Source organism: Daphnia carinata, chromosome 7 (genome assembly GCF_022539665.2).
Source record: "Daphnia carinata strain CSIRO-1 chromosome 7, CSIRO_AGI_Dcar_HiC_V3, whole genome shotgun sequence".
Lineage (NCBI taxonomy): Eukaryota > Metazoa > Arthropoda > Branchiopoda > Diplostraca > Daphniidae > Daphnia > Daphnia carinata.
This window is the reverse complement of record NC_081337.1, coordinates 9,669,645-9,813,823: the sequence shown is the minus strand read 5'-3', so window position 1 is coordinate 9,813,823 and position 144,179 is coordinate 9,669,645. Positions and strand designations below refer to the sequence as shown.

The 144,179-nt window shown below is 40.6% G+C and overlaps 1 protein-coding gene and 1 long non-coding RNA gene across 2 annotated transcripts; both read right to left on the bottom strand.

Annotated features, from left to right (window-relative positions):
- Positions 1–29,772: 29,772 nt before the first annotated feature.
- On the bottom strand, positions 29,773–81,792 carry LOC130686686 (uncharacterized). The gene is made up of 4 exons (XR_009421399.1): positions 81,723–81,792; positions 65,040–65,210; positions 42,654–42,718; positions 29,773–30,115 (listed from the first exon to the last, which is right to left on the bottom strand). It is a non-coding gene; the product is annotated as an uncharacterized LOC130686686 (long non-coding RNA).
- A 9,387-nt stretch (positions 81,793–91,179) lies between these two features.
- On the bottom strand, positions 91,180–99,348 carry LOC130694998 (transcription factor SOX-4-like). The gene is made up of 2 exons (XM_057518145.2): positions 98,544–99,348; positions 91,180–95,616 (listed from the first exon to the last, which is right to left on the bottom strand). The coding sequence occupies exons 1-2, from the start codon at positions 98,727–98,729 to the stop codon at positions 94,174–94,176; spliced, it is 1,629 nt and encodes a 542-aa protein (XP_057374128.1). The 5' UTR covers positions 98,730–99,348; the 3' UTR covers positions 91,180–94,173.
- Positions 99,349–144,179: the final 44,831 nt, after the last annotated feature.

The following is a 144,179-nucleotide window of genomic DNA, read 5'->3' as shown; positions in this document are numbered from 1 at the left end:
TTGTTTTTCTTCTTTTAAAAAGTAGAGAGGATATCATTATATTAGTAGGATTGCTCCCTCTCGCGGCCTGTTGTCGATCCAATCTACAAATGCGTATACATGGCCGTGCCATGAGTCAAGGAGCTACAAGTAGAAGCTACAATAATGTACGGTAGATAGATTGAGATCCGACATCCCCAATGGGTTAGTATATTCCCTTTTTCTTTTCCCATCATCATTTCCCTCTTGTCCTTCTCTCCTTCCCCGTTTTCTTTAGAAGTTTCGTCATACCTTTGTAAAATGTTAAGTCTCTTGTAACATGCAAAGACGATGATGATTTAACAGCTGTCTTTCCTTCATATTTCTATTCGTCTGTTGTTGTTGTTTTGTTTGTGCGTTTGTGTACCTCGAAACCTTGAAAGCACTCCGTCTCACATAGATTCCGAGAACTTGATGCTATCTGCCAGCTGAGCCAAGTCTTTATGTAACATACAAAGTCCAACCCCAGCCCAGGGGAACAAACAAAAAAGAAGAGGCAATTGCACATTCCCTTGATTAAATAATAGGAGTTGGATACCGAACTCGAGATATCGTGGATGCATATCATTAAAGGCAATAGAAATATGCCAGGGATGTATCCCCGTTCCATCGTTCGACGTATTTTCAAGGAAAGCCACATAGATATACAGCGCCCTTCTTTAAAAAATTGAGTATTATTCTTATTGCTGTACGCTAGGCCTCGCCCTGTCAACAGCAGGCGTGGTGTATCTCGCTCGTCAACGAAAACATCTCTCGCTTTTGCTTTGCCCTACATCCGCATGTGCGTGGTTTTCTCCGTCATCTTTCTCATTAAATGGAGTGGCTTCTCTTCACTAGCCGATTGCACAGAGAAGTAAAAAAAAAAACAAAAAAAAAACGTACATGTATAGAAAGAATAATAACAAGACACTAGATTAGATACCAAGGCAAAATGCGTTTGTACAAGCCTCTTCTTTTTTCTCCACGCCCCTTATCGCAATTACCCATCGTTTCGACGCTCCGTCTCTACCACCCAAAAACCCGACTTGTTCCGAATGATTTATTCATTCGCATTCGCCAATTCGTATGCGCAGCGAGCAAGTCTTGCGTCTCTCCCGAAAGAGACATACCCTCGGCGCTATCGTCCTCTGCCAGAGACATCGACTACGAGTTGCGCGTAAAGGGATAATATCCTTAGTCGTGTAACTAGTTCAGCTTCTCACTAGCACAAACTCTTGTTCGTAGACGTTCTTCGTCCCTTTAGGCGGAACGCGGCCGAACGGAGCGATGGGTTCCAACGTATGAACTGCTACGGTTCTATTCCAACTTGACTCTCGTTTGTTTTTTTGTTTTTTTCGGAAGAAATGGAGACCCGGGTTTAGAACAAGCGAAGCTACGTGTATCTTGCTCGAAAAAGTACAGTGGGCTTCATTTAATCCTTCGTAATTGCATCATAGCATAGTGATTTCCGAGCACGTCGTCCCGTCATAACTACGGCAAAGCTTCTAGATAGTCACGGGAACAAAAACATTGATCGAAACTCGCAAATTGTGAACAGCACAAATCTCATACGAAGGGAAAGAGGAGAAATGAAAGAAAACATTTATAAATGAATAAATAAAAAAAAAAATAGTAGATGAAACGAACGTACACCCAACCAAAAGTGGGCAGCTTTCGTTACTGACGAAGCGCGCAGGGTTTTTTTTATGTTCTATTCAGAAAAAGAAAAGAAATAATAATGGGGCACCTAAACAAAAAGAATTAATCATTTATTATCGAGATAGTATTCTCGGCTGTGCGTAGAAAATTTTCAAAAAATGTTAGGAACTTTTGGGATGTGTCTTCAGACTCCTACCCTGTCGTGAATAGTGAGTCTTCATCTGCAGCTCATTCCTCATAAAAACTTTATTTTTTACTCTTCCAAAAAAAAAAAAAAAAAAAAAAAAAAAGCTTGGTGGGGGATTTCCTGATCCCTTCAGTCTTTCGTTCAAAAGACTTTGCTCTTTCGTGTCTACAAACAACCAAAGCCCCCTCTTCTCCATCTTGTGTCTTTATTTTTTTTTTTTACACCCTGTCATCCCTTCACAACTCGGGTATTAATGATCCGGAATCTGATCCGCATGCGGGCAGTACACGAAGACTAAAGAGTAAAAAAAAAAAAAAAAAAAAAAAACGAGAGGAGCAAAGTCTTTGGGTGTGATGGTGTCGGGTTCAAAACGCGGGAAACCCAATGACCTACCATGGTCCTTTTTCTTGGCCGTCTGTCTGTCTCCTTTAAAATCTCTTTTCTGTTTTGAATTGTTAAGTTTCTCTTTTGAAAAGGAGAAAGCCAGGATATAATAGTCAACGATTTTTATATGCTCACGTAAAAAAAAAAAAAAAAAAAAAAGAAAGGTGAAATAATAAAATCAGCATTATACGGAAGGGTCAAAGACACTTACGTCTATTCACGAAAAGCTATGAAAGAAAGAAAAGGCATTGTAGGGAGGGCCTTGTGGTAAACCCACTGCCAAAAAACGATAAAGACACGTAACATCTTTCCAAACTTCTTTGACGTTTAACAAGTAGAAATAAATAAATCCAGTCGGTTCGTTTAATAAATCACCGTTGTCATAGCCTTTGAACAGGTTTCTTTAGTACTTTCTCATCGAAAACTTATTACTATACCTCTGCTCGTTCCAAAAAAAAAAGGCCCTTTAAACGCTTGCAATAGCCAATTTTGCGAAGAACCAAAACGATAACAAGAAATGATAAATAAATTGTAGCGACCCTGTTAACGTGCCACACGAGTGCGAATGTAATATAGGTTCATTTTTGTGCCGGAGAAACTGGCTTACCCCAGTGACTGTGCAACAGACACAGCCGCCTCCGTTACGAACGCGCAAAACAAAAAGAAACATGGAAAAATAACAAGGCCAGATGCAACAGAAAAAGGGCGGCATCAGCGGGAGAGATGAGACGAGGGATCCCGTTAGCTGCACGAAAGAAGAAGAAGAAAAAAAAAGGAGAGCGTGCGCATAGCAAAGCTGCAATGATGAAGATGAAGTAGAACGGTCGGAATTGGGCAATATGGGCTTGGCATCAGCATCAACGTCAGATCGTCTTACGTTACGCATTTTCATCTTATACAATTTCCTTCTTCTTGAAAATATTTGGATAGAACGAGCGAATGTGCGCCGATATATTGTTACTCGTATGTTTAACGGCATATCCCGTTGTGCGTGCGTCTATAGTAGATTTTAAACGAAAAAAAAGACAGACCTAGAGATTCAAGGGAAGAAAATAAGTAAAATAAATAGAAAATTTTGGGAAAACACGCCAGCGTCAATGCGGCCGTCACCGTTGGCGCTGCGTGACTAGTAAACCGGTGGAAAATAAAACAGGAAAACTGGGGAAAAAAAAAAAAAAAAACGAAGAAGAAAAATAAAATGCATATCTTCGGACAGAAATCGATCGCTACAGGGATCTTTCATACAGTACCACCAACCGGCTTTCGTCTTAGCACTTGCCACATTTTCTTAAACTTCTCAAAAGACATTCCTCCTCCTCTTCTAAGAACTGACAAGAGAATAACAACTTCAAGAATCCAACCACTAACGCAATACTAACTACGCAGAACGTTTTCCAAATCAAACATGATCATCAAACTGATTAGTTTCCTAATGCCAAATAAACGAAAAATAGAATCGAGGCTGCAGTAGCTTCTAGCCATGCCATCGAAAGCTGACAGAGATCATGGCGTATAAAATAGAGTGGCGAGATACAAAAAAAAAGAAAAGAAAAAGAAAGGGAAAAAAAAAGAGATGGTGCAACGCCGATTTTGTTCACGGTGATGTATATAGTCGACCGTAATAAAGGGGAGAAAATAGAGAGATAGAGTGAACAAGTTAGAGAGATTGCTGGATGAGTTTCGTGATTGTCCCTGAGCGACTCTAGGGGAGTACTCTCTAGCGCTTCATACAGCACTATGGTGAATTGCTGCACGCTCTTTTGGTGTGTTTTTTTTTTTTTTTACACGATTGTTTATTGTTGATGCTGAAGAACATATAAGATATTACCATCCGGTTTGGAAGGGGGACTCAAAGCGAATAAAAAAGAAAAGAACTTGAATATCGTATAACATATTTGCAATTTTTCCTGTTGTCGGGCTTATCCCGAATAAAAAAAAAAGAAATCAAATAACAATAAAAAAAAAAGAAAAAAGTTCGTTTGCGTCATTTGATTATCGACAAGCTTGACGACGCCTCGTCATAGATGAAAGAAATTGCGAACGCTGCATGAGAAATGCGTTAGACAACTTCCTATTCGTTTCTGAGCGGATCGATCACGTCGATTCGAGCGACAAGAGATTTGATTTGATTCTTCTTTTTCTCTCAAAAAATTGTGACTTTTTCTTATTTAAGAAGAGGCAGAAAGAAGGCGAAAGAAAAAGCTCTATTTGAATTTCCTTTTTTTTGTTGTTGGTTCAACCATATCTAGGCATTCGCATCAGTAGAAGATCCCGACGTTCTATCAGTCACTTAATTACCATCAAAGGGCAGTGATTTGAACTTCGCCAAAAAAAAAATAATAATCAACAAGCCTTGTGAAATTTAATGTACAATGTTTCAATGCCAAAAAAAAAAAAAAGGAAGAACCGTCTTTGAAGGTGAAAGTGGGACTAGGACAAGTTGGTTCTCGTTCGATGTGGGTGGCTTCGGTTGGCGAGCGAAAGGGTCATTGAATTATCGAACGCGAAAGACTGGGTGCGCCAAAAAGCAATGAAGACCTATCGGCAATAAATAACGGACAAAGAACATGGAGAAAAAAAAAAAAAAAAAAAAAAAAAAAGACTATCGTATTGACCGGTGTTTAGTTATAGGTTTTCGGAAGACGATAAAAAGTAAGTTTGTTTTTTTTTTTCTGGAAAGAAATCATTAATAGAGATGAGGAGTGAATTGGTGTAGAAACAATGTAAGCGATGCCAATCCGGCCATAGCAACTGCTCAAACGACAATGCAACGAGTCATCAAAAAGCAGGCGGAGTTGTGTGAGAGAGAGAGAGAGGACATTGTCGATAAGGGCAAAAGAGGGGAGGATCGGTCGTGAGAAAGTCTCTCGACATTCCTATAGCGGATGAAAAAAAAAAAAAGAAAAACTGATGGAAAGAGGTCGCCCGATCTTTTCCGTCCCGCCGAATGCGTTGACTCCATTGATACACGGCACTTCTTTTTGTCTCTTCCGCCCATTATATCCCGCACGACGGCCACTATTTCATCTTTTCCCGCCATTGGCTCCGTTCCTTCCCCTCTCTTTCTTTTGTTATGTCCGTCGAACGATATGGGGGATGTTGCGCTCTAAACCGGCCAAAATGAACAAATCCCCTTTTTCAATAGAAAAAAAAAAAAGTTTTTCACTTGGCTGCAGATAATCATTGGGAACTCAACCAAAAGGACGAACAACAGACAGACTTTCGGTTTGATTTGAAAGAAAAGAAAACCAGAGGGTTACAAGCAAGATGAATAAGGAAACGATAGAAATCGGAAATGAGATGAAGAAAAAAACAAAAAACACGTGCTGCCTAACCGGACAACAAAGTAAGGCGACGACTGTACAGAAATGTTTCAAATGTTAACCCAGATGTTCATCTCCTTTTTATTTCTGCCCGGTTATTTCGCTTCTATCTTGTTCTGTTTGTAGCTCGTCGTTAATTGCTGGACGTCGCGCTTGTCTAACGAGGAAATGTTGCTTGCGCAACGTACAACTCGTTTGTCATCTGACGTCTTCTGATGTCGATCGATGTAGCGGTACATTTTCGTTCTTACCCCCAAAAAATTCTTTCTTTTGTGCATCACAGTTTTCCCTGTGAATATTTCTTTTTTTTTTTTTCTTTTTTGGAGGGCCTCGTGTATTAGATATGCTTCGATGTTCTAAACTCTTTATCGATACCCTGCTAGAAAGAAAAAAGGAAAATCGCCTTTGTTTTGTTTTCATTTCAACGTGTTCTAGAGGAATAACTTGACAGGGCGCTATCAGTTCTTGACACTTTGAGCCACTTATCTCAATTCGATTCTTGTTGGTTGTAAATAATCTACGCGATGATGTGCTGAAAGGGCGAAAGAAGCGTGATGGGAGGGTTTCTTTTTGGGTCCATCGATAATTCGATAGATTGCCAAAGCAATCTTATAGCTGTCATCTTATTCTCATTTTCTCTCTACCTTTTTTTTTTTTTTTTTTTCTACTCTCCTCATTTTCGTTCTGTTTGCCATGACGAAAACGTACTCAGCGACACACCAGCTCCCGTGACTCGCTAAAGTAAATGTCTGAACTCCCGAACACATTCCGAAAAGTCATTCGCCATGTTCGTGAAGGGAGGAGAATGCGTATCAACAGAAAAGAAAAGAAAAAAAAAAAAAAAAAGAAGTTGAGCCAACAGAACATATTAGGTACGTAGGGGTTGAAACGATGCGAGTCAAAAAGGCTATGAAAAGGGGAAGACTAATTATTCTGCACTTGCCCAGTGATCCTGATTCACAAAGTAAAATAGAAAAAGGAGGCCTCTTGCCATCTGTATCGTGGACGAACACGCGCTGCTATGAAAATTTAATTCTTTTCCTTCGTTTGGCTGTTGCCAAGCTCAAACATTTCTCTCGGTAGCCTCGTTTCCCTTCATCCTACTCCAACATGATTTCTTTTCATTCCTTACCGACGTAGCACCAAATGTGTCGAAATCCATGTGCCGCTTGGCGTGTGATCCTCGCGTACCTCTTGGCTACATCAAAGATGCACTTACTTCACTTCTTGCGCCTTCATCCATCCATCGTCTATACCACTATTACTAGTGGTACTACATCGTTGCCTCTTTGATGCCAGGCCGTTGCTCTGTTGTTAAAGAAAAAAAAAGAAAAAAGAAACCGTCGCTCCTACATTCTCTGCTGTTGGCATCCGAATTCAATTGTAAACCCCCCGTTGCCCATTTTTCACCTGCCAACTTCATGTGTCTATATATCAAAGCCTTTTTGAATGCCCCATAGCAGTACGTGTGTATATAGAGTGTACACATACACACACGCACGTTCTTGTTGACACACACACAACAGAGCTCGCTTGGGCACGTACACATATCATATCGATCTGATCTCATTGGAACACGGTCTGTTTTGTTTTGCTTTGTTTTTTTTTTTCCTTCGGTCGTGTGCCATTCAACTGTTTATTGGGTTGGCTATCATTAGCCATTGGAATGAAGCAAGAGCCGCCAGAGACTCGTAATAACACATTGGAGCCGATCGATGGCACACGCAACATCGTGTTTCCCATGACGCAAAAACAGCTGAACGGAGAAGATAAAAAAAAAAGCAACAAATAATAGCGCATTACCTAATAAACGTGATGAGCATTATGTCTTTTGAATCATGACAAGGGTGGGGCTGCGCTGTGAGGCAATAGGGCGTGGGATCGCTTGCCAACGAGTGCGCGCTACCTTACTATTAGTACCGATTATGGAATTGTTCTTTATTATTCGATTGGCCTGCGAGCAATTTCACGGCTGGCCGTGCGCACGGAATATGTCACCGTTAGGGCGAAACAAGATCAAGACGGAAACGACAATAATCGGAAAGTGATAAAACAAAAACACGCAAAAGGCAAAGTAAAGAAAAGATTGCGCATCTAAAAGAATTGGAGAACACGACCCATTTCTTTATTTCAACGATTGCACGTCACATCGGGATTGTTTCACGCGTTTCTTTTTTTTTTCCCTACCGTCTTCCAGTTGCCATTACCAACACCCCCGCACGCACACACCCACATGTATACATGTATATAAAATAACGATGTCTATTTTTATTTCTTCCCTGCCCGCGTTTTGCTAGTTTTTTCTTCTTTTGCCCTCTGTTGTCTTCCAAACTTGAGCCTAACTGGCGTGATGCCCGAAAGCCCCTACTTTTCTTTATCTGGAAAGACGCGAGAGAGAGGAAGATATTGTTTGCTTTCTTTCTACATCATCGTTCCCTTCATCTAGTATTTATGAAGCGCTATTACATCGCGCAACATGATGACGACGGATAGCTCAAACACGACATCCGAATTCATCCGCTTCTGCTGAACAGTTTTTTTTATGAAAAAAAAAACGGCTCGTGTCCCAAGGCAAACGCAAGATAGTCCACAGTCACGCGGGAAAAATAATAAAAAAATAGGAAGGAGTTGCCTGAAATATTCGCGAGGAGAAAATGCTTATGGTGTTTGCATTGCAAACAAATAACTGCGCTGGAAATGACAGCAATGTCGGCGGATGAGTCTATCATTTCCTTTCCCTACTCGCCGCATCCTATTGAAAAATGTCTCTTTGTTGTTGTTGTTGTTGTTAGTCGATTCATTAGTTTCGTGGAATATTTTTTAACTGTTTTGTAGGATAAAAAAAAGTCTTTTTTGGGGGGGGGAGGGGGGGTCGTTGGGAGTTCGTTTTCAATTACGCAAGCGAATGCAATTCACGATTCGACATTGCCGTCGAAGGAAAAAAATGTCGATGGACGGGATAAAAGAAAACTACGTGTGCGGATCGGCTTGCGGCAATCCGTTAGTCAAATAACTCGTGAATGGAACATGAATTGCGGAAAATATTAGCGACTGAGACATGCGGCAGATCTGGTGAGAGCTTTTTCATTTTCTTGAGTAAACTATAAATGAAATTAGCAAAAAAAAAATTGTGGGAATCTGAGCGAGTTCGTTGTAAAGCTACATCAATATTGCGCGAACGTCAAGTAGATTTTGTGCGGATCTCGTCGGGAGTACCACGCCCCAAAATATCGACAAAGATTCATTAAAGGTGTTCAACAAGCGCCTCAACCCTTCCAAAAGGAGTTAGAGTAAGAAGGAAAAAAAAAATGGGAGCCATCGGAATCTGTTCTGGGGGAGGAGAACGCAATTTTTGAAACCTTAATTTTTCACGGAAGGTGGCGATTACGTCAACTCAATACAAAAAAATTCAAGGGCGAACGATTTTCGGGATAATACCAGAAAATAAAGAATGGGACTAGAAAAATTGAAAGCAAAAACGATAAATGACCTTCAAAAAAGCAATGATAAAAATAAAGAAAAACAAAATAAGCGAAGCGTTCCATCCCCAATCCAAGTGTGCAGCTTGAGTTTCTATATATCGCGGGAAAGTACGTTCATTTCTCACGCGTAGCGACACGCGTTTGATGATTCAATCAAGATATTTTTTTATTTATTTATTTATTTTTTGAATTTCCCGTAACTTTTCTATCGCTTCTTTATCTCGTGCATTGCATCTTTCTTTCTTCTTCTTGATCTCCGCCAACCGTGCTCTCTAAACGAAATGTGATTGACACAACGGTAATCCTGTTTTAGTTCTGCCTTGTCTGTCGTGTCATCTTCTCCGCTTTAAGCATTCGCAGGCTGCTGCTGCTGCAACTGTACTCGTAACTACCCCCAAACTCCACTCTATTCGTATCCCGAAGCGACTGTTCTTATAGACTTCCCCTTCTTCTGTCTCTCTGACTACCCGTACAAAAGGCGCTCGTCTGAATAGACGTCGAAGAGAGAGCCTAGTCTTTCATGACACAAGTTTTTTTTTTTTTGTTCTCTTTGCCTTCTGTTGCTACGTTACTGAAGGGGGGACAAGGATGACGACCGGGATTTGATTTCTTTCTTTCTTTTTTTTTCCTTTCCTAAAAGCCCTTCCTTTCTTATATTTGACTTATATTTTACATAATGTCACTGCTGTCGTGCCTAGTTGCTGACTACCGTTAACAGTGTGTACTACTTCGAGCGAGGAAAAAAAATAAAGTAAACGAGACAACTGCTGTAGGGAAGGGTATGGTAAAAGAAAAAGAAAAAAAAAAAGATAGAAACGATGGGAATTTCGGTACGTGGCGGGGGAGAAGAAAACAGGGTAAAAGGACGTCAAGCAGTTGACACGTTCAGTCCTGCGTCCCGGAATTCCGAACATACTGCCGGTGTGGCTTTCACTATCGGCATGACTTCGTTTCAACTCGAACGTTTACGACAACAACTGGACGCGAGGGGTAACACCGCATTGCGCACAAGTAATGGCTATTGCCAATAAACGAAAGGGAAAAAAAAAGGCGAATTCTTTTCAATTCGTTAAAAGAAAAAGATGAGAAATACTTTGAAAAAAATCAGAAAATAAAAAGAAAACTCAATCACAAGTCTGAAGCCCTCAGAAATGAGAAACAGGTCCTATTGGCAATAAACGCATTTTCCACTGTGTGACGAAAACGAATGTTTCTTATTCCTCTCTCTATGGGCTCAAGCAAAGAAATAAGAAAGAACCAACAGACGATTTTTTATGGCCGTAACATGACATAAAAAGCTGGGCTAATTGACACGCGTGCAGTAAAAAAAAAAAAAAAAAAATGGGAAAAAACACATAGCACCGTTTTACAACTAAAGTTGAAATAGCAACGACCTCTCAACAAGTTCACACACACACACACAAAAAAATGAGCTAGACGTAGTAGAGAAAATCTACTGGGAGCAATGACCACAAAGAGTCCTTCATCTGTTTCTAGTGTTCGAAGGCCTTACCAAGACATGCAGCACCGACATATACTTGCGTCTTTTCTTTTTCTTCTTCATGCCTCAGAAATGTTTAAACGTCCCTTCTTGTCTGTATATCCCCCCTATCCCGTCGTCCCCCATTTGTTTGTAAAAGACTCACTTTCATACACGAGAACGAAGAGTCCACACCACAACGTCTTCGTTAAACATATCGCCCCTCTCAAAGTTCACATGGTGAATGTTGCGCAGTGACAAGAAGAGGCAGCCAATGAGACTCTTTTGTCACGCCATTAGCTCTATACACCGAACTAAGTGACCCCCAGCGTGTTGTGCAAAGCTCGTCGCCGTACCTCTTGTTGTTGCAAAGTTTTACAGTACGAAACGAGAATATTAAGCATGTAAGCTTTTGTGTGCGTGTCTCTCGCGTCGACCTCAGACACTCCCAAGAAGCGGATCGAAATTAAAAGAAAAAAAAAAAAGAAAAGCTCATTGAAGAATGACTTGTTGAATGCAGGTCGAGATTAACCTTTTGACAGACGCCAACTCGCACAAGCGTGTCAAAACTCTTTGACTTTTTACCACCTTGCGTGTGCGCCGTTTGGTGTCCTCTTTTTTTTTTTCTTTTTTTGATTGCCCCCCCCCCTTTTTTTGGGGGTGGGTGGTTAGATATACAAGCGTGCCAATGTTTGTATCAGCTGGACGAACTCAGGATTTGGCTGAGGGAAATGGATGAAAGCTGACATGATGGAAGGGATGGCTCGTGAGCGGCGTCACTTCCGCGTAAAAAAAAAAATTGGGGAAAAAAGTAGACATGGATGGATAACCGATCCCTTTTCCCCGTTCGTTTTCCATCTACCTTCTCCATTCAACGACTAAAAGCTAAAGGGAATTCGAGCGCATTTTGTTGATTCTTTTTTATTGGTACAGTATAGACCTAAAAAAAAAAATTATTTTTTTTCCATTCTCCCCTCTTTTCTGCGTGTCCTGGATTGGCATCTGTTGAACTCACAAAAACCCTTCGGTAATAAGGAGCTCCCTCTCTCCTTTTCCCCCCTTTTTGAAGTGAATAGTTTACAATAGGCGGCATAGAAAAAAAAAAAAAAGACTGGAATGCGACATGATCATCCGCTGGTTCTGCGCTTGATTTTTCTATTTGCACAAGGAGAGCTTGGGCGCAAGAGGGAACGTAGATACTATTTTGTGATTTATGGATGATGTAGGCAACACGTGCCAAACCCAATTGGCCTCGCAAAGTTTCTCCCCCCTTCAAGCTTCCCTATAACGTATATAACAATATAAAATATATTTCCACTGCATTCTTTTGTTACAACAGAGTATTATCTCCTTCGAAGCACAAGGATTTCAGCCTGGCAGCCTCAGACAACAAAAGAGTCTGCTGCCGCTTGCAATATTCTCCTGTGTCGCGTGTATCTTAAAAAAAAAACAAAAAAAAAACAGGCCGGGCAATCCTAGTTCCGTATTCTGAAAAGGTTTCACTTCTCCATCGCTTTTGCCGACGCTTTATTCTATTTCTTTCTATCAAGCAAAACCGGGTTTTCAAAGTCTGATCTGACGGCTTTTCTTTCTTGTTTTAATTACTGCGCGGGGTTCCCTTGGCTAGTTTCACTACTACTCCGGCTTTGATCTTTTCAGAGCCTAAAGGTCGTCGTTGTCGTCTCGTTTGGTCTTCCCATTCGGTAGGACAAATTTTGGGCGGCCAGACAAAGCGACGATAAGAACAATAGAGGGGAAAATAATGAAAGTCATTATGTGGAAGATGATTGAAAACGAAACTTGTGAATCGAACCGAATCATGTGCTAAGATGCTGAGACTAACAGATTGACGATTTTAGAATGAGATTGCGTGTGTACAAATAAATATTCATGCACGAATGCATTGGGATCTCGCAAAGGAGCCGCTGCCAGATTTAACCGTAAGGATCATTGAAATTCAAATGAACTGAACATGTTTGAAGACTATGCAAGTGTGCGTGCTTGGTCAAAAGTGAACGTTGGCGTGTTCACTTTCACCAGGAGAAACAAATAAAAACAACAGGAAAACAGAATCCAAGTCCGTCAAAGACAACAAATGTTTTAAAACGTATTAGGATCAAACCGTTGACAAACACCTGTCTGATTGGCAATCGAAGATGAATTAGAAAAATTAACACACAGTTGTTTTGCGGGTTAATTTTCTAATTAGTAAACAAATCTATCAAGTGCCTCTTGCCAAGATTCCGTAATTATTCATCGATTATTTCCATGGGTTTCCTTCAGCAAATTGCCAAATCATCAACGGACGACTGAAATAACAGCAAAACACGAACGTAATGTAAACGACCTTGTGTTTCAAAACGCATCATCAAACCATCAACATCGAAAAGGGCTCCCTTACAAAAAAGAAAAAAAAAGGGGAATGTTGGGTGGAATGGCAATCGGTCAAGTTGTGAAACACAAAGAATGCACGCGGTGTTGAAAGAAATGGCCCAGTGACACGTTGAAGGAGCGACACGGATAACTGAAAGGATTGCGCATAATCAAGGCAAGGAAACTTTTCAAGTCTAACACGCTCGGTATATTCTCGGTTTCAACTTGGCTCCGTTTTTCGTCTCCCCATTTGTGTTCCCTCTTCTTTATTTTCTTCTTGCCTGGCCTTATCTCACTTTGTAAAAACAAAAAATTCTGGAGAAAAAAAAAAGAAACTTAGCTGATTGCCAATTCAACTGTGCCAAAACGATTGGCATAGCTTCATATGTTAACAGAAACATTCTGTGCTCCTTTTTCTATGGCTTTTCCTTTCGTCCAAAATTTTTAGCCTATCCTTTGCTTCCCCCATTTCCTATATTCGTCACGGCTTTTCCGTTAGTAACAAGAGAAAATGTATACAGCATGCAAAAACGAAAAAAAAAAAATATATAAATAAAAAAAAAAAAGGAAAAAAAAGCCGGGGCTGAACTAAGAACGGCCTGACGGCGCGGTAATGTTGTTTACGACGTCAGGTTTAGCCGGGCAAGGTTTCCTTGCTAGCGATAGAGAGGGGGGGGGGGGGCCGTAACCCGGCTGCTGAATACGCAGTGATGTGTTGGCGCATATAAATAATCAAAGAGTGTGAGAAGAAGATAGAATACATAGAGAAGGGACCCAGGAGGGGGGAGCGTTCTGACTAAGCAAACTGAATTCGGGGCTCGAGTACACAAAAGGGAAAGAAGGATCCCAGTTATCAGTATTTTAAAATATATATATATATATATATACAAAAAATAAGGGAAAAAAAAAGGTGCTAGGGTGTCCGAATATTGAGGGGGAGGATATGGGGGCGTCAGAGACGTGATGGATTTGTCGAAAACATGGACCAATCCACTTGAAAGAGAAACGAAGTTTTATTTTTCAAGTTTGAAAATGTCCGGTTCTTTATAGTCGATCGATTGAACTCTCCTCCGACCCAGATTGTCTTCCGTAAATGCGATCAACTAATCACAAACTTTAGCCACTAGTTGGTTCGATAAATAAACAAAAAGCGTATGGCAAGCGACTTCCATCAAGTGCGAGATGTTGTAGCAAAAGTTCTCCGGTATTCTATGCGTGTTCGATATTGTCTCTTTTCTCTTTTTCACAGACGCTTCCTTTATTTTCTCGTTCAATGTTTACGCCAGTCCTGTTCTTCGCTAACTGCTCATTGCCCCCCTCCACTTTTACGCTTCAGTTCTTTTTTTTTTTTTATCCTCTAGTCTTATGTACAATGTAATAAAAGAAAAAACGCTAGCAGTTGCTGGCACAACCATGGGGGGTGTTGTGTTGACATAGTGAACTTTCGGGGAGGCCATTTCAAGTGCACGGGGATCTTTTTCGACAAATAAAGATATTTGAAGCCAGACCTAGGCAACACAGACGGCCCAATGTTCAGAGCATTAGGACAGAAGTTTATTTCTTTATTTCTGGCCCCCCCCCCCCCTCACTCGACTCTTCACTAGTTTTTGAAAAAGGAAAAAAAAAAATGTACTAATGAGAGAGTATCCTGTCCCGACCGTACAACTTGTGAGCCATCCGCGATCCTTTTCTGATGGGTTCAAGTTTCTATCTAAACACGTAGGCAGTTGGAGAAGCGCACGGTGCGTACGCACAGTGGCATACATTTATAGGATGCAGTACACAAACAGGCAGGAAGTTAGTCCTATCTTAGATGTATATACAGACAGTAAACGTAATCTTTGGAGGGGAAATGTTGAGACTTTTAAACCTTAATTAGAAACGTGATTTGTCCCATTCTTTCTCTCTTATTTTTTTTGTTTTTACTGTTTGTTTCCGAGAAAATGCGGATGAGATACGTAGCAAAGAGGCAAGAATTTTAGTTCACAGAGGACGGAAACAATTGAAAGGCCTTCCCTCTAATTCGTAGATACTGAATGACGTATTGCATCGCTCTGTCTGTATTATTCGCAAACGAATACAACCCCAAATGTTTAAATTTCGCATGTAGTTTCGAGTAGTTAAACACGAGACAAAACCACTGGGTCACGTAGCAAAACCATGCTTTTTTTTCTGTTCGTAATATTCAACTCAACTTCTTGCCGGCCAAATGTTTTTTTACAACCTCTCGTCGAAAAAAAACAAAAATCTATTGCCAAAGAGTTTCGTGTATGTAAGCTTGCAGCAATGACGTGGTCGATATAGCCCATCGTCAAATTGATAATCAATCGCTAAGCTCCCTGAAGCCATTTGCTGCCGGACGAGAAATCAGAAAAATAATGGGGAAAGAAGGAGCAAAAAAAAAAAAAAAAAAAAAAAAAAAAAGAGGCAAAAGCTAAGAAGGAAGACGATTCGTTGGCAAATCGATCGTCGGGAATGCGTCAGCGGGAGTTTGGCCAGTCTTCTGCATGCTCTTGGCCATTTATTATAAATCCAGTCATCCTCGCAACGGCCGACGCATTAGACGTTCAGTATAAATCTATTTTTGCTTTCGGCCTTTTTTCTTTTTCTTTTTTTTTTTTTTTGCCCAGATCGTGTTCATAAATAATGAAAGCTCAACGGAGCGACAATCACACGTTTGGGAAAGAAAATGATCAGTTAAAGTGGATCCGCTAGAAAATTGATCGACGACGAATTAAAAAAAAAAATGGTTACGTCCTTTTTTTTTTTCAATCTATTTATGGCTTCTGATCCCACTTTTCATTTCGTCGTGATTCCAATCGTCTACGCGTCATCCTTCGCATCAAATCAGATAAACGGTATCAATAGGATCGTGCAAAAAAAAAATTGAAGGAAACACGCGGCTGCTAAAAAAATTTCCATAATTGCGGCTAACAGAAGCCACACGATCACGCATTAGGAAAAGGCGACTTTTTATTTTATTTTTTTTAAAAGAAAATCTAACTAATTAAGCAATGTACTGTGTTAATGACACCTAAGCTAAGAGGGCGAGACACGACGAACGATGCGCACGCAATTTAAAAGAATAACGGTCAAAAAATTTCGTGAAATTTTTCATTCCCCGCTCTCGGATGGCATGAGGTGAGAGATTGATGGAAGAAAACAGATGATAGAGGAGAAGGGACGCGTTCTAAGGAAATAGTTAGGAATGCATGCGAGTCGAATTCGGTAGCCACATGAAAAGTCAGCAGCCATCACGCATTTGTCGCGGCCATTAATCAACAAGTTGGCCACAGACCAATAGAGAAGAGAAAAAACACACACACACACACACACAATGGACACAAAAGAGCGAGCGGCCAACTTTGCGTTTTTTTTTCTTTATTTTATTTCTTTTATATTTTTTTTTTTTTTTTTTACCCACTCCTGTATGACAGCGTTATTTTGCTGGCTTGACACTTAATCTCCATCTCCCTTTTGGCATTGGATCATTGGGAAGCCCTCCCCCCCGCCTCACTGAAAAGCCATAGTTACATAAGCACATATAAAGCCACTATTACCGGCTGCCAGCGCTTCAAATACACACACACACACACACACACACAAAAAAAGAAGCAAAACGTCCATCGCTTTGTCGTAATAAAACGATTGGGGCGTTTTCAATTGATTAGCCGAGAGATGTCAACGTCAATAATACAAAATAGAAAAATAGAAAAATAAATAGCGCGGATTTGCTGGCCTTTGAGAGCGATGTGGGCGACACAGATGGACGAGAGTGTGTATTTTTTAATACAATGGAGGGCGAGGGGCTATTGACTTTGTCCTTTCTTTTTCCTTGCCTACACACATAGCACCACAGCTTGTCAATAATGTGGACAATTGGACAGGGCTTCCGACGCTTCTTTTTTTGTGTGTGTGTGTGCCTCCTCTTCCCTCGTCGCCGTGTGCGACGTCATCAGAAAGTCCTGTGTGTCACGAAACACACGTATATAAAGAAATGGGGAGGATAAAGACGGGATAAAAGTTCTAATGCAAAGAATGAAACTTTCCCTACATCCGTCGATCAGAAAGAAGAAGGGCCGGTCGAACAATACTCTCCATGGCGGATCGACCGCGACACGGCAGCAGATGCTGTCAATGGCTGTGTTAGTGAATCATCTGACGTTGCTGACGATCGAGTTGAATGCAATGAAATATGGCAGAGCAAGAACGAAGGGAAAGCTTTTATACATTTTTTTTTTGTTTGTTGCTTGATATTGCGCTGCCCCCTCACACTTTCGTTACTCCAGAACGAAAAGTTAAATCACGCCGACGGAACGCGCCCACGAGCGTGCCAAGTTGTTCTTTAGTTTTTTTTTTTTTTTATCAACGAAAATTGGCAGTTTCCAAGATGGAAAAGCAGCCAAAAAGAGTCCCCAACCTTAATCTTGATTCTAACTGAAAAGCGAGCCGCGTGTGGACATCCACTCAAATGGAAACAGTTGGCCTGTAATTATACAATCGTGAACGTCGAGTTGAAGTAGGAAATTAGAATTGGGAAAGATCTGGATGGGAGTACATAATAAAAAGAAAAAACAAGGGATTTTTTAAGTTTGACAAACAGGATAAGATGGACGACTATGTATCAATAATTGATCTCCGTGATGAGGTTTCACTTGCACGCTCCATTTTTGTACAAATCCTATTACACACACCCCTTTTCCTTCCTAGGACATCCCCCTTCAATTCGCATGTTGGGTTTTCCCAGTAGGGTCATCTTCCATGTCAAAAATCGGGTTTTGTCAATGGTTATGTATTTCAGCCGGAGACATCGCTCTCCTGAACGCCACGTTACACTTACAAAATAATCTTTGCCAAAACCAGAAAATCCCGCAGAGAGCTCATGACGCAACTCCCTTTCGGTAGCCGTAATCCTTTTCGCTCGGTGTACTGCCCTGCGATACCGAGGGAGCACTAACCAAATGAATGATAATAAGCGCGAGACCCTTCAACATTCTCTTGCGCTATAACCTTCTGCAATGGAATCAGCCAAGGTTTAAAAAGAATATGGTCTTGCGGGTTTATAAAAACGTAAGGTTTCAAATCTATCGTCTTATGAACGCTCAACAAAAAGGTATCTCGACGATTCAAAGAACAAATCGATTCTTCTTTTCGTGGAGGAATGATTCTGCCCTGATTCGTTAGGTAGCAACTTCCAAGTCAGTGCTGTAACAGACGCCTATAAAGTATTGAAAAAATGCTTCCAGTGAAAGGCCACAATGTAGTCAGAAAGTTAGTAGAACATACGATGACATCACGTGATGCCTCGCTTTGCTGTGCCAAGAGAGGTGGAATTAAGTATTGACATGTAAAGACTCGCGATAAATAAATAAAAAGAAGATAACTGAACGCTAATCTTTGTCGATAAGTGTGAACAGATTCAAAGCAAACGCGTGCTTTAAAATAGCGTTAGTGGAGAATTCAATTTTGCAATGGGTATTAAAAAAACAAAATTCAATTTTTTCTTGGGGGAGAGGGGGGCTGCATCGATCGTTTGGAGTCTCAGGTAAAAGAAAAAGAAAACGTGGTAGAAATAATCCATGATTTACTATTCATGCCGCCTCTCGTTTTTGATCGACCTACGATGGAATAGGTTAGTAATAGAGGGACAGACGCAAGAAGTTGGGTTAGTTGTGTAAGTTGGTCTTCCAGACAGATTGACATCAAAGAAAACATATATGACACGCGATTGCAAGAGCCCTTGCCATTCATGGAGGCTACGAAAAAAAAAAAAAAAAAAGGTAGGATGACGTCAAAATGTGTCGTGACAGAGGAGGCATGTCTGGCCGTTGATGAGTTTCGGATTAAATAGGAATGAACAGACGCACGAAAATAACGACGAGGACAACAGACATCTAGAAAGAACTCTGATTAGCTTTTAATGATCAATAATTTCCTTCTCTTTAAAAAAAAAAAAAAAAACTATCAGTGTAGGTGTCTGTCTCCAGAAGACTAGCTGACAGGACTTCTTTTTTTTCTCTCTCTAAACAACAAACACATACGCCTCCTTTAAAAAGACCCTCTCTCCAAAAAAACTGAAAAAAGAGTGACGTAGGGCGTCACCACACAGTCTCAAAGAGCAATAGCTGAAAAATGTGCACGTGAAACAAACACACGAGCTACGTGAGTAGCAGTTAGGACTTTTGTTAATGAGAATTTGACACCCGCTATTTTTGGGGCCATAGTCAGAACAAGAGAACGCATAAGGAGAGACGTCTAAATCACAAAGCTGCGTTATGTTTTCTGTTTCTGTTATGTCATTTTCCATCCTTTTCTTTCCAAATTGGTTCCCTTGGATTTTTACCTGTCCGTCTCACCGTTCAAGTTTTCATTCTCGGTGACACGCAGCCAAGGCCATAACTTATACGAAAAGAAAACTATACAGGCAAATTCCTGTAGACAGAGCATGAAAGATGTCGACAAGGAAAAACGGCAAAAAGTCTTGGAGCAGGTTGTGGAGCAACAAAAACCGCCAACCGTGTCCACCTCTAAAAAAAAAAAAGGAGACGTACAAATAAAATTGTAAATAATGGGGAATAAAAAAAAAACGTTTCCGTGTTTTGTTTCTCCATATATCTATTTCAAACAGAGCCCCCTTTTCCCAAGCAATTTTCTTTTGGTGTCTGTTTGTTCCCAGCACTATAAAAAAAAAAAAAAAAAAAAAAAAAAGGGGAAAAAAAATGAAAAGAGAGTCAACCACCTCGCCATTAGTCTACGTGTGTAAATGCTAGTCATCGGTAAATAACTACGCCATTTAAAAATCACAAATCACGAGAGTCGAAAACCACGTTCTTTTAAAAGCATCGCATCACGACCAAACAAATCATCACAAGTCGCTTTCTTTTTTTTTTTTTTTTCTTGGTTAGTTCGTGATTGACCCACACGTGATGTTCCCAAAATCATTCCTTTGCCAATCGCTGCCTCCCATCCTATCTCCATTGGTTTATTGATTGAAACGGCGAACGCCCCTTTGTTTTGCATTACATTTGATGAATTTCTACGGAGAACAATAGCGATGACTTGGACAATTAAAAGTTTCAAAAAAAAAAAAAAAAAAAACCCAAAAGAGTTTGCGCGTCCGTGCGGGTCACGTTGTTACATAATGAACAAGAGGGCGTGTAAGACGAACGTAGGCGGCTCTTCCCATAGAAATTCGACTCGTCAAGTACTATCGGATGTGATAAAATAAATATGCTTTTACAACAATCGTGGACGATGAGGAGATCTTCGCCCTTACGATCAAATGGATAACAAGAGTAGATATCCGCCGGGGACGTCGACACTTTTGCGCATTCAGCAGATGGAACAAGTCAATGAAAATAGGCAAGAAATAGGGGGGTGGAAGAAGGACAACTAAGAAAAAAAAAAAAAAAAAAAAAAACCGCAAGTCAGAACTTGAGGAAGAGAGACGGATGGCGTGTGTGCTTTATCACGAAATAGAACGTCCCCTCTTTAGGGTCGAAAAACCCGACTGGCGTCATCACTAAAGGCAGCGCAAAAGCCGGGCGCTGTGTGTGATCTGAAATACTTTGGATCGACACCATTCATGCCTTTCATCCGTTTGATTCTACCTCCAGTGACATTCGTCATTGTATTTACTACGCATTCACGAATAGATAGTTATTAGCTACATTAAGAGCCCCTCGGCATTGTCATGCATCGCATTTACACGACCGAAGTTGGCCAACTATTGAACGTGATGTCTTTAGGAGCCGAATTGAACGCTGGGGACTTTAATTGACTAAACAGAAGGGGTGTGATGTACCTCTAGCGCCAGTAATGACAAACGTGTTCTCATCTCGAACAGGAGCTCCGTACAGGTCAATTAGAAACAATTCACGAGTTGCAACGTTCCTCTTAGATAAAGTGACGACATCAAATAGAAGACTTCCCCCACCCCTCCGCCACGTCCTCCCTTTTGATACCAAAACGGAGAACACAAAAGTATATGGCAATTACCAAGTTGGGAGATTGTTCTTGAATTACGGGCAGGCAATACAATCCCGCTGTCTGCCATTCCCTTTACTGTCGCCCACGTAAAACACACATCACCCAAGAAAAGACACCAGCCGTTGGGTTCGCTGCAAAGGCACAAGCAAAACCGAAGGGCGTTTGGGAAAAAAAAAAAAATAAATAAAGCGAAAGAAAAACGCACAACCCAAGTCGGATAGACGAAACAGAAAAAAAGAGGGACAGCCACACACACACACACACACAAAACTATATACTTCCACATTCAATCATAGCCGAAATTTCCGGTCATAAAAACAACGCTCTTCACTTAGCTAAAAATGTGTGGGGAGGCAAAGAAAAAAAAAAAAAAAAAAGAAAAGAGGGCCCTCGACAGGATGAAGAGAAAAATCAAGAGTATCTCAGAGCAATACGTTACAATAGCTTCCGACATTTGGCGTGACCTGAAAGCCTCTTTTTTTTTTGTCAGTTATCACAATGTTTATATCGCGGATACTGGCACTCAAAAGGTCGCTGACATTCGTAACATTCGCCCAACATTTACAGAGCGCATCTTTTCACGACAAAAAAAAAAAATGGAAGTAAATGCCCAGCTCCGAGCGCAAAGTGAATCACTGGTCAATTTCCTGGTTTCCTTTTTTTTTTTGTTGTTGTCGTTGTCGGGGTCCAACGACACAGTTACCGCAATGAATGACTTCGTCTAAAAATAAGCGCAACACTTTTCCCCCACTGGCCATTGTTTGCGCGTCGCGCAAAAGAATGTCAACGTGAACGTTGAAATACCAACACTTGCATCGCGCCATTCAGCCCCACTCACGCGGATATTCAACACGAGCAGCTTAGAATGGATGGCTAACTGTTTTACAACGTAACGGAATGCGTCCCTATCCTACGGTTCGAGTCAAAATAAAGACATGCAAAACAAGACGCCACATTGAAAATCAAATGCTTTCAATTCATAGCTCCGAAATACATCAAACACATCCATTCTCCTCGAAACAAACGAATGTGTAGTTTCATTTCGGTTATTCTTATGCAAAGCAGCACATCGTCAACGACACAGGGTTAAAGGAAGATCAGTTCTCCGGTATGCGCAGCACGGGTATAAATAGAGATGGAACGGAACGTGAAAGGACGAACAGAAATGCGGATCTCGCTAGAATACAGCAGCGAAAGATAGCCGATAATTGCGTGACGTCGTCGATTGGTGGGGCCAAGACAAACAAGCCATAATATAAATTTTCCGCGCTACAAACATATGTGTGTCCCTGCCGAATGGAGTAATAAACGGACGAGCCAACGAAAAAGCACGCCAACGAAAACAAGTAGGAACAGAAAAAGAAAAGATGAAAGAGAGCGAAAATAAAAAAAAAAGAGGATCACTCTGCTTTAGAAAAAGAAAAAAAGAAATAAATAAATAAGGACGACGCGACTGTCCCGTAGAATTAGCAATTACGCCCCAAAGGCTGCTGGGCGACAGGAGATTACGAGCCAAGGTAACATTAGATGCGATAGCGACGATTTGTCGTCATCTGATGAATGCCAGAGGGCGTTGCCGAAAACGTCCCTTGCAATACATTTGCTTCTTTTAAATATGAACAACAACAACAACAACCTCCCAAAAATAAATAAAAAGTAAACAAAAACGAGAGAAGGGGGGAGAAAGAAAAACTGTAAAAATAAACAAGTAGACAAGGCCAGAATAAAAAGAAAAAACGAAGCGGGGAAAATCACTAGCTAACGATGGCCAAGCAAAAGAAGACGAGAGCTTGTTAATGCCAGTTCTTCTCTGCTTCTATTTTTTGGGTGGGGGGGGGGGGGAATACTTTTTTTTTATATCCACGTACGCCACATAGAATGAACGGGTGAGAGATAAAAGAATAACAAGTGAACGGAAAGGGTATAGCTTCCGCATATGTAAACGGGTAGAAAAAACAAGGAAAATAACACATCTAGTCATCAAACCAGCCGTTCGATTATATGGTCAAGTTGACCACAAAACAAAGGCCTCAACGAAAAAATGCCCATCATTAGTAATAATGGGTCTTTAATCCAGCCATTTTTGTCCCCGTCTTGAATTCCCTCCCGCAAACGCTGCACTTTCCCGCCAGCGTGCCATACACGTCTACCGTTCAAAGTGTACCACCATAATGAATCTCGCCCTCTTTTTAACATATTAGCACCTATGATTACAGGGTCCCGTCTCCTTGTTCCGCTTTCACTCCGGAACGCGTTCATCACACGCAGAAACGCCAGCTGAAAAGTGCGCTATGCTCGTTACCCCTCAAACTGCGTCTTCCCGTTAGCTTCGTGTTTCAAAGATGACACACGTACAGACATAAAAAAAAAAACAAAAAAAAAAGATGGTGTGTGTATAATGGAAAGAAGAGACAGCGCTCGTCAAATCTTTTTCGACATAAAATCGGCTTACTGTTCAATTGGACAAAAGAAACGCAAAATAATCCATAATAATGGAATCCCGGTCGGTCTCTTTATTTAGGGAAATTCAATCATTATCCCTAGTTGAAAATAAAATAAGAGACTATTTATAAATCAAGATAAAGGGAGAAAGAAAACCCACCCGAAAAGAGGGGTGGGGGGGGGGAGAATAAAAAAAAAATCACTTGGGAAAATCAAAAAGAGGATAAAGAGAAGAACGGTAGAGACAGCGGCGAATGATTAACCGGTCGATCTGAGCGCGCGGCGGCTGACGAAACGCGCGCACGATGATTGATTACAACGAGCTGGAGGCGATGCTCCGCTAAAGCAGTGAAGGTCGGGTGCGTTGGCGGCGCCGCAGGGCGAAGAGAAAAGAGAGTCAGACAAGAATGATGGTGTTACACACAGCAGGTTGATTGGTATTCAGAACATTGGGAATCGTGCGGATCGATTCAATCAACAAACTTCGCCCCCTCGTTCTTTTGTCGGCTCTTTCTGCGCTCCGTTGTCTGCATCTTTCCCCTATGCACGAGATTTAGTTTTGAAAAAGAAGAGTCTTTCCATTTCAATTGTTTAATGTGGACATAATGGAAAAAGAAGAAGAAAAACCATCGGATGCGGTCGAATTATCGACGAGGATGGATCGATGAGGCGTTTCCCACCTTATCACGGCGAGGCCATCGATTGTAATTACATCGACAAACTTGCGAAATGGGAAAAGTGGGACGACTCGTGCATAAATAACGAGCTCAAAAATTAAAGAAAAAAGAAATACTGTTCCTCAATCACGCAAGAAGCAATGACATTAAAAAAAAAAAAAGGACAATTCAATAGTCAAAAACAATTGGCTAAACACGGCGAGTCCCATTAGTTCCTCAATGACGTGATTAGCGACAGACTTCCGTTGAGAAAGACAAGAGTCAATCCTTATCGTTTCGTTAGAATTCAAGTTTTCCAAAAAAAAAATTAAAGCTCTGAGTGGTGTAGGAACCCGATGCGTGCCAATTCTCTAGCTACTATGCAAATAACTTGCATAGCAAGTGTCGCCATTGTACTCCGCGCAATGTAAATAAACCTTTGAAGCGTCGTGAGTTGGCGTGATTTCACGAGTGCCATTTCTACACAGCAGGCACAAGCTATTGACTGAAACAAGAGAAAAATCACGAAAAATAAAAGCAAAGATGTTGCCAGCCTTTTTGACGTTATCGCAAATAGAAAAAAATTGTACCATCAACACGTTGCAGCTGCCCGTTTTCACACTGGCCGTTCTGCTTATCGACTTGAAATCTGTACATCAAAAATCGGCCCCGAGTCAAAGAAAAATGACACAACAAGACAAGATGCGAATGGGATGAAAAACAAAAACAAAAACATTGTCCACTAAAATATTCATTGCGATGTTCTACGTCATAGATTTAAAGGCCAAATGCTTTTGTTTGCGTGGTTGACGTTATTTAAATTTTTTTTGCTTTGAAAAAAAAAAAAAAAAAAAGAAGTAACATCGTTCTATTGTAAAAACATGCTTCTTCCTTCTACAGTAGAACATTAGACGTTCTTTTAAAATCCTCTCTAAATGGGACTCACTATCATGTCGTTATAGCTCGCTCCCCTTGAGAAAGAGCAAAAAAAAAATCCCTCATCATTCCACATCCTTGTCGTTGGGTAATTGAAAGAAACTAAAGCAGCTTTCAGTATTTCGAAAAGATTCAAATTGATTAGAGAAACACGAATGATAGATAAATAGCTTGTGAAATTCTTTCGTCATGAAATTGTAAGCAAAAAAAAAATAGATCTTCAAATTCAATTCAATTCTTCAGGTTCAAATTCCTCTTTAATAATAGAAAGTTTAAGTTTAAAAACACCCCCCCCCCCCAAAAAAAAAAAAAAAATGGGCGGATTGTTACATAATTCCGTCCCCCTTCTCTCTGCGACCTTCTTATGCCGGAGCACGTAAAAGTCTCCTTCTCATTTTCCCAATGCCGTAAACATGCCTGCCAACGTGAGAGCCCACAGAGGGGGGAACGAGACGTATGCCACGTGTTTTTTTTTCAGTTTTTTTTTCTTTAAAAAGAGTTTAACGGCTTGTTCCACTGTGTTTGAGAGATAAAATATAGGAGCCACAAGCGCCATGGAAATGAAAGGACTCAGCAAAAAAAAAAAAAAAATGTATATATATATATATATGCCACGACTCTCTAGACAGCCACAGGGTTTTCTAGTGGCCCTGTGATGTCATTTATAATGCAAAAAAAAAATAATAATAAAAAAAAAGTTTAAAAGGACAAAGAAAAAAATATACAACCAGACGGACACGAGAAAAAAAAAGGGACATGAGAAGACAAGGTAGAGATAGGTATCGGCCGTCTAGTGTGTTTTCAACAAGGGGGGAGTAGTCGACTAAAAGACATTCGGTTTAGAACTTCTTTCTGATTTTTTCTTCGTCTCTTCTCACAAATAGAACAGGGTCTTCTCTTCCTTCACGAAAAAAAAAAAAAAAAATCTTATAAAAAGTTGAGCAACACCCCTTTTTATTGTTTTCCCTCTCTTCATTTTCTGACTTCTTAGATGCAGCATCTCCTGATGACCCTCTTGTTGGAAGGGGCTGTTGGATCGTGACCGACCAACTTGCTATAGTTATATGACGGCGCTCATTTAGGGGACCCCCGTATCTGATATAGGCTATTAGGCTAAGTCTGATTTTTCTTTTTCTTGATTTTTTATGATACTCCAACTGGCTAGAAAACGTTGACCGCCTCATTTCATTCTTCCCGTTCCTTTTTTTGTTTTCTTTATATGGGCAGCACGAGGCTAAACGCAATATAACCATTTCTTTCTTTTTTTAGATAAATAAATCGAGATAACAGTGGGGAGAAGAGTAGCTGTTTCTCAATGCCAAAAAATCAACAGATCCAATAAACAGAGTTGTAAATTTCCCTCATTAAATGGTCAAAATGCCATAGATTTCAAAAAGAAATAATTGATTTTTAATGAAAATCAATCAAGCCAATAACGTGAATAGTGGACAAAAGATACGAGAGATAGAACGTGAACAATGACAGATACCAATAGCTCGCATAGACGTAAGATCCACGAGAGCCAGCAAAACGATCGATCAATTGAACAAATAAAAATATCTCGACATCGAATCAATCACGACGTTCAGGTTGTACGGTACATTTCAAAAACAAAACAAGAATTTCAACATTTCGTTACATTCTAAGCTATTCGATGCCAAATGAATAGTTTAATACGTCCTGCTCTACTGATATTAATATAAAATAGCGAGACTTACTAATTGCAGGTAATGCAGAGCAGCTAAGGGCAGGTAAATGACGATCAATTTGGCCTGGACCCATCGACACGGATACAACGTAATAATCACTCACACACACGCGCACACACACAGACACACACAAGGGAAAAAGAGACAAATGTTTCATGTCTGAACGAGATGCAAATGACAACTGTCTTTGTCAAGACCTTAGCAACAACGAGAATTACGCAAGAAGTGGGAAACTGCAAAAAAACAAAGCAATGGAACAAAAAATGTGTTTTCCCTTTTCGTACCCTTCCTTTTCAAAATTCAGGAGTGGTGGAATGAAATCTACCTTTCATATTGTACCTTTCCCAGTGAAAAAAAAAATAGGTTTGTGAAAAGGTAGAAAAACGGGAGTAAGGGTAACCAAAATTTCGTTTTCTCTAATGTCGTTCATTAAAGACACGTGTCGGTAAGCGAGTTGGGGTGTGGTGACCAACGAAGCGATTCTTGCAAACCTTTTTTGAGGACAACAACAAAAAAAAAACAAAAAAAAACAAAACAAAAAAAAACAAAGTGCTGTAAGTTTCATCATATCCTATCGCACCTTCATTAAAACACATTATCCATCAGCGGAGCAGCGAGCGTGCGGGCGGAATAAATTTTATAAAGTCAATACAGACATTGGTGTTGTGAGTGTAGACGTCAGGTGGGTGGGGGACACACACACACACACGAAAAAGCTTTTTGAAAAGAAAAGAAAAAAAAAAAAAAAAAACAGAATCAGGAAAAGATTTCAAGCACGCATGTTAAATGTGTGTTGGCAGGAAAGTGGATAGGAAGAGGGCGGAGGGAGAATTGTTCCGAGCCAACCGACGTCCGTGTTTGGCCTGTATACTTACTTGTCTGTTACCTGTAACAATATTTCACAGTCCCCGCGCGCGCAATGCTCACCTGGCATAAGCGAAAATTACTTCCGTTCAAAGTCCGTTCCAGGCACGGTCGCCCTTTTCATTTTTTTTTTTTGTTTGTTTTTTTTTTCTATTTAGTTTGCGTTTCTTCCTTGTTGTGTGCTGCAAAAGAAAAGACTACTTTGTTTTCTTTTTTTTTTTTGTGTGTGTGTGTGTGTGTGTGTGTGTGTGTGTTGGGTTATTGTCGTTTGTCTTCTTCTTTTTATTTGTCTCGCGTTCGTTTTACTTCGAGGCTTTCGAGACGGTTCGTGAGTTTTTTTCAAGTTTCAAATACATGTATGGTGTACGCAGTGTGTGTTGTTGTATTCTATAACTGATATGTGTGGCTGCCTTTTTCTATTCTTTTCCTTTCTTTTTCAGTCGACTATTTTTATCGATGCACTGGCGGCCACTTGTTATACGCGGACAGCAAAAAAGCCGCATGTTTTATTGTTTTCTTTCTTCTTTTGGACGCTACAATCCCCGCGTGTTTTCACCATTTTTGAGGTTTTCTTTTTCTCTGCGTGTAGACTTTTATTTCTTCTCCTTTTTATTTTTTGTTACTCATACCTTCCTGTCGGAGTGATTGGTGACGTTGTTGTTCAGTCGTTGATTTCGTTGCGTCTATCCCGCGGTCATCTGCTCTTCTAGTTGCTTACGTGAATTCATCTTTGCGGGAATTTAAAAAAAAAAAAAAACATTTTTTTCAAAAACAAAAATGATTGTATTCTTTCGTGTGCAGAATTCATCCTCATCCTCACCTCAGCTGTAAGAAAAAAATGTTAAACGTAAAGAACCTAATATAAGCAAGAAGAAAAACGAATTCAGTGAGAAGCAACTGAAAACGTTGTAATATTGCCGAGAACGACGCCGATTAAAAGAAAAGAAGAAAGAAACCCTTGGCACGATGGATGACCGTGTATTATATATGTTCAAACCATTTGCTCCGGTCAATTAAACGTTTGGAGCGAAGCTGAAATCGCGCGTGTTTCGTTCGTTCCTTTTTTATATATATACATATATATTTTTTTTTCTCTCTCGAACGTCCTCGTTGGCTACCCACTTATTATTTCCTCTTCGCCTGACTATAAACACTTTATTTCTTCTTTTTCTTTCCGTTTTCGTTCTTTTATTTATTCGTCCACGTCTCGTCCCACTTCTCTCTCTTTTTTTTTTTTTTTTTTTTATCATCGTCTTCGTTATTATTGTTATTAGCTGTAGCCTATATATACTATTTCTTTATATTTTCTAGTTCTTCTGCTCGATGTATGTTGTTTTCTTCAGCCATCACACGAGCCGCTTCCCACTATTTACACAATCAATACAAGGATTTCTTTTTTTTTTTTTCCTGTTTTCCAATCGTTTGCTTTACTCAAAACGGACGCCCTTGCGTCCGTTGCGTTTACCGTTTTTTTTTTGTTTTTTTTTGTTTTTTTGTGGATAAAGCATTACTCACCGCTGGCATAAGCAGCACAGCGACGCCTTCATGCAGAAATCAACACGGGCAGGAGCTTTGACTGCCGCTCCTGAATGCACAGCTGAGAAACGCGATACTTTCTAGGGCGCCACCGGTCTCCTGCAGCCACATGATTCCTTCTGGTTTGTTTGCTTCTATTCCCGTTTTTACCCCTCCGCCAATGTTCAGGAAATGGATGAAAATGGAGACGGACAAGAGGGGGGGAAAAAAATCCATAATGGGAGTAAGCACATCTAAAAAAGGAAAAAAAAAAAAAAAGATAACAAACAAATCAAAGATGGCGTACACATGCATTTTGCTTTCAAACAAGGATTTTTGGTTGGGATCGACTCGTTCACATGAAGACAAACGCATCTTTTGAAATCGTTCGTGTAGAATAAAAAAAAAAAAAACGTCTGAGAGTACAAGGAGCAATTATCAAACGATCGTCGAAAATTGAATGTTTATTAATAAAGAGAGGGCAGCTCATTAAGGAAGAGTTCATTAACTGCCATTGAAGAACAACCAGCTTTGAAAATGCCCCTACTGTTAACAGTTATACGAGAGACTAGAGGGGAAAGAGAGGTTACGAAGGCAAAAATGTCGATGAAGACGATAGTCTGTACGTCCAATTTGAACCAGGAATCACCGGAGAGATTTAAAAAAAAAAAAAAAAAAAAAAAAAAAAAGAAAAGATGAGAAGAAGATGATGGAAGGAGGAAAAAAAAAAAAGAAAGAAAGACGAAAGAGCAATCTTCTATCATCCCCCCTTTTTTTTTTGTCTATTATGTTTTGTGTTGTTCGTCTTTCAACTCTCAGGTTCTGTCTGTTATCCACGTCGTTGAAGGGAGAAAAAAAAGGAACGAAGACAAGAGGGGACACACCCGATGACTCCACACAAAAAAAAAAAAAAAACGAAAGAGAAAAAATCTTGTCGACAATAACTACTAACCAGCTGCTGTTGCAGCCTCAACGGTTGCAGCCACCTCGTGCAATCGTGATGATGATGAGGCGCTCCGACATGACGGTCATTCTACCACCTCCTCGTGTCTATTATCCAAAGTAGCGAGAAACTTAAGCGGCCGTGCGGATGGGCTTGCTTCGATGCCATTCCTGCGACTGACATTTCAGAAGAAAATGACTATACGAACGATGCGAAGAGGCAATACCTTATCGGACACAATAAAAAAAGAAGAAGAAGAAGATAAGAAAGAACAGTCAAGAAGAGGAACAGAGGGGCCAAAGAGAAAAAAAAAAAAAAAAAAAGAAAAGTGGGGTAGCGCAGGTGAGAGATTTGAATAGGCGATGACATCGAACTTCGGCAACAGTCGCCAGCAGCAACAAGAAATATTTTCTTTATCAACATCGTCAAGTTTCTTTTCTTTCTCTCCCATTTATACAGGTGAATTTTAAATGGTTTTTCTTGGAGAGCAGCCAACCTTGTACAGTCAATTTTTCGATTGTTGTTTACATCCCCTACTTCACCTACTTCTTCTTTTTTTTTTTTTTTTTTTTTTCAAAACGCTGGTCTCATGTATAAAACGAAAACAATAAAGAAAACAGTTTAGTTGGGATTCTCGTCCGGTTGAACGCGCACGATTCATGAAAGACAGCATCAGGAAGAGACTACGTGTCGCACAATGATCGGTTAGTTGGCTGAGTTACGAAAGACTATGGGCTGGCTACTGCTGGTTAAAGCCAATAATATTGTATAAACCATGGGCAAAGCATGAGCAGTGACTCGCTGGACTTTGGAGCGGTCCCGACGCTCTTAAGTGCATGGATTAAGACTGGAGGAATTGGGGCATGCGCATACACGCGCAGTCTTCAATCGTAAAAAGAGATTCTTTTCTTCCCTCTATTTTACTTTCCATTTATGATGAGTTATATAAGAGCTTTTAAAGCCTGGGTTAAGTTATTCTTTCTCCATTTTCTTTCCTTGGTAAAGGTAAGAAAACGATCAGCTGCATTGGCTTCTTCCATCACTGGGCAATGCCCGCACGTTGAAAAATAGTTCGTCAGCTCTTAAGCTGGTCTGCCTCTCTTTGCATTCTTATACGACAGCGTGATATATCGTCAAAGCGCACATTAAGTCTTCAAAAAAAAAAAAAAAAAAAAAAAAAACGCGCTAGTGGCACACGGTATCGTAATAGTTCATCGCCATCAACTGTCCTCTATTTTTTTTTTTTTTTTTTTCGCTTCGTGTGTTGTCTCTTTCGTTGGAGCTACGGCAGCTGCGTACTTGTAACAATCTAAAACGGCAGACCAAGGCGAAAAAGACTACGATGAGTTGTTGTTGTTGTTGCTCGTCTTTTTTTAGTATATGTATATATATATATATATATATATGTATGTATATACCGTTCGGTGCGATTAGAAAGTTGCTCGTTGACTCGACTAACAGCTGTTGCTTTCCGCTACGTTGACTACTACTTTTTTCTTGCTCTTTCAGGGGTCCTTTATCTTGTTAGCACGTATCGTGTAAGAATATATAAAAAAAAAAAAAAAGAAGGTGATTCCTTTCTCTCTTTACCAATGAGAAAAAAAAGAATAAAAGAACTAGACACTACGTGGCTAATCAGGTGTGAAAACTGTTGCGCAAAAAAAAAAAAAAAAAAAGAAGCGTCTGTTCGGTAGAGAAAGAAAAAAAAAATGAAAGGAGAAAAATTATTTTTGTTTTTATAAATAGAAATGGTCTTTTTTTTTTCCTCCTCAAATATTGTCATTGATTTTCATTGGTGTGTGAACTTTTTTTATTTTTGGAAGGAACTGGGCAAAAAAAAAAAAAAAAAAAAAAAAAAAAAAAAAAAAGAAAAGAAAAGAAAAGGTTGTTGACAAACAGAAAAGAAACCTTAACTTTAAAAGTAAACTTCTTTTTTCTCCGTCTTTGAATCCCTCACGTCAACCGAATCTAATCCGCCTTCGCATCGTATTCAAAACGGTACCTCTCTTTTTTCCCGTCCGTCGCGCGTCCGTCAGACGGAAAGAAAAACACGTCTCTGATGACGTGTAGTGATGAAGCTCAGCCGGTTGGGCGGCACGCAACAACAAACTACCAAATCTAACCTTGGCCCGTCCGTCAACCTTTTCTTTTTCCTTCTATCACTCCCCCCCCCCCCCCCCAAACATCTACTCACGATGCTGAGCACCATCTTTGATAAACGCATACGACACGGGACTTTTTTTTTTTTTTTTTCTCCGTTCGATTTCTACACATCTTTCGACGATATGAATGTATTCCAAAAGGGCAATGAATTGTTCATCGCAATCGAAGCGCCAATCCTCTTGGCCAAATTCATTGGACCTCTCTCGTTGTGCATACATCACGTCAGCTCCTTTTGAGGTAGGAAATGAGTTGGAAAAGGGGTCGTGAATCGGTTCTATCTGATGCACACGATGGGCGAAGGCGTGTACACAACATGTGCCGTACTTCGCATTTAACACTGGGACAGTTACACAATCAAGAAAGAAAAAAAAAAAAAAAACGATAAAAATATCAAGACGCTATATATATAGAATGTAAAGGACCGAATGCGATATGGATCAGCTGTTGAACTGGTTGGCTAGTCCAGTCAGCGCGACAATACATTTCTAGATTTTTCTTCGTGACACCAGCCCGAATGATGACTATCGCCCCCAAGTGCGCACAGGTATAGGAATAAATTCACGCTCACGATCAGAAAAAACTGCGTCGTGAGCGGGACGTGCGCGCGGTTGTCCTCCACGACAAATCTCGTCCAACAATCAATAGATTTTATTTTGTTTTGCTTTTTTTTTTTTTTTTTTTTTTCTTATTTGTCCCTCTTTTCTTTATCCGCCCCTCTTGTACTTGTCTCACTTGATTTAGATGCCGTCGGTGCACGCGTTCATAGTCGTCCGTACACTATAGCATCGTTGACATAGTTCTACGTTTCCAAACTTACAATGGGGAGAAGAAGAGCCGAGGTGGGGGAGGCTGAAAGGAGTTATTTCTTGATTTACCCTGATGACTTTGTCAAACGAGTCTTTGTCACAGTCCCTTGTCATTAAAGTTGGGCAATTACGAACGATACGCAACTGTTGGATGTGTCCGTAATAAAACTGTAGAACAAAACAGCGGGGGGAATGAAACTCTCATCTAAGACTTAAAAAATTCGAGAACGCATCGTTTCTTCTAAACAAAAAAGCGTCGATAAAGTTTTTTTTTTTTTTTTTTTTTTTCCTTCTTATGCTGGTCGTTCATCTGAAAAGTGTTCAGAACTGGTGTGAGAGGGGAGGATAGCAAAGACGAGAGCCAGATGTAGGCCGACACACATACGCGTGCATACACACGCAGACGAACGTTCCACCGTGCCGATGTACATTGAGCTATCGTTCTACATAGGGCAAACAGTAGAGAACCACAACAACAACAACTAAAAAAAAAAAAAAAAAAAGGCCCCCTTTTTTCTAGCCTCTTTGGTGGTGTCGATCATGAAACTGAGGAAACGTTGGCCAGCACGAAATGTCTCAACAGCTCACGCTATCCGTCGTTGTGTATATATATACGTGAATCGGAATGATGCAGCAAACGAAACGGCTACTGGCTAGCTAAGTAAATACTTACGGCAGCTTTAAGAAGGGAAAAAAGAAAAACGGCCTCTGTTTTTACTAGCTTTGCACGGTCGTCTTGGCACACATCAGGCCCGCAGGACACACAAAGAGGACAAAAAGGAAAAAAAAAGCTGAATAAGCAATTTGATAGGGTGCGCTGTTTCTCTTCTCTTCACGAAAAAACAAAACTATAGTACCAATAAAAGGAACTCTTGCATAGTGTGGTAACAAGTACAACCTCCCGCCTTTCGTTTGTTCGTGCAACTGTTAGAAAAGAGATTCATAAAAATAGAAGAAGAAAAAAAAAAACAAAAACAAAAACAAAAACAAAAAAACCGGTGTACGCGTATGTAACGATTGGGTAATGAAAGTGCTCGTGTTTGCAGCGGGTGCGCGTTTTTCGCTTCACGGACCGGAGATGGTTACAAATCGTCACGAAAGAGTTAAATAAAAATAAAGAAAAAAAAAAAAAAAAAAAAAGATATAAAAAAAAAAAAAAATTATAATAACGGGGTGAAGGGGATGAACGTGAGTAGTACAGTGAGGGACAACATCGGAGGGTAATGTGTATAGAGGAAGTGCGGCCAAGGCGTACGGATGGAAAAAAAAGAAGGGACATTTTTCATGTGTTTTTGATAGCCCGAACTTTACCTCCCCGCCTCAAGAGACCAGCCCACATGCACAGGCACACACACATACATACACACACAAAAAAAAAAAATAAAATAAAGAGAAAACTTCGAATGCACTGCACGCTCGTCGTCCTCGTCCTCGTCGTCGCCCCCGTTAACTCGGGAGGCTATTTCAGAAAATTTCTCAACCAGTCAACTGGCTTTTTATGATGTCATAATTCCTCGTCTTCTTCCTCCTCTCTCTCTCTCTCTCTCTCTCTCTCTCTCTCTCTCTCACCCCTCTGTTCTCGCCTTCTCCAACTGCAGTTTTCTTTTCTTCTTTTATTATTATTTATTTTTTTTTTTCTTTGCCCGAAATTTATTATTGAGTGGGTGCTGCTGCTGTGTCAAGTTGCTTCAACATTTGCCACATACTCGTAGAAATTGCTGCGGACTTTAGCTATCAGTAAATATATCAACCATATATTATACATGTTTTTTTTTTTTTTTGCTGAAATAAAAAATGAACGAAAAACTTTTGAGACCGACAGACCACCACCACTGTGTTCCTTTTTAAATACTTTTCTCCGACGTAAATTTTGTTTTCTGTTTGGTTGGTTTTGCCTGTTTTTCATATTTTTCTTTTTTATTACGCGTTTCATGTATGCACACATGCACGCGAATATAGACACACACACAACGACCTACCACACAAATATATATAGAGCCGTAAAAATGCGAACTAAGGATACGATAAGGCGTGTAGGACATCATTTAAACTTGATTTGTTTTTTTCTTTCCTTTCCCCAGTCAAAGGGAAAAGAATTGATTCCTTTCTTTCAATAAAATACGTAGATGCAACACATTTAGCTTAGGCAGTGCATGATTCCGAGACCTCATATTTATGCAGCTTTCCATATAGATATGTTCGATAAATATATTATGTACACTATCTCTATGATTAGTGTAATAATAAAAATATTAAATAAATAACATATAAAAACGTAAAGAGATGAACAGCATATGAAAAAAAGAAAACCCAGAAATTTAACGATGCTCAAACGAGGGGTAAGGTCGATGAGTTGAGAAAGAGATGGGTTTAAAAAAAAATATGTATATATATATATACTGGCTGTATAATACATAACGAGTGTTACGCAGGAGACCTTAAGGAACAAGGCCGTTTTGCTTGAAGAAAGAAATTATTATATATATATATATATATATATATATATATACATATTTTCTTTTGTATTTTCTTTCCTTCTCCTCGTCATCCTCATCTATACTTCGCTCGAATTTTTACGACTCATCATTCGTGTTATTAAAGGATATTTGGATGATAGTTATCATCCCGTGTCGGAGAACCAAGACGGAAAAAAAAAATAAATAAAAAAATTCGAGAAAAATCGCTTTCAAAGAAAGACAAAAAACATCAGCATAAAAAAAAAACTGATGGAACGATGGGTTTCTTCGTCACCGAAGACGATGCGAAAAATGTTGATTTTCTTTTCAAATGCAGTTTCTTTTTTTTTTTAAATACGACGAGACTGTACGAAAGATTATCATGATATTGGTACACGATATTATGAACCTGACTTGAACGACTGGTTCTTTCAAATCAGCTGTTCATTCAATTGATTAAACAAAAAGATTGAAGCTGCACGAATAACTGTGACGGTACGTTGACGTAGTTTGGAATCGATGCAAAAAAGAAAAAAAAACACCGAGAGCCCATCGAAAGAAAGACAGACTGGCACTACATTTGTGAGGAAATGGGCGGAAAGAAGCGCTGCCTGCCTTTTCGTTAGCAAATCGAATGGATCGCTATTTATTCCCTGTTCCAGGCAGAAAATAAACGACCGGAACACGAAGCTTCTTTTCCTTTGGCCCTCGTCTTCCTCTGCATCCTTTTTAGCTTTTTTCTTATTGATTTCAAGACCAAATCGGGTGAAACAGTGTACGAGTTTGGAACTCTGGCAAGTTTCAGCATCTTCGTCGGCCACAAAATGTCCCAAAAAAAGAGAGAAAAAAAAAAAAAAACAAATTTCATTCAACTGGGCGAGATGAGCTTTCCATATTGGCACAGTTCGAATTGCGGGACTGTGGCGGCTTGCCTGCCACTGTCACCGCCATCGACGTTATCGTCGACGGCCGTTTCGAAGGCCATCAAACGAGTCCTATAGAAGAGAAAAGAATCCATTCACGACCACCACAGACTCCTCTTTTTTTTTTTCCCTGAGAGAGAGAGAGAGAAAAGAAAAAAAAAAGAAAAGGGCAGTTCACGTCTTTTGTGTCCGCTCCATCTCACCAACACTCGAGGACAAAACGAAACGACCGAGTTTTAGGTCCTTTTACGATCGGATTAGGGGTGACGTTGGATGGGACGGGTTCAGGAAAAAAAAAAAAAAAAAGATAACAACCATACAAGAAGAAGACGAAAAAAAAGGCGAGTTTTGAATAAACGCATATTCAAAACATTGACGAAGTAGTAGTACATAAAAAAAAATAAAATAAAATAAACCAGGAGTGCCAAACAAAAAAAAAAAAAAAATTTTGTCGATTCATTCCATCGTGTGTGCGGATACACGCAGCCGGTATGGCGTGAACGCGTGTGAGTCCGTCCGCCCGAAATGGGTATGCACGCAAACATTTTTTATTTTTATTTTTTTTTCAGGGAATGTCGATTCTCTTCGATTGCAAAATGACGAAAAAAAAAAAAAAAAACGGACATGATCCGTGACGAGCATCGTTTACGCAAGGAGATTCACTTTGTTATTGTACAAGTCCAGACTGACACACACAACGAATCAATGCGGCCATCTAAAGAGGCGAGCTGCCGATCCAAAATTTCCTGGAATGTTTTGATAAATATTTTTACTGCGGCTGGGAGTCTTTCGTTTCCCCCTTTGCTAAATACTTAAACTAAAGTGCAGATAGGATTTAGTTATGAAAAGAAAAAAAAAAAAAAAAAAGTTAGAGTAGTGCTAGGAAATTACATAGAGCTCAAATAAGATTGCGAGAATGGGGGAGACGTGAGGGTCCGTCCGGGCCGCACGGGCAGCGGGCGGTAGAGGCCGTTTTTTTTTATTTGGTCGACACATGCCAAAATGTACTAGTCCCTTCCTCTTTTTTTTTTTTTTTTTTTTTCTTTATTTATTTTTTTCACCAAGTCGGTGCCAAAAAGGACCTTCTCTATCAAACAGAAAATAAATGGCCCAACGAAGAAAAGCTCGGTCGTGAATACCCAATAGAACGCGCTTGGTCGGCCATCGTAAAAACGACTGCATCACCAAAATAAAAAGGAATAAAAAAAAAAAAAAGGGAATAATAAAACAAAAAAAAATAAATAAATACAGGGACGCATTGAATCATTCATTCGTGCTTTCTTTCACCATTTTCTAAGCTCTTGAGCACAAGTGAAAACGTTTTGGACGTTGAGGCTTGATAGGTTACTATCGTAAGCGTCGTGGATTCCCAGTGAACTGATAGTAACTCCATAAAGGAATTACAGGCAGGCTAATCATTCATGGAAGAGTCTTCTAATTTGATTGAAACTTTTAATGCGTACAGAGTGGATCAATTAATAAAACAGTAGGCATGGCTGTCTGCTCGTCAATCGAAGCCAACGAAAATGATTTCGTTGACGTGTCTCTATTTATCTACCCGAAAAAGGACCAATAGTCGGGAAAAGGAGGGGAAAAAAATCGAACGTGACTTGAAAAAATAATGCGCCCCCATCGTACAAAGTGACATTGCGAGTATCGGTAACAGGCACGTGCAACACTGACACCGGCCCATATTATGCAGTATAGGGCCAAAGTGGGACCAGTGAGCAAACGCGGCAAACAGAGATGTGGTATGGATGAGAAAAAGAAAGATGGCACGAAAAAGCAAGGGCATTGAATCGATTGCGCGTCTTATAAATAAATATGTCAGCCATCAAAAAATGAAGGAGAAAAAGAAAAAGTTTAACAACTTGACAGGACCCATGTCAGCAGCAATTGAGGCAGACTACCGACTTGGCAGCTGATTAGGACTTTTCTTTTTTTTGGGGGGGTGGAGGACCCACGAGCGCAGTATAATAACGTACACACCACGATAACATATTTTTTTTTTTTTTCTGTCTTAAAATAAAAAAAATAAATGCGTTGTCTATTCGTATGGAGAATTTCTCAGGCCCCTCATCAGCAAAACTTGTTTACCATCAAAGACCTTTCGCATTGATATCTTTCCATCGTTTTCCTGGAACTTCCTTTTACGTTATGCTCGTCTCCCCATTTTTATTGGCCCAATTAAACGAGAACGAAAGGCGAATCTGTTGTCTAGTAATAAAAACAGGGCTGCTGTAAAGCCAATCCAAAGCATAGACACATTGTCATAATAATTGATATAAATTACGATACGCATACTGTATGTGCACCGAATGTGAAAGGGAGGTCATCTGCTCGAATTCTATCGAGAAGTTGCTGTTGGAAACGGGCAAATCATCAAAGACTTTCGCAAACTTGTCATCGCTCGAATTCATCCTCCATCTTACAGATGGAGTGTGGCCCACGCAATTAACTACTTTGGCATGTGCGCATCACGACTGTATACATAATGCAACCCTTTTCGATCGTACCTTCTTCTCCCATTCTTGAGCCACCATTGGAAACACCCCCCGCCTGAACGGCCGTTTGTTATGACCGGACGAATAGGGAAGATATAGAAGCAAAGAGAGAGAGAGAGAGAGAGAGATTAAGAGAGAGAGGGAGACAAGTAATGATGGGCTATCGATTATCTGACGGGCGGATGGCATTAAAACATCATGCAGGCCGATCGATGTCAGCCAGCTGGAATTAATGATGCCATATATATTATAGCTTCTTGCTCGATGCATAGACGTGTAGGACTAGCAGTACGTTTGCTGCTTCAGCAGCGCCAATATAAACTATGCTATATATTTTTTTTTTTTTAAATAAAAAGAAATAAGGAACAAAAAAAAAAAAAAAAAAAAAAATTCAATGTTCGATCGTTCCGGGCAAAATCGATCCAGGGCGAAAACGCCGGACGGAGAAGCAGCGATCACTGTACGGGACGATATAGAAAAGTAAAAGAGATGGATCGCGATAGTGAAATGAAGTTTCTTTTTTTTTTTTTTTTTTTTTCTGTGTTAGAGTTCAACTTCTTTCTTGAAAAAAAAAAAAAGTTTCGTAATTTACCATTTCATGTCATATAAGCTATGGATTTATGTCCTTGTTCCCTTCTCTTGATTTCAAGTCAAAGTCCCTGCGCCCTTTCCAGCACGATCCAGCTCACTTCTTTCCCTTCTTTTTGGCAACGTTCCCTTGAACGCGCGCTTGCCTCTTCCATCGATGCTGTGTGGAAGTCTCTCTCTCTCTCTTATAAGCTTCCAGTTTTGCCGGTACATAATCCAATTCTTTATTCCCCCCCCCCCCCTCTTCGTCTTATTTCCTTTTTTCCATCGATCGAACCGAGCCTTACCTCCTCACAACAATTTTGCTTTTGTTTTTGGTTTCGCGTTGCCCTCAGAAATGTTTCATCGCATTTTCCGCAACCGCGAGATTTCGTAAAGCAGCTTACCGATCGAGTTTTTTTTTTTTTTTTCACGACGCCTCCGACTGTTAATACTGCAATGCATATTCTGCCTGACTTGACGATTGAATAGTTTCCCACAAGATAGAATATCACTAACGACGCAGCAAACAAAAGGAGGATCCCGCACGATCTTTGAACGCTGCACATCGTATCAAAAGAAATCAATGAAGCAATAACAATACTCAGAATTTCAGCACAACTTCAGGTGAGAGGACGACACCCAAAGATAATTTTTGTTTAATTCCGTTTCCCTTCCCTGCGTACGACCGTTGCTACATATTAAAGGTAAATGACTACGTTTCTTTTTCTAGAGAAAGACGCAACGCACGTCCTGTATAGATAAATTCTATACAACTGCATACCGTTAGGCTATTTTTGGTCGTCGCATCAAGAGATTGGATAGTAATACTGATGCGACTCAATTTTTTTTTTTTATATTTCAAAAAGAGAGAGAGAGAGAGAGAGAGAGAGAGGGGGGGATTGCCAGCGTGATGAATAGACTGATGAATGGGCTCCTAATCAGCTTTGGAGACGAGCCGGCCCCCCGTCGTTACGATGCTGCTTGATTGGAGTCCCCCCCCCATCTTCTTTCTCTATTCTATATGTTAGTTTTTTTCTTTTCTTTTTTTTCCCTTTTCATCACCCTCCCAACGATGCAATTCCCCCCCCCCCTCCCCCCCCAAAAAAAGGAAACATGGCTAGAAAACTCGTTTTCAAAACGATGATACGACCACAATTCACATTATTACTATGGCAGCTCTCATCAATTTCAGCCCGTCGGAGGTAGGTAGATGGATGGAGCCATTCAGGCAAAAGGTAAAAATAAAAACCCAAAGGAAAGGGGAAAATCTACAATGTACAATAAATAACCGAATTCTATAAGATCGCAAGTAGATGCTTTACAAGCTGCACACACACAAACACATAAAAAGAAGGGGGAGGATGAGCTTATGCAAACGACTTGCTTAATCTCCAATTCATTTCAATACAAACGTCTCGTTTCACCTTGTCTGCCTAGTTTCAAGGTTGCGCACAAGCCGTTCACTCCGTGTGTGCGTGTAATTGACTGTTTGTGTGTGTGTGTGTGTGTGCTCCGTGACTGCCCCTTTCTCTTTCTCGAGTCTCCTCGTTCATCTAAGGGTTTTTGTTTTTTTTGTTTTTTTTTTAACTATTCATTCTAGAGAGTTATACGGTACACGCTGCGAGGTCACGCTCATCGCGAAAATGGAAGGATCTTGAGGTGTCGGTACGACTCTATGATCGATGGGTCGTTGGGTGTGGACAAGTGGACCGATTTTAAACAATCGTCAAGAAAACGTGAACGGTACTCTAAAAATAAAAGCTTTTTCTTTTCTTGTTTTTCTTGGGGACCCTTCACATTTTTTGATGACAACAGTGAGTTTGTACACAAGTCACGCCGACAGGCTGAGAGTGTACCCTCGTAGTCAGAAATAAATTGGGACGAGTAACAATGGCATCGGTGGTTAGTGGTAGCCATCAGTCACGATGTCAGATCTATTGTTCTATTCTTCAAAGACAACGCACCAAAAAAAAAAATAAAACAGACATTCCTTGATGGAGAACCCGATACTTGGGGGATCGTTGGACAAACGTAATCGTTAGCAAGGAACCTCTAGCATCCTCCTCGTCTACATCCTAGCTACGGAGTGAGACGTGCATGATTATACTCTATAGCCGACTCTTGCGGCGGATGCTTTAGTCCCTGTCTCACGGGGTGCTTTCGCCATCGACAGCAGGAGGAAAGAAACAGCCAAGATGGAATAGTAAGGAAACGAAGAAAGGACGAGATTGAGGGGAGAAAAAAGAACTCTTAAGATCAAGTCAAACAACAGAATTCCATTTGTACGCTTCAGTTATAGAAACCCCCCCCCCCCCCCCAAAAAAAAAAAAAAAAAAAAAAAAAAAATGGAACAATCGTAGAGTCTAACGTTGAGATTCGGGAGGTGACGTGTACAAGTTCTTCGATCGTATTTTCTAGCCGATAAACGGGAGGCTACGAAGTTTAACCGTTCAGAAGAAAGCAAATAAAAATCACAATCAAGAGAATTAGCTTTGCAATGATCACGTGACGGAAGGCGAAAGTAATGGCAATTCTAAAAAGAACGTGAACGATTACAAACAAAATAGTAACTGATGAGCCCCGTTTCGTAGTTGCCATTCTGTTATGCCATCCACATCGTGTTTACGTATCGACACTCAGAAAGTCCGTTCACGTTCTTTTTTCTCAATTTATTTTATTACTATATAGCGTTGCGAGTGGTGTAATTGCGTGCCGGGCACACGAGAGATGAGTTCACGTAAAACATTCGCTCGTCATCTTCGCCCTGCAGCTTCCAAAATATGTGACGGCCCATCAAACAAACCAATCGCTGGTAGGTGAATGAAAACGACAAGTCAGCCAGACCCTACCATGAAAAGCTATTGCGCAGTCTACTCAAATCCGAGCCCATCGCTGTGGGCTGGTAAAAGATCAAACGTAAAAACGGATACGAATTAAAAAAAAAATAATAATAATAAATCCCGAAATTGTGAATGTTAGGGATTCGATGACACATTAAGAAAACGAATTGGTTCACGCCACCTTACTTGCCTATTGGATTCCAACCGGGGCCGCGGTTCGTGATTAAAAAAAACAAAAAAAAACAAGAAGAAGATTTTAAATAAGAAAAAGAATTTTTGGGTGGAGTTCAAAAATCACGACGTACACAATCCAACGTCTAACTTAACTTTACACATATTATTTCGTCTGGTGTTGGACAAACTTACACGACTTGGTCAACAAACGTGTGATAATGCGCGAAAGTCAAAAAAAAAAAAAAAAAAAAAGAAAGAAAGAAAGTGAAAGTGCTTACCTTCTAACTTTTCAATCACCGTGAGTAAACTGTAGGGAGCACTCTGGTCGGTACGGAGCGGCAGTCTGCACACGTCAAACGATAGAAAGAAAAAAGAATTAGTTTGTCTCTCTCTCTCTCTCTTTTTGCTACAGCGCTGGCAGATCAACTTATTTGAAACTGTCCCCACAGGAAATGAACAACAATACGAAACAGCAAACATGAAAAAAAAAAAAATAATATAATAATAATAATAATAATAATAAAATTTTTCTTTTAGAGACGACAGGAGGGGTGAGAGACGGGAAAAAAAATATCAACTTTTCATCGTTGACGACAAAGAGGGCAAGAAAATAAACATCATCGGACAAGCGGGGTTTATCAAAAGGAAATCAGACTGCACCTAAAAGAAAAAAAAAATAACACCCTGCCTCCCTTCGAAACATAAAAAAAAAAAAGCTCGTGCGTATAATAATAACACACAAAAAAAATGGACTAGCCAGAGGCTGACGTGTTCCGACACCATCAGCCAAAAAGATTTCATTTCCTATAGCGATTGGAGAACGATTTCAGCATGAATTTTATTTTTATTTTTATTTTTTTTTTTTTTTGCCCCCCCTCTCTCTACAGTTGAGATGAATGACGTCGGCCCTATTTCTTTCTTGCGCCCAAGCAAAACCCATCACCTTTCGATCTATCGGCCATTGATCTACCTTTTTTTTTTTTTTTTTTTTCTCTCCCTACCCCTCCTACACCCAAAAAATAAACTTATTTTTTTTAACACGCCCCTTTGCAGACTGCGCTTCTCTTTGATTTTTTTTTTTTTTGGTACTTCCTGTATCTTGCGTGTGTGTGTGTGTAGATATATCGTCATGTTCCTTCAATCTATAAAGGGAAAAAGAGCTTTAACTTGGAGGCCTCAAGAGCTGAGAGGATTTCTTTATTTTATTTTTTTTTTTTTTTTAGAATTCGGGAAGTCGGCCAATCTTATTCCCGGCACCGACATAAATCGTAAATTGTTCGCGTCTCCCCCTTTTCCTCTATCCGCCATCACCCCGCTCAAAAAAATTGGAACTCTTCCTCCCTCAGTTTGTCCCTACGCCCGACTGCGGAATGAAGGCCCTTCAATGATACCTTCAACTCGACGTTCTTTTCCAGCGATTCGATGCAAGAACTTGAAATGATTTAACCTTTTTTTTTTTTTTTTTCTTCTTTACTTCGAAAAGGACAGTGAGACTACAAAGGCAACACCACGCAAAAAAGGAGTGGCGAGCGTTTCCCAGCGTTCCAAGACGGCCACAGATTCAACGTTTTACAGACAGGTTTGATAACCATCGCAACGTTGAAACGTACGATCTCGTCAGAGGTGAAACTGTCAGCAGCGCAAATTTCAAGAGCACCACAACAGCTGTGATTGCAGGCGAAAAAAAAAAAAAAAAGGCCTTTTAGGCGCATTTAAATAGGAACGAGCTGCTAACCAAGGCAACGATGTACAATCTCCTTTAGTCCGACATGTAAGAAAAATAACAAGTAATCTTTCAAACGTTAGGGTAGAAATGAAAAGAAGAGAGAGGTAAAATACTGAAAGGTCGGAGTTGATGGATTTGACCGTTTCGAATTTACTAGCAATGCACCGTAGGAGCCCATTTAAAAAAATAACAAGAAGAACAGCGCGCACACACACACACACACACACACACAGCTCGCATTTTTACGCGGAAAAGCCGTGGCCAATTGTTTCGTAACAAGAAAACAAATGTTTTCGTGGCTTAGTGTGTGGTGCTGAATGTGACGGATCTCTGTACGCAAGAAGATCACACGAGCTTCTTCCTTTTTTACATGCACATTATTATCTTTAGTTGGCAAAATGATTTGACTACGGCCAGTCAAGAGGGACGCAGAACGAGCCGCCGATGAAGGGCCCTTCTGTTTCTTTTAGACGGTGCCATAAGAGGCCCTAGTAAGGATAATACATAAGCGAAAATCCGCCATAAATCGTTTCTCACTTTTGATGGATATCGAAGTTGTCTGGTTTCTCGCATCCGCATTTATTCGCACGAGAATTTAGTTTTCTTTCTTTCAAGAGGGCCAGTTTAGTCACGGTTATTTTCATTTGGTGCGTGTTACGAAAAAGAATGGAGCTCAAAGAAGAAGGAACAATAAAATAAAAAAAAAAATAAATAAAATACAAAACGCAGTCATTGGGTTTTTTTTTGTTTTGTTTTTTTTTCTTTTGCTGGCCGACCGGAATAGCATCATTTCTTTATTCGCTGAACTACGGGGGCGTCCTTTTTTTTTTTTTTTATTTTTCTATATATTTCACGCATTTTTCTTTTACTTTATATATATATATATATAGCTATATTCTTTTTTTGACTTGTTTCCTTCTTCGTCTCGTGTCCTATTATTCCGTCTTATCCTTGCCGATCGTCCATTGTCATTCCGGAGCATGAAGTCAGGACCTCGTGACTGTAAATCCCACACCAATCATGGACCATCTGAATCTATTCCGTTGGACAAAAAAAAAAAAAAAAAAAAAAAAAAATACGAAGAATAAAAACGACTTGGCTTCGCTCTTTTCTTCTCCTTTCTTTTGATATGTAAGAAAAAAAAAGGACACGTAATAGAAGAAAAATACAAAAAAAAAAAAAAAAACGGTCAAAGATTCGTTCTCGTTTGTTTTTTTTTTCTATTTTTGGTGCATGTTGTTGTTCAGATAGTTTTTTTTTTTTTTTTTTTTTTTCCTGCGATGTTTCATCCGCCGCCCCGTCGTTGATACGCTTCCGCGTTTTGTCGCTGTCCGTCTCAGTTGAGCAACTTTTTTCCACAGACTTTTTGTTTTTTTTTAACAGCTCCAAAAAAAAAAAAAAAAAAAAATGTTCACCTTTCTTCTTTTTGTTCCTCCCTATTTTCTATTTTTCTTTCTGTATGTTTAAAAGAGATTGTTGAAGACAGGAACGTCACTGGAAAAAAAAAAACTCAGGACAGGAGGGGAGTGATAGAGAAGCGTCGTATCGGTTGATTGCGGGAAATGGACAACCATGTCGCCTCCCCTAGCGCCAAGGAGATTGCGTCTTTTTTTTTTTTTTTTTCTAATTGAGAAGTGAGGCTCGATATCAGCGTAGAGAGATTGGCTGGGAGGCGTATCGTTTTTTTTTTTTTTTTTTTTTTGTGAAGTTGACCCCGACAATCAGCTGGTACGTCCCTTTTCCGAGAAAAATGCTTTTCAGAAAATCAATCGACCCTGGGAAGTGTCTAACAGTCTATTGTTTTCTTCTTCTTTGAAAAAAAAAACAAAAACAAAAACAATTCAAGGTGTTGTCGCTCCCGTTTTCACTCACGCACCTTTATACAGCTCCAGAGCTGTAAGAAGTTTTGAGATAAAAAAAAAAAAAATCCTATCGCCTCGTCTTAAAATGATATCAAACTTTCCCAATACGAAACAGATGGCAAGCGCCCGCGTCGGCAGACATCGACCACTCTAATTTATGAGTCTAATATATATGGGCTTTTTATATGCATCTTTGTTGATTCAAAAAAAAAAAAAAAAAAAATCATTGTTGTCGAACGCCGCCATCTAACCGAGTGCAATCAATCGAACTAAAAAAAAAAAAAAACAAAAAAAAAAAAACAGAAAAACTGGTTTATGCGCTAGGGGGGTTTCATGCATCATTCAAAATACGTGGAAATGATTATTATGCATAAAGCAATTGTTGTTTGATTGTTGTTTCGGTTGTTGATTCTATCCAATTTTCCTTTTTTTTTTTTTTTCTTAGGCTCTTCCCTCGATAAATTGATCGAAGGGAATGAAAGAAAAATGGCTATTCGCACTTACGGACAGTAAACAAAACAAGAAAAAAAAATAAGGGTTTCTGAGTCCGTTTGTTGTGTACTAACTGTCATTGGCGTGTCGCTTCAGCTGCTACTGCCCAGTTTTGATGGCCAGTACACGGTTCGAAGACCCGATGCGCCTTTAAAAAGTCTCGTTCGTCAAACAGAGAGGGAAAAATCGTCCGACCGTCCGACAAAAAAAACTTGGGCCCTTAGGTCTGTTGTGTTTATATTATGCGTTTCGACGTCCCTCCCTACGTACTATTGTCGACGACAGGAGGCTAGTGCGAGTCATGCAGGACAGACAGTCACGAAGGTGTTGAGATATGCATGAGCTGGACGGCAAGTGCTCAATGATAGTTTCTCCAGGGCCTGCGCATATTGGACCAGGTGCGCGGACGTGACTCTAACAAAGATAGGGCAACAGGGCTGGGCTAGAGTCGAGAATGAGGGAAAGAAAAAAAAAAAAAAAACTTTATTTATTTATTTTTTTTTTTTTTTTTTTTTTGCTTTACGTGTCTGTCTAAGCAGCTGACCAGGATTTTCTCCCCCCCCCCCCTTTTCTTTCACCTGTATAGCCTATGCACATACTTGATGGTAGAGATATCTACGGCTGTATCGCTTGGCCTCCATCGCGTTTGCCCTGCGCTGCTCCTCTTTTTTTTTTTTTTCTTCAAATTTCTCTTCTTTAGGCAAAAAGAATAAAAAAGAAAAAGAAAAAGACGGTAACAAAAAGAAAATTGTAAGCGCACGAGTTGAAAGAACTGTTGACTGCAATAAATCAAACATCGAGTTGGAACGGGTGGATCGTTCGCTTCGAGTTTTTAGAAGTCTACTCTTTTTTTTTTTTGTTTTTTTTTTGAAAGCCGGTCCCACACCGTCATGCTATTATATCGGCACGTACTACTAGTCTACTCCGGCGGGAATCCCGGGCGCACGCAGCCAGCCAGAAGCGATTGCAGTATATACTGGCGAGTGGCAGCCAATGTGGCCGTGAAAGGGAATAAAAAAAATAAAAGAAAAAAAAAATCTAAAAAAAGAGAGGGAAGAGGAGATATAATAAGCAACACCAGACCGACGACGACATGCCACATCATCTGCTGCTGGAGCGCGTAATAAATCAAATTTTCATATATTTAGAAAAAAAAAAAAAAAAAAAGGAAGAAGGCCACCCAGAACACGACGAACGGGCGGTCGTTTGGCGGTTCGTTCAACGTGCAATCATTCGCCAGACGCAAACACAGAATTTTTTTTTTTTTCAATCGGCCGGGAGTAGAAAATTTACAAAAAAAAAAAAAAAAAAAATAAACAACAAGCCTTTTAAGATCCGAAAAAAATATGAGAAAAGAGCGAACTGATAGAGGGCGTCGCATTTAGCGTGTACACAGCCGCCGCTGTTGTTGTTATCTTGGTTGCGCCGCAGACGCGTCTATACCCAATGGCTGTTGGGCTCTCATTATAGCGTGTAGTATAAGATCCGGGATACAATACGCACACCATCAACATCCCGCTTCATCACATTATTTAATGTGTGTGTGTGTGTGTGTGTGTGTGTGTCTATATACTTGTTTTCCTTTTTTTTTTTTTTGCGCTAGGATTCCTTTTTTGTTTTCCTCCGCTTTTGTTTCTTCACTGATTGGACAAGAAATTTCTAAACAAAACAAGGTTCCTACACCGCCCTTCGAACCCAACAAAAAAAAAAAAAAATAAAGTGAAGGGCCCCGGATTTTAAAATCAGGCAACAACCGGAAATCACAGACACACACATACAAACGTCAGTGCCTCCTTATCTCCAAAAAAAAAAAAAAGTAAAACTAAAAAAAAATACGTCAAAAGGGGAAAAAAAAAAAAAAAAAAAAAAAAAAAAAAAAAAAATGGTAAAAAAATAAATGTTTTCGGTCACACGATCCGAACCGGAATTGATGACACACACTCACAGCACACAATAAGCCCAGGTGTGCCCGTTGCCCAGAGCTGGAGTTGCATGTGACTCATTCCTCTTTCGAGTCGAATGTGAAAACAAGTATGTTGTCTATACGTGTGTGTGTGTGTGTGTGTGTGTGTGTGTGTGTGTGTTCCTTATTCGTATTTAGTTGTTTATTCTCTCTTTCTACATCCTTTCTCTCCAACCATTTTTCCTTTAGTTTTTAATTCTATTGCTCTACCCATTTTATTTTTTTCAAAATAAAAACGTAATGAGATTAAACGCACGTTCCATCGCTCAGCGAGGCCAATGTGCATTGCGGTACTATAAGACGCAAGCGTAAGACTGCTACGTCCGCAATAGTTTCTTATCTCTTGTTTTGGAAGGATTTTTGAAAGGCTATCGCTGTGCGTCTATCTTTCACGATTTTCGTTCCTCTTTCTTTCTCTCTCTCTCTCTTTCTCTCTCTCTCTCTCTCCTTTTCTTCGATTGATTGTTATATGTTTGTCCTTTTTCCTTCCTTATTAGATATTCTATCAAGTTCTCTATGCTGTGCTGCATGTGTTCCGTGCGCTCTCATCCGGGCCGTGATCGTTTATGCATTGCGCGACCGCCGACCGTTTTTTTTTTTTTTTTGTTTCTTTTATGGCCACATAATAATAATGTAGTCTGTTCTTGTTCTCTCTTTCGTTCTTTTCAGGGGGTACGCTTTTGTTTGTTTTATACCGTCTACAACATATTTCACAGTATTGTTGAACTGTTCGATTCCTCTAGTCTTAAAAAACTTAAAAAAAAAAAAAAAATGAAAAAACTGACCCCAAAAAATGTAAAAGAAAAATTGAAAGACACGAGTTGTAGGACCTTTTAAGGGCCAAAAGAAAAACTTTATTTTCTAGGGCGTTTTTTTTTTTTTTTTTTTTCAAGTTTAAGAAGAATTGATTGTTCCGACTATAGACGCGTCTGTTCTCGTCATCGGCGTAGCGACTGGGAAAACACGACGCCCGACGCCCCAAGAAATTTCCCGAATCGCCCGAGGGCTGTTTCGCGTCCTGTCGCGACCCATCATCATCACATATTTTTTGAAACGATGACCTGTTGTTGGGATATTTACGATTTCATCTAGACATGTTTTTTTTTTTTTTGTTCTTTTTTCACGTCGTCTCATAGTCTCGGCTGTACAATTCACGTAGGGAAAAACAAAAAAAAACAAAAAAACAAAAAAAAAAAACGACTGTACATAAGTAGATTGACATGTTCTTTGAACACGCACGAACTAACAACAAAAAATAGGGAAGGGAAATAAAAAAGCGAAATGAAAAGGTACTTTATTTTAATTGTCTTGTTGCTGTTCGATCGTCTGTTTTTTTTGTTTTTTTTAATTTTATTTTTACCATGGACCTGTTGGGCCTGAACTCTCTTTCCCTGAATCAACTTGGATGTTATCATTTAACTACGGTGGGTATGAAAGCAGACATGTGTGTAAGCGTGACCGTGTTCCCAAATTCTCGTTGTTAGGCAATCGGATTCACGCAACTGTCGGCGACTTGCAATCCGGTTTCCACACTAAACTTCCGCACTCCCGATTCCCTTTCCCCCTTGTAATGGCAAAAAAACGAAAATGGTATTGCGAAATATATTCTATTTGCTTCTTATTCGATTCAAACTGGCCCATCGTCAATTGCTCGTGCGTTTTTGAAACTCAAAATTATCCGGCCAACTTGCGTTTGCGTGCGCCGCGTGTGTGTCCATTAACAAGCACAACTACTGATGCATGAACGTCTCGCAAAAAAAGAATCAAAAAGCTGCACAACCAAAGTCATCAGCGTAATAGTAACAGCTCGAGCTGTGTGTCTGAGACTGTGCACATCTAAACATGCACTGGACTGCACATAATGATTTCAAATGTTTTGAATGAAGCTTGGCCCTTTTTTATCTTTTGCTCTTTCTATTTCCGATTGCAGAAGACATTCGTTTCTTTTTCTCCTTCAAAAATCGAACCGGCACGAAAGGGCGAACAAGAAAAGGTTGAAAAAGGAGACTCTTTTTTTTTTTTTTTTTTTAAGGACGGGATGCAGGACCGTATAATGCGTGCGTGCGTGCGTGTGGGTAACTAGCAAAAGGCCAAACCGAAAAAAAAAAAAAATAAAATAAAATAAAATAATAAATAAAGAAATGAAAGAAATATATAATGCGAGAAACAGCGCGACTCGTTCTCTTTTTTTTTTTTTTTTTTTTGAAACTCCCGACAACAGAGAGCGATGCGTATAAATAAATAAATGGGCCCGCCACATAAAAATAAAAGAGAAAAAGAAATAAATTTCTATTTCGTATTATAGACTTGGTAGAAGTATTTGTATAAAAGATGGGGCCGCATTTAGAGAAAACATGGCGAGTAAAGAGAGGTAAATCGAAATGCGGGGAAAAGTATAAGGTTCAAGGTGACTACGTCATCATGATCCGCCATATTTGTAAAGCCACTTATTCCAGTCCATGCCCGGTGAGACTTTTCGGCTCCTATTCACGACACTACTACACACACACACACACACACAGATAAATGGAATAAGAAAGGGTTTTAAAAGGAAAAAAAAAAAAAAAAAAGGGCGAATCGGGCAAAGCGGCGGACGGGCCGCGCTATCGTTTTCCCTTGGCGTCGGCGTGTATTTTGTTGTTTTTTTTTTGTTTTTTTTGAAAAATGAAATCAAACGTCTATTCCATTTGTCTGATTCTCAAGTCAGGGTCTTTAAATCGTCCAAAAAAAAAAAAAGAAAACAAGGGCCATGACCAGAAACGAAACCAACAAAACAAAAAGCAAAAAAAAAAAAAAAAAAAACATTTCCTTTGATTTCGTGAGGTTCCCTACTGTTCTTTTTTCTTTTCTTTTTTTCCCATCTGTATAGAAAAAAAAAAAAAAAAAGAAAGAAGTCGCGGCATCCGATGCGAGGACGGGCGGCGGCGACAGCGGTCGGCCTCTATTCCCAATCCGCCTTTCTTAGCCTTCATGTGCTCTCTCTCTCTATCGTGTCCTCTCTCAGCTGATGCCCTCACCTGCTCGACCCGCGACCCGTGCATCACCTTTTGATTTCATCTGATTGCGTCGACGACGCCCATGATCTTTCCGAGCCGCAACGGGCCCCCAAGCGACCACAAAACGTCGGCCTCAAAAAACTTGGTTGTTTTTTGTTGTTTTTTTTTCCGTTTTCTCCCACCATTTTTTTTTGTTTTGTTTCAAAAAATAAAAGAAAAAAAACTTTCGTGCCTTGTTTTTTTTTTTTATTACTTCCTAGAAAGCAACGAGTCATGATAGGCAGCGAAACTTTATGCGGGCCGAATTAAAAAGCAAAATGACGAACATTAAAGAATCAAACAGCTTCATATAACAAGCGTTTTTTTTTTCTTTCAGCCAATGAGAAAACGAAGGGCAAATTAAGAAGTACTAGTTTCGTTTTTTTTTTTTTTTTTTTTTTTCGAGGGGATTTCATCGTCATTTGATGGTTGGTTTGATATTTTAAGAATTTCACGTTTGGTTCTTATTTTCTCGGCGCGTTTTCTCAAGTCGGCCCGCTTCTATACTTGATGTGTCTACCTCATTTTCTTTATACTTTCCTTCGTAAAAAAAAAAAAAGAAAGAAAGAAGACGTACTGGTTCCAGAAACCAACGTTGGCGGAGTGAATGAAGGGCACAGCTCTGCGGGAAAAAAATTTCAAAAACTAACAGCAGGATAGCCGTGGATGGAGATTAGATCAAGCGCCGAGTCTGATCGACAAAAGTCCTCGTTCAATCACACTGACGGCCGTCTAATTGAAACCGGCCGTCATACATTTAAGATCGTAACGTGATCTTTCGTCCTATTGCTTTTCTCCCGTTAGACGTGTGGAGTTCCGGCCAGCTCCGCCATCGGAGCTAACCCCCTATAGGGAGGGCGGAACACACAAGAAAAAAACAAAAAACAAAATGCCTAGCAAGGATGTTACACGAACAAACTAAGCGATCCATATTTTCAAACAAAAAAAAATATTAATAGTTTCTTTCCCGAAATCCTTTGGTCTATGTTCTACACCTTGAAACCGTTTCGAAAAGAGAGATGAAGATAACCTCTTCGATCAGGTAAAACAGAAGATCATGAAACCGTAGGATCAATGACAATTAAACGGCGATGCAGTTGGAAAACAACACACGGATATAAGCTACTGGATGTGATGCAACAATCGATAAAGGCCATTGCTGCCACATTCCCGCCCCTACGCAAAACAAGACACTCTACAAAAGAAGCAAAAAAAAAAATAGCCTTCTGTACAGATTGGGTCGGCCAAAAAGAAAGTTGGTGTATGAAATGTGTGGCTCTTACCCATTTGTTCGGTTGCCTCGTCAACCGGTCGACTCGTTGGAACCGCCTCGAAGAAAAAAGGAAACGTCATTGCAGATAATGAAGCCAACACGACGGACAAAGCGTTGATGAAGACTCGGCATTCGTCTCGGCAACTACACAACGTCGTCCGTGTTCTTAACGACATAACAAAACGCGACGGCAAGGCCAAGGAATACACACACAAAAAAGAAAAAGATACGCAGCCAGGGAAACAAACGCACATCCAAAAGTCTCGAATGTGGTACGTACACGTTCAAAAACGACGGTACACACACACACACACTCACACACAAAAAACGAGGTCGATGGCACTTAAGGTGTATCCAGACACTGACGCAAAAAAAAAAAAAAAAATTGCCGGTAGAAAAAAATGAGAAAAAAAAACAAATGCCGGTAGAAGAAAACGAAAAAAACAAAATTGGGAGTGAGAGAGAGGAAAAAAAAAAAAAAAAAAAAAGAGAGAGGGAGGGCGAGAATGAGTGTGTGCCAACGTTTTCAAGTACATTAAAAGTCAAAAGCTTCAGGCCAATACCGATAATGGAGTCAATCAAGAGTAATAGCTATACGCAATGGAGTTAACATGCGAACTGATCGTTACAACACAAAACACACCCCGTCGTCCTTGTGTTAGCAGAGGCGTCGCATCTTTCTTTTTTTTTTTTTTTTTTTTTTTTTCAGAAAACAAGACTGCAAAGTGAGAAAGTGAGAGATAGGAACGATGAAGCAAACGGTTCATTTGACTCTTCAATATCCGTAGGCAAAGGGAGAAGGAGTCCTCGATGGGAACCGTATCAGGTGTGCGGATTGTTTTTGTTTTCTTTTTAAACCTGAATGGCAAAGAAGCAATTACTTGGACGGAAGAAAGTTACTCGTTCAGTCTTACTTATTCGAGTCCAAGAGTTTTACTAGTCTTTTCTTGGTGACTCTATTGCGAAGCGACCTTAGTGAACAACACTGGGGCAATCAAATCGGGCACGCACGGACGACGGATGCAGCTTCCGCCCAACAAACAAGACAGAACATGGCAGCATCTCGGCTATAAAAAGAAACGTGCTTCATAGATGCTTCATTTCTTTTTACGTTTTTTTTTTTTGTTCTGGTGTTACCTTTCTCTTTCGTATGCGTCTTGGAGGAGCGAAATAGGAACACGAATGTGAAATTAGAAAAGAGACCAAAAAATAAAAGAAGGGTAATCATAATAATAAGGAAGAGCGCGTGCAAAGAGAATGCAAAAGGAAGAGAATCTCGTTCTCTGTGTCTTATCTGAACCCCAGGAAAACAACAGACACTACACGAGTGAGAGGAGAGAGAAAAACAAAAAAGAATAACAACACAGTGAGAAGAAATCAAGAAGGAAAGAAACAAACACGAGCCACCAGACGCCAATTAATGATGGGGAAAGTGATGAATTACCACCGAGGCAACAAGAAATCAGTTGCATCGCATACATACACAGCCCTAAAAAAGCAAGTGGTAACGAACGACCCTCTTGTTCACTTCCAGACGAAAGAGCAGAGAGAAAAAAGGAAGAAAACAACATCCTCCTCAATCAGCATTCTGTATATATATATATATATATATATATATATATATATACGATACAGAAGGGGGGTGGGGTGGCCAGCTTACATGTACAATCATCGAAGAATGCCCCGCATCGCTCGTACGTTTTCTTTTTCAGCTGGATAGACGTCGATCAATTCATCTCTGATGAGCGCCCGCCCTCCTGCCACGTTCAAAGATTTGCATACGAATAAGAAAAAAAAAAAAAATATGGGAATCCCAGCAATTCGAAATTGCTTAATGCGTTCAACTTCTCAAACTTGTCAGAGAATTTTCCCGAGTCCAACTCCACCAATGAATGGAACTCGTAATGATTTGGAACAAGCTGACGCAAGCGTTTGTACACGATGACGTAAGGTTTTCGACAGACGTTTGTATTCAGCGTATGTACAAGACCTTTACGTGTTTATACGACGCTGTGTGTCTATTGTAGACGTATATATATACGAACTTTCGAAGGGAAAGAGTCAAGGCAACAACAAAAGCAGACGGATTATTTATCAAACACGAAAAGTAACTGGCTGTCAGAGGGAAACGTGACCAAATGGCAAGCTGCTTTTCTTTCTATTCTCTGACAGTTCGAATGTTGGCAATGCTAGTCGGTACCAGTGCGTGAGTGCACGTACCTGTGCAAAGCTGTACTTGTGCCCTCCTCCGTATTCGATGTCTGTTGCGTCACACTGCTTTTTTTTTTGTGTCCCGAGCCCGTTGCAACTGACGTAAGGAAATGCAGCCAGGTCAACATCCCATGGAAGGCCATCATCAACGAAAGGAAAGACACTGACAAATAGCCTTAAAAAAGGAAAACGAATGAATGAAATGTTGCATAGATACAAGCAACATATTGGACACTAGGTGGATATGAAATTTGCAAGATCCCAAAAGGTTATTTGAACGTCGAGATCCTACATCCCTCCCCACACCAAAAATGAACATACGTGCCACACGTCAGCTTTTTTTTGTGTGTTACCATACCTCTCTTTTCCGATATCTCTTTGACTTTTCACGGTCGTTTTTTTTTTCTTCATTCTTGTAACGAACGCATGCACACACAAAAAAAATGTACCGGTAAAAGACAGGATTTTTCGTTGGGATGCCATTGAATGTGTACAGAGGGCAAAGGCATCACAGAGCTGACGGATTGATTGAAGGGCGTTTTTTTTTTCTATCCTACCCCACAAAAAAAATCCGTCAACCGTCAGAAAGTGGAAAATGGACAGGAATAAAACAAGCGAAAAAAGCGAACGAACCAAATAGGAGAAGGGTGCACATGCTAGGCATAACCGAATCCTCAGCAACAAAAAACAAGAAACAGATACGTAAGAATCTCAAATCGCACGCGCCAGTGGCGGAGAGCATCGATTGCCCAACATTTCACGTCAGTGTTTACGTGTCCGCGCCCTCAAGCTAACCTTTGCGCACGTAACACAAAATGCAGCGACCGATGACATTATCTAATTGATTATTGATTCTCCGGGTCAGCATTGCAGTTTTCTCCAGTCAACTCTGGGCAGAGGACAACATCTTTTGTTTTGTTTTGTTTTTTTGTTTTTTTTGCTCTCGTTATTGCTTTCAACATTGGCCCGTTTTCCTACACCCGGATTTGTTGCATTGACGACCGGCTTTTATAGCGTTGTTTAACTGCTCGTGTGGACAAATTCTTTCGGAACGCGTAGCCATGTTTCTCTCTTCGTGTCAGCAAAAAGGGACGGGTCGAAGCTCGACATCGTCGATGGGCCGGGTGAGAAGCAAATTGGACACCGTGTCTTCCTCGTTGTCTTGTATATATCTCTTTTTTTTTTTTTTTCTTTCTAGCTAACATTCAGTCAGTCCAGTAAAGCGTGCTTTACATCCAGCTTTTTCTAGATCTCTGTGCCTTGTCTTCAACGAGGCCTGGCATGTCGACTGTCACGGCGCCTTCATCCCAAATATTTCCCAAGATTCTAACACGTCTATTTTATTTTTCCTTTCTCCCCTCCATCTCTGAACTATAACTCTCTCCTTCTGTTGGTGTTGCCTCTCGAGTTGGAATGCGCATGGGTTGCCTCAATCGTTTGTTGATTCTTTGTATTTTCTTTTTCCGAACCAACGACAACACCCTTCTGATCGTCTTCTTCATTCTTTCCTTGATTTCGTTTATCTTACTATTATTTCCCTTGTTTTTTTTGTTTTTTTCGGGGCATTTCGATTCTTCTCCCAGAAGACATCAGAAGGAAGATTCACAATTTCTTTTTTTTTTTTTTTTCCTTTCTTCACTTGCTGAGACGCTGTTTTCCTTCAAGCTGCGATGCCAATTTATAGTATCTCCGGACATTCGGTTTCTCCCGGAGTCGGAGGCCAACGCAATAACAAAAACAGCCTCCACATGAAGTGGAATTCTTTTCTTTCATTCTTCTCTCTCTCTCTCTCTCTCTCTCTTTCTCTCTTTTCACAAGAAACACACGAAAGAAATAAACCACCCATGGGCTTGATTTATACTCAGTGGGAGTCGATCTTGTGCAGCGGCATTCTATTTTATTTTATTATACCGTTGGAAAAAAAAAAAAAAAAAAAAATGTTAAAATTTTTCGAATGCATTTCACTCAGCTAAAGAAAACTTTGGTCTTTTCAAAGGTCTTCTTCTATACTCTTCGTTTGCACGTAAGAGACAAGATAGGATCCATCGATCCTGAAAACGCATTCAATTCGATTAATCAAAAGATATTCGGACGAGAGAGAGAGAGAAAAAAAAAGATGTCTCTCTATGGCGCACGCAGACGTCTTTGCCTCCGCCAAGATGGGGAGGAAGTCTAACATCAGGGGAAAAAAAATATATAATATTTGAAAAGAAATGGAAAGAAAGAATATTTTTTTTTAAAGACATAGCAATGTATGAAATATGACCGAATGCTAGAAGGGAACAAACGAAGGAATAATAGAAAGAAAAAAAAATGTTCTCTTCTGTACGGATTCAGGGAGGAAAAAAAAAAAGTCCGTTCCTTCTTTTCAGTATGGGGTTACAGAGAACTGGTTGGGTCCTCCGCTCCTTCAGCCTCTTTCGCGTGTGCGCTCGTGTTGGCTTTCATTCGACGCCAAGCTGAAGAAAACGTATACACGACGGAAAAAAAGCGAAGATGATGCCACTACACCAAGATGGGAGGCTCGTCGTACACTCAAAAGGAGAAGAAGAAAAGATGGACTCTCTCATATTTATTCAAAGGATAGTAGACATTATGCGCAAGCCCGTGCAAACCAGCCAACGAAAATGATTGCTTGCTTCGCTTGGCCTTTTACGGATTTTCTTCCTCTTCTCCGACTTCTCATTGATATTGAAAAAAATAAAAATAAAAATAAAATAAAAATTGAGGGAACCATAAAAATCAAATGCGCGTATTTGAAAGACAGAAATAGACGTGGCATGGGGTACAAATTTGACGAAGATATGGCCAATGGCCAGTTGACCACTTCATTTGCTTTCCCATTGATTTTAGGGCATTGAAGTGGCTGTTTAAAGGCGAAAACTCGTCGGGGTGACCTCACCGTCTATCCCAAACACCACGAAAGTTGAGAACCAAAGTAAAGTGTACGACTAACAATTTAAGTACTCGCATTACAATATGCAGCTGCCCTGGGCAAAGATCCCTCCTGCGACCACCAATTTATCCGGACGGATACCAAGTCTCGCTCCATATGTCCATTAAGAGAGACTAAAGCTCTTTGGTTATTTGCATACACAGCAAAGCGCACTGTATATGACTTGCTTCTCTCTTTATAACTACACTGCGTTCATTACACGTGCCCGTTTTGTTTTTCGCGTCTTGTTTCCCTCGTGTGTGTGTGTGTATGTGTGTGTATGCGCGCTACGGTGCGCTATATATATGTACACGCTGAGCCATAATAGAACACAACTCAACTGAACCGAGACCCCACTCAAAAAGAAAAAAAAAACCTGCTGCCCGACCCTCTTATATCGAGTAGACAGTCTGTCCGGTTCGTGACCGTAAAGAATAAATAAATCAAAACAAGCAGTACGGCTACTACCCCCGGTGCAAGTACCTACTTAGGAGTTGGAGGGAGCGGGAAAAGAACACAACTTACAAGCGCGAAGTAAGGAGAAAAAAAAAACAAAAAAAAAAACAACAAGAAAAAGACAACAAAATGTAGAACTTTAAAGCCACCCACCCATCATTGCTTTCCACCTTTAAAAAATAAATAAAAAATTGGAAAGGAGGGAAATGTATTGTGGTCTTAAAGTCTAGAGTAATGCGTGTGTGTGTGTGTGTGTGTATGTGTGTGTGGTGCAGCTAATTGGAAGTCCGGGGCGCCTCTTGATTTACGAGACTCGAGGCAACACTGTGTCAAGCATGGCCAAATGCTGAAAACCCATGTCCGGGGCCCGCACATAACTAGTGCCGCAAGACCGTGGATCCAGTGCTGAACGAGTGTATAGCAGTTACAGAAAAATCCCGCAGCCGGTGAAAAAAGAAAAAACCGACTTAACTAACGTGATTATGAAGCACTCGTTAAAATGACCTTAAAGAATCTTAAAACAATTGAAAGAACTCGATAAAATATCGAATACTCAAGGACGAAATGTTAATACAAATTAAAGAACTACTACGGTGTAGTAAGATTTCCTTTTTTCTTTCTGAAAGATCACTCTCTTCGATATCGATTCCAGCGGGCACAGGTCGATTGTTGGCATCCACTTTTAGTGGAAAGGCAGAGAATAATAAAACAAAAAAAACGAGTGGTACAAGTAGATGAAAGAATTCGAGAGCTCAACTATCTTTCCATCTATCCATAGCTATATACGTATATAGGTAAAAATCTGTATGTATAATATGTATATAGGCGAACCAAGAGTTATTGTACAAATTGCCACAAGAAAAAAAAAAAAGGAACGAAAACGAGCAACTCCCTTTTGGTGGTTACGGAGCACTTTTACAAAAAAGAGAAAAGCCTTCAGAAAAGAATAGATGGCGAGCTAAAATAAAACGAGAGAAGGCCCGGGATGGTATTAATCTATAAGAAAACGAAAAATATGTGATAGAAGAGAGTAGATAAGAAAAGAAAAAAAAACGATGGAAGTAAGAAACGGCGGCGACGACGATCCGAACGAGGAAGGAGAGAGAAATCACTGTTGCTCATTTGGAGCCAGGGCCGATTGAACAGCGGGAGACGACGGCCAATCAAAGGCCATTAAGATAAGGCCCCAAAGTCGTAATTGAATTTGTTCCACCCATCTCTCTTCTCTCTTTTTTCTTCCTTTCTCTCGTGCAATGCTGTGTACATATACGCGTGTTTTGTGTGTAAATCTCTGCACACACACACAGACACATCTCTCGTCCTCATATCCTTTCTGGTACACACAATCAATGGAGCCAAGCATCTTTAACATCCTGGCCATGTAAAACTGCTGGCATAGAGGAAAAGACTAGCAATGAAGCTGGATTCTTGTTTGCCTGTTCGGCCACTTTCTATCTACTCTGGGCCAAAAAAAAAAAAGCAAGAAGGTGTTTACATTCTGTTCCAGCCGATAACCCTATAGGCTCTCGCCTTATTCTTTTTTATCAAAGAGGAAAGAAAAATGATAATCTAATGACTTATGGCTCTGGGTTGGAATTTTCCTAGCGGGGGTTTCGGTTTTGTGCGTTTGGGTTTTTTTTTAACTTGTGTTCTGCATTTTTTTGTTTCGTTTTTCCGTCGCCTTCTTCTAAGTCTTTTGATTCGATTCGGCCGGTGCCTGGCAAGGAAGCAACTTATGCTTTTCTCTCTCTCTCTCTCTCTCTCTCGCTTTCCTATATTACATTCGACAATTTCTCTCTCTCTCTCTTATTTATTTTATTCTGTTTTTATTTTGTGCATTTCCCCTCGTCGTCTTCTTTTTTTGGTCTTCGACTCTGATTTACTAGTGCTGGAAACCCCACCCGGACAGCGCGCTGAACGGTTCAGTGCCCCCTGCGAGTTAGCCGTGCGACCGCGGCCCATTCAAAATGAGCCGATGCCAAGCACCGACGTAGGCGTACAGTTTAAATACTTTGTGCGTCTGCCTTCAGCTAAATTTCTTTTTACTTAAAAAAAAAAAAAAAAAATGCAGCTAGTTTAGCATTGAACAACAACGTCTCAGGACGATGTGTTTCCGTGCACGGTCCACTCAATAATTCGATCAAATGAGATCAACAATTTACCAGGCATAACGCATAAATGTGGTAAAGGATAATTAAATGACAAAAGGATGACCGAGTTTAACTTACTAATTGATTTGACATACGGACATGGCCAGCAACTGTTTGCATATATAGCGGAGATAAATGCACGGGAAGATTGCTATGCCAGGTAGTTGAATCAATCATCATCAACTGCGCTAATCTCATGCTATCTGTTACAGAAAACTTTATTCATAAGCTAGAGAGGCCGCATGTATGTTGCAGTGAAACATTTCTGAGCTGCAAGAGCCTCCCTCCCCCCCCCCCCCCCCCCCCAAAACAAAGCCTTTCGGTGATGTGTTCCATTGATGAACTCACCTTTATCGGATTAAACTTTTGAGGAATAGAATAGCTAGTCTAATGTGGTCTTTATGCAAACGGACAACGCTATCTAAACAGTTTCGTTATTTGCATGAGATGAAGGCCTCATTCGTTGCCGGTGATAAACCGTCGGTTCCAGGAAAACCGTCTCAGCTATTCAACCGTTCCGACGAATTGCCAGCTAAAAGGCAACCGGGTTCAATTAAGAGCACGCTGCCAAAGGTTCACCGTTTTGTGAATATGGCTGCTGCCATACATGTCAGTCGGAATTCATTATCATCCTTGTTCACTAACGAGCCCCATCGACCGTGCATGACAACACGGCAAGACTCTCGGCACAGCAGATGGCAACCCAAAAGCGATTGGATAGCGAAAATTAGAACACTGTTGGCCATTTTCAAAACCCATTTCGAGTAAACACAGAAGCGAGCCAATGACGCAATATGTTACGATACATCTGCGGAAAAAAAAAAGAAAGAAAGAAAGAAAGAAAGAAAGGCGAATAGCCTAACGTAACCTGGCCGGGATTATGGAACAGGAAGGAGCCAAAAACTTTTTTTCTGGAGAGCCATTATTCTTTCAGCCTCTCCTTGACGAAGAATGAACGAAAAAGAAACGCTCCAACGCCCAAGAAACCGTCTCCGTTTTTTTCTTCTTCTTTGCCTATTTCATTCTGCATGTCAATACAATGTGTGCACAAGGCTCGACGACTGTGTGTTTGTGTGCGTGAGCTCGGATTTCCCAGCTGATGCCGGATGTGTGCACAACGGTTAAATAAGGCGGTGGGGGTTGGCAGTAGAGGCAGCAAAAACAGACAGAAAAACGAACGGAATTTTTTTGTTTCGTTTTCGTCCTTAAAAAAGAGTTGGAGAGAGAGAAAAACAGAGATAGAAAAGGACATAGTCATTGCCAACCGTCATCTTTGCCTCTCACAGCAGTCGATAACTAAAAGAATCGCATTCAAAATGTCAACTGAACAGCTCGGCAAATGAAATAAAAATGCTCGAAAACTCAGTCGGTGAGTGGCACAGGGACAAAAGATATAAATACATAAAAAAAAAAAAAAAAAAAAAAGGAAAATCGAATAAAAATGGCGAACAACAAGAAAAATATGGCCGAAAAAGAATAGAACGACGCAAACAAGGCAAATAGTAATAAAAAAAAAAGAAAAAAGAAAAAGAAACCACTTTCAGTGCAGCAAGAAATGGCTAATCATCCACTAAACTTGTCAACGTGTTGCCAGTCGTGAAATGCCTGCAGCGTCGATGATATATATACCGGCCGGAATGCAGTCCCGCCGCGCGCACCCCCCCCCCTTACTTCCTTTTTGCCTTCGGTCTTTTTTTTTTTTTGGTCGTTCGTTTTCTTTTTTTTTACGCCCCCCTTTTTTTCTTTTCGTTCTTAATCTTTTTCAGTTCTCTGTCCTCTTTTTTTCCCACTCCAAGGCGTTTGCTTTCTTCAAAATTCAGTACAGACTCTCTCTCCCTTCTCTATGCCTTTACGCAACTAGCGAGAACTTGTGTTTCTATTTATTCCTTAGCGTCAGTGAGACCCCCTCGACGTTGGACGGCCATATGTCTTCTACCGTGTTCCAGCACGTACACGTAGACATGTTTGGCTCGCTGGCTATGGGCTTTCACGCACGCAACTAAACATAGACCTTTCTTTTTCCTGAAGATCCCACGTCCGCCCGAATCCTTTTTTTATCCCATGCATTTCTGTACACAACAGAGAGAGACATAGAGTCGAGTTTGATAATCAAACAGTATTTTTCAAAGCTAAAAAATGAATGAGAAAGAAAGAAAGGGAAAGCGATCGGATCAGTTCACCATAATTCCGACGATCGTGAGACTCGGGAGCAGCTATCAAGATTGATCATCGGCCGGACAGATGCGCAGCCTCACTGTTGTCACCCGCCCCCCCCCCCCCCATCTCAGCTTGTCTCCATCCTAATGAACTCGATTGTTTGCTGATTGGATTACTCTCTACAGTCGATTTGTGCTGTAAAAGAACTATTCAACACGGAGGAGGGGGCTACTCTTTAATGGGTCGAAGAACGTCCCTGAGCTAATCTTTATCAATAAACATTTTACATCACTTCATATTTGCCCGTCAACTCATTCACCTCCTTCCTTTTGTTACGTATATCTTCCGATGACTCGCTTAATGATTGTGAACGGCTAACAATCAGATGGAAGGATATACAAGGAAACAAGAGTAGAGGTACACCACCTGCTGTTGGTGGGTGTCGCATTTCCAGTTGGTCAAAAACGAAGAAAACAAAAGGCGTTGTACTAAATCATCGACGCACTTACAATTTGTGATAAGACACGCAGAAAATTCCTGCAAGGCGGAAAAAAACAAAACAAGAAATAGAGTCCTTTTTCAACATAGCCTGTGCACGCATGTACACATAAACAGTGGTGGGAGATGCCAAGGAGAGAAAAACGAGCGCGTCTATTCATCAAGTCGTCGAAACACAGCGTCTAGCTGGCCTAGCGAGAGAGGAAACCGGAGATCAAACAGATGGGGCTGTCTTTCTTTTTTACCTCTCGTCTCTATTAATATGGCACGCCAACGTTTCTAATAAGAGACAAGAGCGTCAAGAGAAGAAGAGGCATCATCGATCAACAGTTTCCAGAAGACCCAACCATCTCATCATCATGCATTTCTTTCTTGTTTTCATCTTTGGCCACTGCTTTTCTTTGCTCTCTTTCCTCTCTATCGTTCATTCATTCATTTTTTTGCTATCTTAAGGTACGTGCTACTTGGCCAACAATGGAAGCTCCTGGAATAGAACAGTTGCAAAAAAAAAACGGAATGAAGAGGAAAATAGAATTAAAGAACAAAGAGTTCGCAATAAACAAGATTGAATTTGAATGAAACTGGTGATTAACTAAAAAAAAAAAAATTTGAATGACTCGAGATTTGAATACAAACCGCACGTCTGACACGTGCCTTCAGCTGACGTCAGCGTCGTGGAAGAAAGAAAGAAAATGGAAAACAAATCAAAAGAGAAAAAAAAAAATCGTTTGGACTGACGGCGGCTAGGCAAACTTTGCTCTCAAGGTTTGGTTTTAGCTCGTCCGCGCCGTCAGAAAAAGATCACGACACACAAAAGTTATGAGTTTAGTGCGGCAGCGTGAGTTTGCCATACTCGGCATGCGTTCCCCCCTTCTCTCAGACGGTTACAGCAACTATGGAAAAAAAGAAAAAAAAAAAAACATCGCCGCTGCAATGAGCCTGGCCTTCTTTTGAAAAAAAAAAAAAAAAAGAAAATACACTAAACGGCCTAGCGCTATTTACTGTAGTCTACTGCATATTACAACCCAAGGCCGTGTTCGTTGCCAGGGCCGGGAGGAAAGGTTATAAAAAGCCGAATTCGATATCGAATTGCTGGATGCTATAACTCACTCTGCTCTCTTACTTTGGGCCGTATGCAGTTTGCTCGCGATCCAAATTACCTCCTCTCTTTGAGCTCAATAGAATGGCGCAGAGTTTAGAACGATAGGCTTCATATATATACTGCGCCATTCCGTGCCTTAATCCCGCTGAATACTAAATGTACTCTAAACATATTCCGCCGTCCTACTCCACTTCCTCTACTGCCCTTTTTACAGCTCGGCCGTCTGTACTGGGCATAACCATTTGCGACGAAATCTCTCTCGCCCCGCGACGCGCAACGTCGTGGCGAATCAAGTGGAAAAAGTGGGCCGAACAGGATTACGTGTGACATAACAGAGCATCCTGCCAATAAACGGCGGAGAAGAGAATCCTGCTCCGGGGTAGTAAGACACAGAGAGACAGAAGAGAGTAAAAAGAAAAGGAAGGGGGGGGGAGGGGAAGAAATGAGGGCCATATTGTCTCTTTCATTGACGATGCGATAGGGACGAATGAAGGCGATCCCAAAGCGACGGCGTTTGGGTTGGTGGAGGTCTCAAGTTTTTAGCTACTGGACCGTTCAGCTGGCCGCCAGTTGAGGCAAGTGATGGCCGTGCTTCTTTTAGTTACTACCGGACATCAAACGTGAGATATAGACGACCAGTCTCTCCATCGCACGGACAAGATCACGATGCAATCAAAAAAACAAATGGAAGGACGAAGAAAATGGACGGGCCAGCAGTCGCCCCGTCCGATGTGTACACACACACACAAAAAAAAAAGGAAAGGAAACAAAAAATAGAAAAATAGAGAGGCTGGATAGACGAACCATAAATCGGGCATCGGGACACATCCAATCGGCACGTTGGGCACGCAATCAAGCAGCTGTATCTTGCACAATTCGACTTGGGCTGCCAATCCCTCCAAGTTCGATCCCGTCGACCTCTCGTCTCTTCAATTTTCCATGAGCTTTTGGGCATTTTTCTTTTTCTTCTCCCTCCTGCTGGTCAAAAAAAGAAAAAAAAAAAGGTCAATATTCCGTTCGCTTTGGCCGTTGTTCGTCGATGGAAGAGTTACGGTAGAGATGTTAGGATTCTATAGAGAAAAAAAGAGAAAAAAAGGGAAATGGAAAGAGTTGGGCATGGAGACACAAGCGACTTCAGTCCGTCCTTCCTATATTCATATATAAGACTGAACAATTTGAATGGCACATTGTGCGCTCGACTGCGATGATTGTATTCTCTTCTTTCACTCCGCTTCCCGACTGACTCTCTCGTATTATATAGCTGCTGCATTAATTAACTTTCCATCCTTGGGCTTTTACTACCCTCCCCTCTGTCTCTTCCTTGATCTTGGAATCCTTTCTAATGCGCGCACACATGTTCACACAGCGGCCCTCTACACACGATCAATCTACCATCTCTCTGTTTCTTTTTGTTTTGTTTTTTTGTTTTGTTTTTTATTCTCTAGTCGATAGGTGTATGTGCTATTACAAGGTATCATAGATTGCTACCTACGTCTATTTTACGAGTGCCGTGGGATATACATACACGAGATAGAGGAGGGAACGGAACGGGGGGGGGGAATGCGGATGATTAGTAGATTACTCGTGGGTAGTGGGCAATCATGCACGACTACCTTGGAAAATGGTATGCATGCCTACGCTGTGAATCAGTATGTATATTTGACGAATTCCAATAGCTAAATCGCTCATGATTAAACATGATAGGATATGAAATGTCAATGCCAACTATACGCTTGGCCAATGGTTGGGAATCAATCTCGGGGGTACGTTAGCTGAAGGATTGCAAAAACAAAACAAACAAAACTATTCAATCACTTATTGCATTTCGATTGAAATGAAAAGAAAAAGGAAATAATATTTGTGCACACCGTTCCTTCAACTTCAGCACTCCTCTCTCCATCATCTGACACTCTCCGTCTTTCCTGTGATTGCGCTGATGCGATCTGACATTGTTTTGTCATTTCCTTGTTGTCTGCTGTTTTTGTTTCTCTAGCCAAATAGTAAATACTGTTCAATTTTTTTTGTTTTTACGCCTTCCATTCGCCGGCGTGTGTGTGTGTGTGTGTGTGTGAAGGCTCAAATCGATGGACGCATCCATCTAGGCACCGACAACAAAAAAAAAAGAAGAAGTCGTAACTTTCTCTTATATACGTGTCTCTCCATCTCTTTTTCCTCCCATTCATCGACCGTGAAACAGACTGGAGGCAGTTGAACAGAGACTGGGGGGCTTCAAAGCCCCTTCCAGCAAGTGGACTATAGACTCAAGACGTCCTATACAATCTCTCTCTCTCTCTCTCTCTCTCTCTTTTTTTTTTTAAAAAAAATAGAAGAATTTCATCTATAAAAATAGCGAAAAAAATGCGCATGTTTATTTATATACATCCTGGTTATATTACCGATCTATAAAAAGAATGATGGAGATATGAAAGAGAGTCGCTGAGTGTGGATAGAGTTGGTTCGATGACACCTTGATGGCCAATAGATACATATAGAAAAAGTCTTTTTCTGCTAGGCCATCGTTTTATTTCCTCTTTTTTTTTTTTTCTTATTTTGTTGAGCCGGATCCCGTCCGTATAACGGCGGACGCGGACCCCATCGCCGCATGAAACGATTCACTCCACAGGGTCTGGGTGATGGTGCCAATGACGACCAAAAGGGGATCCCACTCTGGAGCTTCATCGATTTAGCCCTGGCACAGCGGAGACGGGCGAGCATACACACACACACACAAAGCAGAGCAACACAGCATATAAAGCTGGACGAATGAATCCCATGTTCGTTGGCTACATATATATATTTTCTCTCTCTCTCTCTCTCCCTCCCTTTTTATGCCTTTCCTTTCTTTCATATCTCTCTTTACTACGTGGTTATTTCCTTTTACTTCATTCCGATCCTTCGTTCAATCTCGGAAGATTGGACAAAACTCCGCACGCCCACATGACGTCAGGTTGTGGGGGCGAGTGTGACCATCACTGCGGTACATGCAACATTGACTTTAAGGGATTCCTTTTCCCCTTTCACAAAAACAAAACATCGCACAAAACAGACAGTTTTTAGAAAAAGAAAGAGATCGCATTTCTTTTTTTTTTTTTTGTCGTCAATTTGAAACACTATTTTTTTTTTTTTTTTACATGACGAAATGTAGTCGGCGGGAGAGCGCTGGCTTGCTCTAATGTTCGTTATAGTCCTTATGCAAATGCGGCGATCAAACCGTCGCCGCCAGATGTTGTGTACGCGCGTGTGTGTATGTGAACACACTGCTAAATAGCAGCCAATAAGAGGGAGCTCGAGTAATAGTATAGGGGCGTCCTTTTTCACGTTTTCTGATTAAGTTTCAGTTTTTTTTTGTTGTGTTTGTTTTCCTTTCCTCTCTACTGCGCTAATGTTTCCCGATGGTAACACACACACACACACACAAAAAGAAACGTATAATATAGCGGCGAACGAACGTGGGCATTCGTGGAATAGAAAAATCAACGGTGGCTTGATTCATTGGAGCTAACGAGCGCAGCTGCTAGTAGTCAATGCTCGTTCATCCTCTTATTTCTTTTGCTTTTCTTGTTTCTTTTCTTTTTTCTTTTTTTTTTTTTTTTTTACTTAGTAGTTGGAGTTCATGTTCGCACTACTTATGCATCAACCCCATAGAGTAAACAGAGGGGTGGCCAAGACAAGGAGAATGGAGTTTGGTGTTCATTATGTCGCACTATCGCCAACAGCCGTTACCGTCGTGCATGCAAAACAAGTCTAGCCGCTCGACTCTCCTATTGAAAGCTAATCCTCAATTCCCGTGACGCTTCTCGTTTACCCCTCCGACCAAGTGACGCCATGTCGCTCCCCTCCCATTTTTCTGCTTCAACTGTTTTCTGCAACTGCTGCCTCCCGTGCCGGTTCTTCCTCTGTGCGTGCGTGCGTTCACTCGGACGTCCAACAAGTGGCTAACCTTTCTTTTTCACTGTCTTTGCTTTTCTTTTTTCCTTTCGCATTTTTTAAAAATAAACCTGATGCAATTTTATATTGACTAAAGGGGTAAAAAAAAAAAATAAAAGAAAAAAATTTATTATTTCGCGGTTTCTTGTTTTTGTGTTTCTCGTTTTGAACGTGCGATTACGTTTACAAGGAAGACTTGGATATTAGCTCGTTAAATAGATCGGGCGGGTTTGGCTAGCGTCTGTTTTGCATTGCAAAATACGTAAATTCATCATGAGTGTACTTGTCGGCGTTGCGTCTACCTGTTTGAATAAGAATAATGTCGAATAATAAAAAGGCCAAAGTCCATGCCGCATTCGAGGTATTTACATAAACCGGTTGTGGGGCTCATCACAGGTGCGCATACGTGCTAACGAACTCGATTGCGTCAATTCCTCCTCCGCCCTCAGAGAGAAAAAAAAAAGAGAAATAAAAAATGAATGCGGATAGGAAAAGGAAACGACCAGCCCAACACGGTCGAGCGACAAAAAGGTACAAAAAAAAAAAAAGGGGGGGGGGGGAAGGTACTAGAGAAATAAAACAAACAGGGACTTAACCGTACGTAACGGAAAGTAGAGGAGGCACGTATAATAAAGTATGTGCCAGTTTACATAGGGTCCAGCCCCATGATACGTCATTGTTGCACCTGTGCAGCAACGGGCTCCTCCATTTTCAAATAAAACCAATGAATGAGTAAAGAAGAGGAAATAGCGACAACACTTCAATTAAAAGGCACACACTAAATATGAATGGTGCCGACCGTGTTTCTGTTCCGACAGTGCTGTACACGATAGGCACAAAACGAGACAATTTCGTTTAAAAAAAAAAAAGTTGGCTTTAGTAAAACTCTTGGCGTTCGTCCTCCCACCCACCCTTTTGCTGTCTTCTTTTACGAGGCTTCTTTTATACGGCATTTTTAACGGCCGCTGGTTAACGTTCATTAATTAGTGTTTTGCGCTTTGAGCTCCGCTCTAACGACCCGCCTACCCCCCGCACCAATGCCATTAAAGAAACCCACTTACGCAACTCTAACTGGCCTCCAACAAGCACACAAGTCAGCTTGCCTTTCTCCCCCCCCCCCCCCCGTCTATTTTCTTCTTCTTCCTGACGGTGGGGCTGATTTCTGACTGCTCTCCACTCTCCCAAAGATTGAGAATTAAAGGAGGTTGGCTGCTAATTACAATCGAGTTTAAGGGGCGCAAAAAAAAAGCGAGTGAGAAAGGCAGAACTATTAAGAATAGAAACTAGCCAAAAGGAAAGGAAGGAAGTGGAGGTCCCTCAGTTGGTGGGTGGGCTCGATCCCAAAGAACCGACTGTGATGAATCGAATTAACACCGACCGGCGGCTACGTGATGCAATTTGGGAAAAAGAAAAAAAGGGCTAGAGAGAGCACAGCCTCCATTCGCTACTGTAACACTATCGCTCGTTTGGCCGCGTCGACACGGCCCGTGTTCGTCGTGACAATGACGACAACGGTCGACACAGTCACTCACAGCGGGTGCGCGAAGGCAAATGATAGGAAATGGAATGAGAGGCGAGAAATTCGAAACCCAGGGAAATGGCGACCTCAAAAAAAAGGTACATTTTTTTTTTTGTTTCAAGAGGAAACAAACAAGAAATAGAACGAACGAACGAATTAAAAAAAAAAATGATGTCCCCCTAGTTGTAATGGCTAATGGTATAAAGAGCAACTAGCAACAGCCATGAGACTGTGCTATATAGCTACTCAGCTTTCAATGTCTGCGTGTCGCAGCACAAGTTGAAGTTTTTAATTAGAGCGGGCCCGGTGGCCGAACCATCTCGACTCTAATGACACGCCCTTAACGAAATGGCCAAGCATAAAGTAGAGAGAGAGAGAGAGAGAACGGCAGAATGCCACTCTGACATTGCCTTACGCCTTCGTTTGTTAAAGGGCCACATAAGGCAGTACAATTTCAAGTTGCTACATAACAGCAAAAAGAAAGGAAACACACAAGTCCAAGTCAAAAGGGGGGAGAAAAAAAGAGCTCTCGACGAATGGCCATGCGAGCGAAAACAAACGGGCCCCGTGTAATTGAGGTCAGAGCGCGTGAATTGTGACATTCGTCTCGGCCGCGGTCGCTAAACTGGCCGACAAGAAACGACGTCCCAACGAGGAAAACGAAAGCGGTGGGGAAGAGAAGTTTCTCCGACAAAAGGGGGAGAAAAAAAAAAAGAAATCAGTTAAAACGACAAAGAGAGTCACGAACGAACGGGGTCCAGTCCAGTCATCTGAATCCATAACTCTATAGTTGTAACACTGTAGACAGCCTATTATACACACACACACACACACACACACACACACACACAAAAGTAGACCGCCCGTATTCTCTTGGGCGTTCACTCACGCATGCACGCATGCCGAGCAACGATTCGGATCAAGTTCAGCGGCTAGTACACAGATGGACCGTTTTCGTTTTCGCTTTTTTTTTTTTTTTTTTTTTTTTTTTTGCTTTCTTGTTTTAACTCCCCGTGTATGTGAATGAGCTTTTCTATCGGATATCATCGCAACATGATTGGAAAATACGGACAGCAGCTATAGGCAAGGAAGACTTACGAAAATAAAAAGAAAGAAATGCCATGTCGAACGAGCTCGTCATATCTGTCGGCATCTGCTGAACTCCGCACTGCCAAGTCGTGAGAAATGGAAGAATAGGGTACGGGTGATGGGAAAATAGCTTTTTTTTTTCTATTTGGAATTTAAAAAAAGCGGTGAAAAGAACAAACAGGACAAAAAAAAGGGGAATTTAAATTGACAGACTTCCAAGTTCTAAAAATCACACAGCCGCAGTCGATTGATTTATTCAAGTGTGTGCGAAATGACGGCGTGAGTGAACAGCTCGGTCGGAGGTACACACACGTGGAGCCCATCGATCGACACTAGCAGAGACGGACGGGAGACAAGATGGCGCATACAGAAGGAAGGGGAATTCTATTCTTTTCTTTTTTTTTTTCAGTTCAATTAGAATCTAATTATCTTAGCGTGAGGAGGAAGAAGGAGCATATCACTGGGATCCCATCGACCCGACGCAGGCTCTCGTAGCTCGGCATTTCGACCCAATTTCTTAAGCCAACGATGGCCATCAACCATCACGATCAACCACGACTGCTTCTCCTCTGCAATCCTCATAGTTTGCGAACCATGAAGGCGGCCTCAAAAGAGAAAAAAAAGGGGGGGGGGGGCGGGGATGAAAAGAAAAATGAACTTGTCCTTCATTCAGACCGTACCCGAAACGCGTTCATTTCGGCTTGTAATCAACCAAAGTTCAGCACTAGGCCTGCTATAATGCTGTACATAGCGTGCGGGCAACCCAAAACATAAAAATATAAAATATAAAAAAAACCCGTCTCGTTCAAAATGAAATAGCAAAAAGAACGTGCACTAAATAACTAGTTTTTTTTCACAATAGGCAACAACAACAACAACACAAAAAAAAGAAAGAAAGAGGAAAACCACAAAGAGAGAGAGAGAGAGAGAGAGAGAGAGAGAGAGAAACGGGACTGTGTGTGTATCTGTGTTATGTCATAGTTGCTTTTGCCTTATAGCATTCAAACGGCGACTGGCTTCTAATCATTGACGGCCATCGTGGTTGGTTCGTTTATAGCCTCGACTGGTGCGAGAGCTACTGTCGATTTCATGTCGTTTGTCGGACAAAGTCAATGAACAAAATCAAAAGAAAATCGTTACACTCTAAATGGAAGAAAAACAAAAAAAAAAATGGAGGGTAAGCTAAGCAATGAAATCGAGCGTGACACAACAACTGTTGTACGTGACAAGTTGAAATCGAGGCCGAGATGACTGTCGTCATCGTTATTTTATTTTTTTTTTTTTTTTGCTGCTGTTCTCTCGCGGCTTATCGGTCGGCAGCAGACGATTGCGTATCGCTTTGGCCACGAAACCATTTCCAATTGCAAACGACACAAGAATCGAATTGAAGAACCCGTCCTGATTGCAACACTCGAACGGCATTGACACAGGCACTTCCCTACGCTAACTAGCAATCCAATCATTTGATATCACCAAGGATATAAAATAAAATAAAAAAGGGCGGCGAAAACGAAAAAAAAAACAAAAAAAAATAAATAAGAAACGGGGTCGCGTAACCGCGCTGTTTTTAATGGCAGCAGCTGGTCGGTTGCCACTGACAAGGAATAAAAAGTGAAAGCGTGTTGGTGACCGTGAACGATACTTTTCCCATAGCCAGCTTGCATTATGTAATTACAGCATACATAAATATGTGTGTGTATGCGTGTTCTATACAAGACTTGGTACCGGACCTTGATCGTTTTTCAATGCGAAATTCGAAGCGAACGCGGGGCGCGCGCGCGCGCACATACAAATTACTCTGGTCACGATTTCATCTCTTTTCGCTCTCCCCTCTCTCTCTCTCTCTCTCTTAGTGGCTGCTGCAAGGATAAATATCAGCATTCTTTTTTTTTTTTAGTGCTTTCGCTTCTCTTCCAATCTACTATGGTGTTTGTTTGGCGTTTAAAACATGTCGTGCGGGAGGCGAAACCCCGACCGGTCCCTTCTATTGATTTGATGGCCCTGAGGAGAGACAAGGCAACGAAGAAAAAAAAAAAAAAAAAAAAAAAAAGAGATGAGTTCCAATGGCGGATACACGCGCATACACACACACACACCTAACCTCGTCATAGACACGAGGCGAGTGGCTAGTAATTTTCGCTGATCTGCGTGCAGGTATTTCGCCAGCGAGGCGGAAGCGCATTCCGCCTCATTCAAAAAACACGCGCTTTTAATTTTGAAACTGGCGCCCAAATTCATAGCCGAATGACTCGTACAGCTCTGCGTCATAACACCATTGCTAACGCGCATTACTTCTTCAAAAAAAAAAAAAATAATAATAAATAAATAAATAAATAAATAATACATGAATCGTTGATGAATGATGCGTGATGGGTTCTGGAAATAAGGCCGCAAGGAAGTCCCTGACTATGGAGAGGAAAATAATAAATAAAATGCGAGAAGAGGCGACCTTGCGCTAACCGCACCATATACACACACATGGCTGCTGCTTTTAGTCTATTCGACACTTCGGTCACGGTGACCAATTTCCGCCCAATCACCACCCGCAAGGTATGCGGAGCAGGGGGCGCGCGCGCCCAGCAAATGATGGCAGTTGGTGTTGTTTTTTCTTCTGCCTGTTCGTTATTGTTGTCCCTAGGAGGGCCGGCCACTCGTGATTGTCCTCGCACCGAAAGTAACGCGTGGGGGGATATGTGCGTGTCTAACAACACATATACTCGGCCAGCTAAAAGAAAGCTATAAGGCTCAACAAATCGACCGACACCCTTCCCCGTTCGTTTTTACCACTGAAGGAGAAAGAAGAATAAGAAGGACTTGTGATGAAATATAGCGAGCAGCACACAACGACGAATTTTCCTCACCAGTCCCCCTCTCCCCCAACCCCTCTGGAAATGATGACGTGATTATTCAAGTGCTGTACAACTTTGAAGAGGTCGATTTTTTTTTTTTTTTTTTTGGAGGGGGGCTAGTTTCTCTCGTGTTGGCTTCCTTAGCAGATCCAATCAGAAACCCCAATGGCCGCTTATTTTCTTTTCTTTTTTTTTCGTGTTTCTTCACCAAATGAAATTGCATAAGAACAGCATATTACCCTGCAGTCAAAATGCGTTTCTTGTATTTTCGAAGAAAACGTGCACGCTCGGTCGATAATTACAAGACAATAACAGATCCCTCTTGCCTTTTTTTGTTCTGACGGCCCATAGACGGGCATTTTCGGTCAATGACTGGAAAAATAAGAGGGGGAGAATCAAAATTAAAACACACACACACAAAAAAGATTTTAATATTGGGACGCTTTTAGCTTTCAAAATTCCACCGACTTTGTTTTTTTTGTTTGTTTTTTTTTGTGAGGGAAGATGAATTTGTTGGGATAGTCAGAAAAGATGGTACCATCTAAATCGTGCCCCACCAGTCCTACCCCGACAACCGAACCCCCCCCCCCCCCCCCTACACTCTCTGCTGCCTCGGTATCAAATTTTTTCATTCTTTGTTGGGAGGGGGGTTTGGAATGCAAACGTAAGATCTTGTCATCTCTGCCTCAACTTCTTTATAGCCAGTTCTTCTTCTTCTCTTCCCCCTATATTTCTTTGTTTGGGTTAAAATACATTTTCCCCAGGAAAACTCTCTTCCACGAGGCCCCCATAATTCGTCATTATTCCCATTCAGAAGAGAAAATGTGCAGCAACAGCAGCCAGTGGCGGCGACAGCAGCTGAGTGGTTGGGCGCCCTTTAAAGAGTATAGAGGGGGAAAAGAAAACCCAGGCGATTGCAGCAGCAGTCGGCTTTGATCTCTTTTCATGTTTTTTTTTTTTTTCGTCTTCTTTTTTTAAATTCAAATATACGCAACGTATAAACACGGCGAGGAAAAAAAAAATACACAACGAGAAAAAAAAAAAAGAAGAGGGACCCCTTTTGTTGATAGATTCTCTTCCCTCTCCCTCACTCTGCGTGATGAATAGCGCATCAAGCGCATATGAAAAAGGAATTAACCCGCTCTCTGTGTACGGCTCTACCCATCACATATAACCATGAAGCATATTTTGAAAAAAAAAAAAAAAAAAAAAAGCGGAAATTGTTTGTTTTTTGAAAATATTTTATATTAAGGGGTGGGTGCCCCCCCCCCCCCCCCCCCAATTTTTTTTTTTTTTTGTTTTTGCTCTTCATCGACCAGCCCAACGTAAATCTATGGAAATGATGCGGGAGAGATGAGACTGTCATGTTCCTTTCCCAGTGGCTTAACCGTGGTATATACACCACGTAGACTAGCATATACACGGGATACGTGTGTGTGTGTGTGTGTGTGTGTGTGTGTGTGCGGAACACATCAACATCGCTCGATCGAACTCGATGGAAGATGGAGGAGGAACGCCAACGAGGTTTATCATAGCGTGGGTATCTATCCGGAAGGGATAAAACGACTCAAGAGAAGAGCCAAGGGCCAAAGCACAAGAAAATATATAAGTATAGTGGTAAGCGAAAAAAAAAAAAAAAAAAAAATATATATATATATATATATATATACAGTATATATCCCATATACAATATGGACGATATAGTGAATACGTATGTGCCTAGCTTGTACGACCAAAAGAGGGAAAAACGGTGGATAACCAGCTGCTCCGGTCGATCCCTATATTTTCTTTTTCCCATTTTTTTTTTTTTCATGTGGCAAACCGGAAATATTGCTCTAGCAATACCACTAGTATCACGGCCGCTTAGCAACTAGTTTTCCCTTTTTTTTTTTTTTTTTTTTTTTTTTTTTTTTTTTAAATACAAAACGCTTTGAGACTATAATGTATGACGTTGGCAACGCATTGAAGAAAAAAAGAGAGAGTTCATAGAATGAACTTGAAATTGTACGGAACGTTTTTTGTTTTGTTTCACTCTCAACGCTTTACATTGTGTGTCTCGGGTTGTGTCTAAATATTGTGTTCAGGTTTTGGTTTGTTTTCCAGGTAGGGATAAAAAGAGAGGTGTTTTGCATTTAAAACTGGAACAAAACGAGCAGGATAAAGATAAAGAAACAAAAGCGAGAGCGCTCGGCAATATAGCGCGACAGTTGTTGTGTTGTTGCTCGCGTTCGACTTTCACGATCGTTCCCAATTCATCGTTGCCCCGTCCCGTTTTGCTTCGTACGACAAGAAAATCAAGACTTGAAATAAACCGGTTTTCACGGAAGACGGACTCATCGCCCCATAAAACCGTTTTCGCTATTATTATTGCCAGCGCATAAAAGGAACAGTCCACGATTTAAACCGTATACGCATAAAGATAGACACACAAACCGTATTTGGACGACGACTTTGTTTTGACAGCGAAGAGTCGATCTAATCGCTAATGCAGCAAAAGGACTCGGCGGATTTGTGTTGGACCGAAAAAAAAAAAAAAAAAAAAGTTGGGACAGCTTTTCTTTCCCACCGTTTCAAGAATTATCGATCCTCGGGCTATTCTCGATGTTTTGAATTGTTTTGTGTAGAGGGGACCCTCGTAGAAAGTAGAAGCAGAGACCTTTGCCACATTCAACGAAACGTGCTGGATTTGACTCTGCGGTACATGCCTTGCGTGCAGAGTAATGCCCCTCTAACTGCATTAGGTACTTATGCAGAGCCTGCCATCAAGCAAGAAAGAAATCTTATTGCAAGTGTGGAAATTAATTGGTTGTGAGTAATAAGTTTCATATTGGGCAGTTGCGATAGCCTGCCGTCTAGCTGCCAAGCTCATTGAATTGCAAGGAAATCCGCCTCACTTCAAGGATGCCTCCGTTCCCTTGAAAAGATGCAAGCAAAAAAGGAAAATTCACGAATAAAGGATGAACGTTAAAATCCATAAAAGTGACACAACATTTTTTTTTTTTCTCCGCTTCCTTTATTCCATCCATCCTTTCTGCGTGTGTGTGTTTCTTTTTTGCTTATACTCCCCTTTTTTTTTTCATTTTATTTGTTCTTTAACTTATAGTCCACGGGACTGTAGCCGAACAGACAGAGATAGAACGGTATAGATGTGAACTGCAGCTTGTGCGGGACCTATCTGTATAGCGCTGTGGTCATGTCATGTCAGTGGAGACTAGGAGAGTCGACCAATTCGGGGCCACGTCAGCTGCGACCCATCTCACATGGTCTATGAATATCAATCAGATTTTGGCCAGCAGTTTCCTTCTCTCTGTCTGTTAGATAGCTGCCTCGCAAGTGTGTGTGCGCGCCCTCGCCTTTTCGTCCTCGAAAGTTTTTGACAGTGACCCAAAAAAACAAAAGAGAGACATGCACATGGATGGGAAAAGAAGTGCACGAGCAAAAAAGAAGTGGATGAAACGAGCGCAAAACGAGAGGGAGGTTAAACAGGAAGGCGGTGGTGTGGCAAGACACTCGTGGAAGCAACGAAAATAAAAAAGAAAAAAATGAAAAGATTTTGATATGTAAATACCGGTTTAATGGTCAATATCTGTAAGCCCTCATTTTCCGTCGAGCTCAGGGGGAAACAATCAAAAGTGAATAGTTGGATATGAACAAGACACGCACTCATCGAGAGCGTAATACATTAGCATTGGCCAACACCCTTTCAAGGATAAACTTCTAATTACGATCCCTTTTTATTCATTGAATTCTTCATTTCTTCAAAGGGAAAAAAATTGTCTTCCTCGATGTTGCATTACCATAATCCAACACCTTTGAAGCGTGACACATCCGCAAGCTTCTACAAAAGGAAAAGAATTCCCCCCCCCCTTTAAAATGAAAAAAAAAATGGCAAAAAACAAGAACGGGAGAAGTCGATAAAAAAAAAAAAAAAGAAAAAGAAACGCCAAAGACAAATAAACAAACGAAGCGAGAAACAAACACGATGTGTTTCTTTTGGCCCTCAAACAACACGGACTTGTGTGGCAGCGAAAGCCCTCACATCGCACGAACTCTCTAGCTGACGATATCGACCTTAAATGTCACCTTTTGGTATTTCTCTGATTTCGTTTTACATCTTCGTTTGCTGGGCCCGTTTTCGTCGAGAGTGCGACTACGTTAAAAATACACAAATATAATCAGTACGGCAGTAGCTTGGGGAGTCATTAACACGGCCATATACAAGGCGGTTCGTGTCTTGTATGTGGCGCCGAAGTCGTTAGATTTATCCCCCCCCCCCTTCCCCGAAAAAAAGAAGAACGTCTTTCGTCACTTTCTATCGTAAAAGTTCGTTATGCGGCGCACAACAGGGGCATCAAACGAAAAAGGAAAGACGCCAAAAGAAAAATAGAGATGGAGTACGACCGTGGTCAGGAAGTCCGCGCTTTTTTTTTTCTTCTTCTTTTAACGATATAACGCAATGAAAATAAAGTCAAATAAAAAAAAAAAAAAATAGGCAAACGGAGAGACACAGAAAGAATTGATAGCCATCCAAATAGGGGAATGCCATGAAACTCGAGATGGGGGTGACTACGTAATAAGGCGATAGAATCCCATTTTGATGGCTGTTGAAAGACGACCATCATCTAGTCGAGTCATTATTCATCAAGAAGAGATGAAGAGTGGGAATGGTTCAGAGCTACACTCTCGAGCTCACGATGATGAGCCAAATTCTACTGCAAGAGACTTCTATAGTCTCCCTGGGAGAGGAAGAAGAAGAAGAAAAAAAAAGAAGCTGTATAGTTCACGTAAGATTCTCCAAAAATAAAAAGAAAAAGGGACTTGTTTCTTTTTACAATTCAACGACCGGAATGGATATGTAACCCCATGGCTTGTTCACAGTTCCCCCATCTTCCCCCCACTGCGCTTCAACCTTTTGTTTCCATTTCCTTTTCTTTTACCGTTCCCTTTTTTTTTTTTTTGTTTAAATATATAACTAGTCTTTCCATCTTGCATTAAAAAAAAAAGAGAACGTACCGAAAAGATGTGCACACGTACCAGCAGCTAAATAGGGAACAAAAAAATAATAATAATAAGTAGGGGGGGGGGGTTTCCTCCCTTTTTCTCTTTCCGGAGTGATTCCGGACCCTACCGTTTTCTATATTTGGTTGGAAGATTGAAAAAAGGAAGTAAAAAAAAAAAAAAAAAAAAAAAAAAAAAAAAAAAAAAAAAAGTAAGCAAAACCCCCCTCTCCCTTCCTCTTTCCAACAATGTCTTCCATCTGACGTGTGTCTCCGGAAGAGCCCTTCACGGTTCCTTCCGTCGTTCGGGCTCTTTTCCTCCTATTTTTTTTTTCTATTCTTTCCGCCCTCAAGTCTCCGCTTCCATACAATAATACATTCTCGTTTGTTTTGCCCCCCCCCCTTTTTTTTTTATTCCATCTTGTCCCCGTCTATGTCTCTCTCTCTTCTCTCCCCCAATCAAATGTATTGAGGGAAAGAGAAAACAGAAATGTATTTATACGCAGATCCCAAGATTACAGAGCTGGAAATAAGGCTACTCTGACTAGCTCGTTATTTTGCCTCTTTACACGTAATGTCCTTTTTAACATTTTCTTTACCTATCTTCTGGGATGGTTATTGACTGCCACAAACGGTATCAGAATAAATAATAGCAGGCGCCCGTATAATTTGAACGCAATGATGAACGATAGGGTTTTTTTTTTTTTTTTAAATTATGAGAGCGAAGCTTACAAGATCCAGGTGGAGGCTCAATAATGATGCCTAGTCCAGAAAAGGGTGAGAGCCAAAAACGATGAGGACAATAAGCGAAGATCGAAATGCAATAACTCGTTTCGAAATAAAAGTGGACAATCCCCACCGACAAGTTCATTTGTGAAGCTTGGTAAATGCCAGCGTAAAGAAAGCAATTCAAGCGTGAAAATAAATAGACACAATGCAATGTGTTTGTACACGAATGAAAAATACTGCCAGAGTTGAAAAGGTTGAAATCACCATGAGAACTGAAAGAGATGGAGGAGAGAAGAGAGATGGCCGAGTTCACGGCTAATGTGACCCCCCGCCGAAGCATCACAGCCCCCCACCCACCTTTCTGATAGCGTTTTTTTTTTTTTTTTTTTTTTGAATAAAGAAAAATAAAATGATTCAAAAAAAAAAAAAAAAAAAAAGAAGGAGGAGTAGAAAAAAAAAAGAGAGAAAAATCATCAAATTTAATGGCTATCCGAAGAGAGGCCGAGGGGAAGATCAATGATCAACGGCGGCGTCGGCTGCGTTCGTGGAGGTCTGATAACACCCAACCAAAGTCCCGCATTCCATCATAGACACGGAAATCGTAGACTCAAAGCCTTGATCATACTACACACACACACACACACACACACACAATTCGGCTGCGTGCATAACCGTTTCCAAACATGTAAATGGCTTGAATTCGGAATGCCTTTACTCAATCTCTATGGTAAATGTTAGCGGCCAAGGAATCTGAATTGACACTCAACGACCAGCTGATGGCTTCACGAACGGGCATGAATTCGGTTAAGTGGCAGGATTCTCTTTCATTTTCATCCCATAAAGATGTCGAAAATTGGTAAAGGAAAAAAAAATATTCAATCGGGCTCTTTTACATAAACATTTCTCAATGGCAACGCTTGCCAAGAAACCCCCACTAAAAGAAGTTGCTTTAAACAAATGTAGAAAAATTCAAAATGTAAAAATACGATAGAGAAAGTTCGTCTTGTTCCACGACACACACACACACACACACACACACACAAAAAAAAAAGAATTCTATGCCATTCTTCTTAACTGGGTTAATTGCTACGTAGGGAGCCCCATTCGTTACGGCAAGATCGGTCCCACAGCTTTCATAAAAGACGCAAGTGTCGAGCAGTTGTAAACGGCAAAATGAATACAACAAGACTAGCTGTGTGCACCGTACACAAGTTCATAATCTCTCGCTCTGCGTCAAGGCTAAATCTAATCAACGTGAGAAATTATCATTCCACCAGTCATACACGTCCGCCCGTATGGAAATCGTATATTAATGGCCCGCTGAGCAAACAAAATGGGAACATTTTTTCTTTAAAAAAAAACAAATTCTGTTCTCTGCACACACAGACACACACAAAAAAAAGATTTTGTCCCTGTGAGTGTCAGGTTCGTTCACTTTCCAATCGTCATGAAAAAAAAAAAAATTTAATCAATTTGCTAAACGTGTCACACATGATGCACCGTGAAATGTGAGCTGCAAACCAGAACATGGAAAATGCTGAACTTTGTGCCGATGTTAGACGATAGCGTCGATTTTTGTAATGAGGGCCCATCCAAGAATTTGCCTGCCAATTGTCCTCGATTGATTTTTTTTTTTCAAATGTGAAACCCAATAAACTGCGCAGAATCTGGTACGCCCGCATTCTAATCACCATTGACCTAATTGAATGATTTAAAAAACTACTCGGGATGAAATAAAAATCAACGAGCCAATCTGACAACTTTCACACTCGCTAGGCAACAATTTCATGCAAATTTGATTTCGAAAAAAAACTTGGGCCTGAACGTTGTGCTTAAATGGTAATTGGCTTATTATAGAGTTACATCATAAAACAAGAGGAGCTGTTATGAAGTGAATCACAAGTGTCCCTTAATTGTTTTTGTTCCACAGCCAAAAGAAAAACGATCTTATATTCGATCCGCTCGTTTTGATCCGCCCTTTAATACTGTTTCAGTTCGCCACAGCGTAACTTGAGATGGCTTGCAACAACACACACACACACACACACACACACACACACAAGACGAGTTGGAAAACTCCCAACCCATAGGATAAAAGGAAAAATAAATTAAAACAAAGGGGAAACTGTTTAGAGATGCAGTCGAGCATGATTGCGGCAGCATTTGCATAGATAATTTTATAAGGAACCCCTGTTGTGTTTACTAGCGTTATCAATGACCCCGATAAAAAAAAAAAAAAAAATTCTTCATTACTTTTACTGTTGTTAGGAGGAGGGAGGACAGCTCTTATTTTGCAACACCACATCGTTATCAAGGACTTTCAACCGCATTTCGTACTGCATCAACATGTAAAGAACAATCAAGTAAAGCGACTTACCCTAAATCTGGCTGACAAGAATCGATGATTCGACCACACAGTTTCTCGCTGACGTGCACTTGAGTTCGCGAACTAAGAAAATGACGTCGTTTGGGCAATAGAAGTTGTTACGTGTCATCAAAAGAAGCCTCTTCTAAACCACATCGAACAAAAACGCACCCGCTGGCGAAACCGTTGTCATAGCAATACGATGTTGTTTTGTGCGTAAGAAGGATCGACCTTTAAAATCGTCTCCCGAATGTGTTCGTGGCGACATGTAACCGAGTCAACGTCAAAAATAGCGACCGAAATAAGAGGAGTAGCAACCATCATTATCTCGCAATCGCTCTTCTACTCATTGGCGTGTCTTCTTCTCTTGTTGTTTTTCGTCTCCCGTTTGTTGTCCTCACTCTGTGTCTTTTAGACGATGATGATGATGATGAAATTGATGGCTGTGCTTTTCTTTGAGCCGAAAACAGCTGGCAGCTCATCTCTGTAGTTGCTGTTTCCCTGGATACGCCTGACTGGCCTCACTGGCGTCGTCGAGTACGTGAGAGGAGGAGGACTCAACTATGTGACGGCCGTCTCTACAGCCCTCATTTCTCTCTCGGATTTCTTTTCTTTTTTCTTTCTTTTCCTCTCTCTGTATAATGTTGTGTCTCTCCAATTGCTTCTCGGTGAACAAGATGAGGCGACAGCAGGCCCTCAACAATCAAAGTGGTGTACCAATTTCTCTAATGTCTCCGGATGGAATGCAACAGTAAAGTCAGGTCATCCTGCCTTTATTATTATTTTTTATTTTTTTTTTTTTTTTTCATCTTTATCCAGTTAACAATGGTATAAGAAAATAAAAAACAGCTATGATGATAAAGGCAATTGAAATTCTCTCATGACCTTGCTTTATCTAGGCTGCACACTAGTTTAAATGTACTAGGTAACGGAGCTTTTTCTTGTTTTCAACGATTGGACTGGGAGAATCACGTGACTCTGCATGAGGGAAAGAAAAATAATATATTATCCATCCCTCCATGTACAAAAAAAATAAAAATAAAAAGAAAGGCCATCCATGGGAAAAGAAATGATATGAAGAAGAATAAGAATTAAATGGGGGAGATAACACTAGCATGAAAAAAAAGTAAGACCTTCAAACAAAAATACGAAGAGAGAGAGAGAGAGAGAGAGAGAGAGAGAGAGAGAGAGAAAGAAGAAGAAGCTCTCCGGTGGTGGTGGTAGAGCTGCTTTTTTTCTTTTTTTGCTGTTGATGGCTGTAAACTGTTTACATCGCGCAGTTCTCCGATGCGGGAGGTACTCATCAATTACTCAGGAGAATGTTTCCCGACACTAAAAACGCGCATTGCCAGCAAGTCAGAAACGAACGGTGATTGTTGTTCTTCTTTTCTTATTTGGTATCGTGTGTGTGTTTGTTGGAAACATTCCGAACGGGAACACACATAGCCGAAATGTTTCCTTCCCCTTCCGTGCGAGTGTGTGTGTGTGTGGGGTTCTTTTCCATCAGTATAACGCAGCCGGAGTAGGAAAAAAAAAGTTGAGTGTAGTGTATATATAAAAACGCCTCCTCATTGAGATGTGTGTTGGTGCTACCACAAACCCACTCAACTACTCTAATTACGATTTTTTGTTGTCCACAAAAATGAAAACCGAGTTTGTTTGTTTTTTTGCATGGCCTTGCGCACACATCGCACACACAATTCCCCTAATTAAACAGTTTTTATACGGTACGTAAAATCCGCTGAGAAATGAATTTACCTGCCTTTTAAGAAATCCAATTTACAGTTTCAGGAATGTACAAATAATTAAGAGTCAAATGAATTTCTGAAGATCGACTCAGATGGATGGTAATCATTCACTTGCAAAACTGCAGGAAGGTAGAGACACCATCCATTTCAACGGGCAATCGAATCGACTGAATCCATTGCCTTTATCGTGCCCTATAATAAATGAATTTTGTTATTAGCATTGTTACGGTATATATTATTTAAGGAAATTACACCCGATTATACCCCATAGTAGCACAGAAATCCTCATCCATTAGTTAAGAAAATAGTTCGTTAGAACTCGAGATCTGGAGGGGGAAACATAAGCTAGGGGCATCATTTTTGCGGGGCAATGCGACAGAAGTGAAAGATCGGAAACAGGAAATTGACGCATGATTATTTTATCCCCGTCCTTCTATTACTGCCCTCTCGTACAACTGGAACGAGAAAGGAAAAGGTGATGCCCCTCTTGTTGTCTTCCCCGAAAACAGCCGCTACATTTATAGGGGAGCTCTCATCGCTTTTCTTCTTCCAGAGATGAGTGATGAGACGTTTTCTCTCGTTTTTTTTTTTTTTTTTGTGGCCTGTACACGAAGCTAAAGTGATAGAGTGTGTATACTGTGCAGTAGTGTAGGAGGAGGGCTCCCTGTGAGGGAATTCACCCGCTGGCCCTATGCACAACACACACACACACACAACCAGAGAGAAATAAATTCCGGAATTCCAGCTGCCCTCCACTGCTTCTGCTTGCTCGCCCTAGCAGAAGAGGGAAAACTTCATGAGAAGAGATGATGATCTCCATGGTTTCTTATACTGCGGCAAAAATGGAAAAAAAAAAACCCAAGGATTGGATGCAGGACGGAATCTTCCTCGTGAAAAGAGTGGCTTTTCTACTGGGTACACGAGTGGTCATAACACGTGCCCAGGAACTAAAAACGAAGGGGCCTGTTCGATCTGGGTCTTTTTCCTCTCAATGGCACACACAGACATACAAAAGACAACAAATTGAAAGCCGAGGGGGTGTTTGAATGTTTTATTTTGGTCTCCCTCTTTCATTCTTTACGGTGTAAAAATATTCTGATGAACAGGGACCTCGAAGTCGAAGAAAGATGAATCATCTACATATTCCGAGAGTGGACTATTATCTTTTGTGTTGTGTGATGTATTTCTTCTCATTTTTCTTCTGCCCAAGGAAAGAAAAATGGACAGCGGGAATTGTTAAGAAAAAAAAAATGTCTGCATTGTTATTATCGTTATGCATTCAGCTCGTTAATACCGAGTTTATGGGTAATGTTGAATACGAAACTAATTTCATCAATCGATTATTTTTGTTTTCAAACTCTTTTTTTTTTTTAAACAAGAGAAGACTAATAATGAGATGGAAACATGGACTACCTTCGTTAATGTGAACAGGAAAACGAGTTATGTAATCACTCACCGCGAATGAGTTTCACGTACTAGAAAACTACGAGAAGAAAGACATGATCTATTATTTCGAAGGCAAGGCTGTCGTTTTTCTCCGGTCTTTGATTTATCAGATATCCAATTTATTATCGCTTGTATAGATATAGTAACCCGGAGAAAGGATAAAGAAAAGATAAGGAAAACAAAAAAAAAAAAGGTTAGCGAGTTCATTCACCGAGATCATTAACGACCGCCGTGCGCAAGTCCACGTCGATGGATTAGAACCCGAATAAAGCGAACGCTAAAGAAGCTGCGTTTGGTCGCGTGTAATCGCATCAAAGACGAAACTGCAGCCAACAAGAAGAATTAACGATGACAATGTTCGCAAATCATCGACCAGGGTAAATAAAAAACAAAATATCTTTGAATGGAAATGAATTTGACAGCCGACACTAAAAAATACAGGTCCAGTTTTTAAAATTTTAAAAAATTTGTCTTTTAAGCAAGTGCGACATTTGGAGGCGGGACTTTTTTTTCCCCTTTTAAAGATGACCGATTCACGTCTTTCCTGTCTGCTATTTTTTTTTCTTTTGAATCCGCTGGAAATGTGTTGTTGTTCTGTTAGATCTATCCTTAGTTTTTTTGTTTGCTGTCCTTTTTTTTTTTTTTTTTCTCTTCTTCTTTCGCTTCTTCTTCTTCTCTTTCAATAATACATAGGAATGATGATAGGATGCTCTCAAGCGTGGGAACTGGCTGGTGGCGTTCCAAAAACAACTGAAAGGAACGTTCCATATAAAGAGGGAGGCAACCCCCCTTTAAAAAAAAGTAGGAAGAAAAGAGAAGAGAAGAAAAAAAAAACAACACATTCCATCGTTTGAAGTTGTAAAATGAGAGAGACGAAGAGAAAAATGGAAGAACACACAGCCCCCATCGCTTTTTCAAACCCCCCTCAAAAAAAAAAAAAAAAACGAAAAATGAACGCATCAAAAATGAAAAGTTGGGCAATTTTTGAAAATCGTCGCCACAGAGTGAGATAGAGTCGTAAAGTGGAAAAAAAAGAAGTCACCGACGAGACTTGAACCCAGCAGAATTATAGATGTAGCACTTGCACACACACACACACACCTTTAAGTACAAAGTAAGTGGCTTACGGAACAGGTGGAAGCAGATCTGGGCTGTTGATGCGGAACAAAAAGCAAAAAGAACTTGCGATATTCTGTGACACAGCAAAAAAATGGGCCAACAAAAAAGCGACAACGCATGCATTATTATCAATATTACAACATCTTTCAACAAATAATTTATAGACTCTGCGGTCATGTGTGCGATAACGTCATCTCCTTTTTTTTTTCTTACCTCAAGGTCTTTCCTCACTTTTACATTTCTTTTTTTACATAATAAATGTTGATTTTCGGTGCGGGACGGGGACTTGAGTATTTTAAGTGCTACAGCGTTTCAGCAAATGATAAACTAGACGGGAAAATCGGCAGCGGTTCACTTCCCGTTTTTCTCTGCGATCCAATAGTTTCGTTAACGTTCAAAAACTACCACGCAATGGACGGAGGAAAGGCTGGCAAACAACGTCACCAACGTTGCATTTTGTCCTTGCCGTGCCACTACACATCATAGCCGCGTACGAGTGTTAACCAAAGGATATAGGAAGTAGAAGAAATAAAATAGTAAAAAGTAGAGAGAGAGAGAGAGAGAGAGAGAGAGAGAGAGAAGGAAAATAACATGCAGGTAATCAAGTGCGTCATGCCGCGCGAAGGTGGTTTCGGGCATGGAAAAAAAGAGCCGGGGAAGGTGGTGAGTGTGAGTAAGTGAGCAAAAGAAATAGAGGACGAGAAAGAATTGTAATTTTTTTTTTTCTCTCTTTTGCTCATTCATTCACTTGTTGTGTGCCTAGTTTTTCTCTCTCCCGGTAAGGTTTTCCTTCACGCCGGTTCAAGGTCAAGGCCGTCATGCACTCATGATCATTATTTCACCTGGGCGTGGAGCAAAAGGTATATCTTGCAACCCACTCTAGTGGTGGTAGTATTATCTCTAACTACGTTATTCATCGTTTGTTAGTTACATTTATACATTTGTGCATCGAAATAATCCACCGCTCTCCCATCCCCCCCCCACTTTTTTTTTTTGTGTGTGGAACTATGATTAACAGACTTGACTTGACCGGTGGTTGCTCGTTAAAAGCCGGTTGGCGGCTCCACCACGGCTAGCGCCCGCATTAACGTGTTTTCTCGTTTTCCTTTTTTTTTTTTTTTTTTTTTTTATTATTTGACCTCGTTATATCTAATTATTATTATTATATGATGAGATAAGCTGATCGTCGCTAGCAAAAAAAAAAAAAAAAAAAAAATTTGCTCGTTAGACAACGAGTTCTCGATTCGGCTATTTTTTTTTTTTTACGGTGACGTAAGTGCCGCCCAGCAACCGAAAAAGAGTTTCTCGCACAGACTCCTGTTTAAAAAAAAAAGTGGGGGTAGGAAAAAAAAAAAAAAAGAACGAGACACCTCAATGTGTTCATTATATAGGAGCTTTTATGGGCACGCCCGGATCGAACCGGACCGCGGACCCACGCACCAGAGAGAATTTGAACATTTCCTGTCATGGCCATGTACAGGGCGGACGTACGGTCTTGTATCAATTAATTCATCACCATCTATTTAACATGTGTGTGTGTGTATGTGTGTGTTATGGAAGAATAGGTCGATCGATTAATCACGCGTGTCTTGACGGTGAAAAAGAGAAAAATGGTAAAAATTTTGCAGCCTAATTGACATTCACGGTCGGCGAACATTTCAAGCTTTGATCACTTGCCAAACGTTTTTATGTTTTTTTTTCCTCTCTACTTCTTGCTGCTTTTGCGTATCAAACACGCACACATGTGATGGTTGAACGGGATACAGGTCCTTGGGCATATGTACGATGAGACGAAGCGGAGGGGGGAAAATAAGAAACGGTGAGATGTTGAAGTGGAGGATATATGAGAGAAAAGGAAACGCGAGAGCGAGCTTTTTTAATTGGAACTTTGTACACAAGGCTGGCCAAGAGGAGCCACAAAAAAAGGGAAAAAGTGAAACAAGGAGGAGCCGGGAATTGGTTTGGAGGTTTCCTTGAAAACAAAAAAAAAAAAACACTCACGTTTTGAAATTCTTCTTCTCGATTCACCACTAGAGAAAAAATGGAAGGTGAGACACAAATTCTCTTAAAAAAAAAAAAAATTGGAACGAATGAAAAAAAAAAAAGGCGTCGTGTCTTAGCGGAACAGAAGAAGAAGCGATCACGAACCATTTAAGGAAGTAGACGGCAGCGGAGCAATTCTTGCGCAAACGTAAAAAGGGTAGAGGGCATCAGCCGGTGTCTCGGTGAATACACCAATATTACTAGCTGCAGGTGATACCCGATTAGAGCTATAAATAAATATACACGCTTCATTTAATAGCCCTTTTTTTTTCTTTCTTTCCCGACGCAATAATGTTAGGTTTTTTTTTTTTTTTTTTTTTACACCATCATCAGAACAGAGCAGCAGCTCCTGTTTATTTACCAGCAAAATACCACAACGACTTGCTTCTAACCTTGGGGAACTAGCAGCCAAAAAAAAACAGGATTTTCCAATTTTGTGATTGTGCGCAGAATAAAAAAGAAAATGCCATTGTCAAGTTCTCATATTAACCATTTTTTTTTTTTTTTTTTTTGGCTTCTTTTTTTCTTTTAGTCAATGCAAATTCTTGCGTACCCAAAACCAAGTGTATACGGATGGGGACTGGGAACGAACACGACCAGCAGAAAATCAATAGACTGACACAATGAGAGAAGGAAAAGAAAGAATTCAAAATAGAGAAAAAAAATTATTGGGAAGGGCGAATTGTACGAACAGACAACAAGGATATCCCATTCATAAAGAGAGAGAGAGAGAGAGAGAGAGAGAGAGGCCATTCTCTATTGCACGGATCCCCGGTGTCATAAAACGAAAGACAGCACGATCATCTGTTACGTACCGTGTCGGCTTCTACGAACAATAAACGCGAACGAAAAGCACAAAAAAAAAAAAAAATGTCAAACGCGTTCTTGTGCATTCCGTGTTTTGTTATTAATGAACTACACAGCACAAGGTTTTTCGTACGTAAAAAGTTGGGGGAAATCGTATGAAATCATTCTTACCTTTCAGACGACACGTATGGCTGCGCAGTACCCACAGGTGTGAATGGTGACCAACGACTACGTGTACATGTGAGGAGGCAGGGGATCGAAAAGAGAGACACACGTGGCTGTTTTTAATGAATTTTTGCTTACCCTAACCACTGTCTTTCATCTACCTTTTTTTTTTTTGTTTTTGCATCATCGATTTTTTTTTGTATTTGGTGGCCCCAACTTTGTTCCTACCCGCGGTGAAATGAAATAAAGAAAACGAACGAAAGTTTTGTTTTTTGTTTCAAAAATGGATAAATGTATTACCATATAGGCTATATATGCATGTAGAAAGAGAGAGAGAGAGAGAGAGAGAGAGAGAGAGAGAGAGAGAGAGTCCTACGATACAAAATTTACATGAGGGATGGGCAGAGTAGAGGGAACTATATGCATAGATGAATATGATACAAGAGCAACCGAAAATCATCCCGCCGACACACACACACACAAAATTTGTTTATATATATATATATATATATTTATATATATTTACGCATCATTTGGGGAGAGAGAGGAGAGGTCGATCGACATAAACAAATTTTCTTTTATTTTCGAATTTTTTTTTTTTCATGTGAACGGCAGGGATTCTCGGGGACGACATGAACGAAGGTTACGACAAGAGTCCAAAACAAAAACACAAAATGGCTAATAGTACCATCCTTTTTTTTTTCTTTTTTTTTTTCCTGCTTCCTTTTAACAATTAAAAAAAAGGGATATTATTCGCGACAGGACACATGCACGAAAATAAAAGGGAAAACGAAATAAGAGACTCTTCCGTACAAGGACCGAAAAAATCGGGAAAAATAACAAGAAGAAGAGATCGGGAGGAAGGAATAAAAAGATTGATACGGGAAGGATGACAACTGAAAAAAAAAAAAAGAAAAACGCAAGGATAATAATAATATTTTGCGCCATATTTGGAGAACAGTAGAAAGGAAAAAAAAAATTTTACGAATAAAAGAAAAGTTGGAAAAGAAAAAAAAAAATGAGGTGGGGGACAACAACAACGAATTATTGTGTCGGGTTTCCGGTTTTCTTGTTGTTTTTTTTTTCCCCCAGCTACAAATAAAACGTATTCCTCAACGCTTCCGGTTCTATTCCGGCGAAAAGCGGAGGGGGCCCCGAGAAATTACGAAAAAAAACAAAAAAACTAACGATAATAAAAACAAACGAAGAGAAAAGACAATCAAATAAGAGCGACACGTAGACAGCGAGAAACAAAAGACATTGAATGTTTCAAAAGTATCTCATCGCATTTGATATAATATGTACACATATACACGATTCAATGAAACATGACACAATATATTCCGTCGACATATCATAACAATACCCGAAAATCAAGAGGGAGGGAAATAACGATGACGAATGATCGGCATAAAAGAGTGAAACGGCATTGGCTCGCAAACAATGCCCCCGTTTCTTTTCTTTTATTTTTGCGTTTAAATAAAAAAAAAATAAAAAAACTTCACGGAGTTCGGGGATTACACCCTTGCCCGTTCCCTTCCCTTGGAATTGAACCAACAAAAAAAAAAAAAAGAACAAAAACGAATAAAAGATAAATTGTTCACGAGGTATTTGTGTGGCTGTCGACCAACAAAACAAAAAAAAAATGTGAGAGAAACAAAACAAAAGCGAAACGAAAAATCAATCGCCGATTTTCTTAAACGGTACATCATTTTTCTTTGTACAAAAATGTTAACAAAAAAAAAAAAAAAAAAAAAATGGGTTATTTTCGTCCCCAATTGTTTTGTTGGGTCTGAATAAAAAAAAAAAAATAAAAAGGGAAATAGTTTTGTTTTTCGCGAAGCGCAGATCAAAAGAAAGCTTTTATTAGAATTTGTTTCTTGTCGTGCGTTTGTTCTCTTGTGTTGGCTCGTTTCACGCGTGCGACACACACACAGAGCGCGGCCAGCGATCAACGGAGTCCCTTCCCCCGGAATGGTAATCCAATTTTCGCTTTTCTGGCAATCACAATCGGACGCACACACACAATAGCAGTTTTAAAAAGAAAAAAAAAAAACAGCAGCAGCAGCAGTCAAAAATAGGAAAAACGCCAAACGGTCGAAAGGAGAAAGAAAGAATAAAACAAAAATGAAAACAAAAAATCAAGGAGGATAATGTGTGTATGTTTATGTATAGTTATGTACAGCACAGGATGGGGGGGGGGGGAGGTAAAAAAAAAAAAAAAAAAACCCTAGCCTCATAGGTGTGCGCATCAGATTCAGCATCAGCTCTTCCGACACACAAAACACACACACAATAATAACAATTTTTGGGGTGTTGGGCGGGTATAGAACACCATTAAAGAGAGGAGGCTTTCCTCCGTGAATTGGAAACACATTGAAAAATAGCACAGGATCAAACGCGAAAACAATGAAAATTAGAACCGAAAAAGGCAAATACCTGAATGTTTTTTTTTTTTTTGCTATCGTCTTTTCATTCTTTTTTTCCTTTCCAATGCACAAAACATTTTACCATCGCCATACAATAACATTTCACCACAAAATAATGTCGAAACAATAATTTAAAAAAAAGATGATCGAGCGAATGGGAGGGAGTTTGAAGGAGAAAAAGAAATGTTTGTTTTTGACTCTTGAATGAAAAGATGAGCGTTTTGCAATAAGAACGGGGACGAAATTTGTCATTTAAAAAAGAATTTATTGACGGGGATTTGGGGGGGGGGGGGGGCGGGGATTGTACTCTACGGGTGAAAATGACGCGAATGTGTTTTCGGAGACGATACGAAAGACGTCGATAGCGAGTGGTGAGAGAGAGACCTTTCTCTGAAAATCATTGGTAACACCACTCTCCCTCTCTCTCTCGTGAAGACAACGCTCTGCATAATGCGATTAAACGAACGCACTTACACAGATTTTTTTGTTTGAAAAAAAGACAATATTTGGATCTAACCTCTACGTGAAAACGACACTTTGTTTTTCGACTCTCTCTCTCTCTACACACTTTCCGTGTTTTGTTATTTCTCTTTCGTTTGAATCGGCCACGTTACTGACATGAAATCAAGTCGTTTTTTTAACCGAAAAGGCTTTTCTTTTTTTCTGTAGACGTGTGTGTTTGTATGTCTGTTTTGTTTTTACTAGCATTGCTGTGTCCACTGGATTCACATCAAAAGTGAAACCTGACTTAGAAAGATGTTGGTCAAACAAAAAAAAAAATAACAAAAATATAAAAAGTGTGTCGGAAAAAGAAAAAGAATGGCGAAAAAAATTTTGTTTGCTTTTTTTTTTCTCAAATAATCAACAGGTATTTAATGGTTAAAAAAAGGGAAAAACAAGTTTTTTTTTTGGGGGGGGGGGAGGGGAGAATTATAAACGCCATGTGTGAAAACATATAAGAGCGGGGCGGGGAAAAAATCGTGTGTGCGTGCGAGGGACGCAGACGAGCTGAGGTGGTGGACTTTTTTTTCCTTCCTTCCTTCCATTCGATGAATCAGGTAAACATTGTGAAATAAATTTCTTTTTTTTTTTTATATATTGGAGGGGGGGGGGATTATTATTCAGGGGAAACGGGGATGTGGAAGTGAATAGAGGGGGACAAAAAAAAAGCGATGAGATGAATATTTGTTTTCCCCCTCAAATTTTTTTTTCTTTTTCTTTTCTTTAATTAAAAAAAAGAGAGGAAAAAGGAAAAAGAAAAATATCCCTGCTTGCTGTTGTCGTACCCACAAAACAGCTTTCGTATCATTTTTTTAAAAATTTTACATTGAGGAGATGATTACACACACACACACACACGCACATACAAATTTACTCTTATTTCTCTCTGTCGTAAAATCAAGCAAGGAAGAAAAAAAACATACAATCGGGATTACACGCAAGTCTTTCTCAGGTGACATTTCTTTAAAGGGAGGGGAGGGGTGGCTTTAAAAAAAAAACATACACGCAAAAAAAAAAAAAAAAAAAATAGAAAAAAAAGGCCGACACCCTACGGCAAGCTCTCTATCTCTACCGCACGGCTCCTCCTGAACGACAAAGAGGGGGGGGGGGGTATGGAGGGGGGGAATCACGTCAGGGCCCCGGGAATTGTTGTTTCTTCCACTTTTTTTTTTGTTGTTATATGCATTTTTTTTTCGTATATATTATAATAGTGTATATCGGAGGGGAGGCTTGGGTCTGAGAGACAGAAAGAAAGTCTCTTCACGTTTTTAATGCTGTTTTCCGAGTCTATATTTACATTGGCGAGGCCCGCAAAGGAAACCATTGTTTAAACACAAAAAAAAATTTTTTTTCGAAAAAACAAAATAAACGTATTCTCCTCTCCCTAATCCACGAATAATAATTTTGTAAAAAAAAAAAAAAAAAACTGCAAAAAATTTTGAATTTCTTCACGGTAAAAAAAAATATTTTTAAAAAAGGGGAAAACAAAATTTAAAATAATAATAAAAAAATAGAAAAGTACTTTTGGTTGATCAATCCCATCAAGATTGAAGATGATACTTTTTTTTTGGGTTGTTTTTTGTTGTTGTTGTTGTTTTCTAGAATGAGGTTAACAATTATGACTATGGGAAATGAGGGGGATGGTGAGAACTTCCACACAAACACGCACACCCGCAATCGGGTTCGTCGACTACTCTTCTTTTTTCTCTCTCCATCGGCACAAGGAGTTTACCTGGAAAAGACATTGAGCTCCGCATAATGTCCTCTCGCATTTTTCTCACGGGGGTATTTCTGTTTGTTGCGGGATGAGGGGAGGTTAAACTCGAAAAAAAGGGGGGAAAAAATAAAGTTGTTGTTGGTGTAGGATTTTTTCGGTGGAGGAGCGGCCGACAAAAAAAGAGATCATGGTGGAGAGGTGATTTTTTTTTTATGACACACACACACACACGGGAGGAGAAAGGGCGGGGACGACACCACACACACACAACAATCTTTCGTATATGTGTGTGTGTGTGTGTGTGTTGCAGTGACGTGATCGCTGTGGGTGATTTGGACAACACGCGCAGCCAGTAGCGAAGTTAGAAGTTGAAGAAAGAGAGAGAGAAATGAGGAAAATAAAAAAGCCGGAGTACTACTTTGGTACCGTCTCTTTTTTTTTTTTCTTTTCCCCCACTTATTTTGTTTCGCCCACCTCCAGGTTTTCGTCTAGCAGTCGATGAGATTGGCGAAACTCTTGTCGACCCAGTCGTTGGAGACGCCAATATCCATGAGCATGTCGTTGACGTCGGGCGTGCAGGAGAACTCAAAATGGGAACCGGATGAAAGGGAGGCCGAATCGATCGAGTCGAGATCGTCGGCGGCAGCCAATGTGTCGATATCCAGCTTCATGTCGGAGGGCAGCGAAAAGAGATCCGTCAACGAGTCCAGGTCGGCCAGCGTCGACTCGCCCGTGCCAGCAGCCGAGCTCATCATCAAACTGGGCTCCTGCTTGATGCGCATCGGCAAATGAGTCGAGTCGCCGCCATTCTTATTCGAGCCGCCTACCACCGCGCCGCCGACCATCGATTGCAAACCGAAATGGTGGCAAGGCGACTCGTCCATGTCATCCGACTCGACATCCGGCTCGGGAGTCAACGTGGCCACCAGACCCGGCTCGCTCTTGATGCCGAACGAGCCGAGGCTGAGTAGCGATGGACCTCCTCCGCCGCCAGAGTTATTACTGGGCGACGACGAAGAAGAGGAAGAGGTAGGTGGCGTGATCAATCCAGAGATGGGCGAGTCTTCTCTCACTGCGGCAACGTTGTGATGATGGTGGTGTTGGTGTCCAGCAGACGACTCTTCGTACATGGTCAGACTGGCCGGCGAATCGGGAATGTCCGACGATGGGCTGGACGGGACTTTGGCCGGCGGCTGTACTGGAGTCGACGTTTTCACGCTGCTAACGCCGTTATGACCAACAGCCAGCAAGGCCGTCGGGACGTTTTTGCTGTTGCGGATGCTCTCCTTGAACTTGCGGTCGATGGTCAGACGCAACTTGAGGCGATTGTGGTTGACGGTGGAGAGTCCGCCCAACGTTTGCGTGATCCGCGCCCGCGACGATGACGAAGACGTCATTTTGGCCAGCGAGGCGAACCCGCCATTCTGGTTGGGCGTGCTGTGGCTGTTGTTGTTGTGTGTCGTCAACAACGTGCCGCACGGACCCGAAGTCACCACGGCGCTGGTCCTCCTGCCCTTCGACGAGGCCATCGTTCTCCGCTGGTCGGCCAGTCCCTTCGCGCTGACGCTACTGCCGATGCTGCTGTTGCTGTTGCTGCTCGATTGGCTCACCGGACTAGCTGGCATGGCAGCCGACGAACAGAGAGACGATGGACTGGCGCTGCCGCTCGTGCTCAGCTTGGCCTTCTTGCGCGGCCGGTACTTGTAGTCGGGGTACTCTTGCATGTGCAGTTGGCGCAATCGCTCCGCCTCGGCTATGTACGGGGCCCGCTCTTCCTCCGACAATGTCTTCCAGCGCTTGCCCAGCCGTTTAGAGATCTCGGCGTTGTGCATGTCCGGTTGGATTTCGCAAATCTTGCGCCGCTCAATTTGCGACCACACCATGAAAGCGTTCATCGGCCGCTTGATGTGGTTCGGGTTGTTTTTCTTCGTCTGCATTTAGAAAGAGAAAAAAAAAAAAGAAAAACAAAGGCCGGTTAATTCTTGTGTCCTCTTTTCCCTTTTTCTTTCTTCAATTTCTCTCCCTTTTCTTCTTGTTTAGTCTGCCCGTTTGTCTATACGCAACGAGGAAAAAGACACAACTTTCACCGTAGACCCTTGACCGACTTGGAAACCGCTGACCCACAATGGACGAGTACAACGAGCTGGAAGCTTCCTGTCCTCCAGGAAAATCCCTCGTTTTTAACTCCCGAAATTTTGTTTACTATCGCAAAAAATTCTTTTTTCCCTTCATTTTTTTTATGACGTTCCGAGAACCCATTATTTCTTATCCGTACAAACAAATTTGCATTTCAAATAAGGCCTGAAAGAAGATTGCGAAACCCTTTACGCAGCTCCGTCTATTGAAATAAAAAAAAGGAAAGCCAATTGATTGAAGATCAAGGTCTGGCCAAGGAAAACCCGCGCCACACCCATAAGGAAAAAAACGCTTTTAAACAAAAAAAAAAACAAAAAAAAACAAGGGCAAGCACACAAAAGAGAGACTGGAGAAGAAGAACCCTTTAATTTCACAAGACAAGTTGGGAAATCCATCTTGTTAAACGAATGACGAAAGAAGAAATTTGTTTGAAACGGGTTCATGTCCGTCTGTTTTTGGATAGTTACACGTAAAAAGTCCGTCGTGTGTTTGTCTGTTTAATACAAGTTTCATGTGGGGCTACGCTAACGATTTCACATGCGGTTGCTCCATCTGATTAATTCATGGAGGCCGGAGCCACAGCTGTTTTGCGTTCGTGAACACTGAGAGCTGGGGTAGAAGGAGATTCCTTATATTTGTGTGTGTGTGTGTGTGTGTGTCCCGTATTTTTTATTTGGGCTCGTCTCCAAAACTTTGTACGCACATACGCCACATACGCAGAGAGAGAAAGGAAAACATTACGTACTAGCGCTAACCAAAAGACATCAAGGACTCTGAAAATGCAAAATAAACACAAACGTCGCACCGGGCATAGAGTCAACGACCAGAGATCAGATTGGGTAAACCAGAACGATAAGGCCATCCTTTTCAGTGCACACATATTACGTATCTCTCTCACGTCTACCCTTGTAAACGAAAAAAAAGGAGAACTTGCGCAATAGCTGAAATCATAACCGGCAAACCCGAAAAAAAACTCAAATAGTGCACTTTTACTTTTCTATTGCCAAAATCTCTTTAAAACATTTTTTTTTTTTTGAAGGGCAATTTTTGCATTGAACGTCAGTTTAAAACAGAGAAGATAGAACGTGCCAAACTCTCGTAAGTTTCGTTGTAAAAAACAAAACAAAAACTGTGTGGGCGGTTCGGGAGGACAATGACGCATTCACTTCGTTTCACGTTGTCATAAAACAAAAAAACAGCGTTTCTTTTTTCATTTTACGTCATTTCAAACTCTCTCAAGTTCAGACACGACCAAGCACGTCCCAGCTTGAAATCAACCGTCTGGGACTATATAGTACATTTCACGTTAATACACGTCTACTCCCGAAACCAGATCATCCATCATGCAGTGAGCGGGGAACGTCTTTTCCAACACCAAACTGACGCAATACATCTTTGCAACGAGAAAGCCCTTTTCTATATCTATACAACACGTTTCAGGGGGGAGGAAGAAAAAGAAGGGGGGATCCATAAGAAACGTGATTGCCGATGATGGCTTTTTAGTCTACGTTTCATCGAACTTTGCGGCCGGAAAGTTGCGTTATATTTTATCGACCGGTTTACACGCGGCAACGACTGTGACGACGACGACGACAGGGGAGCCCGGGCGACATTCATTCCGACCAATTAAACTCGTATTTCACTCCGCGTTTGGCAACGGTTCCGCAATAAAATACCCCGTGTGTGGGTGTGTGTGTATGTGCGGGATGTGGGAAACGAGAGAAATAGTCACAAAAAGATACGAACGACGCAGCCCACACGTATTTATGTGCCGTTTACGTGCAAGAGAGAGAGAACGAAAAAGTCACAAAAGACGAACAAGAAAGACTCTCCAACAATTTTCTTCTTTTTTTTTGTGAAACGATGTGATTGCAAAGAAGAAACTTTTTGGGGGTAGAAGGATTTTGAAAAGTTATCGCATATGGCTTGACGGAGTTGGTGCGTGCGCCTCTATTGCTTCAATCTGGCAACCTTCACCAGATGTTCACCGGATTCTATCTGTTTTTTTTTTCCTTTGCTTTTCTTGTACTTTACTTTCTTTCTGTTCAGGAATTCGTGACCGTGAACTGAACGATATATGGGGATCCCTGCCAGTGGTAACACAGTTTCGGTAACTAACTTTTTGCCTTTCACACAGACACACACTCGCACACACAGGCACACACTCGTGAATCAATCGCGTTTTTGGGAGCACTTGACGAAAGATTGCGAACGAGGAATGTTTCAGAGTCCTGCAGAAATGATAAATGCAACTTTTGAACGTTGAAAATCCGCATTTTGCCGAGCGTTTAGATTCGCCAGCTGGATGAACAGATTTCTATATTAGAGTGTTGAATAACAAACGAGACTAGGCATGACGCCAAGTTCGTGACAAGGATGCCGAAAATGTGATGTTTGGCAATCAGAAAAATCAAACTTTTCGAGATTACTGCCTTCATTTCTAGAGCCCCTATTTCTTCCCAACCCGGCTACGAGGTGGTTGGTTTCCTTTCCTCGCTTTTCATCGACAAATCGAACACACAACACACACGTTTTCACCGAGATATCACAAAATAGACGCAGGCACTCTCAAAATTACACTTCCCAAAAAAAGAAAGATTCAAACACACACACACACACACACACAAAACACAACGAGAGAGTGAGAGAGAATGGGCAGCAATAATAAAAAAAATATGTCGTGATACAACGGGATCAACTAAGCCTGAGAGAAGATACCGACCTGAGTGGCATCCGAGTATGGAGTTGAAGATTTTCTATCCACAAGAAGCGAGCCAAATTTCGGTTGAACGCCTGATGTGCTCGGACTGTCAGCCCGGCTGCCATTGCTCGTCTGCTGCTGAGGAACCATGGCGCTGCTATCGCTGCTCGTCGTCGTGGCGCTTCTTCTACTCTTCCTTTCTCTCATTTATGAACTGAAGTTTGAACAACTTTTCAAATAGATTTCAAGCTACGTGGCGAATTTTCGATATCAGATAACGAATGCAACTCGTTTTTGACGAAAAACAGCGTCAAACTTGTGTGAAGAAGAACAACAATCGACACTTAATTTTTGAAACACTGTGACACGTACAAAGACAGAGAGAACACACGAGGACACTGTCGTGGTCAAGAAGTTATGGCTTCAATTGTCGAGGTATATCGGTCGGTCTTCGTAGCCGGATGTTGCCAACACACACACGAGATCCTTTTTTCTTTCTTGCTTTGCTAGGGAGGACTGGATGAGACTCGAGTGCTTTCGTGTTATCAAATGAGCCCAAAACTTTTTTCAACACTTTTGGAGTTAAAGGGGGAGATGTCCTTCGGAGTGTCTTCTGTTCTGCGGCCAAGTCCCGTGAAAATTCTAAGTCCCTTTTTCCCGTAATGTGCGTGCGTTAGGGAAGGAAAAAAGGAGCAACGAGGGACAACGACTTGCCAGCCATGAGAGAAACAGACTGGGCAGGACAGAAGTTGTGTAAAGTGTGTGAAAAGTAGCGTTTTGTGTGTTTTGTTGTTGCGCTCTAAACCTAAGACTGTACTCTGAAGTTCGCCCAGTTGGCGCTGGTCTTTATATAGGGCTCGCTCATGACGTCAAAAATTGCCTTCGGCTTTAGACCGTCCCACTGTAAGACCACCTCTTTTTGCCAAGTGGATCGGGCTGCGGTACCTCGCGACTCCGCCTACCGCCTATGGTCGACAGTGGCTAAGGTGCCGGATCCAGCTGCGCGCGACTCGTCTGCGCATGCGCACTCGTCAGAATCGACTCGCCGCTCGCCAGAATCGGAACGAAATTCCGCCGAGCAGGACCGTCCACCTTCAATCCGGCAGAGTTTCAGTCACGGCGAAGTGTGTTTTTCTCAACCCTCTTCAACATTTTCGTTTTTTGCCCCTCGTTTCTCATTTCGTCTCGTTTTTTTAGCAAAAGTCAAAATATCTCTTAGAATCAGTGAGTGAATTTGTTAATCAACGAGATAATGTCTTCTGTGTCGATCAAGTGCGTCAAGAATCGTCTCGAAAATCTTATCAAGTTTTTTTTTTCTGTCTAGTAGCAATTTTGTTCTGATGGTTTTCTCTGTTTAACTTTGGAAGTTTACTTGACCAATTGATGTCTAACTAAGTTTTTGACTCCCCAAAAAAATCGTTGTATTGTATACACAAATCAATGAGATCTCATCGCAAAAGTGTACTTTGATTTTCGAATCAAATTTTTGTGCCATGTTCTAATACATGGTTTACTTTTGCTCACAGGCAAAAATTCGTTTTCCATTATTGTGTTTTTTTTTCTTGTGTGTGTTTTCATATCATTCTAGCGAATCGTTTGCACGTAACTTAAAGATATTGCGATTTCTTTTATATGTCTTGGTCAGCATTTTTGCTAGATTTTGAAGGTTAGTCGAGACGTGATCGTCCTTAGAAAATAACACGTAGGAAAGAGAAAAAAAAAAAAAAAAAAAAAGACGAAATGCTTTGGAGGGTAGTGTGAGTGCTGTAAAAGGTGCGAAATGTCGGCGAGTCCAAAGAAGACACAACAGGGCAAGAGAAAAATACATGTCCTGTTATACAGCAGATACGGCTCAAAAGAAGGCAAAAGTAAATGGTCGAATTCGAAACGTATCCAACTCGTCCGATTGTTTGTTTATTAAAGAATAGAGTCCGCCAGAGAATGTGTCAGTGTTGGGTCTCTCTGTGTCTATGTGTGTGCGTGTGTGTGTCTGTGATGTGGGTTTTCTTCTTCACATGTTGACTCTGGCCAAGAGGTTTTCCATCTTCTTTCGAATGTTTACAAGTCCAAAATTGGGGTCGAATACAGAGAGAAGTGGATAGGGCAAATGACATACAAACAGGGCGATCCAGCTCGAGTCAATATTTAAAAACAAAACAAAACAAAAACAGTATCGATGTAATAACTACGATCGTGCTGACGATGTCTTTTGAAATAAGTTATACCTAGTTTTTCAGTCATCGGTTGATAAACATTTGAAATACGTCGGCCTGTGAGAATTTTGATCAAGATGAGAAAAGCTGAAGGTGAAAAAGTCGTGGTATTGTTTCTTCCGATTTTTTTCCCAGTAAAAAAATCCTCGGAACAGGAAAAGAATTAAAGAAATGAATAGGGAGAAAGAAGAAGAACAAAAATCTTTTGGTGTTGAACGATTTTTCGCAGAATTTCTTCTCTCTCTACGTGGGGGCTTTTGGGGGTTATAAGATTTTCAGTTTGGGAACTTCGAAGCAGCTCTCCTCCTACAGGGGGAAGTATGTACAGCAGTTTTTTGTCTTTTTTTTAAAGAGACAGATGTGGATGGAGCCAGTCTTGTAGGAGGCACATGTACAAATAAGACAAGAAGAAATATGGGAGATGAGGGAATATATGTGCGGTGCAAAGGAAATAGGGTCAAACGCACATCAGGTCACGGTCAAGACTCTACGGGGGTAAAAGAAAATTCAGGTTGAATGACCTCTTTTTTCTTTCATAGACGTACTATATAGATGTTTCAAAGATATACTACTACTACTATGACAACTATATAACGTGCAGTCCCCAATATGTTTTCTTATAGGGTTTGTTTGCTCGTAAACTTGCTCTTTCGATCTTGTTACGCTCTACATGTATGAGAGTTTGTTTAATGAGGGTAATCTCCCCTGTCTCGTAATAGATAGGAAAGCACTTTTTATTTTTTATTTTTTAATCACATCTTTTTTTTTACTAATGTGGAGTCGATGGGATTGTTGGTTTGCTGATAAGACCAGAACGAGTATCGACTCGGGAAGGATCCTGGATCCCTCGTTTTGATGCGGAACTTTGCAACTGAAATTAAAGATAAATACTGTACATGGCAGAGTTTTCGTAATGGAAAAGTGAAAACGAATAAGAGGAACTAGACGAACCAAGGGAATAGATAAAAATGGAAGATCGGTGTAAAGGGAATATAACATTTTCTTTTTAAAGGTTGAATCTACGACAGACGTCGATCGAATGAAGAATCGATATACTCCAGAAGTTTTGATGCTGCTTAAAATTGTACTTATAACCAAAAAAAAAAACAATGAACTTCACTGTGAGATCGATTTCTAGAAGAAGAAAAAACTCGGATCTACAACAGCGAAAAAGAGAAAATAACACAACGGTCTCTCTCTCTCTCTTTTCTTTAAAGCTTGTGAAGGAAAAAGGGGAGGTTTGCGGCCCTGGTTAGCTGCTGCTGTTGCTGATGATGATGGTTCTGCTGGTTTCTGGTTCTTTTTTTTTTTTTTTTTTTTTTTCAGGGGGGCTCTTTTTGCTGGCCTTGGAACACGAGGGGAAAACGCAGAGAAGAAAAAGAATATAAAAGCCGCTGCTGCGGCCCTGCTGGATCGAAAAGGGCAGGCCCCCGGAACGGAAATGACTCCCTGCAGGGGTCTCTCTCTCTCTTCTCTCTTTCTCAAAAGCAACTTGAGGCGGTTAAAGGGAAAAAGCCGTAAAAACGCCGTCCTCCTCTTCTTCTTTCCCTCTCTTTCTGTTTATTCTCTCTCTCTCTCTTTATCCTACCATTCTTACGATCCATGTGAAGGCCGTTTATTATATCATAGCTCTTTAACTAGCTCAGCAAGGAAGAAGAGAAAAAAATCGCCAGATAAGGGAATCGTTTGACATTTTGCCTTTAAAAAATACTGCACATAATAAGGCAATCCGGAACCAGATGGAAACTGGGTGTCCGCTAAGCATCTGGTCCGGCTCGTCCGGCAAACATTAAAAAAGGCAAAGCTCATTTTTGTGTGTGTCTTCTGCAAAAAAAAAAAAATAATAATAAATTCCTAGTGGCAGTGACTGTAGATGTAAGTTGGTAGATTATGTAAAAATCGAAGCGTGTAATACACCTAAACATGGTAATATGATGGCGGCTCAAACGTGATTCCCGGTCCGTACAGAACGGCCGTTTTCCGTCAGCTATTATTATAACAATCAAAGGAGACGGTCGACTGGAACGGGGGGGGGGGGGGGACGAAAGAAGAGGATCCGTTCTTTCTTGGGAAAAGAAGAAGTAGAGACTTATCCAATTAAAGTATTAAGCAATAGAAATGAAGCGATTTATGAAAAACAGCCACTATCTATAGAATTTCATATTTTTTAGGCTATGCAACAATGTTTTACGGTCGGTTTGCTCCCCACAAAACAATATAATCCCCTCCCCCTTTGAGCTTTCATAGTCCAGCCTCACGAAGAATCTATACGTTACGCAATAGATACGGCCAGGACGGACCAGTTTGTTTGAACGCAAGTGACTTGACCATTTTTTTTTTTTCTAGTTTTTGCGAAAACCCAATTTATTCCACAGTTCTTTTCCTCCAACGATGAAAATGGCCATCATATCCGGAGGTTTTCTATCTCCTCTCGCCCAACGAAAACAAAAACAACATAAAAAAAAATAGCCAGGCTATCTGCGCAGCTGTCTATAAGGCAATATCTGTGTTCACATTGGGGCGGCCATGTTTCCTCACATCATCGCAAGGAATTTTCAATTCAAAACCCACCGACTGCTGCTGGCTCCTCCGGATCGATTCCGCTCAACGCCTCAACTCGTTTTTGTTTTGTTTTCTAAAAAGGGAGGATGCATGCACAGAAAAAGTGTGTGTTGTCTTCTTTTATTTTTCTATTCGAACAACGTAAAACGTGTGTGTTTCGCATGATTTCGCCTCCACATATATGGAAATCCGTCGTGATGAAATAATGATAAAATAATGCATGCTTTTTTTTTTCTCTCTTTTATGTACCAATGCCAAATTTACTCACGGATGCTACACAAAAAAGAAAAATTCCACCCCAAAAAAACACACCTCATTGGCGTTTATTTCTCGTCTCAAATATTTTCCCTGTTCCCATCTAGATATGGTGGTTAAAAAGAATGAGAGGGGAGAACCTTTGGCCATTGGAAAAAAGAAAAAAACTGGGCCTTCAACTTCTATAGAGTACTTCTGTGTTCTCTCCTAGGTGCTATTTTATTATTGGTGTCCGTTGGATCCTTTCTCCTCGTTTTTATTCTTCCACACTCACAACAGCCGAAAACCCATCGATTCTCGACGTTCCTCCTCCCTATTTTTCAAGCTCCACCATATACTACCCCCCCGAAAACAAGAAACAGGAATTGAAGAGAGGGGGCCTTTCAGCTAGGGGTCCCCCCCTTGTCCAGGAGAAGCCCCAAAAGGTATAATTCACCATGTCACGCATATATATAAGCCCGTGTCTTTCCCTTTAAGAAACGATGGGGAAGAAGAGAAGAAAACGGAGAAAGAAGGGAACCTCCTTATCAAAAGGATATATAACCTCTAACGGGGCGGAATGAACTTTTTCTGAAGGCAAAGAAAAGTGGAGGGGAGGGCAAAAAAGAAAAAGCTTCGTTTCTTCAGCAAAGAGAAAAAAAGAAAAAAGCTTATTTTATGCAGAGCGGCGGCGGCAGTGATAGCCGGGCGCGGTGGCGGCAAGCGCCGGGCCCCTCTTTGGTATGAGAGAGAGGCCCCTTGCGGTACACGACCTCAGATGACCTCTTCTGTTTGCCCGTCTTTTTTCTTTTTTTTTTTTTGTGTTTTTTGTTTCCTCCATTCTCTCATTTTCTTTAAGTGATTGACTGCCTCAGACTTCGAGCAGCGTGTGGACGGGAATCGTGACCGAACGGGACCAAACCTGTCGCGTTTCGTTTCCTGTCTGCGTTCGGGAGATATTTCGTAACCAACTTGTTTCGTCTTTCTTCGAATTTATTTCATTTTCAAAAATTTACTTGTAGTAATTTGGAAGTTCAATCACGCGTGCAATTGCTTCATTATAACATTACAGCAAATACACACACTCACAAAAAAAAAGCGAATGTAACTAACAGCTGGGAATAATATTATCAAATATTGAGCAATACTTTGATAAAGATATCGTATTTGGCTTCCCTACTGAACAACATCTAACATTTTTCCTTCGTTATCTTTTAAAAAATAATAACTTTGCAAGACCGATGTTGACATAGTTGGCTAAGAAAAACCTACACGTATACGCAAGAAAAAAGCTGAAAATACCTTATCAAATAAAAAAAAATACGAGGTAATAATTGAATCGAGAAAAAAAATGAAAATAAGGCTGACCTTTCTCAAAATAATTCGTTTTGGGCTAAATTGAAAGAACTTTCTAAAAATGGGAATAGTTTAAGGGGTATATTATCCCACAGACAGGCTCGCTTGTACATTCTATCTATTTAGGAGGAAAAGAAAAAAAGGTCAAACCTATTGATCTAAAACGAAGAGAAAGAGGCAACGTAAAGCTTTGAAATGGAACTACTGGGGCCCGGGGGTTAGGTGGGCAAACTGAAAAAAAATAAATAAATAAGAAAAGGAACCCCGAGAATAATCTAATAGATATTTATGATGGGCCAACGCGACAATGTACTCACGACTAGCTGCGCCATAGGATCGATAGACACTGAGAAGGGACGGTGTTGGGAAGATGAGGAGAGATAAATTACATAAAACTGGCAATCCACAATAGCTGGAGGTCGTGTACTGCGACGAAAAAATGTTTGGTAGGGGAAAGGGATTGAATTCCTGAACATTTTTTGTTTTTAACCAAGTCAAGGAAGGGACATTTTTTGTTCACCGTTCCCTTTGCGATGATGTTACTAATGATGCGCTGCAAACTAACAACGTTGTTTAACCCATTTGATATATATACCATGTATATTCCGTATTATAAGGAACGGTAGTTTATCGTAGTGGCAAAGGATTTTTGATGGGGGGCTGTGGTTATCAATCCAAATGAGCTGGATATTTGAAAATGGGAATAGAATATGTTTGATGTTTAGAATTGATAAAACAACTCTGCTGGGCATGCTTTGGCCATCCTGATTTTGAATTTTGAAAAATAACAGTCCCACTTTAACCTCAAGGAAGCCATTTTTTTCTCATCATTTGCGGTATTTATGAAGCTGATAATGATACGGGAGGCGATCAAACAGTAAATACACAGCGTGAATAAGAAAAGAGAAATGAATTTTGAATTGGAATAATGTGATTCCAAATCCTTTGCATCATGTAAAATATCAATGCCAATCAAAAGACCCAGTTGCATTCCGTTCAAGTCATCGGTGACATAAAATGACACGGAAATCCTTTTGCAAAAGAGAAAACCCCTAAAAAAAGAAAGATATAAAAGAAAATAAGAATAATGTCTGCTGTATACGTTGTTGTCTATTACGAAAATCACGAAACAGATGACGAAAGCAACTCTTTCCTAACTACCCGCCTTTTTAGTTTCGAACTACATGAACTCTGAGTCTCTTGCCACTGCAATTTTTGTTTCCGAAAAATATGTGATTTAACGGATTGTCATTAGAAACAATTCCAGGAATTTTTAATCAACGAATTTTCTGTTATAAAAATAGACGAAACTAATCCCATATGAAAAAAACAAAAAAAACAATGAAAGGTGGGCGTTCTTTGCCTGTCCTAAACCGTCCGGCTCAACTACGGACAAGAGGAGAAAAAATCTGCAGTTCTTCGTCCCCCCTCCCATTTACATCAAAGTGCGTAGTCCACACCTGCCCGGACTCGCACACCGACAAGCAGCAGCTGATCCTTCTCTATTCGTGTGCATATACACCTACGTATTTTTTTTTTTTCGTTCCATTGAGGGAGGGAGAGAAAGAAAAAAAAAGGACCCCCTTCTTCTATCTCGACGTATAGGTACACACATACGTGTGTGTGTGTGTGTGTGTGTAAACGACACACACATAGCCGCAGAGGAAGAGGGGGCGATAGCAATTGGCATTCCACAAACAAGCTACTAAAACGTCATGGACATTGGCCTGATATCGGCGATGCTCGAAAGAGAACTGGGCCTCCCTTTCTATCGGGTTGCAGCTGCCACCATGGACGATGTACACATCATTTTCCATCACTTTTCGGTGTAGCGTCATCAAATATTGCATCTGATTTTAAACGGGTCTATTGCTTTTGTTTCGCTTGTTTATTTATGTTGCATTCCAATCAGTCCGAACTTATCTTGGGAATCGTTATCGGCCGCCTTTATTTTGGTTCATATCATCGCGATTAAAGCTTCTATTTGTTGTTGCATATCGTCGTTTCACGTTTGAAATTTCGCATCACGAGGTGGACACAGGTGACCCATATCTAAACGAAAATAGTCTCTTGTAGAGCGACAAATATCGGAGGACACCTTGCTGTTTAGGTGAATTAGCGATGCGCTCTATTATCCAAGCAGAAAGAGACAGAAAGATGGAGAGGCAGAGGTAGAAAAAGAAGAGAATAATAGCGAAACATAATAAGCCGCATGAAATACGAGGCAATTCATTTATTCGCAGCTGGGTGGAGATGGAAAGATAAAAAAAAGGGCCAGAGAATTTTTTTTTTTTTTTTCTTAAAGTTTTAACACAAAAAGAAAAGACGATGAAATAAAAAGCCACAGGTGGAGAGCGAGTGGTTTCCTTTCTTCCTTATCCGTTGTTCGTCTCGCTTCACAGCACTAAAGAAAAAATAAAAACATTTGCTTCGAAAAAAAAAAGAAGCCCAGCAGCTTTTCGGAGTATTTTTATATTGTCTTTCTCGCTTTCTGTTTCTCTCTCTTTTTTTTTCAAGCTTAAAACATGGATGTACACGCTTATTTCATCTACCTATATATATACATTTTTTTTTCTCTTCGTCATCTCTCTTCTCACTGGTGGTAGAAGTCTATACAATGGACATGGCAGCAGAGTATTAGTTGTAATACTGTAATATAGTGGGCTGTTTAGTCGAGACTCATTAATCAGCAAGTCAGTGGCTCTTTTCTTTTTCCTACAGGAGAAGTCGTGAAACCAGTTTGAAGCTGTTTGTCCGTTCGTCTGTGTACTTTTCAGAAATAAAAAGAGCTTCAATTTCTTAGAAATACGCCAGACGCGGGTGTCCTTCACTTACGTCTGAACATGATGGAAGAAAAAAACGTAGCTGTCAGTTTTCAAATAGTTGATTGTCAGTTCCAGGTGTATTCATAAATATAGTGATACAGGTACATTACACGTCGATGGCGAAGAGGGGGGTAAAGGGTTTGCTACCATCGACTTTTACGACTCCCTTTCGTTTTTCAAATTCACGTCCACCTGAATTTGATCCTTTTACAGAAGTCATGTCTCGAAACAGGATGATTCTCCTTGACAGATTTTCGTGTAATAATCAACTTGAATTCTCATTTCCTGGTGTGATAGTCTCCCCCCTACATATTTTTTATGAGAGACCAGTTGTGTAATTTTAACCGTAAAAGTTCTGTATTGCTGCGCACACAAGACTATTAAAAATTGTGGAAGCAACAAAATGAATGAAACTGTACAGGCAAGTTTGTATGCATTAAAAGCCATTTCTCTCTCCCCTATTTTTTTTTAACGGCGAAACAATAAAGAGATGAAAGTTAAGGCCTTCCGAATCGACCCTTAGAAAAAAATAAAAAAACTCGTCATGTGTTATTCAGCTAGGCTCACTATGCTAGAGGGGATGAACACAAGGGCTATAGCTCGTTAGCATAACGCGATGGTTTTCGAGGGGTTGGATATAATCATGGTGATAATAATAATAACGGCCAATAAGGTGTGCATCAGCCCCGACCCAGAAATCTTTCTTTCCCATATACGTCTAACATGCCCGCCATGGAAAAGTATATTGGATACTCTGAATAATATTGCAATGCGTTCACGTTATTATCATTTTACATCCCCCCTATCCTCATAACACGCCCTGATCTTCTATTAGGTCTATAAGCCACCCTATTTTTTTTCGCCCCTTATATTCAAAGGCCAGCCATCTTTTGGATCGATTTTTATTTCTATAAAAAAGAGAGAGAGGCTTCCCGATAATTGCTGTTACCAAGCCAATAAACAGAGAAAGGGGTGAAGAGGCTTAACACGAGAGAAACGATGGATCCACAAATGAAAATCGTCGCTAGGTGAACGTAGCTAGTGAGGCTGTCATCAACAGCAACAAGAAACGGACCTTTCCTTTTTGTGCACTCGGTGCACCCGTGCCCATATCGACCATTGGGATGATAACGCTATACCCAATATATCTAAAGCTTTTTGCTATTGTTAGTTCTACAGCAGCCAACCCGAATAGACGAGACCTTGTTAGGGAATAGCTTCTATATATGTATCGAATGATCGTTAGATATTGTGCGTGCACTGCTGCTGACATTCGCTTTTGAAACCCTAACCAGTAAATCCCCCCTCCTGCTTTTTTTTTTCTTCCCCATCTTTTTGATGCACGTAGATATATAGAAATCAAGAGCAGCAGACTATATGTAGAGTGCAGTTTGACGAAGAGCATGATAAAAAGAACGAAATATGTCTATACATAAAGGCTTCGGATTTCAAATGTTTTGTGCGCAGCATTGGAACTTTTTGTGTAGTGGTATGTGCCCGTGTTTCGTTTTTGATCAAAGTTGAAAGGAGTATGCGCCAGTAGCTAGCTAGAGAGAGAGAGAGAGAGAAAGCGGAAGCAATATCACAGTTGTGTAATCAGATGCTGCAGACCCTTTTTCTTTTACACAACAAACTTACTACTTATTCAGCTCAATTTGCCTATCTTCTTTTTTTTTTTTTTGCTAGCCATTTTGGCTTATTTCTTGACTTCGGTCGATCGCCTTTTGGATAGACACATTTGCGTAGGACATGTATCGAGCATCAACGAGTCGTGCATACAGAAAGAGCCGAACAAATGAGGAAAAGGGTCGTGTAAAAAGATTTCAACATTGTTCGTTTATTCAGTTTTAAATCTCTTGTAATTTCAGCTATTGGAAAACCACTGAACCGAAAACTTGTTTGGTATTGACACACACACACGAGACTCTTTGCCAATTACAATGGTACAGAAACAAAAACAACTTTTTTTCTTGCGGATTTGAAGAAAACGAAGAAACGCACGAAAGGATAAGAGACGTAGAGTACGAAAAAGGAACAAGCGAGTCGTGCGGCTATTGAACGAAACTGTCGGACCGGTTCCTTCGCACACACCCCTTGACATCCATTTAAAAACAGAAAAGGGAGTTTGGAGAGACAAAATGTCTATAAATATATAGCCATGGCACTTTGTTTTTTCTTTCTTTCTTGGCTATTGCTGTAACATCGCAATGTCTTTTGCCTAATAGCTGGAGAATGCCCGTATCTACATATTATACATAGATATACATACACAAATAGAGAAGACTCAAAAATGAGCTGGAGCTTCATTAGAAGTGTATTTAATGGTCGAATGTGCCCAGCAGCAGCTGGGTTGTTTTAAATGGCGTTAATTTCACGCCGGTTCCGGACACTACACAGAGAGAAAAAGAAAAAAAAAAAAAAACGAGTTCCAAGAACTAACCAGGTCTCTCCCCTCTATACCTTTTTTTTTAAATAAAAAATTAAGGAAGAAAAAAAAAACTGTACCTGCAGCGCTAACGAAACCCATACCTTTTCCCAGCTAACTCATATATTACACACAGAGAGAAAAGAAGGGAAAACGTCCAAAGGGGAAACACACAGCGTGTATGGCTCTTGAAATCTCGTTGGGCTTTTCTATATGGTTGTGCTGCATAAGCGGGGATGGAATCGATTTCCGTGTGCGTAGTATATGCAAAAGCCTTTGGTTTTTCTTTTTAAATAAATTCTCTTGTTCGTCCATTTCTTTTAATGGGCGTGTATGTGGATGTGTGTGAAGGAATTTTAAAGATCTCCCAAAAGCCAGCACCGCGAAGGAGGGGGGAGTTTGAATGAATAATAATCAAAATGTATACGAAAAAAAAACACTTTTTTTTCTTTCCTGAATTCTGAATGGAGAAAAGGAAAGGGAAAAAAAAATATATTTAATAAACCCACACACTATGTTTCTCTCTCTCTCTCTCTCTCTCTCTCTCTCTGGCTCCCTTATGACGTGTATTATGAGTATCTATGTACAACACCCCAGCTGGTGGCAATTTATATTGACGTGCACGCTCAAACGACACACCCTCACGGTCTGTTTGATTCCCATTCAAGTCTCTCTCTCTCTCTCTCTCTCTCTCTCTCCCCATTGAATGCTGTCCTATAATGCACATGAGGGGTAAAAACTCGGGCCGTCTGTTGTTGGAATCTCTGACGTGTTTTTAGTTGAATACAAAAAAAAGTGAGGAGGGTAAGAAAAATGGAATTCCCCCCTCTCTTCAAATTCTATTAGATTAAGAAAAAAAAAAAGAAATGTATCGGACAAGCAAAATGATATGGGGCGTCGTTTCGATATGTAGAACATGTCACCACCGCCCGACGTGAGTCTATACAGAAATATCTGCATGTTTGGAGGTTTCCTTGGACGTATAAGGATCGTGACCTATTGTAAAGGCGTAGTTTTCTTGGTGAACAACAACGATTGTATTCATTTCGAATTCGTTTGCCAAAAAAACAAAATAAGAGGATTTTTAAATGAAAATAGGAAGATTGGAAGAAGAAGAAAAGATCATTCATTGAAGGAAAGAGTGTCATTTTTAATTAGGGAGTTGACACCACTGGCAAATAGTCTGACGAATGAAACATTAAAATAAAATGGAAAAAAAATGTCAACAAAAAAGAAAAGAGTATCGCTTCCATTTTCCTAGAAAAAAAGCGATGATGATGATACGATATCCATTTTTTTTTTCGGTGAAATCAGAGAAGAAGCCATTGGAAAGGAGGCGAAAGGAAACTCGCTAATGTTCGTGGTTCATCCTTTTGCCATGGCATTGTACACACAAATGCTATATATCTATGTGTGCACGACACCGACCTTGTGTGTAGGGGCCTGGCTCTAGCACACATCCGGTCATTTGACTTATAAGCTCTCCTTTCTTCCTTCTTTGATGGTCGTGCGGATTCGGTTACGGCACAGACTCTACATATCAATCACGCCAGCAGCGTTTGTTAATATACTTTCTAATGTCAATCAAAAAGCTTGCCACTATAGAAAACTTTAAAGTGACGAACGAAACAACTTGCTGTTCGTGTCTATAAATGGGAGACAAGAGCTAAAAGACTTTTGATGTTGAACAAACATTTGAATGTTTAATGCCTTCATGTATTAAGGAAAGCCATTCGGTGCAGCTGCGTGTGTCCAACAGCTTTTTTGCTTTGAGTCATTCTGTTTTGTTTTCTACTTTGAAATGTGGAACAGCATCAATGTGTGTCACGATATGATGCAACCTAGAAAAAAAAAACCCGTGATTAAACTGTTACATCATTGTGTCAGTGTGTTGTCATGTCGAATTTGAGACCAACGGTGTCCATCACTCGTCCTCCCCGAGTTTCGCGATTTCTTTAAACAATGAGGAAAGAAGAAATTTTGATGACAGTTTGACGATGATAGTTTAAAGTACACGTGACGGCGGTGTATGTAGAGCGCGTAAAGGTCGACTCCTCCTTCTTTACTCTTCATCAACCTTTTTGTTGTGAAAAAGCAAAACGATAGAACAGTAATTTTCTTTGAGTCCTCTTGTCGTTTGCCTTTTTTTTTTGCCTTAATGTGACCTCCTCTTCCTTAAATGGATATTAGTTTTGAGTTGATGAGTGAGAGCCTCTTATTTTCATTTAGTTGTGTCTCGCTCATTCTCAGTTAAATTGACCCTTTACCTGTGAAATGTTAACCTTTCCCTTCACAAGACACAAACCTCTAGTTTTAGAAATCACAGAGGAAATTATAAGGCAACACTATGTAGACCTGAAGGCTGAATATAATAATAAGAGACAGAAAAAAAAAAAAAATAGATATGTATTTCTCTTGTGTTGTTCTTCTAGCTAGATGCTGTTTGCTAGAGGGAATAAAAAATCAGCCACTAGGGCAAAGGACCTCATTTTTTTGTTTTCCTTTTTCGGGCCTTTTCGTTTGTAAAGACTCAAAAAAAAAAAAAAAAAGATCCGTGCTTACCTGGCCAGGTAGTTCAGCACATCCTCCCCTCTACACGCATATCCCTTTAAAGGGCCATAGGGGCTCCCAACGGAACTTTTTAAAACAAAAAGGTCCCCCTTTCCCCAAAAAGAAGAAAAAGGCTCATTTAGTCTTTTTACGTTCAACGGACTGGAGTGCAGTAACTCTCTTTCGAATTAAAGGTAAATTGGATTCCATCAGCGACATAGTACCACATAGAACGCCCCCCTCTGAGAGTTTCCGAACCCACTCTGGCTACTATAATTTCAGTTTTCTTGTTTTGTTTTGTTTTTTTTTGTTTCTAATTTTTCTCTCTTTCACCGTTTAACACACAACTTTTTAGCTGGGCCTGCCCGGCTAGTCACCCGGGGAAAGGTAAACGCAACATGAAAATAACTTGATCACATTGTCTTAAAAAGGTGGAAATCTTTCTAGCCCTTGAGCTGAAGTTTTTTTTCTCTCTCTCTCTCTCTCTCCTTTTTCTACATTAAAATGAAAATCGGTTGCATCTCCCTTTTTTTTTTCTTTCGTTCTTCTCCTCTACTTTTTGATTCTCGTCGGATGGTTTTTTAATGGGACACTTTTAGCTTCTTTCCTCACCTTCTCCTTTTCAGCCTTTTTTTCTTTCGGTTTTTTATGACGTGTATATAAACAGAATAGAATAGAATAGACGTGTATAAAAACGAATTGAAACAACACAAGAGATTTTCGTGTACCTGGAAAGAAAAAAATGGAAGTGTAGTATAGTTGTTATCATCATCTCACGTTCCTTGTTTTTATGTATTCTCTATTGCTCTGTCTCTTTTTTTTCGCCACCCTTCAAATTCGTTTTTCCATTTTTGTTTTTCTTTTCTCTTCACCCTCTAGTTGTTTTTCTTTTGCTGCCTCAGGTTCTTCTTCGTCCAGAGACAAGCGATAATGACATCAAACACTTGTCTGTCTTCTTCTCCTTTTCCTCCCCAACATTCCAATGGTTTTGGTTTTCCCCAACTCGAGAAAATATACTGAACCAGTGTTTTGTTACAGTCATTGCTTGATGATGTCAGTTTGTGTTTTTTTTTTTCACGATCACGAGAGCGGCGCATCAATGACTTTGTCGTTTTTGTGTGGAAAAAAAAAGAGAATGAACTCCAGGTAAGATGATGATGGCAGAGAGCTCATTTCAAATGGCTGACAGTTCAGAGGACAACAACACTGAAATGGAACAAGACAGATGTAACCGTGACCCTGATTTTTGTTTTGCTCAGCCCACCATGTTGCCAAAGTCATAGTTACGAAAAAAATCCAGGTGTAAACAGATGTAAGATGATCGCGCGTCTAAGCGACTATAGTTTCAATACAATTTGAAGATGGTGCGGAAGCAACACACCTCAAGCGAGAGGGACTTGTTTTTTCTTTTCGAAGACGTTTAAATGATCTTTGAACTTCCCTATGTTAAAGTGAAGGTAAGAGCGAAGAGAACCGCAGCTCTTTTTTGAAAGCTCTTGGCAAAGAAGAGAGAAGCCAGACAGAACGTTGGCGCCCTTATACCATCACGGGGCGGCTTTCTGTTCAATGTACCGTAGCAAACACATCGGGCGAAAGATTTTTTTCCCTTCTCTCTCTCCCCTTGTAAAAGGAAAAAAAAAATTTTCAGTGTAAACAGACGTAGAAGGGCATAGTTAAACTTGTATATTATATTTCTTTAGTTGCCCTCTGAAAATGAATTTCTTCTTCCCTTAACATTTCCAGAGGGTCTGCATTATCCGCCTTTTTTTTTCTTGCCAACAGCTATAGAAACAAAAAACAGTTTGGGTGGGGTCCTGCTATCTACCAACCCTCTTCCCCCAATTCACGAATAAACTTGAAAATCAACATTCGAGACTTGCCAACAATCAGCAAGAAAACTAATGTTACATTGTGAAAGAGAAAAAAAAAACTCATCAAGAGTTTTGATGATTAAAGAAGGAATCCTTCATCTAAAAAGCTCTTCAAATACACGAATATTTGTTGGCCAGTTATCGCTCATGAGTGGAACTCGAGAGCGATGATGACTGGGCACGATGGAGTGGGGCGCTATGCGCGCGCTGGTGCGACAACTCATTAACTGAAGGGAAGCAAACACAAAGTTATAGCTTCGAGTAGTGACATCCGTCTGCCCAGCTTGTGTGCTTTTTACCAAAGGCAAACATAATCGAAGTCCCGTAAATCCCCTCCACAGTTCTATGACGACGTTGGTCCCCAACATCGGAGCGCAATATCTGCCTGGTTTGTCCTACAAAAAAAAAAAAACGTTAGAGATGAAAACAGCCAGAGCAATATATATATATATCACAGGGAGGGAGGGGATATCGTGAAAAAAATAAAAAATACAAAATCGGGGGATAAAACCGTGTGCCAGCAAGTGGAACAACGCTTATGGGCGGGAGTAGCCTATAGTTTAGTTTACTGTGTGTCATTTTATAGCTATGGGGTCATCAAAAACGAGCATCGTCAGCACGGATAAAAAGATTGTCGTCATCATCATCAGTGTAGAAGGACTGTCGAAGAAAAAAATAATGTCTCTCTAGAAAAATTCTCATTGTACCTTGCGTCTCTTAAATATACATTTTTAACATCATCTAACGCGTAGCAGTGAAAATGTGTCTTTTTAGGAAAAAAAGAGGTTTGTTCTAAAGAGGAGGATAAGAAAAAAAACAAAATGCATCACGACAAATGCGCAACGTGCAGCTTATCATCGTTTGCGACCGCGATATCTTTTTTTTTTTATCTATTTGCTCTTCTCTTTTCCTTTTTTTTTTCGCTTCGGATACGGTCGTCCGGCTTTTTTATTGCACGTCGTGAACGGACTCCCACTCCACCATCAGACGAAACAAAAGGACAAATAAACGATGGCAAAGAGTGTTGTGTCTGGCCAATGAACTGGAGAAAAGAACATTCAAAGAAAACGAGAATTCTCTACATGTGTGACACACAATAGCGAAAATTGACTTAGTCCGCGATATAATCAGCAGTTATGCTCGTTACAAATGGACGGTGTCGTGTGTGAAGTTCGCACAACGATTTTCATCCGCTTTGTTGGGTACATACATGAGATGCAAAACAATCACAACAAAGGAGAGTTACGAGAGCTTTAAACGTGAGCAAACAGAAGCTGAACTAGTTGATATTAAATGCGAAACTGCTGCGATCAAGTGGCCCAAAAGGAAGTTAAACGAAACGAGGACACATTGATTTCAAACACCGTTGCATCCGACGTGAAGGAGCGCCACAACATCCAAGGCATACCAGAAAGGTATTTTTTACGTCATTAAGCCGGACTTTATATACAGCAACATCTAACGATATAAGGTTAATATACAGCCAGTGACAGCAGCGTTGCAAATGTAAATAATAGACGGCAAGGAGAGAAATTAATGTGCTGTCCTGCTCTGACGCTCGCCTTGGTACATACACAGTTGCTATATACGGGCCCATGGTGTATATTAGTATATATCATCGTCGTGTGTATGTGAAAGTAGAAGAAGAAAAAAAGCAAACGTGTGACGAGGCGCTCTTTTTTCGTGGCTTCACACTGAGCTAATGGAGCTGCTATCCAGCTTCCTTCGCTTATAAGAAATCAAACTCGCGCTCGGGCCCATTCGAGACCCGAGCTGATGGACTACAAGTTCATGGGGCTCCATCTCTCCCTTCGTTGCACTTATGCTGTAATATATATGACGTGTCAGAGACTCTAAGAAACGATGGAAAAGGCCGTCGTTAAGCCATTTTGTGTGTGAGCTTTTTTTTTGTTGGGGGGGGGGGGAGCTTTCGAGAGGTAGCTGCGTGTTCTAAACCAGTCAAAACTGCAGGTGTTCCATCGTAGAAAGAAAGGCCGACTCTTCGAGAGGAAGAAAAAATAAAAATACGTCCGTGTTTTTTTTTTTCTCTTCTGAAAAGTGTATGCGAGCTGGACTTTCCTATCTAGTTGGGGCCTGGGCATCAGTAATACAGGCACGGGCCGTCCACACAGCCAACCTTTGAAGCTTTAGAGTTGAGCCGGTCGATATCATCTGTGTAGTTTATCAGTCAACGTGGAAGAAGGAAATACCTTGAAAAAGACCTTCACCTTAGCTGTTTCAGCATTCCAAAGTATCTCGCTTTAGCCAGGGAAATCTCTCCCTTATTTTTACAATCCTGGATTTTTTTTTTTTTTATCAATGTCGTCGATGAATAATCGCACGTGACGGCCAATTAGCATTTCTTTATCGCTTGAAGCCAAAAAAAAAAAAATGTGTTAACAATGGAAAAAGGAATGATGATGAAATAAAAAATATGACACTCTCGATATTGAAAGCGCACTACTTTAATAATATTATTCACGGCCATAATGACAGCCCGTCTACACAGCGACAGCTAACGGCGCTCACGCAGCGTTTATGTATATAGAAAGACCGTCCTCCAGAGAGGCAAAAAAGGGGGGGGGGGAGGGCGTTTTTTGCTTAGCGACCAGCGGTAGCCTTTTCCTTATTGATTAGCCGAACGTGTGACAGTCCTAGGAGATATCCTTCCCAGTACGAACCAATCCTTCCTTATATTGCCTTTTTCTTTTTTCTAAAGGGCCACGTTTTATCCCTGTATGAATGCGAACCCTTCGCTAGATTAGCTGTTGGATGTCTGCCATTGAAATGCCAAGGACTTGGGATTTGCATACACGACAAAAGCCGAATGGACGATTGGAACAGAACGGACCTTACACAAACATGTGAATTTTTGGATTTCTCTTTGGACGGAGATGAAGTCGAGCAAATTTTTCACCTCCCCCTTTCAAAAAAAAAAAAAAAAAAAAAAAAAAAGATGACGTGGTTTTTTGTATCCAATGACTTGGTGCGTTCCATTTTCCTGTCATCCCTCTGCCTATCCGATTTTCATCTTTCACAGTTTTTTTCTTCATATCCTTTATAACATTTCGTTTCGATTCATTTCGCCTTGACTCCATTTCCTTTTTTTCTTTTCTACTTCGTTTTCTATTTTAAAAGGCTTTTACCAACCAGCCAGCTGCCCCTCCACCACCTGCCGCTTTCGGCTGTTTACAGAAGATAGCTAACGGCCAACATGACCGTATTCTACTCTACACGCTATCGTCTCTTTCACCTCCACCGTCCCAATGAACCCAATCCCTAAAAATCTCTCTCTCTCTCTCTCCCCCCTCTCTTCTCCAAAAAATAATCAAACTGATTTTCCTCCCTTTTCATCTTGTGCTAAAAAAGAAAAATTCTGTCAGGCACTTACGGTTCTATCGAAGCCAAGCTGTTGGAAAAAAAACCCCAAATGATTGAAAAAAGGAAGGGTAGATGAGAATCTTCAGAATAATAAAAAAATCTATTTCATTTCAAGTACAAAGTAACGAACAATAAAAAATCCTTGTGCTCGTCTATACGCAGACAGAAAACGGGGGCTACCACTTGAATTCGTACGAGAGATAAAATACAAAATGTTTTATTACAGAGGGACAGATGTGTCAGTACTTCTAACCGAAAGAAGAGTCGTGACGCAATTGAAGCTCAGCAAATAAAAAGAAGGGGAGAGACTTATTTCGATCAAAACGACACATTCATCAGATTTTGAATTGATTTTTTTTTGTGTGTGTCATCTAATTAACTCTGCACGTATCAACCCCCCGGATTCGGTATGATCGATAAACTTCCACATTCCGAATGAATCCCGATGATCGTAGTTAAAGGTATAGTGCGTTTTAGATGATGGGTAATCTTTTATGTTTCTCGGTTAAACGTATATAAACTGTGGGGAGCATCCAGGACGTAGCAGGATCGATCGTCGGGTGTTCGAACCGTAGCGACTTCTCGCAGACGGCCAACGTGGAATGGAAGCAAGAAGCGTTGCGATCAATAATAATGGCATTGGAGAATGGAGGGGAGGAAAAGAGAACGACGGTGTAGTATAGCTCAGTAAGGAAACAATTGAATTAGAATCCGGTGAGATTAATCGCATTTCTTTTTCCAGGCAAAAAAAAAAAAAAAAAAAAATGATGGCAGTTTCATTTTCAAACGACTCCCGTTCGATGCCAATCGGTTTCCCCGGCAAAATAGTAACATATAAAATGTGTGTGTTCCATGGGATTTTCAATTGCCTTCCTTCCATGGTAATTCAGACATCGCCCTCCCATAAAATCGAAACATGGAATAGAAATCGATTTGAGAGCTTTTAAACCCGTCCATCTTGCTTGATTATTTTAAAATTAAATTCTTCTTTGCCTCCCTTTTGGAAATGGAAAAAAAAAAAATCTGTGTCGTTATCGGATTGCCGGGAGCTGAAAATCGTCCAGGGGAACTGGAAGGGAAGTTGATTTTCTCGCTCTGCATCCGCATCAGCACATTTCTCCAGTTGGATGCTGGCGGATGCTGCTGGAGGCAATTGGCTTGAAGAGGAAAGCGGGTACGAAAGGGCGAAAACCTTGTTTTGGCCAATTCCCTCCCTTTTATAGCTCCAAGCTTGAAAAAATCTCTGTTCTATCTTGCAACTCCAATTCCCTGGGATTCTCTGCCTTTTGCCACCCCTTACTGCTATGCACTGGAAATGGGCCTCGCCCGTCTGGAAATAGACTGGCGGATGCAATTTACAGTTTTACACGGAATTCCACATTAGGCACACACACATGCACACACGTAGAGACACACACACACAAACACATTGGAGCATATCGATTCAATCAATCAAACAAAAAAAAAAAAGAAAAAAAAAAATACCTATTTTTTTTTTTATCCAGGGACACAATAAAAAGAAAAGATTTTTCTGCACGCGCTTACAACTTTATAAAAGAAGCTTCTAGCCGAATGGAATGAAGAATGATGGAAGGAACGAACCAGTATAAGGAAAAAAAAACGGAAGAATTTACTACTAGGAGAGCAACAAAAAACTATATAAGATTATATAAAATAAAAAAACATGGTATATACAACAAACTTTTTTCTTTTTTTTTTTTTTTTTTTGTTGGCTGACGTCAACAAGATCCAGGACGCTCGCGCTATTTGGAAGAGAAAATGTTGACGTGCTCCTCTCTATTGGTATCTGGGAGCTAGTCGTTCTGTAAATAAGGGAAAGGAAATTCAAACGGAAATGGCCCAACACAACCTGAACGATGACGTCACATCGAAGTTATACTTCTCCCCCTCCCCCCCCCCCCTTCGAAATGTTCGAACTTTAATTGAAACCAGAAATCGTCTTGGAAATGTGTTCTTTTCCCTCCCTACTAAAGTTGTCCACTCATTCAAAGGCAACATTACCATTTTCTTTAGAGAAATTCGAACAAAACGTCAGTCTGAATTCGGCTGGAAATGTCATCCAATCACTGTCATCCTGTCATAATTTGCTCCTTAGCAACACGCACGAATTGTTTCCTAAAGCTACACACACACACACACACACACACGAGGGCGAATGTGTATGTGTGTGTGTGTACGATATAGCCGTGCAAGTGGATCGAGTGACGCGGCCATCTGTGTTTGTGTACCGATGGGGCCATGTGAAACATGTCTTACCGCTAACATAAAGTACGATGCAATAAAATATCCAACCACTCAGCTAATTATGTTCTAAAAAAAAAGGCAATACAGCATAGCGCGCTATCTCTATACTACAATGTTATTTCTAATACATATAAGTACGTGTCCCTATTTTTAATGGCTGAAAGATGGAATTCTTTTTATTTTTTTTTACGGCAGGAAAAAGTAAGAAAAAAAAGGAAATTTTCTTTTTTTTAATTGATTACTTTGTCTTGGGCTCTTGATTTTGTCTAGTAATTTCTTTTTCATTTTTTTTTTTTGAGGAATAAAAAAAAGTCTATAGAGTATGTAGGGGGGGGGGGGGGGGGCGGAGAAGAATAAAAGGGAAACATTAAAAAAAAAAATACATATATCCCTTCTTCCACTCGACTGACCACGGATTGGTTGGATTTTTCGTTTTATTACGACGATATTTAATATAAAAGACACGAAATTAAAATGGTCGCCTTTGAAGGCGGTATCGTGTACATTTAGTGCGTTGACGACGATCGTTTTTGCTCCAATCATCACGGAAATTATAATTCAGAAAATTGAGGGAAAAAAACGGCAAATGGGGAGATAAAACTGCCGAAACCACGGAACTTGATAAGTAAAAAAAAAAAAGATGAAAGTATACCAACAAACCGGTCGATATTGACGTCATATTGTGTGTTTACCTTCCCTTCTTTATTAAAAAAAAATCGCCAGCTGCACATGCAAAAACGAAGGAGCTATTCTAACGTTATCATAAAAAAGGGACGCAAGAGTGTGTGTGTGTGTGTGCACATTCAGCGACATGTTTTTCTTTAATGCATGTTTCTTTTCTCAACGCGTTATCATTGTGCGAGTGCGCGTACCGACGACTCATTATCTCGAGCGACGCAGGGATATACGACACGCGATCAACAACATCTAATTGATTTGAAAGTAATCCTCTTTGAACGTTACATGCGCCTGGGCAGTCCACTGACCAGCCAAACTAGTAAATGGACAAACAAGTCGTGACCAGATGGAAATCGGTGATTGAATTTTTATGTACGTACATCGGCAAAAATTAAAAATGCAATCGCCGGAATGTCGGAGATAAATCCACCTACTGCTCTGGCGTTCATTAATATTGCAGAAAAACGAAAATGACCATTGAAGCATGCTGATTTCTTTGGGCTGATTTGTTCAATTGCAACCACACGCGCATCGGGAGGAGATCAATTTGTATAAAAACTGCTATGGGGATTTTGCTCATTATTTTCTGTTCGTCTCTGCCCCTGCTGAGCATGAATATTTCATTCCATGTGTCACTCGCCCTAGCACACAAAAAGCATCGTGATTTGCGTCAACAACCGCACACAATCCTGTCGTCGTGCAACCCGACACGAATCGTCAACTTGTCAAGAACTTGTTCGATTTTCAAAAGGGAACAAAAAAAGAAAACTAGTTTTTCTCTTGCTCGTTTTCTTTATCTTTTTCTTATAGTTGTTGCTGACGGGGAATGTCACCGACGCTATATAATAATGCGCAGTTATTTAACTTGCTACATGTAGAAGCGGATAGACGGAACACACAAAAAAAAAAAAACAACCGAGGATCGTTCCATTGCGTCATGACGTTCGACGTCTACTTGCGACATCAGCATGGCACTAGCAATTAAAAAGAAAATAGCTTTAAAACAAAAATTCAAGATAAAACCTTTTTTTTTTTTTCGTTTCGTTTTCTCACCTGGCGTTTGGTCACGTTTTTCTCCCACACACATTTTCCGTCTATACATTTTTTTTCTTGTTTTTAACCTTTCTGTAATCTTTTATATGACCCACTATCTCCGAAGCAGAGAAGTCAAATGAGTACCAACGTCAATCACGGTCTGTCGAACGGTGATATCATTCTCCATGCAAATAAAGTAATGTTTAGCGCATGAGTCACGCGCTGTTGACGTTAGATACAAAAAAAAAAAACCACACTGTTGAACTGTTGCAAAGTCGACGATAAAAAACGAATCGCCTGCTAAACTTTAATGAGGACACGATCCACATTTTGGTAGAGCCTTATCATCGTTTTGGAAATAATCTCTTATCCTCATATTTTTTTTTTTTTTTTTTTGAAGTATCCGCAAATTTGTTCGCGGTTGGGTATCAGTTCGTGTTTGTTATTTCCTTTCTTATTTTGGCATTGCCACTCCCGCGAGGTGACGAAGGACGGAAACAAATGGGGGTTCACGTAAAAATATAAAAAAAATTAAACACACAAACAAAAAAAGAGACAATGCTTACGTGACACAAGTGTTGTTTGTCTTCAGTCTCTTTTCTTCGTATAAATACAAGTAAGTGCGAAAACAAAACAAACAGGAGCGCAGGGTACGGCTATATATAAAACATCTACAGTAGAAAAGCATCTCAATGTTTTATGTTGTATAGGTATGCAAACTTCGTCTTTTTTTTTTCCTGTCACCTAAAGCGGCTCTTCTCTTCCTTAGCTCGTAAACATATGCAGTCAAAGCAACGGTTACAATGCCAACAGCACAACAAGAAGCGAAAACAAAGCAGACAACGCACAGAAAAATAGTCGGCTTTAGTTGAAGAAAGATTTACGTTTGTGATACCCACAGCTTATCGGCAGATGCGGTACTGTACAAACCAGAGTTCGTGAAGCGTGCACTGGAGCAGCAGCCTGTCCTTGAGTAAAAAGGAAAAAAAAAAAAGAAAGCAAGTTATGCTACCTTGTGTCTTCTATTCGGTTCAAAGTCGTATTTTGTTTTCACAATAAAAAGTAAGAAAAGTTTGGAAAAAAAAAATAACAAAACAAAGTAGCAGTCAAACTTTATCAGCGCGTACTTTTTGCGAGTCAACTGCTGTTGAATTGTGAAAAAAAAAAAAAAAGAAGCTCGCCTTAGGCAGCTATCCAAGTGTAGATAGCAACACACAAAAGAGATTGCCTATCGCTTTCTTGTTTCTCCGCTTGAATATTTTTATTGACCGCTTTATCTGAATTGATTAAAAACACCAAAATAGTTTTCCCAAGCCTTCGGCAACCCAAACAAAACAAAAAAAAAAACAAAAAAAAAAAATTGAAAGGCAAACGACATTCACGCCCGAAAGTTTTCGTGTCTTGTTTGAGACATTTAGTGAGATCGGGGCGAGATCGTCGTTTACGCAGGTTGTCCGCTCGGTTCAAGGCGTCCTCTTGAAAACGAAATGATGGGGGAGGCATTAAAACGAAACAAATAGCCCCGTCTTTTTTTGTATGTGTCTGTGTAAAAAGATTGCGCCAAAGAGATGTAGCGATCGGAATGGGAGCATTGTTCCAGTGTCAAGGCATAATAGTGAAGCGGGGTGATATAAGTCTGTCAACCGAAATGGCCAAGGAACTCCCCAGTCTTGCAAAGTAATTGGAGCTTGGAGAATTCCAACTTCTTTCTTCTTCTTCTTCTTCTTCTCCTCGTTTGCCTTGACATCTAGGAAAAAGACTCGCTTCAAAGCGATCGCCTTTTTTTTATTATGCGGTGTGTGCATTTTTGGCTTTAAGGTAGGAAGTGTTTTGCGGTGAACGTCGCATTCCGACGGTGACACAGTGCCGAAATAATCTTCGTTCATTGGGCCGCTAATGAAAAACATTCTTATCACTTTGATTGCACAGGGCTTTTTCTCTCACACTGTATCCAATCTGATAAAGTATAGAGAACGAACGAGGCCATCATCTGTGGAATGAAATGTTTTTTTGTTTTGTTTTGTTTTGTTTTGTTTTTCAAAGGGAAACCCCATGCGAAACGGACGAAGGCCATCGGCAACAGTGAAACACTTTCGTGAGCGACGACAACCCAAGCAGAGATTCTAGAAATGGAATGAGATGGAACAATCTCGCACAGCCTTTTCAGTTTCAGTTATGGCTCAATGCCGAATTCCTTAAAGAAAAACGAAATTCGAAACCTCCTTTTCTTTTTGAAATATTTTCATTCTCTCGCAACGCCGTTTCACATCAACGTTCATTTTTTTTTTTTTTTTTTTTTTTTTTTTTGTTTTTTTCTCTGGAAAAATCTCCAGAAAAAAAAAACGAGTTTGAACGTTGCCAATTTGGCCTTCAGTTTCGTCCTCTCTACGTGATGCTCCGTCTAACTTTGAGATCACTTCCGATAGCACAACGTTCACAAGTGGCCGGTGTCGGGACTTTCAGCGTTGAACTTGGCACACTTATCGACACCACTCGGTCAATATTCAAAATCTCCTTTGACTGGCCACGGAACGTGTGAAGGGACTTCATGGCAACGAAAGGTGGTCATGTTCAAACAATGCTCGCACACGGTATCATCTAAAGCGAGCCTAGTGTGTGTGTGTTTGCTGGACTTGTTTGCTGTAGAGGCACGACCAACGGCCATAGAAACTGGCAAGTCGATAACAACGCCACGAAAGCTCCCCGTACGTCCCCCCCCCCACCCACCCCACATCTTTCGTGTACACACAGCCGCAATGTTTGTCAAAAGTTGAAGTTGGGACATATATGTATATATCCCCCACGTCTAGTGATCCTATGAATTGCTATCCAGCGCCCCGCGATCACGTATTCAACGAAAATACGCGCGTGAATGTAGAGTTGCATTTGTGGAATAGTTCAACAATATACGATAAATGAGTACGAAGCGAGGGTCGTAGACGAGCAACTGAAAAAGATAAGTGGCCCTTTTTCGTTCCCGCAATCCGCCAGCGGTGGCTAGCAATAAAGGACTTTTTTTTTTTTTTTTTTTTTGACTGCCTGCTTTTCATTCGAGATTACAGCTGCGTGAATTCCGGGAACAGGAGTCTCCCTCCTTGTTTTTTTTTGTTTTTTTTACCAACACAGGCACCGGTACCAACTGGTTTTTTGTCCTTGAAAACGTGTCTCCTTTTTTTTCTCGATTCCCGAAAATAACACGTCCTCTCGAGTGGGTAATGAACATTACACGAAGCTCGGTCCTCTCGTCATGCCGAAATCGAGGAATAATAACGAATGTTTTCGGATATCTTGTTATTATTTTTCTTCGGTGCTTTTCAATCGAGAGTTAGAGACATCACACGAAAATCGATGTGCAAGATTTAATAAGGATTCTTTGTTGTTAAGCGCTACAGTTCTTGTGATTCTCGTTGATTCAGAACCTAAACCACATCTGTTCATTGGTTAAATCGAAGATTTTCGAAAAATTCAAAACTGGTGGAAAAGTCGGCCTTATATTATTTTGTCGGGCTTCTTTTCAAGCCCCAACCGTTTCGCGAGAAAGGCATACCAATTGGAATTATATAGTAAATTATACTTTACACTCAAAATGAAACGCTGATTTTGAGGAAGTTATTGGTCTTCTCATCAAAACGCCCGATTTTAAAATATATTGAACATTGTGCTATAGCATAACTGCGCTACAGCATACTAGCGCGCCAGCATTTGCAACTGTTTTTTTTTGCGTTTAATTCGAAAAATTTCTAATCTCGTGAAAAATAGAAAGTAAATCTTCGTCATTTTCGTTGGTTTCGAATCTAAAGCATACTTTCTCATTGCTAAATTGAAGATTTCGAGTAAAAAACAAAATTTTTGGAAAAGTCGGGCTTATTTTGTCGGGCTTATTTTTCAAGCCCGACAATTTCACGAAAAACGTATGCGTCTTGGAATTATATAGTAAATTACACGTTATGCTTTGCTGATTCCAGACAAAATAATTCATTTTCTCGTCAAAGCAGCTGTTTTAAAAATATATTGAACATTGTGCTGTAGCACGATTGCGCTATACCGTACTAGTGCGTCAACATTTGCAATCGTTTTTTACGTTTGCCCGCTGCATCTTCGAGAAACGTTGAGCCCAGCGATTTGAGGTGCGCTGTTCAAACGAGGATTAAAAGAAGAATGCCAAAATTTTCGAGTTGTATTTTTCTTATGTCGACTTTAAAAACAAGCCATTGTCCATTTTAGTGCAGTAGGGACTACAGGGATCCATCAAGGAAGAAGAAGGAATGCCCAAGCATTGAGGCACCACTTGTCCAGGTACAAATCTATAGTGGAAATTATACCTTTTGGCCTATATATAGAAGGTGCATACCATGCATACTTGTTTCTTATTTTTTTTTTTTTCAACAAAATAAATAGGAAAAAAAAAGAAAAAGAAAAGAAAACTGAGGTAGAAACCATACTGGTTTTTAAAACTCAAAAAGATTTTCTTTTGATTTTTCTTGTTCTGCCTTTTTTCGCTCTACGAGCTCAGCGTGTTCTCAAAATGCTGATAATACCACCCGAGTATCGACTTCGATTGTGATGCAAATGAGCCCACCAGAAAAAAAAAAAAAGAAGGGCTCTCTGCTTTTTGTGCTGGCCATTGCAGTTGAAAAGAAATGGAATTGCGGTTGTCCCGTTCGTTTTTCCTCATTTTTTTTTTTCTGTGTTTCGTACCAAATCCACTTTCTTTTCTTGTTCGTATTTTCCCTTTTTTTTTTTTCTCTCTCTCCCTTCCATCAACTGTGGGCTTCTCTTTCTCTTGTGTGTGTGTGTGTGTGCCCCGTTGCAAGTCGTGATCCAGTGGACCAACGGGCTCGTCGGAGCGGACTTTCATGGTAATCAGCTGCGGTAAATCAAAGAAGGAGAGGGGAATAGAAAGAAGCGCTTTTAAAGAAACCTCCTCGTGCCCCATTGACTTGGCTCTGAACGGACATCTACCCACGGGGATCCCACTATTCCTCCCTTTAAAATTTTTTTTTTTTACATATGGCTTCGAATCGACGCTCGAAAATATCGATTCACGCTGTCCGATGCGCGAGCCCATAGATATTATTTTTTCTTTCTTGCCTCTATATTTCAAACAAAAAATTGTCTTTTTTTATTGTCCTGCTTAAAAGAAAAAAAAAAGATCCCCCCCCCCTCTTCTGTTTTTTTTTTTTTTTACATGTAATTATGCAATCATCGGTGTAGTTTCGTGTTTGGGGGCACAGACAAAGCTGCTGGCCATTATCAGATGTGAATATCTAAATAAGGGCAAAATTAGGCTGTGTGAGTCGGCGATGCATAGGGCGGCTCTGCCTTTTGCCCTCGTCTGTTTTTATGCCTCCAACTGCATGTGAGGTCCTCGACTGGTGTAGGTCCCGTTCCTCCTCCTATACTGACGTGCCACTAGACCGTACCACACGTACTATATATACTGCCGCTTCAACCTTTCAACCTTATACGTGCCACCCACAATCGGTGAGCTTGTTTTCTGATTGGATCTGGAGAGAAGAAATGCAAAAAATAATTTTTCGTTCGCTACAAGCTGAAATAGAACTGCGCTTGAGATAAAAGAAAAACAAAGGTCATTATTTGCCCGTGTTCCATTTCTTCGGACATGTCGGAAAAGTGAGTGACGTCTTGATGAGCGTGGAAATTGATCGTAACAAGGTCATCATCTATCGGTCGTTGGGACTTGAGAAAACTTCAAACCACCAGAAATCTACGGAAATAGATTCGTTTTGAAGGTAAGAAAATGAATAGGAGGCTTTACATTAACAGCCAACGTCAACAACAAAAAAATTATTTTTTTTATTTTTATTTTTTTCGAAAAGAGGTTCGTCTTTCTGGCGGCGCCTCAAGGATTCCTGTGAGGTCTTCTTGGTCTGTGTGGGTATACACACAGACTGTTAGCGTTTTTTTTTTTTTCGCTCGACGACCTTTCTAACCCCGGCACCTCCTCCACAGACCAGCCCAAAGTCTTAACTATTGCCTTTTTTTTTTCTTCTTCTTCTTCTTCCAATTTTTTTTTTTTTTTTTTTTTAACATGGAAACACGAAACAGAATTCTTCATTTTTTTTCCAATTCCCCACGAATGTGAGTGCGGCGCGCACAAGTTCTATGCGGAGCCGTGAGCCATTAAAAGCCTACACACAAGACCCCCCCTCCCCTCCACAATGTACTACCCCAGCATATATACCTACCAGCTGCGCTCTCTCGGTGTGACCACATCCTCCAGTTCGACTTTTTTTTTTGGAGGCTCTAAAAAAGAATTTTTTTTTAATACATATATTTCTGTTTTATATATCTCCCTTTCAACATACCGGTACAAGCATTTTTATCTCTTTATCTGTTCCTCTTCGTGTCCCCTCAGATATTAATGAGAGAAAAAATAAAATAAAATAAAGGAAATAAAAATAAAATAAAAAAAAAGAACTGCCTGATCTTCTAACCTTCACCGGAGACGACGAGTTGCGGCGACATCGGAGACGAGCGGCCAGAAAAAAAAAAAAAAACGATAAAAAATAAAAATCTAAGCAATTTTTGGGAATTGTTTTTCTTCAAACTTTATTTTTGGACGTTGTGGTCAGCACCTGAAGAAGAAGAAGAAAAACATTTTCGTTGTGTAACAAACGAAAAAAGAGCACGAACGCCGCGAACACACCAGCAGCTCGACACGTGGAATAGACAGGTTTTTTGTTTTGTTTTTTAAAGAAAGGGGGGAGCTTCAGTCAAAATAGAAGCACAATATATTTTCAGGTTTTCTTCATTTTTTTGGAATGAGGGTAAAGAATAAAAACGCCAACAAAAGAATAGAGGAAACAATAGAAGCGAGAGAGTAAAGGGCTCCGCTCTAGTGTTCTTCAGCTTCTTCTCGCTTGTGTTGTTCTACCAGTGCAAAAGAAGCCAAGTCATCAATGCAAAGTACGACAAACCTATTTCCAAAGAAAATAAGGAGGTGTGCCTCAGCCGAGGCGTTTCCATGGCCAATCTTGACATAGTTCGATATTTTTCCCTTTTTTTTTCTTTTTTTTTTCTTTCCTCGTGTTTTAATAATAAAGGCTCGAGGAATAACACGGCGGTGTTGGACATATCTCTACTCTCTCCCATCTTCTTCTCTCTTACCAGTTCTTCAGCGGAGTAGGGGAAACTGTGTTCTTCATCGTCGTCCCGAGTACCACCTGTCATCCCTTAGGCAACGTCCACGGCTTTATTTTTGCTGGCTGCTGCATATACGGACATGCTGTATAGAATTACGTATAAATATCGTAGCCCAGCACATACACACACACACACACACACAAAAACCATCTTCCTCTTCGTCCCTTTAACTCCCCTTCCTCACTTTTTTTTTTTTTAATAAGGGATTCTCTTCAGATTTCGTTATCACACACCACACACAAATAGAGCTGTATATTCATTTCACGTCTATACTAGATATAAAAATTATGTGTAGAAGCTCTCGGTCACGGCCAGGATGCGGGCTGTCTGTTCAAGGGAAACCATAGATATTTATGTATATCGCTTAAATGACGCCCGCTGATGCCCATCCGTTCGACCCTTTTTTTTCTTCTTCTTTCCCTCGGTTCTTTTTTTATTTTTTGTGGGCGTTCAGTTTTCAACTGTTCACCCCGTTCATAATTTGAAACGATCAAAGCTCAATAGAGTAGGGGACGATTGCTCGTTTCTTTATTATTTTTTTTTTTTTTTTTTACTGCCTGAGATACCGGTTGGAAGAAAAAGAAAATGGTTACATCAAGGATAATCAAATTTCACGAGTGTTGCGTCTCTTTTTTTCTTTCCCGCACTACGTAATTGGTTCCATTCGGTGTTCAAAGAATAAAGGCTGAGTAAAGAACAAAAAAAAAAAAAATAATTTTTACGACTCGAACCCGATAAAAAAAATAAAAAGACATCAGGCACAAAATGAGGTCTTTTTTTTTTTATTCCCGTAAAGTTCTTGTTCTTCTTTTCTTTCTAGATCTCTCTCGGCACATACGCGTTGTCGTCATCGCGTTTGTCGTCAACATAAAATTGCAGAGCCGTTGGACCAGGCAATCACAATAGAATTTGCCCCGTGAACGAAGAGAACACGGGAATAAATAATGCGAGACGAGCGGAGGAGGTAGCATACACAGTAAAATGCAGGGACTACACGGCATGTAACCATTCCTCAACATACACACACACACACACACACACACAAAAAAAAAATAAAGAATGAGAAACTCGAAGCAATATAATCAGTGTGTATATAAAAACGAGTCCATGAGAGACCGGAAATTCCAGGTGCTTGCCTTCCCAACTTTAATGGAAGACACTAAATACAGAGAGAGAGAGAGGCCTAAAGGCTTCTCTTGTATTTTTCGGGGGCCCCCTTCAAGCCAGCGAAGCATCAGCAGGGGGAAAAGTTAAAAGCACACACACACACAGACACACATGCACAAAAAAAAATTCATATGGAGGAAGAAAAACATCAGCAGTGAAGGTGAGCCACATCATTGGATCCTAGCTGAAGGCAAAAACTTTGGCAATCTTTCCGTCTCATTATCAGATTGCTAGTTTTCACCACGAAAGAGAAGCGAAAAGGAAACAAAACAAAAAAACAAAACAATCTACACCCAAAACAACAACACGCGAAAAGACACGTCGACCTAGAGGAGACCGCAAAACAGAGTGGAGGGGGGTCGCTATACAACAAGAGAAAGTGCAGACGGGGGGGTCTCATACCTTCGGCATAATATGCGCCACAGCAAGAGCTGCAGGGAAACATCCGTTGGTACACATGCAGAGGATATTATTTATTTTTTTCATAATACCTACGAAACCCGCTGAAAAGAACAAAAAAATGTGAAGGGGCCCCCTCTTCGAAAAAGAAAAATATTGCCGTTCGATCCGTACCACTGACTCGTAATGGAAAACACGGACCAAAGTGTGTAGTCAATCACGGAACTCTCGTAGCCCGGGCTCCTCTAGAAACTTCGATCCATTTTGCAGGACACGTTGCCTATAGCAACACAATCCGACCGTGGCTTTGTACAATGAAGGCGAATATATTGCGTAATGTCGTTGGCTGCTCAGTCGATTTTCGAAACCCTCTCCGCCAAACGAAACGGAAGTGAACCGGATCTCTCCTAATGTCTTTTTTTTTTTTATCGCTTGGTAGGGAAATCATTTACGTTGATTCCGATTATCGTTTTTCTCATTCGGGTGATAGGGAACGTTCAAAAATAATAAACGCGCAACTTCCTACACTTACGAAAGCTCTTTACTCCACCGCCAAAGAACAAATGGCTACGAATTTCGAAAACATTGAGAGGGGGATTCCCCCGTGTAGCCAAAATGATTGATTGCATCATTAAAAGCTTGATTGCCAACCCACAAGAATGGATGCGGTATAAGGACGTTCACCTTCTGTCGTGTCGCTTTTCCGTTTGGAAATTATTATTTTTCAATGTCGGTAAAGTCTTCCGTCTGCAATGCAGACAGATATTTAACTCTTCAGCTAAAAAACTCGTTTCAATTCGAGTGCTTTGCCCCCCCACTCACAGTTCCATCCGGCTAACTTATTCTCTTTTTTTTTTTGTTGTTGCTATTCCCCTTTGTATTGAAGTACGTATATAGTTATCTATAAAAGTGTAAAGATTCACAAACTACTCTTTTGTGAGTGTGCCTCTTCTCGGTACTTTTTTTAAAAACTTCTGCCCTTTGATTTGAAGACATCGGAGAACCACAGAACTCCTTGTCGTCTTTGATCTGATGCTTGTCACCTCTTTTATTGGAAATCTTCTTGTCTTATCAAAGTAGAGTGGGCGAATGATACTTTAACAGGATGCGATAAGTGCTCGAAAAACTGAATCGCACGCACATACACACACATCAAATTGCAATTGTCTGACTCGATCCAACTGTGAAGCTTTTGAACCGAGTCCATCCACTTTGCCTGTGCCCGTTTCACGAGTGTTTGTCATCTATTCTCCCCGTCCTTTTGTTGTCCAACAGATTCGAACGGACACTTGAACTCGATCGCGACACAGCCACGCAACACAAACTCACAACATCAAAAGCATCAATCTCGTCACGTGTTTTTTTTTTTTTTTGCGTTTTCGATCTAGTTGGCTCCTCTTGAAAACAAGTGATGCACGAGATTGGAAAGATGGTGAAGAATAAATATCGAAAGAGGAAGGAGGGGAGAAGAAAAGAACTTGGGATGAACGTGCTCCCAAAAACCTAAGCCGATCAAAGTAGAAGATCGTGTGCGAGGTTGCGGGACACGATTCTCCCCCACTTCCCATTCCACAATGTCGTGCGGTTATATTTATTCATGCACGTTGTAGTCAGACCACATGTGGGCCATGCATTTTTTGCCTTGTTGCTGGCTTCTTTTGCAACCTTGTGACTGCTGCCATCGGTTATTCTGAATTCGAAGGACTACAACAATATGGACATCAACTAAGCAATTGACCAACACATTCCAGTTTTTCTTTCGCAGCAATCCAGGTTCCAGGGAAGTGTAGAAGGTCTTTAACAAATGCTTTTTTCAGGAGCAGATGAAATCAATTCAAGTTGTTGAATAAAAGAAAAAGAAGAAGAAGAAGAAAAAAAACTAATGCGATCGGATCCTGTCTCTTGTTAGACGAATAGATCAACGTCAATATCATCGGTGAGAAATCCATCGTACATTCTGTTTCTGTTCACTCTCTTTATTTTGCTGTCCCCCCCTTTTTTTTCCATGAATGGAAATAATCTCTGCTCTGTAAAAAAAAAAAAAAAAAAAAAGGGAAGTGAAAAAGATCGACCGGAGTATAGAACCCCCCTGTGCTTCGGCTGGGCTTCCCAGCCAAGCTATTGATCCCTCCATGCAGACACACACATGCGAGTTTCAGCACAGCTTCGGTCTTTAACCTTGTTCCTTGTTTCCTAAAGGATCTGTGCACTGTACGTCGTCCCTTCTTCATTTTGTTGTTGTTCTTCTTCTCTCTTCTTGCTTCTCTTTTCCAACAGGGAAATGGGATCGTTGATGGTTTTGGGGAATGGAGAAACGACTAGCAGAGATAGAATGGCTAGTAATATCGTAGTCGCAGAAGCCCTCGTCGTAAAAGAGCTGCTCATCCGTGAAAGAGACAGAGGAGAGAGAAAAAAAAAAAAGGGCAAAGTCGCTTAAAGACACTTATTTCCTTTCTAACGTCTTTCCGTTTTTTTTTGCCAAGCAGTTAACAAGCTTGGAAACCATTGGGCTATCGTAGACATTCCTTGGAGGGAGAGAGAGAGAGAGAGAGAGAAAAAATAAAATCGACTTCCGATATTTCATCTTTTTCCAAAGTGGGGCTTGTGGATTTGTACCACCTTGTTTCAAGTGCATTTTCTATGAAAAACTATACCTTTTTTTAAAGGAAGGGGGGCCACTTTAGTTTGAACCGTCTGACAGCTGGTTTTCATAGACATTCTTTTTACGTTTTTTTTTTGATGGAGAGGTAAACCAAATGGGGAAATCCTTCTAACAAGGAATCAACTTTTGCAGGACAGAAGGAAATGGGTCCAGTTGGATGACCTCAACTGACCTGGCTTTCCGGACGCGATCTGGCTCTCTTATTTATTTTTTTTTTTCATAGAAATATTAAGTCCATGAAAAAAAAAAAGCATATCGTTGCTACGGAATTCACCAAGCATTGCGCGGCAAGGTTCTTCCATCACGTCTAGCATATCATGGGAAGCTACTACGTTGGGACGAAGTTTTTTTCTTCTCATTCCCTTCAAGAAATTGGAGATGCATCAACGGTTTGAGTAACCCGACATCGTTCAACACCGATCTCACCATCTAAATTAACCACATTTCTCGCTTTTAGCCTATCGTTTTCTATAAGAAGAGAACCCTTGAATTATGAAACGATATAGCGCCGAGAATAGAAGACAACCGGGCAAAATAAAAACGTGGGCTTTCCCAGTAGAGGGGAAAACGTATACGTCCGTTTATCATACCGAAAAGAGAAGTAAAGAAAAGACCCCCAAGAATAGCTGGAATGTTTCCTCCCTCGGTGCAGATGGACCCACATCCGCTCAAGTCCAAGTCGTCGTGCTTGTCTAAGACCTCGTTCTTGTATATCGTTTTCATTCCTCTTTTCTCTCTCTCTCTCTCTCTCCTTTCTTTGCCCCTCTTTTTTTTTCTTCGACTTGTGTATGTGAATTATACAGTATTGGTCGGCTGGAAAGCTCTGTTATTTACGGCGCAATCGAAGAGGAAAAAAGGTCGATTTCTCATGTAAAACTAATGCAACATTGCCTCCACTAGAAAAGAGATGAAAAAGAAAGAAAAAAAAAATCCAAAGTCGTGAAAGATTACTCCTCCCTATCTACAAAGAAAACAATAGCGAATCATGCAAGTGTGGATAGCAAGTGTGATGAGACACGAAAAAAAAAAAAAAAATAAGGCCTCTAGTCAATGATAAAACAATTCCCGGACTTATTGACGTCCCCCCCCCCCCCCTCCGCTTTGCTATTCCGTCAGGGTCGATCGAATAGTTCCTTCCCCCCGCCGCAAAAATAAGAAGGGGGGAAAGCCGCAATGATTTAAGAAACCTAACTACTATTGCTGACTCAACAAGCCCCCCGAAGCGGGAATGGTGTGCGTGAGTACGGCTCCAGTCAATAAACCATATATATATACGTAGGAAAGAAACGAACATGGCCACGCAGATCTCTGTTTTTTGAGGGTAAATAGATCTCAGCTTCCAACCATCTGACTCACTGTATATATAAGACACTCACATATTACTATCGTCCCTTTTCCGAGCCCGCAGGATTGTTGACATTGCCCCCCCCCCTCCCGGTGGCCGTCGAATGCGGACGTCGTGCGTGTGATGTATATATCTAAAGACCATAGACTTAGCCCAAAAGGAGATCGATACCGCCTGTTTATATGTATACTATAAATAACTACACGTACGTACTCTCTGGACGATACAGAAACGATATAGCCTTTAGTGTTTCCCTTTTTGTGTGTGTGTGTGTGTGTGTGTTTGAAAAAGCGTTGGTCACAGTTTCACACCAAGCATTACAAGTGCCCAATCGTAGACAATGATACTCACGAAATGCGTTCGACTTTAGTAAGGCTCCCCTTTTTTTTGTGGGGGGTGGGACTTGCTGTTTTTTGCCTAAATATTCACTCGCCCTATGTTGCATCGATAAGCCTTTGACGAGATTCTCTATACGCTTACGCTATATATAGGCTGTGCGGATTCCTTATATATACCTAAGCGTAATTGGAGAACTGTGTTACCATGGGTGGGGAGGGAGGGCAAAGAGGAATGCATTACCCCTTGGTGTACAGCCTATTGAACTTTTAGCTCCTCGGCGAAGGGCATACGACACGTCTATAAGCTTTTTACGGGTTAGGAAGAAAAAAAAAAAAAAAACTTGCAATATGTGTGGGTGGTTCGTTGCGTTCAATTTGCATACGCAATTTGTATTATTCTTTGTACTTGACATCGTACCCGTCGAAAAGACAGATGTGAATCATAACCTATGACCTTGTTTGTCAAGAAATGCCAGCCGAAAGTATAATAGACAAGGAGGGTCGAATTGCGTCGTATGGGGTCCCCCCCCCCACCCACCCGATCCATTATGCACGCAGTGACAGCGTCACTCAGTTTGCGAGTTCTACTGCAAGAGGAACGAAGACGTACATTGAATCAGGTCTATTAGAACGCTCGTGTAATGGCTGTTATGAATTTTATTCTTCTTCACGGTTTTCACGTAGCGAGGACGTGCGTTTTGTAACGGTTTCTAGTTAGCGTGTTGGCCGCAACGTTTCTCGATACGCGTACGTGTGAACGGTACGTATATATACGTACACAGTACATTTACGAAACATAGAAGGTTAAGAAACGGGCCAGCCAAGAAAACGATATTGCAAAGAGGCAGAAAAGCGGAGTGGCTGAATGCGGAGAGACTTCCGGAGCTAAATAGCGAAGGCTCCCCCCCATGTCACACCCGTCTCTCCATCTCGTCCTTTCATATTCTGTACATTTCTCTCTTGAAAAAGAAAAAAGTTTGTTCATTCATCTACTTCAAATTCTGGAGGAACCGGTATACCGACGAGGGGGGGGGGGGGGGAGCCCAACCCCTTTGCTGCATATTGGAGCTTTAAATGAGAACCCGTACACATGTATTCATCTACTATGCAAACACGCACACACACACACATATGGACACGATGAAAATGAATCTCCTTCACACACATGCGGAAGAAAGAAACCGCCGATCCTGTTCCTCCGCTTTCAGTGTGTCCCCCTTTGGAGCCCCCTTCATCAGTGGGATAGATCGTATCTGCATGTACACGCGTATAACGTAACAGTGCAATATTGGTGCTATATCACGAAATGAATTTGAATACGCTTTGGCAGTACTGAACGCCGCCGTTTATTATTTCCACAACGTCACATGACACAATTAAAAGAATGGAATTAAATTTGTACGAGAATGTTCTTTTAATGATTCGATTCATCTGAAATTTATGTTGTTTTTATCTCGATTTACACACACACACACTATATGGTGATGGAAATCGTTCCAAAGTCAACGTATTCGTTGGCTGGTTTGAGAAACATCGCACTGTTTGAGATGTGCACAAGAGACGAAGTGGGAAACGTAGGAGAGAAAGTTGTTGCGCAACCCATTGGCATAGAGTTATACGCAGATAGAGTTGCCCCATGTTTAACAATCAGATATCCTTCCATGAATAAAAAGCTTTAAACGAACTCGTAAGGGACACGAATATGAAATGGCTCACCACTAAAGAGAAGAAGAGTCGTAACTTTCTCCCCCTTTACGTTACAAACGAAACGTAGTATGTAAAAAAAAAAAAAAATGCGACATTATTATACTTTAGATCCACACATTTATTTTTTTTTCTTCCCTAATCATCAGCTAGGCGATAAGAGGAGATATGCGCTTCTGTATGTTCTCGTATACGTTCCCTCGAATATTTTTTTTTTAAAGCTCTTTTGTCACGTGGAATGGAAAGAAAAAAAACAAAAAAACTCCGCCCCAATGTTCCATTTTTCCCATTATTGGATTTTTGTCGCACTTTGTGTGTTGCGCGTGTGTTTAGGCTGCAAATTGCAACGCCCGTACGGCTACACAAGAACTTTTGGCTAAGAACCCTATATGACGAGGGACCAAGGGGAGCGCAATAGAGCTTCAATGGTAGTCGTTCTATTTGGTTATTTGACAGTAAAGAAAAAAAAAAGAAAAGGGAAACTTGAATGGCGAGCGAAGCTCCACATAGCAGATGGAAACGTACAGAGTGTTTGGTATTTCCCCCCCCCCCTTTTTTTTTTTTATCTATAGACACACACACACACATACTAGTTCACTTAGTCACTTTACTTGTCTCTTCTGCTCCTCGACATCGTTATCGTAAATCAAGTAGTGTTGTAACCGTTTTCCAGTTGAGACGTGTAAGGGCAATGTCTGCGTTTATATATCGAACGGGCATTAATAAGGACTGTTTCAAGTGGGGTAGAAAGAATGGTTGTGTTATTTTTAACAATCGAATGAGGTAGACTCATTTTTGTAAAATTGGGGGCAACCCCATGTCAATTTAATAACCGCAATATTTCATCGATGATGATGGGTTGCCATTTTTTGCGTTGTGGCTGTCGGAATCTGCTTCGATTGAAACGATGTAACAAATTCTCTCTCTCTCTCTCTCGCTTTTTTTTTTGGGGGGGGGGGGGGGGAGGGAGTGCCTTTTCTAATAAAATGGTTCACAGTTGAAATTCTTTGCCCGTGAAAATGAAACGTATTCCAGAGCGTGAGATAGATGATGAACTCTTACGAGCATAGGGCACGTGAAAAAGTTCTCCATTCCCTTTTCTTTTTCAGCTGAGATCGTTCAATAATAGAAAAGTGGGAAAATCGGTAGTTTTGAAAACTTCATTTTTATGATAATGGCAGTGGCAAATGGTAAAAAAAAGAAAAAAAAAATAGGAGAGGTGAAACGGAGCGAAGAAAACTTTTGCTCGTTCATTTCACATCGATATTATTATTTGGGAAAGAAAAAAAAAGAGGGAAGACACACATCTATCCAATTTTGGCAAAAGGGCTCTCAGCACTCTCGCTCTGCGACTCTGTTAATCCTTCATTCCGGTACTACATCGCATTTGCTGTTCTGTTCATTTCTTTTTGCAACACGTTCATCCAAAAAAAAAAAAAAAAGTTTTCCCATTTCTCAAACAGTTTTTTTTTTTTATTTAAAGGAGCGAACGTTTCTGAAAATATTGACAAAACCCAACATAAACGTCGGCGACGCGACGCCTCTGCGTGAAAAAAATGCCCACGGATTGGAACGATCCCGCTGAGAGCGACGCCTCTTTGGAAGTGGTTGGCCTTTTTTTTTTTTTTTTTTTTTCTTAAATAACAATTTTGCCTGCCGAATGTGTTATTTTGTTTTTTTTCTGCTACTGAAACGTCTGGCTAAGAAAGATGGGCAAACAATAGGGAAAACATAAAAATGTAGACAAAAACAAAAGACAGCAGGCCACAGCAAAGAGGTGATAAAGGGTCGAAGTGACGTGAGTTAAAGAATAAAAATAGATAATAATAAAACGCTGAACAAGAGAGCAAAAGAATAGAAACAGACAACGTTTATAAATAACTGCTTGTTACGACAACTGATCGTTCACAATTAATACCCGCCGTGTAGGCAATTTGGCAATGGTCCCCGAGTCGGAGAGATGAGAAAAAATAGGGAGCGGGAAGTATAGGGCAAAATGAAACAAAAAACAAAAAACAAAAAAGGAAAGAGGCTGATTTCATTAGCTTTCAAGTTCGTAGGGAACTGCAATGAGGGAACTCTGCATGGGTCTCTCGGCAAAAGGGAATCAAACACAAGGGCAGAAGGAGGGATGATGCCCTTTCACGACTGATTGATTCCTTCCCATCAAATATGAACAACAAGAGAGAAAGAAATGGGACGGAGGAAAGAAAAAGAAAAAGAGCTTCAATGCCAAGGGATCCTCCCTCAAATTTATTCTTTCCAATCCATATAGGAAGGAAGGCCTCGTCTATGTAGAGAAAGAAAAAAAAAAATGTATCTTTTTTTTTTTTTTTTTCTCCTTTGAGAGATGAGGAAAGGAACTGGTGGTGGCGGTGTGTGGAGCTTCCACCATTGACAGTGGGTGGAGGTTCATTTAGTTTATCAAAGTCTCGCATGACTTGAGCCATCCATCAGAGAGATTAAGCGAGCCAATATTCAAATATTGATGCTTCAGCACCTCAACCCTTTTTTTTTCCTCCTTACAGACCTGGATGATGGTGCATCCCTTTATTTTTTTTTTTTTCTAGCGACCCATCATTTATTAAAAAAAAAAAAAAAAAAGCGAGAGAGATCACGATGAACAATCATTTTTTTTTTTTTTGGCTTGCAGATTGCCCTGCAGCTTGCACGCACCAAGATTGTGTCGTGTTTGTCGCGCGCTGCGTGAAACGTCAAGGACTCCCCCTCTCCAAACTCACGTGTAGCGGTATATATTTATATATATATCTACTGACGATTAAGAACCAGTCACAAAAAGAAAAGAAACTGGTGCGCAGGCTGTGGAGGAAATGACTTTTTTTTTTTTTTTCTTGACTGGAACTTCTGACGTTTCCTCTCGTTTTTTTTTTCCACCCTCGATGTCAGACTCTCGACTATAGCGAAAGAGATGGCCAAGAGCATCGTCGTTAGCTACTGACGTGGATTTATATCCTACGTCCTCCCCTCTTAGTTTTTTTTTTTTTGTTTCCTAGTTCCTCAGCCCCACCATTTCTTTTCCCTATGCCGCCCATATTTGCGGGAACAAGTCGAATATCCCGAGCCCCCCCAAAAAAAAAGGGGGAAGACTACACAGTTTCTCTATTTCGTTTCATTTCCTTAGAGACGCATTGATTCGGTCGTGATTGCATTTGCCCAATAGGCTGTACTATCCCCTTGGTGTATTAAAAAAAAAACTGCGTCAAGGAGAATGAACAATCCTCGAACTTTTTTGTTTGGTTATAAATGGAACGAAATCGAAATGACGTGATTGTCTTGCTGTCGTTTTTTTTTTTTTGCGTGGGAGTCTTGCACGCGCCACAGGCATTATCCAAGTGAGGGTTGGAACCCTGAATTGATTCAAGAACTTCCGAAAAATTCAGGAAGGGGATTTTTTGAAAGTGTTTTTCAAAACCCCTTTTGCCTGTCAGTGGCACCGAACGTTCGGTCACGTACATGTGTGCCATCTCACCTCGTAGGTATATGTATATATATATATAGCGTCTGTCGTCATTGTATAAGTGGGCAAGAGGGGGGAGGTGAGAGAAAACGAAAAGACACGTCGATTTCCTTCCACCCATTTTTTTTTTTTAAAGGGAAACTTCTCCTTTTTTGCTGTCGTATATAGAAAGTTGTGACGTCTTCCACTTTACTCGTCGCTCACTTTGACGTGTTTGAATTTCTTTTTTTCAGAAAGGAGAAAAAAAAGGGGCAGACTAGTGTCAAATCCATACTCCCTTTGGCTTGGTTATTATACACATGTAAATTGAATCCCTCCCTTCCATTTTTTCCCGAGATCTCTTGATCATGTTTGATCCGAAGCTTTTTTCTTTTCAGTAGAAAGGATAACCAGTTCAGTTCGCGGGGAGAGAGAGAGAGAGAGAGAGAGAGAGGTATCTTGTTCTATTCGATCGGGGTGATGACGAAAAACTTTACAAGATGCGAAGCAAAATGGGAATAGTTGACCTAATCGTTGGGGACAACACGTTGACTTTGCGATGTATGCGATAGTTCGATTTCGTGTCTTTCAAAATCAGTTTGCTATTTGCCCTCCCATCTGCTATTCCCTTCATTTGAGAATTATATTATATAACGTATTTTTTCACGTCAGGATCTAAGATATTCATGTGACACAACGATAGTGGCTCATCGGACACACAACCTCGTGCATTCGATTTGCATATACAGGGTCGATGGAACCAACTATCATTGATCGTCACCGACTGATATTTGCACGTGAATTTTCTCACAACCAGCTTTTTCTTTTCTCGAGGTTGTTACCAAAGTATCACACGACATCATATCACCAGGTAATACTATATCATAGTATTAGCAAGTCTATTTTTTGTTTAAAAAAAAAAACAAATAAAAAAAAAAACAAACTGGTTCACCTCCCCACAATCATTTTCCTGTTCTCTGTAAAAATAGACGCACGTGCAAAAAAAGAAATGCATATATCCTCGACGGTTTCATATGTTCCAGTTTGTTTTTTTGTTTTGCTTTTTTTTTTTTTCAGTACATGACGCACTCTAAGATAACGAGTCTAACGAGTTTGTTGTACAAAACCCGACCAACCAACTGATTGGATTTGCCTCACTTTTGTTTTTGTTTTTTCTTCTGCTCGCCGTCTCAATCAATAAGACATGTGATTTTTTAAAAATTATTATTATTGTTCAAGAACTAATAAAACGAAAATTGCGCCGGTTTCACAGACGTTGTGGATCTCTGCGGCATTCCCTTAATTTCTCCGCTATATCTTTTGTTTTTCTTACCCATCCTTGTCCTTGGGATTCCGTCCGCTTGTCGTCTACCAGCCGCTTCCATCACCGTATCCGTCGAATAAAAGAAGTAAAGAAATAAAAATAAAAAATAAAACATAACCCAAAACGAAAAAACCAGCCGCTGCAATCAATCGAGATTCCGACAAGAAAATGGGTCAGACAGCAAACACGTACAAAAAAAAAAAAAAATAGGGAAGCGGACGGAAGGATATTTTACGATTCCGCATCATTGACACGTCGGGCAACAGGTCATTATTTATTTCATTTGATTTTCTTTTGAGTTTTTCCTTTTTCGTTCCTTTTGTTTCTCAACTTGTACAGTCACGTACGCAGCGAATTTTGTTCTTCTGTCCGATGCGCTCCGATGCAAAGCCAATGAAGCGAGATCTCCAATGTGATCTAACTTCACACAGAGTTGCCGTTAAAAAACAAAAAACAAAACAAAAACGTGCGTCTGAAAAGATCAAAGAAGAACTTCCTTTTTTTTTTTGTTTGTTTTTTCGGCGAAAGTAAAAATGGCAAAACGAAGCATTTGCGGTCGCATGTTTCGTTTCGTTCACGCACGCTTGAATGTATTCATGTAGTATACCACTTTGCGGCCATGTATTATTCCAGTAGGGTGCAGATTCATTTATGGACGTGACATGTCTTCGCAGAAAGCACTTTATCCACAATGAAAGAGTGAACTAAACTCGAATGAAAAACGAAAGAAGGCCAATAAAGTCGAGTCCTTTTTTTTTAGGAAAAAAAAAATAATAATTCAACACGTGAACAACGTGATTCGTCGGGATCAAAGAGAATGTGCTATACTTGTTCTCCCTACGTCACCTACGTTTCAAGCGTAAGCCTATTTCGAGTGGGATTGTATATTTGAATAATAGAAGACAAATAAAAAATAAAAGCGTTTCATTCTCATGACGCCTTCGTTTTAAATTTCCTATTAACAAAAATTTCGGTCGGCAATGACGGGCTAACCACAGAGCCATTCTATTTAGTGATGAGCTTTTTTTCTTTTTTTTTTCTTTTTACTGTCGGGAAGGAGGTGAAGAGAAAAAAAAAAGAAAATGGAAAGAGAAAAGAAAAGAAACAAAAAAAAAAAAAGAGACCGAGAGAAATGGTTAGGGTGTGAGGTGAACGCCACTCAAATGGTATAGGGAAACGAACGAGGAAGAGGTCGTGACCTCTCTCTCTCTCTCTCTCTCTCTTTTTTCTTTAGAGAACCGAAGGTGGGGGGAGAAAAGACTAGAAGAGCTGATTCCCTGGATGCCTGCGGATACGACTGCCCTTCCGTGTCCTCCGTCAATTATCACTACCTCACCAATGCTCCCCTCCACCCCTCGCTAGGAAAGACTAAAAAAAAAAAAAAAAAAAAAAAAAAAGAACTCCTTACCTGTATTGCCTTCGTGGAAGCAAAAGCAATCCCGAAGACACACGAAACGTGGCCGCCAGGTTTTTTTTTTTTTGTTCTTTTATTTTTTATTTTCTATTTATTTTACAGCGCCCTGCTTGTGTACCCTCCCCTCCTGTTTGCCTTGAATTTTCGCCATCATTTTTTTCATTCCGGAATAGCAAAAAAAAAAAAACAAACAAAAAAAAAAAAAAAACATTTTTGCATTTCTCTTTCTTTAATAAGCCAGACCCTTTTAAACATGTTCAGTTGGAGATAGTGGTAATAGTAGCATTTAAAAACCATAGATCAAGCGCACGAGTATGTAATTTTTTTTAAGGACTTTTCAAATGCGAGTGGGCGATGTGCATATAGAAAAGAAAACAAGAGACAAATGAAAACTGAGATTCATGGTGAGAAAATAGGGTTGCTTCATCTAAATGGCCTCCAATTAAGTGACTATCGCATTTCCTGTCAGTGGCCGAACAAGAATTGCGACCAGCAACACAAATTTACCTTGTCATCGAGAAACCTCCAAGTCAACTCGTTTTTATTTTTCGTTTCATTTTTGTTGGTTTCCTCTTGATTTATTTTTACTTCTTTTCTCGTTGTGTGTTTGTTTTACATTACCGTTCAACCTTCAAAATGTTTGAACTACCTAAACCGAGGTTCCAGGTAGTCAGGGATTGGCGACAGCCAACTAATGGCGTCTTGTCGTCTAGAAAAAAAAAAAAAAAAAAAGGAGGTGGGTTCGAAACAGAGAGGGACGAAGGCAAAAACAGCCGAGTCGTGAGTGATGTCAGTCGGGACAAGAGAAAGAAGAAGAAGAAGAAAAAATGACAAGCCACATTAATAACTGGGTGCAGTTATGACACAAAAAAACATCAAAGAAAAAAAAAAAAAAAGAAAAAGGGACGAGACAAGAATAATAATAACAATAATAACAAGACAGGAAGAATATTAAGCAGCGGTCAAGCTATTCAGAGAGATTCGAGTCATACATGTCGGCCCATCAAAAAGAGATGGTCATTGGTCAGAAATGGTCACCTACGTCTCAATAGCCGTTGAGAGAAAGAAAAAAAAAAAAAAAGAGTCGGACTCTACATAGGAAGGATCTTATTGTCGGCTCGTACAGCAAAAAAAAAAAAAAAAAAGAAGTCCAAAGTTTGAGGTTTTCTTTTATTTTTATTCCGGATAGACGGTGAATGGTGGTGGCAGCATTTGTTTAGAGGTGATGTGGAAAACCAGTTGGCTTATCTCTTCGGGTATCAACAACCGGCTACACACGGAACTC

Bases quoted from the DNA above. Each gene is read 5' to 3' on its own strand.
- LOC130694998 (XM_057518145.2), bottom strand. From the start codon at position 98,729: ATGAGAGAAAGGAAGAGTAGAAGAAGCGCCACGACGACGAGCAGCGAT. The intron at 95,617-98,543 runs GTCGGTATCTTC...TTCTAAATGCAG, and splicing joins CATACTCGGATGCCACTCAG to ACGAAGAAAAACAACCCGAA.